The sequence below is a fragment of the Pseudomyrmex gracilis genome, unplaced genomic scaffold (assembly GCF_002006095.1).
Source record: "Pseudomyrmex gracilis isolate BER0280 unplaced genomic scaffold, ASM200609v1 scaffold_61, whole genome shotgun sequence".
Classification (NCBI taxonomy): Eukaryota; Metazoa; Arthropoda; class Insecta; order Hymenoptera; family Formicidae; genus Pseudomyrmex; species Pseudomyrmex gracilis.
Window position 1 is genome coordinate 1 of NW_018020645.1, and position 144,179 is coordinate 144,179.

The 144,179-nt window shown below is 38.1% G+C and overlaps 7 protein-coding genes across 12 annotated transcripts; 4 read left to right on the plus strand and 3 right to left on the minus strand.

Annotated features, from left to right (window-relative positions):
- The first annotated feature begins 1,137 nt into the window (after nt 1-1,137).
- Nucleotides 1,138-29,846, plus strand: LOC109854201 (disheveled-associated activator of morphogenesis 1). 4 transcript variants are annotated; one of them, XM_020427071.1, is made up of 12 exons: nt 1,138-1,258; nt 20,460-20,567; nt 25,190-25,498; nt 25,611-25,832; nt 26,008-26,605; nt 26,686-26,960; nt 27,068-27,400; nt 27,553-28,028; nt 28,123-28,559; nt 28,656-28,783; nt 28,865-29,035; nt 29,193-29,846. In XM_020427071.1, the coding sequence occupies exons 2-12, from the start codon at nt 20,526-20,528 to the stop codon at nt 29,457-29,459; spliced, it is 3,258 nt and encodes a 1,085-aa protein (XP_020282660.1). In that variant the 5' UTR covers nt 1,138-1,258; nt 20,460-20,525; the 3' UTR covers nt 29,460-29,846. The 4 variants fall into 4 exon arrangements, with proteins under 4 accessions (XP_020282660.1, XP_020282658.1, XP_020282657.1 ...); XM_020427069.1 differs by lacking the exon at nt 1,138-1,258 and adding an exon at nt 6,902-7,413; XM_020427068.1 differs by lacking the exon at nt 1,138-1,258 and adding an exon at nt 14,490-15,520.
- Nucleotides 29,847-31,316: 1,470 nt separating this feature from the next.
- Nucleotides 31,317-74,231, minus strand: LOC109854205 (visual system homeobox 2-like). The gene is made up of 7 exons (XM_020427078.1): nt 73,748-74,231; nt 65,221-65,262; nt 50,296-50,386; nt 48,934-49,057; nt 35,345-35,519; nt 34,462-34,713; nt 31,317-34,245 (listed from the first exon to the last, which is right to left on the minus strand). Exons 1-7 carry the CDS (start codon nt 74,229-74,231, stop codon nt 34,079-34,081), a joined length of 1,335 nt encoding a protein of 444 aa, XP_020282667.1. The 3' UTR covers nt 31,317-34,078.
- A 37,840-nt stretch (nt 74,232-112,071) lies between these two features.
- On the plus strand, nt 112,072-123,123 carry LOC109854211 (centrosomal protein of 164 kDa). 2 transcript variants are annotated; one of them, XM_020427088.1, is made up of 11 exons: nt 112,072-112,335; nt 114,701-114,949; nt 115,689-116,495; nt 116,657-117,534; nt 117,679-118,098; nt 118,438-118,763; nt 119,334-119,788; nt 120,415-120,587; nt 120,686-120,917; nt 121,117-121,311; nt 121,816-123,123. In XM_020427088.1, the coding sequence occupies exons 1-11, from the start codon at nt 112,254-112,256 to the stop codon at nt 122,064-122,066; spliced, it is 4,068 nt and encodes a 1,355-aa protein (XP_020282677.1). In that variant the 5' UTR covers nt 112,072-112,253; the 3' UTR covers nt 122,067-123,123. The 2 variants fall into 2 exon arrangements, with proteins under 2 accessions (XP_020282677.1, XP_020282678.1); XM_020427089.1 differs by lacking the exon at nt 119,334-119,788 and adding an exon at nt 120,181-120,230.
- Nucleotides 123,124-124,592: 1,469 nt separating this feature from the next.
- LOC109854227 lies at nt 124,593-125,598 on the minus strand. Its single transcript, XM_020427110.1, has 4 exons — nt 125,523-125,598; nt 125,195-125,451; nt 125,007-125,123; nt 124,593-124,877 (listed from the first exon to the last, which is right to left on the minus strand). Exons 1-4 carry the CDS (start codon nt 125,596-125,598, stop codon nt 124,614-124,616), a joined length of 714 nt encoding a protein of 237 aa, XP_020282699.1. The 3' UTR covers nt 124,593-124,613.
- Nucleotides 125,599-127,821: 2,223 nt separating this feature from the next.
- LOC109854215 (H2.0-like homeobox protein) lies at nt 127,822-130,935 on the plus strand. Of its 2 annotated transcripts, none has more exons than XM_020427093.1 (4): nt 127,822-128,250; nt 128,478-128,681; nt 130,375-130,562; nt 130,690-130,935. In XM_020427093.1, the coding sequence occupies exons 1-4, from the start codon at nt 128,142-128,144 to the stop codon at nt 130,867-130,869; spliced, it is 681 nt and encodes a 226-aa protein (XP_020282682.1). In that variant the 5' UTR covers nt 127,822-128,141; the 3' UTR covers nt 130,870-130,935. The 2 variants fall into 2 exon arrangements, with proteins under 2 accessions (XP_020282682.1, XP_020282683.1); XM_020427094.1 differs by having other exon boundaries at nt 128,493-128,681.
- Nucleotides 130,936-131,081: 146 nt separating this feature from the next.
- Nucleotides 131,082-134,683, plus strand: LOC109854224 (probable cytochrome P450 12a5, mitochondrial). Its single transcript, XM_020427107.1, has 12 exons — nt 131,082-131,289; nt 131,387-131,626; nt 131,812-132,090; nt 132,443-132,554; nt 132,616-132,738; nt 132,801-132,942; nt 133,028-133,275; nt 133,417-133,600; nt 133,705-133,874; nt 134,033-134,111; nt 134,188-134,397; nt 134,466-134,683. Exons 2-12 carry the CDS (start codon nt 131,485-131,487, stop codon nt 134,574-134,576), a joined length of 1,800 nt encoding a protein of 599 aa, XP_020282696.1. The 5' UTR covers nt 131,082-131,289; nt 131,387-131,484; the 3' UTR covers nt 134,577-134,683.
- Nucleotides 134,323-137,173, minus strand: LOC109854232. The gene is made up of 8 exons (XM_020427115.1): nt 136,880-137,173; nt 136,686-136,782; nt 136,098-136,407; nt 135,916-136,015; nt 135,733-135,834; nt 135,499-135,657; nt 135,218-135,358; nt 134,323-134,365 (listed from the first exon to the last, which is right to left on the minus strand). The coding sequence occupies exons 1-7, from the start codon at nt 137,171-137,173 to the stop codon at nt 135,299-135,301; spliced, it is 1,122 nt and encodes a 373-aa protein (XP_020282704.1). The 3' UTR covers nt 134,323-134,365; nt 135,218-135,298.
- Between the last annotated feature and the right edge of the window lie 7,006 nt (nt 137,174-144,179).

Sequence of the window (144,179 nt, forward strand, 5' to 3'; positions counted from 1 at the left end):
ATATTGAAAAGTGTCTGCCATTCATTTTATTATTTTCTTTAATTCTGTAGAGCCGTTTTTCTATCCGAGCAATAATTACGAAAAACACCGTTTAGTACGAATTACTCGTTCGATCGGTAATAACAGGAAGGTCCAGGACCCTCTTAATGTGCTTTGGTCTCAGAATGGTGCCAGTTATCGCATACTGGTATATTCGCTCGTACACTCACGAGAATTTTGTTTCTTTCGAATCGTAAATTTATCATCATCTCGACGGAACGATGTTAATAAAAACAATCAAAAAATTAGATATATAAAAATGTGTATATATAAATAATCTTTTTTTATTGATAACCACTCGACGTTCGATAATAATTTACTGTTTTTACAGCAGCGCTTATCGTTAGTTGCTCGATGTTAGGCGCGTTAACGTTACATTGTATTCGTCTGCTACCTTTGGTCGATAAGTTACGCGAATCAGATGAAGTCGCTTCACGTAACTGTGACGCGCGCGCGCGCAAAAGAAATCTGCAAAAAAAGAAAAGGAAGAGATAGTTAAACTAGATATATTTATTATTTCTTCTTACTTGCTATTTTACGTATAAACTAAAATAATATTTCAGAATTAAATAATTTTTTTAGTCATAATTTATTATAACATAAAAATTTCAAAACTCTCGCGCCTCGATACCTCGGCGTGCTTCGAGAGATCGATTCGGTCGGTACGCGCACAAAGAGGAGAGAGAATCCGCGGCGCGCGCCGTCGCCTTGACGACGACGACGACGTCGACGTCGTTATGACGTCGGCGCAATGCGTCGTCGCGTAACCAGAGCCGCTGCGCCGGGTCGACGGTCCCTCCGATGGCAGGCCAGTGTCTCGACTTTTCTCGGCTTTCGCGTCACGCCTTCATCTCGCGGTGTTTCATCGTCGTTGCCGTCGTCGCGGTCGCAACCCCTGATCGCCCCGGCTTAAGCTACGTGCTAAACGTGTGAACAAAATTTTTCGTGCAACATCCGGAACGTATAAGTCTGTCGTGTCTCTCGAATTTTTATGCGCTAAGCCGGAACGGGCGCTCCCCCGAAGCCGCCCTCGCAGCTCGCCCACGACGCGAGACGTCGTTGGGCGACGCCGTCGGAGATGTCTAATGTTGATCCTTGTGAGCGCCGCGGCGTGAGAAGTCATCGGGACATGTGCCTTTCCGCCTCTTATTGATCGGCGCGTCCCGACCGGCGCGATCCCCAAGAGATCCCCACGTTACTCGGCCCTGCGGGAGACCTGGTAAGGCTCTGCGATCCCTTCGTGGTCATCCGAGACACGTCTCGCGAATAGGGTGCTGCCCTGCTGAGTATAGAATTTGCTGCAAATTTTCTAAGGATACGGAAAACACGTTTAAATTGTAATTAGAGGAGTTTCTTTTATTATAATTATCGCATCACGCTTAGTAAGGCAGTACGCTTATCAGTGAGAGAACGATGATGATGATGATGATGATGATGATGATAATAATAGTTTAGTAATTATTTAGAGATAACTACGATAACTATATCTAGCGATGACTAATTCAATTGTGTAGCTCTTACTAATAACAATAATTATTGTTATACTGACAATAACAAAAAAGATGGAGAGATTTCTTTTTTCAATTGTCACATTGTTAAAACCGAAGATGTTTGATTTTTAGATTTAATGAGGAAACGTACTTTGCGCTAGGATCTGCAGATGTTAACTATAAAAAACTCACTCTCACTAAAACTTTCTCCCATGTCTTTTAACGAGTAATTGCTCCAGGGACTCGTTATTATTAGAATGATAATCACACGCCATTCATTTATCTGTGATCAAAATGTACAACGTGTATATTGAATCTCCAATAAAAACAGTTTCGGATCAGTACGCGTACGTTACGATTGATGCAACAGGATGTACAAGAATTATGTGATTAGATTTTCAATTAAACGAGAAACGACAGAACCCTCCGCGTACAGAGATCGATTTAAAGGTGCGAGTAAGCGAGATAGCAATTGCTGTAAGTCTCTGGAAAGAAATTTCACTTTTGTTTCCTCCATCATTTTTTTCATATTTTACATGAAAGAACCGTAGTGAACATTTGGTCAAGAGCGATCGAAAGTCGCCGATAGCTCCGCACGGGCGCGGCAGGAAATTAGCTGTCCGCTAATTGAAAAGTGTCTCACTCATAAAACTGTTTAATCTCCCAACAGACGGTTTTTTGCTCGTTCCCCGCGATCTCGTGTTCTTCGATCGATTTGATTGCTAATAAATTTGTAAAACACATCGTCGTAAATAATTTTGTCGATTATGCATACTGCATATAACTGCGTAGCTATGACTTGCAAAAATGCGGCGATATTAACAGCGAAGATTTAGCGCCGATTTAACGGGACGGCGAACTTATAATTTCATTTTCGAAAGCTGAATTTTCCGAAGAAAAACTCTCGTTCTTCGTGATGCTCGCAGCATCCGATACAGATACACCGACCTGTGTGGTTTCGTTGCGGCCTAAATGATAAACCCCGCGCATTGCGAGAGGTCCCGCTGACATTTGAAAATGTCAGTGACTACCTACACAAGTTCTACTCGTGTAGGCTCGTTGCTATTATAACCGATAGCCCGACATCGGAAAACCGAAGCATTGTATCGTTCGTCCGATGAATCGCATAACATGCGATTTGTCTCCGCCTTTTCCTAGCTTCTTGCGAAATGACATCACTTATGTGAGATATATCACGATGATAATTTCATAATTGCGCTGTAAAGTTTTTTTTTTTTGCCTGGAATTCCACGCGCTGAAGACATTAAAGACTCGCAATTTTTTTTTCCGCGAAAGAAACGTGCCGCGCGTTCATGTATATACACTTTGAAAAAAACTCTTATGCGTTTTATTTATATTATTGTTTTTTTATTATTGTTTTTTCTACCGCGCTTTTTTTAACATTAACCTGGTTTACAAGAAATCTTCTGCAATTTAGAAAACGATGAGCACCTCGGCGAGCAAACGCGCAAACCCGTGGCCGAAGAATATTGCAAAGAGGCAGCGCGCTAAAGCAGAAGGGTAACACGCGCTCTTGGTGCGCGCTTATTATAATTTTTACCGGTCTTTACGATCGCGCTCGCACAGTCGAACGTGCTATCAAACGCATACCTAACTGTACCGGGACATTCGACACACACGTACCGCGCCGGCACAGAAATAACATAAACGCGTAAAATGACGAGAACGAAAACCTCGCCGTTAGGTTTTCGCGCTGTTTTCTAAAAGACGTGTCGGGAAATTTGAAACCGGAAAGAGCCGAACAATGAAGAATTTCAACGCGCAAGAATCGCGTATCATCGGAAGATCTAGTAGAATTCTAAGAGATGTGCGTTTCTTACGTGGCACACGCGCGTGTTTTTAATTGCTGCTATCGTAGATTGCAGCATCTCGTGTTTAGCATCTGTATTCGCGAAGATCCAACTTTTATCACAGCGATGGAGATTGATGGTGTTATTAACGGCGCCTTTATGAAACTAACCATACGCTCATCCGCACAAATTTTCCAAATATTTAGAAACCCTTTTCTTACGCGTTGGAAACTGTAGTATAAACGCTTTCCAGTTCCCCGTCTGTCTCTATATAGCCTCTCTCTCACACGAATTATTTTTAACTTCACGTGCAACGATGTACAGCGCGACACTCAACGCAAGGTCAAACTCGCCTTAAATATTTTGATTCATCTTTTTTGTTTGTTTTTTTTTTTTAAGAAATTTGAATAAATATTTCGATTCATCTTGTTTAATTTTTTAAGAAATTCGAGTCTTGTTACTTTCGATTTTTTTTCATCATATCGATCGAATGTATCTCACATTTCTCTTTCCTTGCAACTGCGCTAATGATGTAAATCACACACGTACACACACACACACACACACACCTCGTAACTGCCTCTTCGCCTTCAGCAGAGAGAGTTCGAGAACGTGAAAAAATGCTTGAGAAGCAGAGAACGCTTCAAGTTAAAAGATACGGCCGTTCAGTGAGACCGTTTACGACGGAGAGAGAGAAAGCAGTTCCGTTTTTCCTACTTCTCGTTCCCGAAGGATTCGACGAACGGCCTCACGAACGAACGCGAGATCATCAATCGGATCGCGTGGTTCTTGCCGATAAGATAATGACGCGGTCGGAAGACGCGAACTGACGAGCGCGTTATTTAAGACGCCTGGAGATGGCTTAACTCCATCCGCGTCCGATGAGAGATCTTTTCCTCCTTAAAGCAGTCCCGCCGGCGGGAGAACAGGAACAAGTCAATAACTATTCGAAGGGCGATAAAGCGCCTGCCCTCTAATCAATGCCTCGTCCGTCCATTCGTTAGCGAAATACGGCACGATAAAATCGATAGCTCCGCATCCCAACAAGAGCAAAGAGCGCCATGTGGGCTATCGACCACAGCTGTCAGCTCCCTGTGCTTGCGCATACATCGCGGCGCGCGTCCTTAAAGCTTCCCTCACATGGAACTCCGGAACGGGGGAGTCGATGGTACAGCCGCTGGGAAGAGGAAAATAATGAGACGCGCGAACGCGGCGGGAAGTCCGCGTGGGGAACGGGCGTCGTTCTTACGGTTTACGCAATTTTCTTCTCTCTATTCTCTCGACGCAAGGATTCGCAAGGTTACAAGCGAGATAATGTCAGAGCGACGATCGGGACCGAGTGTTGAAAAAAAAATCACACGGTGTCGCTCGAACGACGCGCCATGACGCGCCTCTTGCAGGACGCGCGGAGAAAAAAATGCGGAAAAAAAAAAAAAATCGCTGACACACAATTCCGTGTGGCAATGCGCGATTACGATACGACGGTAACAAGGAACCGGCCTTGATGCAGGCACTGAAAGGTTAAGGTTGACGTAAATAGGCTCGTGATTCATTCATATACTGGCTATCGATTACAGGCCTTCGTTCGCGTGCCCGTAACTCTGTGTGTTACGTGACTTCCTCTCCGTGTAAATTCTTCTCCGTGTGCACGCGCCCTAAGGATTAAGTTCTAACACAATGCCCCGAGTGTGTCCCGTTCCCGGAGTGACTCAGAGGACCCGGGATGACGTTCACCAAAATATTGCACGCGCATACACACAGAGATCGCAGACGACTAATACATCTCTCAGTCGTCAGATCGTAGAGACCCGAAACAATGACGTCAGTTGTCTCAAAAAGAACGATAAAACGTCTTTCCAAGGCGAGTCGAGGAGAGACAGATGCGGCGCGAGATAAATCGACGCGACTCGTCCGCGACGAATCGTTATGACGAGCACATGTCGAGGAGAAAGGAAATCATCAAAGCGATAAAGAGAGGTCATGGTAGACTCGCGCTAGTCGGTATACTATAGATGGTATTAAAGAGTTCGCCGCTTACACACGTAATTGCCGCGCGGCCACGTCGGTGCACCGGTACTACTTACGCACGCAACGCGATCACGAAGAAATAAACGTTCGCGCGCGAACGAGATCATCGCTTACGTACGCAATGATCTCGAGCTGCGAATGTCATCGCTAGCCGCAAATTACAGTTGCAGAGATCGCGCGGTCGCTCGACAATTGGCAACAATTGGCGGCAATTAGGGCCGGGACGGAGTCGTGATTTCACGTCGCGACGTTAAAGCAAACGTCAGAACACACAGCGTCGGACAGCAAACTTTGGATCTCGATTCGCGTAACTTGGAAAATAACTTCCTTGTTACAGTGCGGACGTTACAGTATGAGATCATTAACAAGAAAATGTTAATTACTCACGCGTTCTTGAGAATGTATGATCTACTTTGTGAAATTTTTTTTTTTTTCACTAAGGAATACTCAAACTGCGCTCGCGCTTTTAATATTTCGAAGAAAAGTTTTAATATTTTTTTTTTTTTTTAAAGAAAGTTTTAATATTTCAAAGGAAAGTTACATTTGCGCGCTTTAAGAGAGAAATTTTATTTTTCGATATCGAACAAATAAAATAGAATTTTTTTTTTTTACACAAAGTGAGTACAACCACGTATGAAGAATATACGACGCGGGGAACGACGCGTTCTAATATAATATGCTTTTGTTACGACTCAAAACTTTATCTGTAACTAGACACTACGCGTGCATTGTTGCATTGTGATGCAAATCAGTGTGTATAGACTCGAAAGAAAGAAAAACGCGCGGAACGCGTTGTTGTGGATGCACATCGGAAATGCAATGCTAATTTAATGCGTCGCTACACCTCGTCTTGCATCAATGTTTGCGCTCGCGTGCAATGTCGCAATTAGAATTGTTTCACGGTTTATTAAGAAGAGGCCAGCCAAATGGGCGCGCCGTGATGTGTCAAGAGGTTGATAGCGGACAATGCGTGAAAGAATGGTGATAACAATCACAGCGCGCCAGTGCGAAATTATCTACACGAGTCGAAAAGCCTATCCACGTCTGTGGAGGAAGATAAGTGTTCTTCCATAATAAAAAAATGTCTGCAACTTTTTTTAATTTATCTTTATTGTTAATTATTTGTAACTCAGTATCTAAAAAAAAAAATGGATTTTTCCAAACTTTAGTCATAGAAAAACAATTTCTTCCATTGTTCAAAACGTATCTGTATTTATATGTCACGCACAAAGAGACTCAAAGATAAAAAGATCTCGATATTAGTGCAAACATTCTTTTTGAAATCCAAACTTCTGACTACGCGTAGCACGCGTCGTCTAGTCGGGGGGACCCTGAAAAAAAAGAAGAAAAAAAAAATATATACAGCATCTGAAGGCAATAGGGCGAATGATGTCAGTGGTGGGGCTTCTGAACAGATGTTTACTCCACAGAGCGAGGGTCCAGTCCCCCACAAAGAACCGTACCTCTAGAACCACCCTTCATTGACGATTACTCCATTTGAGCTCAGCATCGGCAGCAGTATCCACGACAATGGTCCCACTCACTATTGCTACCTCTGGCCCTTGTGAGTTGGGCTTAAGGGCCACGTGACACGTGCTCGCTCACGGGACAAGCGCACACGACGCAAATACACACGCATACATAGAAGCACGGCGACGTTCCGGACAAAATTTGCCGGAGACTCCCTTGGACCGTCTCGGCGTTCAGGCTACCATGTGGACTGTCTCTCGCGAGCGAAAATCTACGAACACGTGCGAAGAAAATCAGAGTTCAGTTATTTTATATTGCGCTGAAACGAACGAGTTCTCAGAAGAACTCAGTGCTAATAAGCGTAATTTGAAATAATATAAAAAAAGATAAAAAAAAAAAAGAAGAAATTTTACGGTTCAGAATGTGTGCGAATCATCATCATGTGTAAATCTTGTCGAGAATCAAACATTCTTGCAATGTGTAAAATAAACAATGTTTTTTAGTGAGATCGAAAAAATGACGAGTGTAAAACAGTGCGCGTCTCTGTGGGATCGTCGAGGGCCAACATTTAATGCGTAAGTGCGAACACTTTAGTGGGGGCTATTTTCTAATATAAACATATGTATGCGTGCAGTCGGCAATTGCCAACCGGAAATAACCAATTCTTTCAACGCCGATGCGTAAAATTACGATGTCGGATTCATTTTATTAATGACCGCTGCACTTATCATACATATGAACGCTATCCACCAAATGAGCGCTATCAATTTGATAACGTTCTACAAAGTATTTGCAACTATTATTCCAGCTTGATGATTGTTACCAAGTTTCTTTTTTTATATAAAAAATTTTGTATAAAAAATATAAATATAATATAAAAGAAAATTATTATAGAATTAGAAGAGAGTTTTTATGGGTGATGGATAAGAGCAAAATGGACGTAAATTGAAATCGTAACGGAGCATGTATGGCAAATAATAATAATGAACGAGGCAGCAATTCGCGAAATCCATCTCGTAAATTTTGGCTATTGAAGTGTGGACTAATGCATTGTCAAAAATCACTGAAAACATCTAATTTAACGAGCTGTCACGCACAACGTACGATAATGAGCCAGCGTTTGAAACTCGTCAACGATAACAGCAATATATCATCGCTATCTACGCGTCGAGGTTTTACTTATCAATTGTCTCTTGTACTTTGAAATTTTATAAATATTTATTAATTAATTCTCACTTAATCAGTTAATTAGTATCACTTAATCAGTTAATTTTGGTATCACTTAATCAGTTAAATTTTATAAATATTTATTAATTATTTCTCACTTAATCAGTTAATTTTTTAATGATAATTGTTAAAAAATCATATTTCTTTATTATTAACATAGCACACATGTTATGCAACTGGAAATTATATAATTATTCATTTCTCTGCCTACGCGCTCAAGAGAAGAATATTTCCTCGAACGCAAAACTTTCCGCGTCAGAGGATATTTATTGCGGCGGAAACTTATTTCCGCGAGATATATAATTATTAGACGCATCGTAGCGCGATGATGGCGCCAGCGAGCACGTGTTGCGCGACGACGCAACGTCTGCCGTCATTTTCGTGTGTCCGTAATATTAAAAAGACATATTTGCAACTTTCCAAAATATGCACAGGCGCGCCACGTGCGTTCCAATTTTTCCCCATGTTTGTGCAACATCTTTCTCTGAGATTTGTGTACTCCGTTGATATTCGAAAGTGTTTTTGCAAACCGGTAGATTATCTGTCGTTCGAAGAGATTCTTATATAATACCGAAAGTAGGAAGAGATGATATGCCGAACGTTGCGATAATTAAGAAACGTACGTATCTATCTTTCCGGTAATCAACGGCGACTCGCGAGTTATTAAATGATATGGGTTCATTTTGATGAACAGAAAACTGCCGACCGAGTGTTGTGTTTTTTGCTTTAACATACCGACGAAACCAGTTGCATATCTTGTGCGAGTGAAAAAGGAAAGATCTCGGAATGTAAATCGGATCAAACAACGTAACCGGGTTTTCTGCAATTCTCTCTCCTCTTTCGTTGCGATTTAGGCCGACCTCAATTTTAGAAAATCTTGGGAGTGTATAATCGCGCGCAACAGAGAGGCAGTCGAGTGATGTGAAAAAAAAGAAAAAAGAAAAAAAAAAACAAGAAAAAGAGACGGTCGCGAGTCATGCGGTGAATATCGAGTGCTTGAACGTTTGCCAAGACTTTTGGGTCGCCTTGACAGAGGGAATAAACTTCACGGGACGCACGTGAGGTCGTTTGACTTCTTTTGCTCTTAATTTATAGCCACAAGATTTTTACTCGGTAGATAAGAATGAATGTAAACAACTACGAAATATGGAAAGTTGAAAAATTTCCATTATGATAATTAACGGTAAAATTTCGGTCGGTACCGACATTTATTGTTATTTATCGTTTTGTCAGTTAATTACACAGCACGCTATGTGTATGTTGCAAACACCAAACACAAACCTTATTTTTTCTTCGCGAATTCTCTCAGTCTGACGTCTTACGCGATGTGATTTGGCTATAGTTTTGGAAAAATTAAAAAATTTATTGTTAATTATCTTATTAATAATTAAGAGTAGGAGGTATGCGCTGGGAAATAAATAACAAATTATATACGTTTGCGATTTCTCTGAGAGTTTAGACTATTATTTATCTGGTCTTTTCTTTGTCGCGATATATAATGACGTAATCTTACACCCCGATGTATATCAGTCTTTGATACCGGTGCCGTTAATTAAATCATACAGCAGAGGGTCAAATGGCAAGTAGGTGATCGATGATCGCGTTCTCGGTACGTTTATACACGATGGTTATAGTTCAAAGCTGACCGGTATATGTAAGTATCACCTAGAAGCAAGTGATATTCAACTTTTTTTTTTTTTTTTTAAAGCCGCAACAACGGTATTGATTTGTCTGGGATATAAGACGGTTTATCGTGCGAACCTTCGGGTCAACTGACGATCAAACGGGGGTTTAGAGTTAAAAAATGCATGAATATACAAAATGCGCATCAAGACTGGAAGAGGAGTCTCGAGATCACTTAGGCGCGGTGTGTGCGAACGCGCGATCGTTTTTCTCATTACGCTGTTCTGGGTCAGTGGGACCGGCATTTTTGTGTGTGCTCTCGTTGCGCTAAGCCCCGATACGATTTTTCCGATTGCTTTTATTGCATTCTCGTTTATTGCAATTCGACTGTGGAAACTTCACGCATGAAGGCGCGCCGCGCTGCTACCCCGCGCGTGAGATCCTTTTCCGCCGCGCTGGGAAGCGATGATAGGTCGCCAACAACCGATTAGAACGGATAAGCTGATAAGCGAGCGAATTCGCTGCATAATCGGGGCCGGGGCTTGTTGTTTTATTCTCGTTGAATGAACTCGTTGCGAGATAATAAATCGCTAATCTCGGGCGCTCTAGAAGTCGCGCAAATGCGAAACTAGTTCGTCGCACTCGTTCAAAGCATTTTTTTCGTTCGTATAATATTTACGAGAATTTATTTTGATAAGAAAATTTGACACAACAAAATTAAGAACGCAAAGAATTACGTACGTAAAATCCGCGAGAGAACAGTTTTTCAGGGTTTTTCGACGAAGAGTCGCAATCGGTCATCTTTTTTTCAGCCAGTCAATTCTTTTTCGCGGCTAGCGAATTAAAATGCGACTCTTATATCGGAGTCCGCAGCACCGTTAACGCGCGTGTGTGTGGCTCGATCGTCTATACTAAATTTATTCCAAAACGCGCGCCTCCTCCTCAGGTCAGTGTGTCACGATTTGTGTCTAACAGCAGGTATACACGCAACATGTTGAACTCTCGGGAAGAAGATCGCTCGCAAGGGACCGTGTTCAGCAATCTGTACATGTGTCGATGATTTTTTAACTGTTGGTTTAACCGTTGTATCTAGACCCTCTCTATACATTTGTGCAAGAACGTGCGCCCGGCATTCGTTCCCGGGCTTGGTGAATCTTCAAAACTGCCGTAACACACGGCGTAACAATGCGAAATATGCCGGAAAAAGTGTACAACAACATTCGAGAAAGACCTTCGAGAACGTGACGCTTTGTGATGGGATTGGAAACGGTATATACGCCTTCGAACGGGAGCGGAATTGTAAAATAATCTATGAATGAACTTCGTCGCTGTGCGAACGGTGGTGAATACTAGACGACCAGTCCCGTGTGTCACACAGGCCTGAGGTTCTATCTATACCGGATCTCGCGTTAGAATAGACGCTTAACGGGACATAAAATATTATAGCGACCGATACTCCAGAAACGACGTGTGAATTTCTAAGTGTTTTTTTTTTCTCGACACTCTACGTGGTGGATACAAAGAAGTTAAACTGTCTAGTAAGTTTAAACGTAAACGGAGGTGTGCTGCGGTCTTACGCATGTATGAGATATTTTTTTATGCGAACAACTTAATAAAAATGTTATCAAACCAAATATCGGGAGATAAAAAAATTATCTGTAAAAATATTAAAAACAAACATAAAAAATATAGAAAACTGAAAAAATATGAAAAATATATAAATATATAAATATAAATATATATAAAACAAAAATAAAAAATAAATATATATTATTAGTTTAATAAAAAATAAAAAAATATGTAAAGTGTGTTTTCCTGTTGTTAAAAAACTATATAGTAAAACTATGAAAGCTAAAGAGTAATATCAACAAACATTTCAAAATACATAAAAAGAGAAGTAAGTAAATTTGGTATTTTGAAAAAATAAATTAAAAAAAAAAGAGCCAATATGAACTTTAGACACAGATGGTGATGTGTAACGAAAAAATTATATTTTATTTTTAACGTTTCGATTCAGGATCGGATAATTTTCAGAAAAAAGTATTTTTTATTTGTTATTCCTATTGAATAACCAGTGACCTAATTGTTACACAAATCGTTTACATTTTAATCGAGCAGTCTTAGTTAAACGTTTAGTACAAAGTTTGTAAAATTTTTTTTTACTTGCGACCCGGATTAACCGAAATTGACATGATCGGTTACCGGTGTCGAACGTGTATCTAGTCTAGTCACGATTCGTGAGTCCGTCGATAACCCACCTACATTAACACTGTTGATTTAGACGTGCCAGACGTGTCGTCGGCGAGGTTGAAAAGTCCGAGATAGCGCGACCGAAACGGTGATACCGCCGCCGCGCCACGGCGAAAAGGAGAGGAAGATATCGCATAACGGGGCTTCTTCAGTAGGTCGATACATGCAATAGGTGACACCGATTAGTATACCATCGTAAAAATGCACTTATGCTGTTCTCTAACACTATTCGTCGTCACTTTTCGAAGAATATAAATATCCGAGTTACATCAACGAGAAAAAAACGAGCGGCGGCAATCATCTGAGAGAACGAAAGATTTTGATGGTTTTTTTTACGAGCGATTACATCGCGACCACCTTACTCGAAATGTTGTTAAACCGTTCGCGAACAGCTTCTTCGGTACACGCGGCGTTTATATTTTTACCGGATTGATAAATTGCTCTCACATGGTTAATGACACGGTACTAAAACGGAAATTAAAACCCGATGCGCTTATACTTTTTTTCGGCGAGAGTTTACATGAAAAAAATCTGTGCTTCCCGATTTAATTTTTCTAAGAAACATTGTGCATCTCGGTTTATTTGGTTTTAAACACACAGAAATTGTATTCTACATGTGAATATTTTTTATTTATTCGTTCTGAAGAAGGCAACGAAAATTCATCCTCACGCCGGACTGTCGCGGAAGCGCGATAAAAGAGTGGCGTCTCATGTTCTCGCGGAAAGTTTCTCTCCACGGCTCGTTTTCACCGGGTAACATCGCGGTGCAGGTGTCCCGCACTTTTAAGGCACTATAACGCGCATTCCTGCGAGATAAAACGAGCGAGCGCGACCCGGCGCGATCGATTAGCTTCAACACCATTAGCGAGCGACACTACGTCCGCGCGCACAAGTGTCTTCGTCCGTTTGAACGACCGACGAAGAAAATGCGATGAAGAAGCAAATGTGTCAACGACATGGAAATCCAATCTTGTCTATTTCTTGATAAAAAAAAAAAAAAAGAACAACTTAAAAAAAAAAAGCGGTGAGAGTGAGATATAGCTCACTATTTTTAGATCCGCTGTGAGAGACAACCCGCATATGAAACGAAATTCGATGTTTACGAAGCTTATACGAAGTACGCGGTTACTAATTTAGTCCGGGTTGCCAGCTTGGAACTTTCGCGTCTTGATTTAATCCGATCAAGCGGACTCGCGGTCGTTAAGAATCTCGAATAGACGCGACCACCACAATAAAGAGCCGTCCTCAAGGTAGGCAGTCCCTGACTAAAGGAACTCTGCAATAAACTTCCTTCGTTTTCTTCGCCGACGTACAGCCCGGTAACGGCGCAGAAGGAAGGAAAAAATATAATCTGACGCTCTCGTGTGGTGTTTTATTTTTCCTCTTGAAAAACCAGTCGTCGCTCAGCGCGCACGTCGACGACGAGAGTGCGCATTCCGCAAGGCTGTCCCCGCGGAGCGAGCAAGGACGAACGATTTCCGCGCACAGTGACGACACCACGCACGAGTTTGTGCGAAACACGAATTTTGGATTCCTCGACAATATCAGAGAGAGAGAGAGAGAGAAAGAGAGAGAGAGAGGCGAAGTCACGCTACGCTTGTGCACGTGCGCGCGAGAGCGGCGAGTTGGCTGGCCGTGACTTTATTTTCTTATCGTTGTTGCTCACCGCCGCGTCCCCTTGCATTACATTCAGAGACCGAAAGATAAATTCTCGTTTGGAAACTCTCATACAAGCGGTTTGTAATTGAAATCGCGCACGACAAATAAAATCGCGTGCTATCTTTCCGTTTTTTTATTATCGATATATATCGATTTCTATATTTAATACAAATACTTCTTTGTTAAAACACATCGGAATTAATTTCGCGTCGCACGTTAGAATGTCGCGTGTTAATTTATTGTTGTTCCGCAAAAGGAAATGGGCAAATTTAAAAACGATTCGATCGCTGCATTCATGCATAGAAAATAAATCATATATATATAGAGATTTCTCCCCGTGCTTCGAGTAAATTGAAAAAAAAAAGTCATTACTCACACAGGTGAAATAACATAACAAAATCTGATTTAGATATTTACGTGCCATTAATTATCATTCAGCCCGCTCGCTTTCTCTTTCTGTTCCCTCGCTCACGGGATAATGACAGAAGTGATAATAACAGCGAGTTATATTTAACGGCGAGAAAAAACAAATCACGTACTCGCGCGAATTTATTCATCTTCATTAATATCACGAGCGAGACAATGTTTCGCGCCGTGGCCGAATTTTCGGCTCGAATTTTCTTCGCTCACCGAGGCTAATGACTTTCATCACGCCTGTTCTAAGCGCGAGTCTTGTGGTAATTCGATTTTTTTTTTTTTTTTTAATTCCGCAGATTATACAGATGAAGTTTCCCGGTTTCGCGCCGGACCTTCGCCGATCGAAGTATTCACCGGCGAAGAGTTCCTAGCGCGCAAGTAGGCCCCCCTTCTTTCCAGATCCCGGTTGGGGGACCCCTATGTGCACCTGTGCAGGTTGAGAGGTGTTGTTTTCACCTGGCAGTTCAACCTACAATCGCGAGCAAGAACGTTCTGCGCGGACGGGATCGTTCTCTTCTGTGTCTCGATTGAGAAGAAAAGTTAAACCACACAATCTGTGGTCAAAATTCACGGAATTACCCGCAAATTTGTTTCATTTTTTTTTTAACATTTTGGACTCGTCGGTAATTGCGCGAAATAATTTTTCCCAAGTGAAAGACTACTTGGTGTTGACACGATGTCGTGCTGTTGAGTATTTGATTTTTTTTTTTTTTAAACAAGAGATTGCAAATAAATTGTTTCAACAAAACTCAGAATAGAAAATATATTTTAATGAAGAATTTTCTGGAAGATATTTTTGAACTAGAGACGAAAACAGCGGATCGCAAGGAAGAATCCGGAGAAAAGATAGATCGATGAAGAAATTTTCGTACAAAAATTATTTTAATTAATAGATATTTCAAAGAAAATTGCTGTAATAAACTTTAAGTGAACAGATGATGTAAAACTTCGTTTTGCAACAAGTGGGAAATTGCTGGAGCAAATCTAATGAAGTCAATCTTCTCGAATATATATATATATATATCGTCAATTACATAATAACGTTTTCTGAAGCAAAATCAAGGTGAAAAGTGTGGCATAATAGATTGCAAGTTTAAAGAAGAGAACCACAAATATTCTCCGTGTTCGCTCGCACGAATTATTCCAAACAAGAAAACGCGACTTCGAACGCCTCGTGCGTGTAACTTCCGCAATCCATGAGCGAAGTCTAGCGAAGTCGGTTCACTTGGTTTTCGCTCTGTCCTGTGACAAGATGAAGCATTAGAACATATCCTAAATATCAAAGTCTGCGATTTGTTCTGAGACACGATGTAATTTGCTGGCGCCTGTCGGCAAATATTGATAATCCTCGCGTGCTGAACGGGCAACTTTCGAACGAATAAGTACTCGACACAGCGCGTCTCTCTCAGTGCGAAAAGGGCAAACGTTTACTCTTTTGAAGAAGAAACCGACGAAAAATTCACTGAGATGGATACCATGCTGGAGAAAATGGGAAAGCTGAATCTGGTAATGTTTGAGCACCATCGAGCTAATCGATTATTAAATGCGTCATTAGCGGTCTTCGTTATTAAAACTTTTATCACGTCACCGTATTACAACAAATTAATTTATAATAAATTAATATTGTCCACAAATAAAGTACGAAGTCTTCACTTTTTTTTGTACAGATCAATCGATTCGTTATATAACGTGTGAAAACGCTACGTGACAAAAAAACATTTTATATGTTCGATTGCTACATTAGAGTTTTATTAACTTTCTAATACGTGATTGATCGTATATGATGAGCACGTGCTTGTCATATAAATGAAACGTCTGTGACGAACGAAACATTTTTTTTTTTTTGGTAACAATTGCGAAGAAAGTATGTTAAGAATATATAATTGTATGTTTTTGTGAATTAACAGTCTATTCAAATCCGACTTTTTCAATCGGAGGAGAACTTGTTCGCTTCTCTCTCTCTCATTATTTTACTTTTCCCTTTCTCAATTATTCAAACTATTTATCTCAATTAGTTTTTTAATTCAAAAACTAATTGTGCAACAATTGATTAAACTAAAGCTAGACTTAATCTTATGTTTATACTCGTATGTAACTCCAATTGTGCGGAAAACAAGTCAATTATGAAGAAGTCTAATCTTAATTGGAAAATACGAGTGTGTGTGAGATCATTAACATGTTATTTAACCCTAGGAACTGTGTTGGCGTACGCGAGAAAGTTGTTCGGCACATTCCTCTCGCATTTTGCGTCGAACAAATAAAGTCCGAGCAATCACTGTCAGTTAATCCGAACAGCCGAATGTTATTACACACAGGCAGGTTGAAATGCCAACAATTCCGTTCGGCTTTTTGCCGCGCGTTGCCGCCGCGCACTCTCGTTTAGAGACACGCAATGTTAGCGACGCGCTGCTGTTACGTCTTGTACGTACGACGGGACTGGTTTACCTGGTGTGTATCTGTTTTTATCCGCGCTATCCGCTCGCGACCACATCAAAAGTCCATCCACACGAACGATCGGAGTCGAGTTCAAGAGTCTCCGCACTTGTTTCACATCGTTTCACGCGTTCCGGCGTCATTCTCGCGTCCCCCCCGTAACGGCGATCTGTCAAGCACCTGCCAGTCGAAGTCTGAATTATTAGCTTGTGAACGTCGATTACCATATCGTCGGTATATTGCGCGATTGCAATATCGCGCTCGCAAACATCGGTCGTGTTCGAATTAACAACAGTTTGATGACGAGCGTTGTTGTTCGAGCGCGATCGAAAAATTTGCACGCGCCTTCTTTGAGCCTATCGCTCGTTACACGAACGATACGCTGAATAATTCGCGGTTCTAATTTTAGGCTGTTCTCGAGAGTACAATGCCACGTAACGGAATCGAACGTTATCGCAGCTCGTGATCGATCCACGCGTACGATACATTTCTTTTTTTTTTTTCACGGTTAACGAGCATGCGGCTAGAAGCGATCGGTTTTTGAACGACGGATATGACGATAGATCGATCGATCGATCGATCGGTGGTCCAGTTGACGTCTCGATTTAAGAGAGAAGGGCGCGCGAGTGAATTTCACTCGAATATTTTCGGTGAGAGTACTCGTAAAGAGAAGAGTGAAAAAAGAAAGAGAAAGAAAGAGAGAGAGAGAGAGAGAGAGAGAGAGAGAAAATAAAGAGTGAAAAAGACATGAGCACAGAACTGATAGAGAGAAAGATGAGGCAGAGAGAGAGGGAGAGAGAGTGCGAAGGAGCCGGAGAAGATATAGGGTAATTCAGCTATTTTTCATTGTTCATTGTTACAAGCGTTTCACCGTGCTTGAATTTATCGACGTGCAAGTATCGTGAATATGTAATCGCGCAACGTGTGTTCTCAATACGCACGACCTGTCGCTGTGTGCAGTCGTGTGTTCTCGATGTATTTCATCTATATATGTATGCTGCTATATATATATATATATGTATACACACGTATAATGCACCTTCGTACATTTTTTTTTTTAATACAAAGTGAAGAGGACGCTCGTGCCAGTGACGATTTCGTCATCACTAGTTGAGAAAGTATCGCGGCACGAAGCGCCGTAATTATTCAAATGAAACCAGCCTAATTGCGAGGAGGCATTTGCGTTTCGCGCCGCATTATCCCGAAGATTCGCTATACCTCAACGCGGCACAGGTTGCTGCCGCTTTGTAACGCAATATAGGCGAACATTTTTCTTCTCCGCGCGATACTTCCGCGATTATTATTTAGATACCGCCAATTTGCATGTAGCGCATGTGTGTTTCGAAGTTTCAAAACGCGTATTATAGTAAAAACTTTGCTTTGTGCATAATTCATAAATTTAAAAAACATATATTTGTATATTTTAAATATATAGGTTGTTATTTTTATCGTGTGTAGAATAAAATGTTTCAAATCAGGTAAAAAATTTAAATGAACTTTGAAAAAGAACATCCGTAAAGAAACGGATGATAAAACGTTTCCGGGAAGCCTCGGTTTATCATTGTGTCGCTTTTGCCGTTTCGTTCGCTCTGCAAAAGAAAAGAAAATGATTCCCGGGTGTGGCGGGATCTAAACCTCCGCGCTCTCTTCGGCGAGAACGAATAGCGATACGCTCGAGAGAATCGGACTGCACTTAGCGGAGTGTTCTTCGGAGTCGCGAGATGGATCTTCGTTACTATGAGCTTGGTATAGTTAGCCGCGCGAGACGGATATTGCTACTGAAAACAGCGATAACAGCTGTGTTGCCACGGTCGATTGGCGCGCATTTTGACGCGATATATCACATACGCATTATCAGCGCACTCGATATAAATAATGAAGATACTCAGAGATCTTTATTTACGACGTCTGTCGCTCCGCGATGATCTGAAATCTGTCACGCAAAAATTTGATAATTAACATAATTCACAAATACTTTCCTTAAAAAAAAAAAAAAAAAAAAATTATACGTCATACGTAAGACACGTAACCGTATGTGCTTCTTGTGAAAAAAAAAAAGATGTAACGGTATAATAATCTACTAAAGGAATAATTATATAATTATATACCGCGCGCACACACAGGAGAATCTTCTCGCGAAGACGATCGAGTGGCCTGATCTTTTTGATTTAATTATCCGATTACCGTAATAACTACGGCACATTAATATGGTTGCGTGTTATAGAGATAATTATTAATCGTGATAACACAAAGTGATGAGAGAAATTTTAATGAATATTTTTCAATAAAGGAGCAAACCGTACGATGAGGAAATTTGTTAGTCATCAAAAAAATGGAAGAAAATTACTATACGCGCTGGGTCGAAATTACGGAGAAACGCGATTGACGTGCCAATAAGAAAACAAATTTTTCTATTTCGAGCGACTGACAATCAGCTGATTTCGTCGAGGACATTGGTACGTCGATATATGCATAGTCGTGCGATAACCGGTATACGATAATTGACGTTGTTCAGTATTTTCCGACGCGATAAGCGATTTCAACGTGCGAGATAAGAAAGGCAGTCTCTCGGTGAACATCGCCGCTCGGCTGTTCGAATTCTTGAGTTTCTCACCTGCGGTGAGAGCGAAGCGTCACGGGATCCAAAAAAATTACGGTTAAATACGATTACGATCGTAAAAAATCGCGCCGCGAGGCATATCTCTCGTCCCGATTGTGTGACGCGATCGTATAAAAAGTGATCTTACCGATGCCAACATGTCGTCGATCGTAAAGGATGAGGATATTATGCCTTATCCGGAGTCCGAAACTGGAAGACGTCGTTTTTTTCACGTAGGTAATCAGATTGTGCAAAGAAACGTTTGATTGTTGGCAAATTGCTTTCGCCGCGTGCGTCTGGAACTTGTTTTTTTTTTTTTATACTGGCACACAGAATCTTGCGTCGTAGAAAATTATAATACACAAACCGAATTGCTTCTATAAATACGTATTGTGTACTGCGCATTTTAAGTAGACGATGATGTTTTACCTTGAACACGTTAGTACCTCGCACTTATGACATTTTAAATTACGGCTCGTTGTTCGAGTTTGCTTAAAATAGTTTTGTTACAGTTCTGTCGTGATTGTCAATTTGTTTCTGACAGCAATAATTGTGTTGTTGTATATAATTTAAAAAAAAAAACAATTTTGAATTTTATAACCAAAGAGCAAGTTTTCTCACCTCTGAGCGAACTCTGTGATTATCTCCGAGAGTTGTCGATATTATTTATTCAATAAAAAAAAAACTATTTTAAAAATAGGAATTTTTTAATATACGTGTAAAAAATCTGAAAATGTTTATTATAACCTTAAATGTGAATATCAGACCAAAAAGTGAATGAAAACACAAGCCCACATCTTAGTGTCTTGAACCTGTCAACAACAAACGTTATCTTGGACACATAGGTAACAAGAAACGTCGTCACCCCAGTTGTTGTTACGCTGTCGTCATGTGCTTTAAAGTTTACGACGATACAATACGCGTGCTCATCTCAGAAAGAAAATATACATATTTCTCTCGCGATAATAAAGCGTGACACAGTTTTTTTTTCTGCATTTCCTGCCCACAATATAAATTGGATCTTTTTATTTCTTTAAAATCTCTTCGTCGTTTATCGTCATTATTCACGAACACATCGAGGCTTCGTAACTGTGCGTAACGGCGAAGCAGAACGTTTTCGCTCGCTCGTAACGGAAGACGAAGAAGCGACGATTGTTACGAAATTGACATGCAATGGCTCCTACTATTATGTCCGCGCGCAACTGCTTAGTCCCGTTTTCTAATGATCGCTCTAATATCTACGTGTTGTACCGCGCGTCGTCATCACGCGCGAAAAATGTTTTGCGAACACAACGAGATTCAAACATTTTGCGTTTGTTTCTAATTCGATTTCTTAGTGACGCTATATATATGTGAAATTTTAATTTTGTCATCATCAAAACTACACGGAGTCATCACTTTGTGTGATTCCAGAGGATTCCAAGCTGTCCAGTGAAGAGTTCGCAGCCACTGAAGGAGTTTGTTGGCCGCTGCCAGACTATGCCATCGCGGGTGAAGAAATCGTTTTGTGGCTGTCTCCAGGTGAGATATTTATTTCGGGATTCTTATCTTTGTACACAAACACAAACACGCATTGCGTGTTTGATATTTTTTATCTTCACTCCACGTCGTGTCTATACAAAAAAAAAAAAAAAAAAAAAAAAACCGGAGAAGTGGAAACGGGAGAATGTAACTGAAGAAAACGCGCTTATAATGAGAAGTCTGCGTTTTTCGATAAGTTTCAATACGCCGATGCGGCTTTACACAAATGTCAGTCCTTAAAATTCTTCGGTACGTTTGTCCGCGAATTCTTCCTTGAAATTCCACGGCGTTGCATTGCAGCCGCAAGCCCTCATTGTGCGCGAACTTACAAGGCAAATTGCTAGGAAGTTCTTACGCAAGTCGAGGCAAAGCTTATATATATATAGAGGAAGAAAAAACAAGAAATGAAATTAGCGGCAACTTCCATATCAGACCAGTCGAAATGAGACGGCGCGGCGCAGCGATTCGATACGAATCGACCACATTGTTTCCCGCATTTCGTGTTAAATTGTTGCGGTTAAAAAAAAAAAAAAAAAAAAATTGTACTCTTATGAGACACAACCGCACGACGCATTCTTGTCGTCGTTACGCCAACGCGAATGACAATCTGCAACACGAACGAAGAGAGATGCACGCGTTCTTGGAACGTATTCGCGTAAATAACAGTCGACAATGACTCGGTCGCTCTTATGTGTTTTGCGAAGTCATTATCGTGTTTCTAGTTATCTGAATTCAAATTAATACTCTGTTTAAATTAGTACGTTTATTTGTTCAAATATAAAATTAGAAAAATATTCGCAAAGTTTACATTTATTACAACAATTATACAGAGTTTTCTTGCTTCGATCAAGAATTTTTTTTTTACTGGAGAATTTTTGTATGAACTCTCAATAATTTTTTTCTTTTACACGCGTGTGTGTCAAACGCAAAAATCACGTGCATACTGCATAGATTTACCGAAGCGTTTCTCCGACAAGCTAGATGCGCGCGTTAATTTGAAAGTCAACTGAAAGTATGGAAAGGATGGAAGTCATTAACCGCACTCTTGATCTGTCTCTTACGTGACTTATAAATACGAGCTCATCAAACAACATCAAGTAAAGTCAAATGTGCAAACGAACTAATGTCTTTGCAAATTTGCCGTATTATAATTTCCGTGTTGTCCACGTTCATATTATTCGAGCGACAAAGATGATTGTTTCTATATACGCGCTCGCCTAAATACCGAAGGAAACTGCGTAGAAATTTTTTTCACGCCAAGTACGCGTATAAGAAAAATGCAAATGTATTTAAATGAGAATTCCATCAGAAAAACATCGCTCTTGATGATGATTATCGCCAGAAATAAACGTCATCGTCGCTTACGAAAGCGAATATTTCTCGATGAGGAGAAGTCTGTTCTCGATGCGAAACTTAACAGGCGGAAATCTACTCTATGAGAAAAATTTCTCGAACGTATTAACCCGCTCCGGGCTATTGTGCATTGAACGGTCGCGCAAGTGCGAAATATAACTTCGTGACCAACATTGGCTCATGACGTTGTTCCATTCAAGAGAAGATTTCTCCGTGTATCTCATCAATTATCTTCACTCACTCGGAACTTAGTGCACCAGAAAATCCTCTGCCAAGACTTGACATTGCCGACCTTTATAAAAGTCGCACATCGTATTCCAGTTTTCGAAATGCAACTTTCTTGTTAAGCGCGTGCTCCTTCTTCCGTCGAAAAAGAAAATAGAAACCTTCGCGATGACGACACAAGCAACACGCTTGGCAAAAACCTGGCGATGATGTTGAAATATCGCTTGCACATTTGCTATTTTTTTTTGTTTTCGCAGAGTTTTTTAGTCAAGATCAAGATAATTTTCCAAATGTGCGCAAATATATTTAAGTATGTTTCTTCAACAAAAAGAGTGAAAGCGAAATACAATTCCGTAACCACATTAATTTTTTTTTGGAAACAAAAACGTTATCGTATATCTATTTTGTGTGAATTTTTACTCTTTTTCACATTGTGAAAAATTGAAAATGTACAAACACGCAAGTTTTCAAGTCTCTCGATGTTAAAATTCTAATACCGAAAGCCGGAAACGCACACGCACACGCACGTGTAACGACCAACTCATGAAAGGACATCATGCAACATCGACGATGCGGGATCTGGCACGTCCACCTCGCGCAAACACGAACATACGAGGTCTTTGACATCGTGACCGCGATGGCCGATTGGGACAAGAAAATCGGTATACCGCTTCTTCCAGAAATGTGGCAGAATCTGTGCGAGCGGTCGTCCTTGATCGGTCCTACGACCTGCGGCTTTCATTATCCGATCGATTCGCCGTTTCTTCAACGCCGAAGTGCGTGTTCTTGTGTGTGTGTGTGTGTGTATAGTCGGACTATATTCACGTGGGCATATAATCGTATATTTTGTGTCCTTAAGAATTCTGTAGTCTTTTTCTGGTGGAGAGCAAAAGGATCGTTAGAACGCCGAGTCGGGACGAAAAGTGGAAAGAGAAAGAGGAAACAAGAATCGTAAGGATGTTGTTCGGCTCTTTTTTTTGGCATCACTTTCCGACCCGACCGGACTAGAGATTAGAGAAGATTCGGAAGTCGTATTTTATTACAATATCTCTCTTTTAAAAAGTCTGCGGGGTCTTTTACGACTTGGGGTTAGGTCCTTGGGTCCGCGAATCTTTTGGTAAAAATAACGAAATAACGCAAAAGAAGAAAAACGTATAAGTGCATTTCCGTAATAAAAATAAATATACATATAGTTGTGTGTGTGTACATTCGTGCAACTATATATAGTGTCTAGTGAAGTTGCTCTTACAGCTGCGTCCGCATAATCCGCGTTCTCATGGACCTATCGTCCATCTGTTTCGTTTGCCGGAGTGACGGCGTGATTTCCGCAGGACAACAATAAGATTCTTCCTTCTACGAAGCGGACTTGGATCTGCCGGTAATCTGGCGTTGCAAGTTACGATTTGCAACATATCTAACGGGACGCGCAGTGTGTAGTTCTAATTAATCAGTTACGCCCATTGAACAAGTATAGATTTATTTTATTACCTGACACAACCGCACCGTGTTTATCAAGAAATCCGAGCGTCGTAATATCCGCGAATACGCTACACGTTGAACGGTGGATACGCTCGTAACGCGCAACATGTGCTGTTGGATTTTGGTCTTATCTTCGCGGACTGTTTGAATACAAATTTATGGATTTTCTGCTGATTTCACGAAAGATCTAGTCGGATAAGATACTCTATACGGTGTGCAATAGTTTATAAATTTTAAACGCGTATTTTTCACATGTACTAAGATCGTAAATTTTAAGTACCGAATGCAAATCGAACATGACCGTTTTATTTCATTTCAATTTTTTGTTCTCTGCGAAAAGAATTATAGGAGTGTTCTTTTATATCGCATGACTCAAGTTTTCTCGAATGTTTCGCAAAACACAACCGGTCATAGCTTTGTGAATAATCGTTATCGTTAATCATCCAGCAGCAACCAATCGGACTCTAAGCTGATATCTCTCTCTCTCTCTCACTCTCTTTCTTTGTCGATTTAACTTTTTTTTCCGCACACTCACGTGCGAGCTAGTCGCGTGTCACATTTGACAACACGCTCGGCTGCGTATCGTGGCGGTCACGTGCGCGTCTTTCCCACACGATTTAGTCGAGGACGCGCGCAAAATTCTCAGGAACGAAAGGTCGGAGGATTCGCTCGGGCATTCCTGCGCGCGTATGTATGTATGTACGCGCGACCTCGTAGCGCGCGGCGATCGAGGATGATGTTTGCGAAGAATAAATCGACGGCCGAGTACGTGAATAGGTAATTTCCTAGTCACGTGTGAAAGTACCTTAGGAATCCGGCGCCGGTCTCCTGACCTTTGCTGCCGTTGCTGCTGCTGATTCTTGTCTCGGCCGCGAGTAGGACAGAGAGCGAGAACGAGCTCAGATCATTAATTCGAATGAGGAAAACAGATAGAGGATTGAAATCGGCACAATTGTCGTGGCGCTGTAATAACAATCGCGGAATATAATAATATTGTATTGCGATTCTTTCTTGTTTTCCTAAAGTGGTTTCTACTAGTAGCGACCGGTTGAAAAAAAAAGAAAAAAAAAAGAAACAATTCCGTGAAAAAATGAAAAGGTCGACGAGTGTTTTTATCGAAGGTGAGTTTCAGCGCAAAGAATGGTGCCAACAGCAAGTCGCTTGTATTATTGATCGCAAATGCTATCTCTGCCTCCCTAAAAGCCTACATGCGTAGGTTTATTACACGGATAGATATATATTAAGTATATCTCGATCTCTCTCCACCAGATAAGATTGCAAAAGTTTTTTCTCACCGAGTTATTGTTGTTCATATCGAAACTCTGTTTTGTATTATTTGCGGAATTATTATTTATTTTCTCATACATGTGTCTTCTATACCTACGCAGAAAATTGGAACGGGAAAAGCAAGAAAATGTATTCAATCCGCTTCATTTCGCTCGCTCGTCTGATGATCGAGATGAAAACATTTCTTGCATGATCTGTAATTTTGTGCAATATAAGAGATGCGCCGAGAAACTAACCCGATTACTTCTTTTTTTTTTTTTTTTTTTTTTTTTTTGAAGGATGACGAGCCACCGGAAATCACATATTGCATCGTGGATCACACGGGTACGCTCACGCTACAAGCCATGACGCCGACTTTGCCGATGCCGGCCGAGGAAGAACTGAACAAAATGTTTCTCGAACTCGTGGACGAGTTGGACCTGACCCAGACCAATCGACAAGCGGTTTTGGCACTTCCGGCGAACAAGAAGTGGCAGATTTATTGCTCGAGGAAAGGCAACGGCACGCTCGACAACGGGGGTTTGCGGACCACCGACCTAAGCGGCGATCCTGAAGACTACATCAACAGATTGAAGACGATAGCGAGCGTAAGCACAAACGAGAATAATATTTGATTACAAAATTATATTAAATTATTGTTTATTTTATTTTTATATTTTGTTATGTTATATATACATATATATATATATATATGTGCAGAGCCCATTTCCGGAAGGTGACGAGGTGTCGAATCAGATGCGCCAGGCCGAGGCCTTGAAGACCGCACTGAGGACGCAGCCGCACAGTTTTGTCCTTAGATTTATAGAACTAGACGGTTTAAATGCTTTGTTACAAGTACTGGGGACTATGGACGCTGAAGCAGCCAACAGCAATCTTCACACCAGCGTCATAGGATGTTTGAAAGCTTTAATGAACAATTCGGTGAGCTTTCGCGCTGCAAGAAGCGTTCAAAAAAATGTTTATTAACGATATCTTATAAGTATTGCTAATTTTTGCGTCCTTTTCTCGCAATTCTCGCGTAGATATAATTCATTTCTCACAATCTTCTAACGTCAAAGTTTATTGTTATTTTAATGACTATTCTGTTTTTTCTCAGAACGGTAGAGCGCACGTGTTGGCACATCCGACAGCGATCAACACGATATCACAGTCGCTGGCGACTGAAAACATAAAGACGAAAATCTCCGTGTTGGAGATCCTCGGTGCGGTATGTCTGGTGCCGGGTGGTCACCGCAAGGTCCTCGAGGCCATGCTACACTTCCAGCAGTATCATTCCGAAAGAACGCGCTTCCAAAGTATAATCAACGACCTCGACAAGAACTTCGGCATATACAAAGACAACTTGTCTCTGAAAACGGCAATCATGTCTTTCATCAACGCCGTGCTGAACTACGGACCCGGTCAGGTTACGCTGGAATTTAGGTTGCATCTGAGATACGAATTGCTGATGCTCGGAATTCAACCTATCATCGATAAGTTGAGAAAATACGAGAACGAGACGCTCGACAGGCATCTCGATTTCTTCGAGATGGTGCGGAACGAGGACGAGAAGGAACTCGCGAGGAAGTTTGAAAAGGAACACGTGGACACGAAGAGCGCAAGTGCTATGTTCGATCTTTTGCGACGGAAGCTGAGCCACACTGCCGCTTATCCTCATCTTCTTAGTCTGCTGGAACATTGTCTTTTGTTGCCACGTAAGTTTTCGAGTCAAAAAATTATTTTGTTATTCAGTCAAAAAAAAAATATATTACCGACGTAATGCTAATGATTTCAGTTGATTACGGTTCGCATCCCCAGCATTGGTTGCTGTTCGATCGAATAGTTCAGCAAATTGTTCTACAGTCCGAAAGCAACGAAACGGGATTGATAAGAAATCCGGATGTGGCCCCGATCGAAATAAACGTGAAAGAAATTGTGCATCTCCTCGCAAAGGAAGAGGAACTCGTAGCGGCAAGAAAGAAGGCCGAAGAGTTGGAGCGCGAAAATTCGGACATGTCCACAAGACTGGCTAAGAAAGAACAGGAGTTAGATTTAAGGACGCAAGAAAAAGTACGAAGAGAGTTGAAACAAATTGAAATCTTTTTGAAAGTGTTATAACAAATTATATATATATACGTAAGTAAATCGCTAATTTGAGATCAACAATTTTTTTGCAGGAAGATATGGAGGCAAGTCTGGCGAGAATCAAGGAACGTCTCGAGAAGGAGACGTCGATGCACATAGAGACGAAGCAAAGAATCTCCGAGTTGCAAGATAATCTTGAAGCGTTATCGCGACAAATTAACAACGAAAAGTCTGAGCGGAAGCGGCTGGAACAGTTGGTGGCTTCAGGCAGTTTGCCAGATGACGCGAAAGCCACTCTGAAAATTGTGGAAGATGAAGTACTTGAGAAAGTTGAGACTAAACCCACTCCGCCACCGCCGCCACCTCCTCCATTAGCACCACCGCCACCTCCGTGTTTAATGCCGGCTGCTCCTCCACCGATGAAGGTAAAGTTTGAAAAGCAAACAATATAATACGTATAATACAATTATAAAAAAAGAAATAGATAATTTAATCTTAATGTTAATAATTATTGTTACTTACAAATTCAATTATCTAAAATTAATTTTATCGTTCGATCTTAATGATCTTATCGCAGGTGGAGATAATAAAGAACGTTCCGCAGCCCAGCAATCCTTTGAAATCGTTCAATTGGTCAAAAATACCCGAGCAGAAATTACAGGGCACGATATGGTCCGAGTTGGATGACACGAAACTCTATAACGTAATGGACCTCGAATCAATCGACAAAATCTTTTGCGCTTATCAAAAGAACGGCGTCTCGACGGAGGGCTCGATAGAAGATCTGAGAACGTTGGGAAAGAATAAGAAAACGATGTCGGTGATCGATTCGAGGAGGGCGCAGAACTGTACGATACTACTCTCGAAGCTGAAGATGTCTGACAACGAAATTACAAGAACGATACTGTCGATGGATCAGCAGAACATCTTGCACATAGATATGGTGGAACAGTTGCTCAAGTATATACCGTCTTCGGAGGAGGCCGCCTTGCTGGATTTGCATCAGAAAGATCTGCAGAACAGGGCCGATTGTTTCCTGTATCAAATATCAAAGTACGTTGTATATATCTCGAATACATGAATTGATCAAATCTACATAAAATATAAAATTATTAAAAACAAACAAAATGTAAATTTTTCTTTTCAGAGTGCCGCATTACGAGCAGAGGCTGCGCTCTCTGCATTACAAGAAGAAATTCGCGGCCAGCATTGCGGAATTAACGCCGAGAATGCGAGCGGTTCTAGAAGCGAGCAGACAAGTGGCCAGATCGAGAAGACTGAGGAAACTTCTGGAGTTGGTTTTGGCGTTGGGAAATTACGTGAATCGCGGAAACGCGCGGGGTAACGCGTGCGGTTTCCGACTGGCCTCTTTGAATCGTCTAGTCGACACGAAGTCATCTTGCTCAAAGGGTACGACTCTGCTGCATTATCTCGTGCAGATTCTCGAAGCCAGATTCAAAGAGGTCTTGGAAATCGAAGAGGACATGCCGCATGTCAGAACGGCCGCCCGGGTCAGCATGGCCGATCTGCAGAAGGAAGTGGCCAACTTGAAAAATGGATTGCAAGATGTTCAGAGAGAAATAGGTAATTAAATATATATATATATTTTATATTATATACAATTACATATACATATATTTCAAGATATTAATTTGTTTATTCCAATTGCGTTTTATTCAGAATTTCATCGAGGTCAAGCTCAGGTACTTCAAGGTGATATGTTCTTGCCGGCGATGAGGGACTTCCAGGCGCAAGCCACGTGTAGATTAGCTGAGGCGGAAGATTTATTCCAAGACATGAAAACTAGGGTAAAAACAACAACTGAAGAAATGTTTACTGAATTATAACAAACAACGTTTTATTATAACAATTTTTTTAAATAAAATTAGTTTGATCGAGCGGTGAGGCTATTCGGCGAGGATTCCGCTGGCGTGCAACCAGACGAGTTCTTCGGCATTTTTGAGAACTTTTTACAAGCTCTGGCTGAAGCGAGACAAGACGTAGAAAATATGAGAAAGAAGGTTGAAGAAGAGGAACGCAGAGCAAAACAAGAACAGGAAGTGAGCAGCAAATTTGACACAAAATATTAATAAAATATTAAGATATCTTAAAATTCTTCTTAGGAAACAATCATCTTTGAGAGAAAAAAACATGTATGAAGTATTTAGCAAAATTAGTTTTGTACGAATTTACCAAAATCTTGTGCAATTGTTTCAGCTCCGAAAGAGAACAATAGAGAGAAAGAATTCGCGGGAGGGAATATTGAACAGCATATCACTGAGCAAGAAAAACGAAGCGAACAGTAACGGACAGAGTGATAACAAAGGCGAATTTGACGATCTTATATCCGCTCTGCGAACCGGCGATGTATTCGGCGAGGATATCGCGAAGTTCAAAAGATCAAAACGACGACCTGTCACACCAAGCGGTCAGGAATCGCGCAGACATAGCGCCCACAAAGAAGATTCCCGAGAACGTCATTGAAACTCCGCAGAATCCTGACTATCGATAACGTAAAACAGAAAAAAACAAAAAATAAACATCCTGATTTGATTAATGCATTTCCACACAATTTTGATATACAAGTTTGTTACTCTCAACAAGTTTTTACAGACATTTATATACACAAAATTTGGCACACCAATTTCTCTACACCAGGTGGAAAAAGAACCAACTCGAAGAAATTTTCTATGACCAATTGAATTGCTATTGTTACACATGCCTACAGGAATTTGATATACGATGGTATTGAATGTTATGTAATATGTTAAAAGTTTTTTATGAATATATTGCCAGGGTTCTACAGGACTGGAAAAACCAGAAAACTTTTGTATAAAAACAAAACGAAACAAAAAAACAAAAAAAAAAAAACAAAAAAAAATCAACTAAACACAATGAACGGAACAATTTTCAGATTCTTGAAATTTTTTCTGTCTGTTGTAACGAAATCAAAGCAATGCAGCACGCAACGTATATAAATAGCATATATTTATTATTCATATCAAAGTAAATGACAATTGTGATTTTTATCTTCGATTACATTTTTATTAAGTAACTTTTGCCTTGAGCAAATGTGATAAGAATTTTACGAACACATTTCGTACATGATATTTACACGCCACTCATGGAAGGATTAGTAAACCGCGAATGATGTCAATCGAAAACGCAGAATTGATTTTTTGCAGCAATCTCAGAATAATTAATTATTAATATCTGAACACACATAAAAACAAAAAGGCCTAGAAAAGCAGAAACAGTTAGTTAACTGCTTCTGAAAAAAAAAAAAACAAAAGTCTGATTTTGTAATTTTTAATGAAATAATGTAATTCGATTACGCGAGTTAGATCGTTATTGTATTGAAATGTCCTTCCCTTTGTGCGAATACAACTTAGATGAGTAGACAACTATGCATTGTGCCGGTCTGTCTGTTAAGGCTATAAGGCTTTCCGATGTGTAGAAAACAAAAATCTATACGAAGAAAAGTGATTAGAAGAGTTCGCTGTATAGTAATAGTCGATGTTTTATATAAGCTTTTGTACTTTTGTAAATATCCAGTATATTGATGTTCTCGTTCCTGAGAGAGTATAATCATTCTCTTTGTAGCAATCAGTGTCTGATTAATACATTATATATATCATCAATATATCATATATACATGTATTAAAAAAGAAAATATATGAAAAAATATATCAAGTATATGTAAGGTCTTACTGAGATTAAAAAAAAAAAAAAAAAAAAAAAATGAGTTGATAATTTTTTTCTATGTTTTTGAGAATATTGTGACGAGAGAACAGTGATGTATTATGATGTTATTTTTTGTTTTCAATGTTTTAGAGTTATAAGAAATTTACATACAAGTTTTGATTTATTAATATTTTCTCTTTAAAAAAAATGTTGAAAAAGTGATAAAGTTAGTACACAAAAAATTACACTAAAACAAAAAAAAAATACGTTTATCAATATCTGGTAAGTTATCTACAGACTTTAGTATCTCTTGAGTAATTGTGGCACAATCACAAGTTATACTTCTTCTTTCTCTCACAGATGCCTCTCGTAGTACGTATCAAAATTTAGCCCCCCCCCTTCCTCACTTTTAGAAAAATTACAGTATCGTTAGGGAAAGTAATTTTTCGAAGAGAGAAAAGTTTCTGTAAAATTAATTTTTTATATTCTATGTCACATTTTTTTTGTTATTATTCTTTAATGATGTTACAGAATAAATTAAAAAATTACGCACATAATTGCGGAGTATTTTTCTTTTGTGATTCTAAAAGGTGTGAAAAATAATTTCAATGCATGTTTTTGTTCAGAAATTTTATTTATTACGTATACTAGTCGACTACTATGCATGCGTTGGAGCTTTCGGATTACAGATTTGCTGCAGATCCGAAACCTTGTTGTTTAAGTGTCTTTACAATAACAGCTGTGTGTCATTTCCATTATAAATCCTGACTTGTTCTTTTTCTAGAGAATGAATGTGGTTTCTTCGTTTTTCCATGATCGAATCTTTTATTTAAATTATAATATCGTACGTTACGTGTGTGTATAACTTAGTGGATTTACGCCAGACGAAACGCTTTGCTCGACCATCGATCGACCACGGATCTTCGTTGAGATCTGATGCGAGAGAAAGCCGAAATCTGATTGTTGTTCGGGAGGAAAAAATTCATTCATATTACTTATCTTAAGTCTAATTATAGGCAAAACGATATCGCACTAATTAGCTTCCTAGATAGAGATTGCTGTTAAAAATTAGAGCCTTTTCTGTAGGATCAGATATACAATATATCTCTATGCTGCACGTTTAAAGCCATATGTGTGAGAATAATAAACTTTGCGTCAAGTAACAAATTTCTAACAACAAGCGGTTAAAATAAATCGTTACCATAACTGTTTACAATGTAGCACAAAAGAAACAAGTTGAAAAGATTACACTGATTTTTTATCATTATTTTTTTTTCGCTCGAAGATTTCGCAGATTCTCGCAAACATTCACCAAAAGACTTTTTTTGTTCGGCTCAGCGCGTGTCTCGCAACCACATTTTAAGTTTAGTCATCTTTCTTATTTGTATAATATATATATAGTTTTTTTTTATTTATATTTTTTATATACAGCAAGAGCGAGAGCGGCTCGAGACGACGGCGCAACGCGAGAGCGAATTCAGATTGTGGATAAACGAAAAGCGTAAAGGATATTAATAAAGTAAATAATTAGAGAACTACTTGTTTTTCATATAATTGTCGGCAGATGCATATTGCAAAGGGTCCTTATAACAATCGCTCGACGAGACGCCGGCGTCGCGGCCGCCTCGCGCAATCATATATCCATTACTAAAGTATACCTTATCGAACTAGAACTTATATCGATATATTGCACATTTGACAACAGTTACGTTTTTCTCTTTAAGTACTTGGATATAGGAAGTCTTCACTAATAAATCTTTGACTTGCATGTCTCTCCCTCTCTCTCTCTCTTTCTCTCTCTCTCTCTTTCATTCTCTCTTTCTTTTTTGATTTACACACCTACGCACACATACACGCTATCCTTCCTTCTCTCATATACACATTTAATACTCGACACAGCTTCGATGCTTGCATGTTTCTTAAAATAGTAAGTCTTACGGGCGCTTTTTTATGTATGCATAATACAAATTCTTCGGGCTTGCGTTTTTCGATGTGTTTATTATAATAACACTGGTCAAACACACAATTTTCAAGTCACTTTAATATAAATAAAAATAATTTTTATAGATTTTAATGTGCTATTTGAAATCAAATCCGAATGTTCTTCCACCCCCACGTCGATACAACGAGATTCGAATTCTACGCATTAAAATCTGTAGAAATAATCTTTCTTCATAAGAGCGACAGACAAAAAAATTTGCGAACCAGTATAATAATCTCTGTGTTACTGTGATAATATTTTGTAATTTCTGATTTCTTCTATTTTCTGTTTTTATTCTTTGCGTTGCTCAACATTCGTTGCAGATTTGGCGCTTTGAAGACAAAACTATCTTCAAGTCTTCTTATCACTCGTTCTTTTTTTTTTTTTTGTTTTTTTTTGTTTCGCTCGCACGCGCACTTGCACTCGCACTCGCACATTTACATTAGTATCAATCGCGCTATTAAAAGCGATTATATCCTAATTAGGTAGTTTCATTTCGCGTTCAACTTGCCGATCTATTCAATTTATCGACCAAACTGAATAACCGAGCTCTGTTTTTTCTTTTTTTTTTTTTCGCTAACGATCCTTTTCGAGAAAAAAAATCCTCTTCCAAGAGAAGATTTTAAATTTCACGATCGTCAATGAATAGCATCTTCTCTCGATCAGTGATCTTTTTCATTCATTGTTTACACCGCTCGATGGTAGGCTACTATTTCGTTGATGAAGATTAAGCTTAACAATTAATTTCATTGTTTATTTATTTCCGCGGTAAATCGTTTCCGGCGGCATTTCGTTCTCTTGTGTTAAAGCATCTTTCACATCATTGTACGTCAAGTCGTTGCGGAGAATTGTACGCGGATCTTTTTTTGTGTACCGACCTACAACACGCGACCGTATAATCACGGATAACGTGGGTTAGATCTCTTTCTTTCTCGCGATTTCGCCGCTTCGTTGTGTGTGTTTGTATGTACGTCTTGTATTTTCGCGTTTTTTAGTCTGCGGTCACGAGCAACGTTGTCAAGTTGTCGCGAAAATTCACGAGATCCAAAAAACAATTGCAAGGAACGTTAGTGACGGTGTTTATAATCGTGTCTGTCGAAACGATCGGAAAAAACTCTTCCCTTGTCGCGAGACATTCGTGCGATCGTCAAAATGCAAAATTAATCTCAGAAGTGTGATCCCGGAATTATCCTTACACCCCCGAAATGGAGGTATATTCTCTCGCCGAGATATATTAAAAAAATATCACTGGTTTTTTCTCTTTCTCTCTCTTTTTCTCTCTCTCTCTCTTTCTCTCTCTTTCTCTCTCTCTCTCTCTTGTTGGACTCGTTCTGCCGATTCACTTGTGACAGTCCGCTAGGCAGAACGATGTCCTTTCGCGTCAGCAACGAAAATATCGGACGCGAAACTATCAGAGGGTAAGTTCGTATAATCGTGATTAAACCGAGGCATGTAGTGTGCTAGCCTGTGGTGCCGACGGATACGATCCGCTTGGTGGTGCTGATGTTGGTTGCAGGCTCAACTGCAGCTGATGCTGCTGCGCTTTCGCCCTCAGACAAGCGATACTTTCGTTTCTTAACTGCTCCGTATCCTGATGTACGACGTCTGTAAGTAACAATATAACACGCAATGACTTAAAACATCTGTAATAGTTTTACGAACCGTCACAGTCTTGTCACTTATGTTAGAAATTATTTTGTCCTTTGTGTGTCTCAAAATTGTCAATTTATTTGTGTTCAAAGGTGTAGTTTTTTTTTTTTTATATCAAATTCTAGTTCTATCCGAGTCAGTACGTATCATTTTACGCAGAACAAGACTTACTCGAGGATGATGAAGGTCCCATGCCATCCTGACTCTCCTGTCCGCTCTCCGAACTGGTTGGTCCTCCCTGATGATGATTATGATGGGGACTGCTTCCGCTTCCGTTCTGATCGTTTCCGCTGTCCTCCCCGCCAGATTTGAGATGTTCCGCTGCCTCAAGCGACTTCCGATGCATCCCTACAGGTCCACAGTCAATCAGTTCTTGATTATATTCGAAATCTTGACTAAAGCTGCTTTTCTTAGACGACTGAGCTGATAGAGACCAACAGAAAAAATATATATCGGAATTTGTCAGGTCGCTTTAACTTAAATGTTTTTTTTTTGTTTTTTTTTTTTTTTGTTTTTTCAATACATAAAGGTACAATTTTCTTCAATTTCCAATGAGATATATATTGAATTTTATAATATAGTTTGATCTCTTTCTTTTTATTTTAACAGTGTGTTTATATTTTTTCTGAGGTATGTCGTAAAAAATAGGATAAAATTGCACCAAGTAAATATGTACAAAATATATTTTTTATCACTCAGATAAACATTTTCTGAGATATGAAATAAATAGAGAAAAACTTCTGAGAAATAATATAATAATATGTATCAAATGTAAATAAAAATAAATCTCAATGTTTTCAAATAAATTTTTAAATAAAAAGTTATCGAAATATATTTTAGTGCAATATTATCCTTTTATATGTAAAAATGAATATATATGTATATTCACACAACACACACACATACATATATAATCATTCAACTAATTCTCAGCTCAGAATTAAACAGAGACTTGAGAAAATATCCATGATATATGTTGTGTTATTCATGTGGATTATATCAAGGTTATGCAAAGCGCAAACAACTTGTCGAAAAGATGATGTTTCCGTCTTACCTAACAGCCATGGCGCAACAGATTCATTTTCCTTAGCGCTTCTTAAAATCGTTTCCGGAAGCGGTAAGGAATGTCGTACCATCGCTCCGTATAAGCCGTACTCTGCCATTATGGTACTTCTGCCCCAACACTTCTCCGTTTTGCGCCATTTTGCTCTTCGATTTTGAAACCACACCTAGAACAGAAATTTACAAGCGTTTAGAAAAAAAAAAAAAAATAAAGCAAACCTAGATTTTCATATCAAAAATGACACGCGAGCACAATTTTCTGATTATAGTTTTTTCATCGTCACAATATGGAGATAGAAAAAATCGCACTATAAGATTTTTAGTTGACAACTTAGCAATCAATATCTATATTTGTGTTCACACACACACACACACACATTTTAATAATATTAAGAAGTACTCTCATATAGATAACTTTTTTCGCTTACATTATTCCTGTAATTGGACTGTTATGATCGTGCTGCATGATCAGTTTCTTTATCCAATTAGCGCTCGTGTGACACGCGCCGCGACATGATTGTACAGTTAATTATCATGCTCAAACGACGAAAGCTACTGTCCTATTTTCATGCCCGTTAGGCTACTTGTTAGCACTCCCGATGATTCGACCTCCTACGGCGAGGACGCGTGTCGGTTTTTCGAAACATATTCGCGTTTAACAAACCAAATATATCTCAAACAGTGTAACTCACATTATTTTTATTTAACAAGAATTACTTGTTTATTTTCAATTCATATATTTTTTTTTTTGAATGCAATAGACGCACGTGTATTAAATTTCTCTTCTCTTCGATTAATTTATTAATTGAATTTTTTAACTTCCCAAAAAGCTCTTCATTTTTAATGTCTTATAATTATGACGGATGTCACAATATTCTTATATTGCAAAAAGTAATTTAAAATTAATAGAAAAAATCGAAACTTTAAAGATGAAGCGTTGTGTTTGTGAGTGCATTCTGTAAATACTCGATCGCTTCAGAATGTTATTTAAAAAGCCGGGCCTGTGCATCGGTTGGTTCTCGCAAGCGTGTTGTGCCCGGCAAAAGAGAGGGAAGGCCGGAGGCTAGGGCGTGGACCAATTTGCAGCAACAATGCCAAAGTCACTAGCAGAATTGGTGCGTAATTCGAATGAATGGGAACGCGTCGCCCTGTCAATTTGCACCGCCACCCTGAAATTATCTTGCGCTTAGATTTCAGCAGACACACGGGGTTTTTGTGATTTACATGCGTCCGCGCGAAAACATTCTGTTGCAACTACACTTCTGCTCGTGAAGGAAATTTAATTTGTTGATACAAATATATCTCTTTGCCGCGGAATCACATTGATTTTGAAGTAAAATACGTCACGTGTCGTCCCCGTACGTAAAAACTTTTCTCAGAAACAAAGTTTTGTCTTGTAAACTGAAGTTTTTATCTTATTGTTTTGCAACACAAATGAATAAGAGTAAATAACAAGAATAAATTAAGTAACATATGTATATGTGTGTGTGTGTGTGTGTATGCGCTCTTCGCTGTCGCGCGCGCAATTGAAAAGATCGTGCAGCAGGTTTTCGTCTCTTCATCGAAACATGATAACATTGGCATCGTCGCGCTGCGAGGGGGAAGAGGGTATTTAATAAGTGTCTAAGAGACACCAAATACGTCTCGTTGTTTGAACGTAAGCCGAGAAAGCTATGAGACATCGGCTAAGATGCCGGGGTAAGGAAAGAGACAGAGAAGCGAAAGAAAGAGAGAGAGAGAGAGAGAGAGAGAGAGAGAGAGAGAGAGAAGGAGAGATGGAACGAGAGAGCGAGTCCAAGAAAGAGGAACGGGATTCGATATCTCATTATCGGTCGATCGCAAATTGAAGTTACCGGTGGGAAGTAACGAGATCTCCAATTATTCTGGGGACAGTGTCATTCTATCTTATCATATATATATATATACGTTCTTCGCGAATATCTCGAAGAAAGGAAACAAGCCCGGACGCTTCTTAACTTTCGTCTGTTCCGTCTTCGTTCTATTCCGCGCAATTGCGATTAGCAAGATATTTTACCCGAGTCTTTCGAGATCCTTCGCGAAGATAATCGCGTGGTCCCGGAAACGTTCGCATAATACTATTGACTAACGAGTATCTCGCCGTTTTAGTTTCGTCGATAACTTATATAAGGCGATAAATGTGCGTAGTAGATTTGTTTCCGAGTTTTACATAAAATTGACATTTGTTAAAGTAAAATAATTTTGTATGTTAAATCGAAACAGAGTAAATTGCGAGATGTGCGACGATTAGCGGCGCCATGGCGTGCCAACAAAGCGTCTAAAATTCTCGGGATCCCAGCCAAGAGTTCACAAGACGTCTATCTTGGCGTCTTTCCACGTACTTGTCTACTCTGTCTTGCTTTCTCTTCATCGCGAAGAATCAAAAAGCTTACGGTTAGATAGACCTTCGAGGGTCCTCGTTCGGATAGTAGCAAATCTCTCGTCTGACGACGACGACTGACTTTTCAGTTTCGACATGCGGCATCTAACTCAAGTAGCAAAAAGTGGGCAGGTAAAAGTCTCCTCAATCTTTTCGTTTTCTCACTCTTCTCCTTTCCGTATGTTTCTTGACTGATCCGATTTTGTATTATGCGTATCGATGCGCGCCCTGGTTATTTAATATCGGTATTTGTCTCTAGGTCTTGTCTGTGCCGCTTCTTTTCATCCCCCGTAGCATAATCCTCCCTGTTTGCCTGTCCAACTCCAGCTAGGAATCACTCGGCATCCCTCCTCGGCGGTCCCCTCAGCATGTCCCGCCCTTCCTACTTTTCCGGCTGTCTCCGTTGTGTGCTTTCTGCCAGCCGGTACCCTCTCTTTATTCCCATTTCCATTCTCATCCTCTTGTTTTGGTCCAATAGTCAGTCGCCGGTCTGATCGATGATACGCCAACAGGCAGTACTGCGCATGGCCGACTAAATACAAACTCGCTCCTTATTATACCGGGTGTGCCAATAAAGGGAGTATAGAGGAAAGGAGGAGAAGGAAGAGGAGAATGAACAGACGGAGGAGGAGGAGGAGGACAGAGGAAAGAAGGAGAAAGGGAAGGAGGAACGCGAGAGGGAGGAGGAGAGTGTTCTCTGTCGGAGTTTCTCGCTCCTTCGAGCCAAGACGATCATAAAGGATTCTCTTCCGCCAGGATCCTCTTGCTGCTACAGCAATGCAGCCTCTCGTTGCATCCCTCCCTCCACTTGCCGTCGCCGCGCCGTAGCTCAGCAGTGTCCCGTGATATACCGGGAGATGCCAAAGGATAATCCGGATACCCGATTTTCAATCCCGATGCTGCGAAACGACATCTCCTCTCACAGTACCATCGATTCTCCTTTACGGACTTCGTCGGCGATGCTTTACAATGCGACTTTCCTCCCCTCCCGTCTTCTTCCGGAGACGTCGGCTATATTTTCAAACATTTATTTGGCTGCGCTTCTTGTAGATATCTTCTATTTATATTCAAATGTTACTTCAAACATTTATCTACGTCGCGCGATTCGAAAAAAATGTGCGACAGTCTTTAAAAATTTATTTGTAAATTTCTCTTTAAACAAAAAAAAAAAACAATTAAAAAAATTTATTATTTCTATGTACGTCAATTAAAAAAAAAAAAAAGGAAAGAACCGTATATGTGCCTACGTGGATCGGTGGATAGAATGATAATGGGCCGAAATGCAGTGAAATCTCATTACCTATGGTAACGTGATATTATGCGCAGGAAAGATGACTCCCAATGTGGCTGATGCGTGAGCGCAATATATATCGGGATATATAATGAAATACCTAAATAATTTACGGCTATATAATTTTCGCGTTATTATTAGCGCCGGCGTTATCGAACTGTGCGCGAAACGTATATAAACGGACCGTTACATGCGGTTCCGGGAAAATTACCACCGATTTCTGCTACACATTGTAACATCAAATGCAAGAAATTTCTCGCCGCCGCGCGGCGATGAAACGTTGCGCGCATCGCAAATAAGTTATAAATGCCACGCGATTCTCGTTAGTCGGAAACGATTAAAACGCGAATTAAACGTGATATAGCTGTTACAACGAGATTAATGATATATAATTGAAATATTTTTTGAACCCTTTTATGCGACGAATCACCTGCTGCCGGAAAATCATGAGAACGCTCGTACAATCCGCGCTATACGAATCACGCGGATTCCCACAATCCCGATTGGAAGAGAGAGAAGGAGAAGAGAGGAGGGTTCGTAAGCCAATTAATTTTGGCAAATAAGCGAGCAAGGAAAGAGGGTGCGAAGCGCGCGTTATCCTTCTGAAACGCATGACTTATTTGCCGCATAATACACGCGCACCAAGAGAACCCGTCTGAGTTCTCGCACTGATCCCTTTCTTGACCATCGACTGGTAAATAGTTAAGTCGGGATAGATCGTCGGGGGCCCCACGCTGCGAAACGGCACGCGTCAGAACATCATTACGTGGAACACTTGCCGAGCGAAGGGTGGCGGCGGCGGACGCGAGGGATGTGCGCCACTGTCCATAGCTCGGCGTCGATAAGCAGGAAATAATTCAGACCAACGGGCGCATTAACAAGTGAACTCGATCGCGCGCGTCCAAATAATGAACCGTAATAAATTAATGGCACGAAAATTAAGACACGCGATAGTCGAGCGTGTGCGGGTCGCTTTTGCTTTCGTTTCGATTAAAGTGTGCGGTTTTAATTAGAAAATTACTATGAGATATTAATAAAACTAATTGATCGAGACGAGAAGAGTCATATCAAGTTATTTCAATGCGGAAAAGACACTTAAACAGGAAATATGTAGAAATAATGAAAAAGCCAATTGTTTTTTTTTCTTTTCTGAACGTTTTTTGTTTAATTGACGGGAGTGCGCGCAATATATCTTCTTGTTATTAAATTTTCCGTTTAGCGTATATTGGGCGTCACCGTACTTTCGCGTTTCTCTCTTATGTCCTCGATTTTCAGCACGCAGACTCGGTTTCGATAGCGTTTCATCGGCGGCGTGGGCGTGGCAAAACTTCGGCCCATGCTTCTACCATAATTCGGTTAGGCGAGATTTATATCTGCTACCGACAGTATTCCCTTGTTCAACAAAGTCGTCGCGGCGCGTTTCTCTCCCTCCCTTTCCCACTCCCTTGATTCTCCGTCGTGTTTTCCTCCGCACGACCACAAGCGGGGTTTATTAGAATTTATAAGGCGGTCCTGCGTGCTGACAGCAGCGCAACGCCCAAGCTAACGCCGGATACATCGCTTGTCTTGCGACTCGCATTCCCGATTTTCGCCCTTATTTATTTGCCACCCGATACCCGGGTCGGGAATACACGTCGCGATGTGCATTATTGGTCAATTTTTGGGGTGAAACGCGCCCATCCGGAAATCATCGCTTTGTTTGTCGGTGGTTTTACGAGCGGCAGCGACCGTCGTCGCGAAAATTGCTAAGAAATCCCTCCCTCACGTTGTGGACACCAACGAGGATAATCCGGTGGATTGTCATTGCGTGATGAATCGCTCATAAATATTACTCTTGAACTCACTTGCTGGAAAGAAGTGAGCGACGCGTTTTAATGGTCAATTGGTCGACGTGAGAGACTGTTGCGACTGTACGGCTCGTCCCGAATTTTCATTCGCGGCGCGCGAGCGTACGCAAGAACGCGTGCGTTCGCTCCAGTCGTCCGGATTGTCGGGGGTGAGAGAGGGAGGAGGGCTGCCTATTAATATAAATAATAGATGATCGCGTCGGAGGGGGGTGTGGATCCCACTTGTCACTGTCGCGCTAAACACGCAGAAGTCGAAAGGGCGCTCTCCGATGAGGATCATTTAATCATTTCGACGACAAGCGATAGAAAATTCATGAGACCGGCGTCACCACCCGGCCGCAACCCTATTACGGGGGCTGCCTATGGTCCGCCGTGTATTCGAGGGTGATGACGACCCGGGTTCATGTGCGAACGATAGTTGCTCATGGTAGTTGTACACGTCCGGAGATTATGGCCACTTCGTCGTGAGAATTCCAACGCGCTGAATCATACGCGCGCATCCTCTAATTCGCTTTTAATTTGATTTCCTGAACTAAGCGCGCGATCTCGTCGACGTGACCGTGTGAGGCACGTCAATTCGCTTTTCAGAGGCAAATAAAACAGCGATAAAAAAAAAAAAAAAAAAAGACAGAAGAGCGACACAATCTCATTTTAATTATTTTAATTACTTTTGTGCATCAATCGATTCACTCAACCGCATATCAAACACGTGATAAATACAAACAAAATATAAAATATAATAAAATGCAAATTTCTGATAAAAATATTGATTATCAAAAGTTTGAGAATTATTACGTATTTTTTAAATGTATAGAAAATAATAATTTTCCAGACGCGTAAATACATGTTTTTATGTCAAAATAAAATTATTGTAAAATGAATGAATGTGTTACACACACTCAACATATTTGATTGCGTTTTGCCAAAATTTCATATAGTTTTCGTCGCATAAATTTGCACTCTTGTGCGTAATCGAGATACGAATTTTTGTAACAACAAATTTGTCTCTCATAAAGAAACTTGTGCGATAATTTATAATGTGTTATATAAATTGCAAAAGTTTGACTACTGATCTGAGACAAATCTTCCAGCGTTATTGTGAACTCTTCAAAAATGCACGTATTGCCATTGCGCCGCGCGAAGATGGTAAAGTGGATCCTCCGCAGACAAGTCCGCGCGGAAAGAGCGAACTGCTTGGGCGAAAAAAAAAAAAAAGAGACAAGAGAGCAGCGAGATAAAAACCAACAAGGGTGAGAAAACCTAAGGTGTGTGATTGTGGGGACTTGGGGAAAAAGCACACAGGGTCTCTCTTTCGCGCAGTGTAGTTTTGAACACGGTGTGACTGCTCACCATCACAAAGATGTTCGCGATGATATCTGGTCGCGGGAAAGACGAGAAAATCTTTTTGCTAGATTTTAAGTGTAATTAATTTAGGAGACGCGCCCCTGTACGCTCATGCGTTGCTGTACATGAGTTTCTCTCTCCCTCTCTCTTTCTCTCTTTTATATCCGAGGATACTATTCTCTCGAGTATTTAATGCATTCGTAGCTTTGTCACCCCCTCGGTATCATGCGCGCCCACACACGCACATACGCACCCACGGCGTCGTGTGTAACAGACACACGCGCGCCCGTCACGCTTTGGTCGTAACATCCAAAAGATAAAATCAATAATCGGTCAGCGGCGCCGAGAACTTTTCCATGTCGAAATGCGTAGACACGTGATCTCAATTTATATATATATATGTGCAATATATACACAAAAAATATTAATGATATCAAATGTTATCTAGTACGTATGAGTCGAAGAAGAAATTATTAGCAATTCTTTAATTTATTTTTTTTTCGATGTAATTGAAAACATCAATCGTGCTTAAAAGAAGTATTAAAACGAACCATTTTTCCTTTCTGTTCGATTTGTAAGTGCGATACAATAATGAGTATACAAATATAGTTTGCATGATATAAAGTCAAACTATATATGATGAAAGTCGCGCGCGTATAGACGACAAACAAGAGTAGCGAGAGTTTGACTAGTCACGTTACATGATCGAGCCGTCATGTGTATCCGTTTTCAAAAATTTTCATAATCCTTTAACAACTGCCCGACGTGAAAATATTTATTTTACTCGGTCGGAAATGGCTAATTTCAGGTCTCAGCTTTGTTTGCTCAGCGTTAGTCCCAACACCGTCGTTGGAGATGTTGACGTCTTCTCCAGATACTTCGGTTCGGGTTCTTTCATGAGATTCTTAACCAGGATATTCACCTGTCACAACTTGCGTTTGTAAAAGGAAACAAGTATTTTGAAAAAATAAGGTTTTCTTCTTTATATTCGTTCGGTTGCGTTAAAATAACATTAATTCTTCTCGGATCGATTATTTGGACACACCAATTAGTGATCAAAAAATAATGGATACAATGTGTAACGCGCGAAGATTTGATAACGAATTTTCGTCTTGTAAAAAATCGTAATATATCATAAAAATATTTAATGAAAAAAAAGAATTCATTATACGAAGATTATTATGGAAAATACACACGTATATATATTTCTGTAATTCTTGCAAAAACATTAAACAAATTCTCAGAATATTGTGCAAAATATTCTCGCTAACGATAGAACAAACATATTTTTGCTATAGAATTGCTCGAAGAATCATTTCCGGATACAACACCAATGATAGAGAGAAGAATTGCGGTCGACTCGCAAATTACCATAAATTCTCTGTGTGCGAATGGTAATATCATGGTATAATTCTCCACGAGTTACGATGGCGGCTGCCTACTAAACATAAACACGAGTAGGAAGTCTCGTCCGCCTGCTGAAAATTCGCGGGTCATTTGAGCCGTTTCCGCGCCATTACCCTTTCTTAGCACGACTCTCCTCTTGCGAGGAGTCCTCTACGTAAGGTCCAGGAAGAGACGGAGGATCGTAGAAACGTTGTAGGTGGAGATCGAAGAGGTCGACGTAGAGTAAGACGAGGAGATAAAGGAGGAGAACGGAGAGGAGAAACTGCGAGAGAGCGAGAGGACTTAGTCGTAGTAGAGCGCGAACGTGACTCGATTCCTCGTTACGTCATTCCAAGGAATTATATCCTCTAACGAGTTTTCTTCTCTCCGTTGTCCTCTAAATGTCGACGATACTGAGAACGCTCATTTCTCACAGCGCATAATGCATGCGATGCATCGGAGATGTCAGAAATATAGTCACAGAAGTCACCGAAATAAAAGAAAATTAATGAAGCGTTTTCTTACAATTTCGCTCTGACACAAAGAAATGAATACCAAGAGACTGAAAAAACATTCTTGCTGTTTTTTTCCGCCAGCACAAAACTTTATTATCACTTACAGCGTTTGCGGAGGAGAAAATTTACAAACTGGATTTTTATACGCCACTATTATAAAAGAACCGGAGCAGAGAGCTCAGCGGTAAGTCTGAATTCCGCTCTCTGGTCGATCGCGAATAATACAGTAGCCATTGCCGGAAACAGAGCGCGCGTTCGGCAGAGAGAAGCTGAGCGCAGTAAAGAAAGATCATTTCTTCTCGACCAAAACCGAATTCGAGAGAACAAGCCGGTTTTACGTTTTACGAGCGATGCTTCTCGCGTTGAGACTCCGAGCAAGTGCCCAGAGCTCGAGCCGCCATTTTGTAGATTGCACCGGTTGTTTACCAGCACGCGAAATACGAGATACTCGTGAGACGCGCGATGCGTTAAGTTTTAATATGTGCGTTAATATGCGCTATATATGTGTAAGCGCATTAAGTTTTAACCTACATTGCGAGAAAAACAAAATGTTGTTTTATAAGTTATTTAAATAGCGCGATGTTTGTAGATAAAAGTAAAATAAAAAATAAAACATATGTAATTACGTAATTTATATATAAATAAAAAGAATTAGCAATATATTACACGCGCACGAATCTCATGTAAAAAAATTCTAACTGGGACTTTCTAAATATGCTAAAACAAAATACCAAAAAATTGTAAAAAAAAAAATGGGCGGAACCGTTAATTGTCAAACGATACGAAATTTATATCGTAGAACGTGGCAGGGTGATCTTGCAGAATGAGAAGGAAATGTCGAACGCGCGTTGTCGGCGAAGCGACTCGCGCCTCCTACCTGGCAGACCGTTCCAACGAATCCTCAATGGCGCCCGAGCGCAAACGGGGCCTTGACAATGGGGCCTTGTTGTCAGGAAGGGGGATTCCTTCAGAGAAACTTTTGTCAGGGAATTCACGTGGAACCCGGGTGAGAACCCTCGAGAGCTCCGTGGATGACTTGCGTATATCGCGAACCGCTCGGTGCTACTTGAAGAAAATTTTTTTTCTCTCTCCTTCGCTCCGAACGCACGAGGCTTTCCATCCTTTCTGCTTTCTTCGAACGCGCGTGACGATTGTGTGAATCACGTCAAAATTCCTCGCTAATGGGCCGTTTACGACGGAACACTAGCGCGATCCTCCGTGCGCCCGCCTTCCCTTTGACGGGTTTATAATCTCATTACGCGCGATAGATCATTCAGAAGTCATTGGCGGTGGGGTTTTGGAGTTTCTTTCTGAATCAACATCGTCAACTCCATAATTCCACGGCGAGGTCGGACATGACTACTTTATAATATTCGATTCTCAAGAAACAATTCTCTTTATAAGAATACAAAACGAAGCATAAATCGAAATGCGCAAAGTGCGGAGTGAAACATATTAGCCGTCTTGTGTTCTCGCACAATGCTCGGCTCGCGCGCAACACACCCTTAGAAAAAAAAATCACATATAATATAATAACTCAATATTCATTCCCGTCATAATTTATATGTACTTCAAATCGCTCCCGGTGCGATATATCGATCGTACTGAAAAAGGACCGATGAAAAGACAGGGTGTAATTTTCGCGCGTCCCCTTCCTCATAAGAAACCCTCCGATCGCCGAAATTATGTCCGTTTGTGCGTGATTCTACTCGCCAATCAAACGCAACTAGACTGCGGATATGATCGCTATAACGAGAATCGCCACCCTCTCGTGTCATTTACAGAGATACCGATTGTACGGCAAAAATTCCGAGCGTTTTTTCTCGCTCGCAATAAAGCCTTCTCTGTTATAACATAAGCATGTGTGGTGAAAAATAGTGGTAAAAGTAATCAAAGAAAATTTATTCATATTGTTTTTCGTTAGCTAAATTTCAATCTCGTTTACGCGACCAAAGACAAGACGCAAATGTTTCCAATTTGAAAAAATAGAAAAATAAGAGAAAAAAAATATATGTAAAATGTGTCCAAAAGTATATTATGAGAATTATTAAACTATTTCTCTCGAGTTGAATTTAAAAAAGTGAGCAAACTCAAGCTATTGCTCGAGTTCATCCCTTCGAAAATTTTCGCAAATCTGTTTTATTGTACGGTGGTATTTCGCGCATAAAGTTCTTTGCCGCCGAATACAAAGAGCCAGTACAGCAGTCTGTTGAGGACATTTCGATTAACCTCGCTGCAGGAGGTTTTCGACTGCTTTTTCTTCGGCATTGTAGACCTTAACGTGAAAAGCAACATTCGCGAAAACGACGACAAAACTATTAATTCTATTGTAATTATATAGAAAACGAGGATGATTGTACGCGCGCGGGGAAAACAAAAAACTGTTGCGGCAAAACAATATAAAATTTATATTATACGTGACTATCTGTATTTTAATCAAGCAATTAAAAGACGACAATATTGCTCAAAATAGCTATTTTTTTTATTGAGCAATTTATAAGCGGTACATGTTTATTAAAAAACACATTTTGTACAATTACCATGCCCCCATGGAACGGTTTAAAATAGCAATGACTAGCAATTTATAAAACTCTATAAGCATAACTAATTAATGTGTCCATTTACAAGGTCAACGTATTCGAAACCATTAATTTCATCAAATACACACTTCACTGCATTCAAACCGACTTGCTGACAGCAAGGTAACCCGCTGTCAAATTATCGAGTGAACGTAATAATTTCGTTAACGGAAACATTTCTTTCTAATTACTTCTCACGTAATATTCAAGTGTTTAAGTTTTTCAGAATCTTTTTAATATACAAAAATATCACTTGAGAATCCATTTTATTCAATCTTTTCTTTGTACTGCAAGTATATTAGGTTTATTATTTTGACGTTTGTTTGTAAAAGTGCAAATATAACATATTTTGTAACTTTGAGCTAAGCAATATATTTAAATTAAAAAAAAAAAAAAAAGATAAAATTTTAAATTCTATTTGAAAATACAAGCTGTAATAAGCATAAAAAAATATTAAATAGAAAAAACAAGCTTAAGGTTTTAAAAACATAATCAGCGGCTTTCAGATTAATTAACAGCCTTTTGACAGTCGTATGAAATCCCAAAACCGGCTGCGGCGTCTAAGTAACTTGCGAATTCAGCCAAAGAGAGACAAAGACAGCCAAGGGAATAAAGAGCAAAGCGCGCGAGGCGGAAGAAACGAGGCGGGGTGAAACGATAGAGGGAGAGAAAGAGAAAGAGAGAAAGAGAAAGAGAGAGAGAGAGAGAGAGCAAGACGACGGTCTCTCCCCCGCGCAAAAATATCCCCGTTAACGATTATCAGCTCCTCTTTCCGTCTCGCGCCTCGTTATATTGTGTCCCTGTCGCGCGCGCAAATTTAGAAACAAAAGACGGATGGAAGGCGCGTCCTGATTGGCCGACCGGTCTCTGGCTCCTCTCTCTGATTGGCCCGCGGGACCGCACCCATCCTGTAATGGCCGCTTTGTCGTTCCACGGCACTCTGTGTGTACGCGCCTGCACGCTTCAGGCAGCCTCGACAACCCCGTCACGATTCTCCAACCCTCCCTCTCCAACTCTCCCTCCTACTTGGCCCACCACCAGCCACCCGCGCCGCTCGCCGCGGCCGCCCTCGTACCTCGAATTATATCAAAATATAATCACCGGCCGCGTACAAGTTTGCTGCGCGAGGCATTTACGTGTGTACGTACGTATGCACGTGTGTGCAAGCTGTGTGCACCGGGGGAGAACATTCTCATTCACGTATGCACAGAGGTGTCCGAGTCCTGACCCGTGGGCCATTTTCTCCCACCTACGTGCCACCCTCTGCGCGCCTCCCCTCATCTACGGACGCGGATCGACAAGCGTGATAAGTTAGGTGATGGTGGGAGTATACAGGCGGCATGAAGGAACTCTTAGCTGAATCCACTTGGGATACCTCTGATGTACGATATGCACGAGCAGCGCTAATGTGCGCGCACACTGATTCTTTGAGATTCCCTCTTTCTTCTCTCTTTCTTGTTCTTTTTCTCGCCGAAACGAAACGAGGAAAACGAATTTCTCTGCGAAGTTTGGGGATTTATGTCGAGCCGAAAAACTGTAAAACTACAGTTTAAGACACATTCGTTCGATTTTGACAATGCTTCATAATGTATGGAGAACAGATTAAAACGTGAATGTGAAAAAGAAAAAAAAACGGAGAATAAAAGACGTAACAAAAAAAAGAGAACAGATAAAAAGGGGATATTGGAAGAGAATAGGACAAAAAAAAAGAGCGGAAAAAGAAAGAGAACCTTGTTCTGGTCCGCCATGCGGAAACCGATCTCAGTCTACTTTTATAGGTCCGCCGTAACTAACCGTCAGCCCTGGAAAATTCTCTCTTTTATGGTCGCGGCTTTTGGTACTACCATACTCCACCCTTGGACGATGTGAACCATTGGCTATTGCAAACCTACCCCCATGAAGCAGCCATTGCGTCGATAATCTCGAAAGTTCGCGGAAGGGAAAACGCATTCAGGTTTGGCATATTGCTATTTCATGACAATGCTAATAAAAAAAAAAAAACAATGGTTTCTATTTATATATATACCGGGAGAGAATAATTTTTAATCTTCGCATCACATCTCGATCCTGTTTGCAATATTTGCGAATTTAAATATTACTCCTGAATTTTTGCGATAAGCATATCCGTTATTTATTATTTTTTTTTTTTTAATTTTTTTCAAGACGATATATTAAACTTCGCACAGAGAGCTATACAGAAATTTCTTATTTTTTCACTGACCTGTATCCTGTCCTCGGGCAGATCGGTTCTTAAGCTCAACATCTCGCGGGCGTAGACGTCGGGATAATGGGCTTCCTTGAAGGCTGCCTCCAGCGCCTCCAGCTGCTGTGATGTGAAGATCGTCCTGGAGCAACAACCACATGAACCTAGTTATATGCCATTACAGTATGTACCTTAAATCTACCCTACTCTGGCGAGAAATATCGCGTCGAGTCGCACTTTTTGCGCCTCTGCCAACGAGATCAGAGTCCCGGACTATCATGTATATATTTAAGAAAGTTAGATTACATGTTTGCGCGCTTGATGATATTATCTAATTTTAAAATATTAAAAAAAGAAATGAATACTAGTAAAATTTTATACGTTACAAAATAAATGTTGTTATAAAATATTATGTGATAATATATAATGCACACACATACCTACGCATTAGCAGTCAACAATCTTTCTCCTAATTTTATCTTTCTCCTAAGTGGGGTCGCGAGTATATCCCCTTCATTAGCCTTCAATTAGTTGCAAACGGGTACACGCTTTGTCTACGCCGATACGGTGTGGATACGAGGGACGAGACGGATGTCAGTAACCGATGATTACTTCGTCTCTTCTTCTTTTCATAAGCAAGATGCATAACTGCGCGACGCAACGGACAGTCGATGGTAGAACGAGCGTGTCCGGGCACAAGGCGCATATGCGCGTGATACGACAGAAACCGGAGAAGCGAATTTGACGGCAAGATGTCCAATTAGTCTTGCGATTCGACAAATTGTAGGTTGCGCGGAGAACGAGCTGGCATCTGCCTTTGTGGGCCGAACGAAAGCTTCGAAATTGAAAGTCATTTCCCGAACGATCATCGGCTCGTTAAGCGGACACGCGAAAATCGTCGACAATTTTGTCTCGGTTTTGTATGCTCGGGTTATTTTTTTTATTTTTTTTAAAGATCGCCGTGTAATCGTTTCGAATTCCACCGGATTGATTTCGGATCTTCGAAATGCAATCGCGTCAAACTATCAAACGCGCTGAAATAAACGATGATTCGAGAAAGCGAAACATCAGAAAACGTTTCTTGTGTACAACGCCGTTTGTAATATTCATTAATGCAAATGTCCGAAACTTATATATGTTTCTCTAATATATTATACAAATATTATAATCGAGACGGAAACGATAGTGTTGAATTAAAAAAATTAAATGATCTATTCAAAAGCGCCATGTAATTACTATCCACAAAACATGCAATTGTATGTGTAATCGATGATCTTATCATTGTCAATTGATTCGAACAATTTGTCGAAAATAACAATATAAAAATGCGAGATAATAACACGATTTAAACAAAAATTGAAGTTTCTGTCAGAGCCTTACCTATGACGACGTTTCTTCTTCTTCTTTTTACTGAAACCCGAGAGCCCGTCTACCGTGAAGTCTTTCCCCGAGTCTATGTTGTGTCCGACACCTGTAATAACAAAAACACAGATATAAACATTTATCGTTGCGCATACATTTTTAAAACAACGTAAAGTATAAAAGTCACTTTTTCAAGCGCATTTATCATATAGCAATGTTGATATATATCTTATGTCAATTTTTTAAATATTTTGTTTTAACAGAAGGTAAAAGACAAAAATAAAATCGTAATTATAAAACACAAAACACACGCGTTGAATAAATAAAATTAATGTGTTTGCGCTACAAAAATTTGAACACAGTGAGATTAATATTTTGCTGAATTCGAAGCTCATTATCTGATAGTATTATGTGTAATTGATAATTATATGGTTCTCTCTCTCTCTCTCATACACACACACACACACACACTCTCTCTCTCTTTCTCTCTGTGTATGTGTGTTGAAGCTGCGCATGCATCACGTATCAAATTACCTATTATATTGGACTTGGCAATAATAATTCGTGTTTCTGATACCAACCTACCCAGTTCCTAAAAACGAGCGAGTTTTGCATTTCCATAATTTCTCTCTCTTACTCTCTTTCTTGTCAATTTAGTTTTCTCTGCTTTATGTTGATAAAAAAAAAAGTCAAATCAGTTTAATTAGCGTTGTATTTTTGAATTAATATTTTTGCTTTTTCGCATAAAAAACACCTATAACTGTAAGATTTAAAGTTATCTGGTTTTTTTTTATTCTCTCACACGGAAAAATGGTATCAAAAAGATGTCGCAAAGCTTTTCATAAAAAATCGAAAAAAATTAAGCATAAGATGCATATATTTATCCGCTACGTTCGTATTTTTTTTTGCGACAATTTTTAGAAAAGCCTCTGATCTTTGTAAAATTGTTCTGGAACAACCCTTCTACGCATAAACGGCAATTTTTTTCAGTGCAGCGAATTGGCACGCGGTGGCGGCGCTGAATCCCCATAAAGAGCTCGTTTGGCTGCGAGCCGAAAATAATTATCAATTGTAAATTAATGTCGAATTAACGAGCGAAAAGCAGCCTCGAGCGCTGCCGTATATACGGCACAATGAAGCTCTTCCCTAAGGGTAACTCTCGTTACTACTGTTCACGCTGCTACTATGTCGGTGGCTAATTAACTAGTAATTAAGAGCTTAATTCCAATTATGCGTGTCCCTCGACTAATTGGAGTCTGAAACGTTCGCTGACGTCATCATTAGTACGTGGGGAAACTAGCAGCTTTCCTCAGTTTAACTGACGTACCGATAACAGTTTTACGTTGATGCTATTCTCCGCGCAGTTATACATTCTCGTTTCCAGTCTTTAGGCGCGCGTAAAGATCTGAATGTGACGGTGCACGAGAACTCTAAAGCGTGGCGAGTAAACAACATAAATACATTGTAAGGAACACGATACAAAGTTTATTTCACAGTTGTAATATCTTCTATTTTTTTTTTTTATGGTACTTTTGTCAAAAACCTTCTTTCTTCATTCAAATGTAAATTTCCCACGCACGCGTATCATCGGAATCGTCGCAAAAAAAAAAATTCCGACAGCGTATGCATTTTATTTTTAATGAGTAACTCGCTTTCTCTCGGGCGCGCTACGTAAATATAACAAGTAGCGCAAACGTGTGTTTGTTGAAGCTCGCGAGTTATATCTCCAATGCGAGCAAATTGCATCGCGAGAAGTGTGTTCTGACGAGTATTGACTACACTAACGATTTTGTGCTTCCTTATTATTGTGGTTAAAGAACACAAAAGTTACGTTTTTTTTTTTTTTTTTTTTTTTTTTATTATAAGTTATCACGGTCGAGAACGCTTACTGGGCGCATGCGGCCAAAGTGTATTTGTATGTGCGGAATGGAGAAATGGCGGCCGAGGCGAGGGAAGGAAAAATAAATATTTCAAGCTCGGAGTGCGGTGACGCTTACAAGTCCGCACGACGCATTGTTTTCAGTGCTGTAAAGAGGCCTCTTTACGCCCCCGGTTTCACGTTGCCTTCTTGTTCTGGGTGTTTAAGTGCGCTCATTTACCTCAAGGCGTCGAATCAATCGTCCTGCTTGCGCCAGAAACGTACAACCGTCCCGCAAAAATAACTATTTTGTACCCAAGGTACAAAAAATCTCGCGCGTCTTTAGTAAAGAGAGCGTAATTCTAATTAAAGTGTCTTTGTGTCGCATTAAAAAAAAAATAAAAAAAGAAATTAAAAAAAATCACACTAATATAAAAAATAAGATTTGTATGTCGTAAAGTGCGAGTTAAAAGAATTCAATTATAATCAACCGCCAGATAATAAATCCGTGAGCGATTATTTCAGTGAAATTTTCGAGCGCGCGAGGGAGAGATCCATAAATATCGTATTTCATTTCCGAGTTGTTTTCGTTACCATGGCGAGTGTTCGACGACGTGAAAGTGATCGATATCGCGGGCACAAGGAAACGGCGCGTAGTCGTCTGAGGAGGAGAGACCGTAACCGAATCGATTAATCAAATCTAGTTAGCTATTAGACAAGTGGCGCAAGTGCATCGACGTGTGTGCGCGCCGATACGCAAAGCACTAGCCGGACAGTCTAATTCGCTCTGGACCTAATCCCGTCGTCGTGCGATGCTCTCGACGCGCGTCGCGCGATCGCTCCTACCAGAATCTCCTCCCCGTAGAGAGCGCGAGCTCTCGAAAAATAATTACTTGTTCGGCTAATCCCTTGATAACGTTAATTCGTCAAGTTCTAAGAAGCTTTGATTTTCGCCGCTTACTCACGAGCGTCGTTAACTTAACCACAAATTGTTTTTAATTTACATTGTAATAAACCACAAAAACATACATTAAAATTTTAAATATATTCTCCGTCACGGTTTCTCGTGGAGAGTTTATAGATATTAGATGTCACACACATTCCCCGTGGAAGCCGAAGAGCAGAGCGCTCGAAAGAGCGTCTCGCGCGTTAAAACAGCGGTAGCTTCCTCGCTAAGTGTATTCACGCTACGCGCGCTCCACGTTCAGAGAGAGAGACCCCGCGATGGTTGTACGTGGGTGCGACGATCGGGACGCGCGCGAAGGGGAGAATATATATACGTGCGTGTGTACGCGCGCGGGTAAGTTCCGCGGAGAGGGTTGCTGGCGGTGGTGTGACGCGGTGGGTTTACGCTCCGTCCGCGCGTGATAGTGTGCGTCAGCGGCGGCTGCGGGATGGTTGCCGTCGGTGGTTGCGTGTGTGTTGGTGGCAAGCCGGTTACCAGGCAACCGGCGATAAGGAGCGTGGATGGCCAATGGCGGCCCTCAAAATACCCCTTCGTCTAACACGGCTTGTTTCCCGTGCTAAAGAGCGAGACAGAGGCAGGCTTTCGCTTTAGTAGCTGTTAAGGCTTTAAGCCTTTGCTCACGTCGGACCCGTTCGTTCCAAGACCCGGTCTCGGAGAGAGGAAGAAAATATATAGAAAGGGAAAGAGAGAAAGAGAGCGCCCGACTCTCTCTCCTACTGTGTGTATGCGTGCGTCTGTGTATGTGTGTGTGGCCTTCCGGATAATTGATATTCTAATCCGATGATTTGCGCGCCGCTGATGATTGTATTTCTTATCCAGAGGCGAAGCTGGGAAGAGTGTGTATGTTCTTCGATGCTTCAGCAGATGTTGAGCATCTCGAGAAAGAGCAAAGAGATCCGCGTCTATATACTGAGAGAGCAATTAACGCGAGATTTTAAACACGACTTTATAAAATGATGTTACAGCCCGACTGAATGAAAACAAATGTCGGACAGTTTCAGTGATCATAGAGATTGCGCTTTGCTATTTTCCGCTTCGAAGCGTAAACGATTGCTTTTTTGTGATGCGCTATTCACTTACGCATCTGTTATCAACTTTAAACATCGCGCGTCACAGTTTTGGCCGTTCGGACATTCTACCGTGGACGGAGATCGACATTTCGAGAAAACAAAAATGGAAAAAAAAAAGAGAGAGAGAGAGAGGATACGAGTTTACATCCAGCAAATGGAAACGCGTGAAGTGTTACGAGCGAGGGAAGGCGGCACGTCGTCATGTCGTCACACAGCAGACCGTGTGCATGATGGTCCCACGGGGGTGGTAGTAGGACCAAGGTAGCGCGTAGCACACCCTTGGGACGTCTTCTGCTATCACTTGTCCGCATTAAACCCGGGTACTAATCCCGAAATTTAATTTGGAAATCTTTTCAGACCGACTCGCCGCGCCGTTCGCGGTGTGTACGCGCAGGCGAAGACATTTTAAACTGGGAATTACCCGGTCTTTTGTACGTTGTAATTGAAAATTCGTTTTTGCCCTTCCCATTTCCCCGCCCTCTCCCTCTCCCTCTCTCTCTCTCTCGCTCTCATAGAAAACGGAAAGTAGGGATAAATGGCCTTTTGTGGATTCACGTGAAAATTGCCTCGCCGTAAGACGAATGAGTCAACCTATAAACATTCTCATTTTCTCCTTTCGCTATTTTGTGTCAATCAAAATTTCGCGCTATTTCCTACAAGAGGTGTTTGATAAACGGGATTAACGAGAGATTCAATTAGCTAATAATTACAAGATTTAATTGGGTTGGAGAAAATCGCGATGACTTATTTGAATGACATAAAACAATCGTAACGTTAATATATAATATTTGCGCCTAGAATGTCCACTGAGGATAACTCAAATCAATTAAGTCGAAACGTCTGGATATTAATCAAATTGAATAATTTTGCACAACACCCTGCAACCGGTTCGAAAGGTCCTGTTCACACATACCATTTTGAAATTTATCACGAGCCCGAGGACACCTCAACACAATAGTTAATATATAAATTATAAAAATTTATGTAAAATGCATTTTTTTTTTCAAAGATTTGTAACACACAAAACGTGTGTTTATATGTTTGTAAATTTTTTAAGTCATATATATATATGAGCCGTTTGCCGACAAATTCCACTGCACTCTAACAGCTCTTGTCCCAACCAAATCGCATTATTCGTCAATTCCTCACGCTGTCGCTGACTTTAGTCACGCATCACTGTTCATCCCTTCACTTCCCTTTTTTTTTATGTAAGATGTTGCGAATTCATTTCAGCCCTTACACTTCAATAACATGTCGGTTCTTTGGACAGCTTTCTTATATAATTTTAATTTTTTGTCATAACACACACAAAATTTATGATAATTAATGATAAATTGTAGAGAAAAATACCGCGATATCAAATGTTTTGTGAGTTAAAACATTTAAAAATAAAAATATATAAGAGTCGATACAATAAAAAAAACGATATGTCTGAGATTTCAATAGAGATGTAATCTCATGAAAATCGAAAAATGTTTAAATAAGATCTTGGTTAATAAAATTCGCATCAACTAGGCGATGACACCGGAGACGTCAATCGCTGAAGCGTTTCATAAAAATGCATCGAGCTCGGAATTATTTATACATCGCGTGCAACGGGTAACGCAGTCGTTTACATAGTCGGAAGGGCGAATGGAGCGTATCCGAGCGTATTCGAAGTCTAGATACATCCCGAGGGATGTTTCGGTAGATTAGGGGCTTCTCCACCCTGCCAGTTTTGCTACACCATGCTACAACGTGTAAAACACTTGTAACGGACCGACCGGTAGCTTTGGGGTAAGCTGCTAATGCTCCCGCGATGTTTTTGGGGTCGAATTAATTCGATCGTCGGACTCTCTGGAGAGTTACAGCGATTTTTTTTTTTCACATTCAATTAATCGGATGATAAGCGACAAGCCTGAAATTTCATTCAGCAACAAATATCTTTTATCGGAATGTGAAAAAATAACTTCCGCGCGTTAAAAATATTATTTTTTTTTGTTTCGAAAAATAATTTTACTTTCTGAGAAAAACATCTGAAGTTAATTTTTTCTTGCAAAAGATAAGTATATATTTTCATTTTTTTTCTACGCGCGTTGTGTGTTAATTCGCGTGTATGAAAAAAAAAATGAACTTTCTTTTCAAAACAATAGTTAACGCAAATAAAACCGCACGAATAAATAATAAAATACCAAGTCTGTCCTATAGTAAGCAGTTCTCAGAACCTTCGACCTTTCTTAATCTCCAACGTATAAATTTCGTCGCAATCCTTTTTTTTTTCTCTTAACTCAAAGTTCATTTCACACCTCGCGTGTTTTTACCACCTCGATTCATTCTCATATTCTCGCGATGGTCATGCTCGAAATTCGAGAACTTCTAAGAACGGTGTGAATATTGTGATGGTTCGCGCATTCAAATGCCAGGCGTGAACAAAGAGCGAAGTGTTGATTGCCCGAAAACAAGGCATTTTTTTTATCAACATTCTTAGACTCTGTCTCTTGCCCGTGAGTAAATGTGAAGAAACGAAATGCGAGGATTTGGTTAATTAGCTTGTTTCCGACGTAGCGTTGTCTCTCGCGATAAAACCAAAAACGGGACAAAGCCGAACACGTGCATTCTCGGTGACGAACGATATTTTGAACGGAGAAGAGACGAGAGAGAGAGAGATGCGGTTTTCAGCGAGACGTTTCCTAGAAAACAGAAGGGAGAAACGTCCGGACGCTGATGTCTTGGCAATCCCCGAAATAAATTCACTTCCAGCACGTGTGCAGTACAGAGAACGCGCTACGTAGGCGTCCCTTATGTAATATACCAACGGGGCGAGAGATACGGAAGTAAGAGAGAGAGAGTAAGAGAGAGAGAGAGAGAGAGAGACGAAAAAGGTTGGGAAAAGAGAAAGAGAGATCTGCGACATGGGGGTGAAAGTAGAACAGAGAGAAAGAGAGAGAGAGAGAGAGAGAGAGAGAGAGGTGGCGAACTACCCCTTTCTACTGGGCAGTACCGGCATAAGTCAGGAATTCCTGGCACGCAGTATATTGCGCGGGGATGGAGGCGCGGCGGTTATAAGCTATAGTCCCAGGCGTGGCATGGCATGCACAGCCATTTACTTCATTATGTCATTAAGCTTAATGGCCCTGGCCCTAACACGGCTCTAGGCTATAGCCACTTCTACAGTCCGTCCCCATTAATTCCTCTCACTCTCCTCGTCGCCTTCCGCCGTTGCTGCTGTAGTCGCCACCATCCGCCACCGCCACCCTCTGTCCACGTATACCGCGATACACTGTCGGTTGCTATCCTCGCGCTGGTCTCTCAATGAGCATTGACTTTATACCGATGACCGGCGAAATTGTCGGCGGCTATCGTAGAAAATTTAGCAGCCTGTTGTCTAGAATGACGGTCTGAACGTGACACTCGTCGTATCTTTCGCGTCAATTGTAGTTTGCTTAAATATACGATTTTTGTTTTCCAGAATCTTTACAGTCAAGGAGTAAATGTCCACGTAAATGTCTTAAAAATGTGAATATACTTTTTGAATTGGATAAAACTTTTCAAGTAAATTAGTTAATCGTAAATTTTTTTCAACTGTATTTTAAATAAATATATAATTTTTACGGATTTGTTTCAGTCTTAAGGGCCGATTATTTCGTTAAATGTACAAAACTTTTCGCACATTTTCCGACTCTGTTTGTTTTGTCTTCAAAAATTAAAATATGAAAAAAATTTACTTAATACATATAAAGATTTAGGTTGATAAATTATTTAATGGCAATGTGTGTGCGTACGTGTATGCGATAGTTACTTCTTGTCGATTAAAACACGTTGATTTAGATAATTCATTCTAATTAAAACGGTTATGAATGATCACGGATGGAATAATCATCATAAATAACGTGCGCTTTTGCAAATGTCATTAAATGTCGAAAAGCGAGTGAACAGTGAATAGGTATACAAATTGAGATATTTCACGATTCAATGAGTTCATAATTATTCAGATAGTTCACGCTTGTATTTATTGTACCGTTAATATTATTATTACCTGCCGAAGTGTTAGAATTAACCATCTCATTAACAGAGAGACGGAATTTTTAGTTACGGGTAATAAAATATTCCAAAAATTGTAATTTCGCGCGCGATAAATTTTATTTTAATATATATGTTGTATTTCTCTACACACACACACACACACACACACACATACATTTTATCTTTGACTTTTTATTGTTTTCTTTTCTTCAGATAATAGAGTGTACGCCCGCGCGCTTCCCCTAAATCTTAATTATGCTATTTGGACTTGACTAAAAACAAGTTTGTGACAAAACGCAAGAAAGTAGTCCGAAACGTGGCGTTCCAGAAGCATGTGTAACGTTTCAGGAAAGTGTTGACTACCGGCTGTTTTCAATGTAACTTTATATTTCTGAACTTGCGCTGCATATTTTGTTCGTGGCGCCAGACAAAGTTACGCTTGCACATGTCGCTCTAAACATAGCTCGTTCAACCATTCAAAGCTGAAGAGAAGAGAAAAAGGTAGAGAATTATTAAGAAATCCCATCTTGCGTTCAGTAACTTCATAAGCTTGCAATATATATGTTGAATGTATATTTTGCAATACACATTTATCTTTTATAAGAAATATATGTGGGGGAGATTATAAAGTTTTTTACACAACAATATTAAAATTTACTTTTTTATATCGTTTTGTTTGAGGAAAACGAAAGTTCCCTAATTTTGACAAAGAGCGCCGCGATATAGGCTACGGAAGAAACTTAACGATCGAACACGAAGTCCTCAACCTCTTCTCTGATTCCCCTCAAGGTTGGCAAAAAGTGTCTAATTGTCTCTTCAGAGAGCAGAAGGGGAGGGAAAGATCTTTCTCTCTCGTCTTCTCTCTCTACGGTAGAGACTTTACACAACTTCTTTCATTACAAATTCATGAAGCATCGAGAAATACATCTCTTAGGAGATCCGTTAAAATTAGCGCAATTAAGCGGCGCTATAAACTCTTGAGCGATTAACAGAAGAAAATGAAACTTATTACGTCGATTAACAGTTCGATCGATGTTAGATTTTACGTACAAACTTACTGAATATGCGGATTATTTTTGTAAAGTTCGCTGCTGTTTCTACATTTGGCATTGTATACAAAAATAAATAAATAAATAAAGTCATCCAAAACACGGATCGTATATATATTCCGTCAGAAATGGCGTGTCGAGGGAAGATCCGTATCTCTCGCACCTTCGTCCGCGCCCTCCGATTTTTCGTTCCGTATTCCGGCCTGCCTTCTTTCGCTCAATGGAACGCGCCCATCGTGGAAAATCGCGCCTGTGAAAAGGTGTGAATCTCCGGCCCTCGAAAAAGCGCGACAATGCCCATGGTGCCGGACGCACAATGAGCCCTAAACCCACAATGTAGTCACTGTATCCGCACAGAGGGCAGACAGAGGGGTGGAAAAGGGCCCTCTCTTTCGCCCTCTCTCTCCGCCACCCTCGTCCGTCTACCTTTCTTCGCAATTCCACTTCGAGGAGTCGAGGATGGCCCGGACGTGCTCTTGACGGCGCATTTTCAGGCGCGCAATATTTATACGAGTCGTGTATCGCTTTAAAGCACCAGCCATACGGTGTAACCCAAAACCCCTCCACGTAAAAAATTTACTCGACACGCCGCATGCAACCACCGCCGCGTCTCCGTGCATGTCAAAATAACGTACTACTTCCCGAAGCGAGAAAAACTCGCCTCTCTCTTTTTTTTTGCATCTCCTATCGCGCGCGTTTCTTCATTCATTCAATTTCTTTCATCCTTTAAACGGATAAGTACTTTGCTATGAAAAAGATCTTCCAAGTGCTCACATATATGTTGGATGTGAATTTAAAAATTGAGAAATAAAAGAAGCGACAGGAAGGAAAAGAGAGAATATGTAATTAAATGTGTATTAGATAGGTATATATTATTTCTTCTCGCGTTCTGATAAGAACGCGTTCTGTACATTCGGTGTTTTTTTTTCTCACGATGTTTTCACGTTAAATGTTAATTCAGGTGTCAGCTTCTTCTCTGACAGAAATCGGAATAAAAAAAAAAAAAAAGCTCGTAACTTCTATTAAAAAAGACTCATAATTTCTATGTATATATATATATCACAGACGTGCTAGTAAACACGAGTAAATCGTTTTTGGCGTGTGCGTAGCGCTTTACATGCACACGAATCGTTGGTGTGTCTATTGTGCGACAAGCACGAAGCAGGACATGGCGTCCTGCTATTCGAGCTGCCTTTTGTCTCGACCAGCTGAGCCAAAATGGCCTCCGGTCGGTGACGTCATAATTTCACGTGACGCTCCACGCAACTCGTACACAGATCCTACTCGAAACAGCCAATGAATTCACATTGCAAGACCTTGAGGTTTTTCTAAAAATCTTGGACTCCCTTATTTTTCGCATCGGCTTTTATTACATTCGAGAGAAAGAACGGAAGAAAAAATTTTATTCGCTGTAAATACCTGAATGTGAAAACTAATTATAAACATGTGTACTTGAAGACTTTTTTATATTTTTTTTAATTATCTTTTATATCTTACTCTTAATCTTATATCTTACTTTCAACCTCAAAAAAAAAAAAAAAAATAATGATTTGTCGGAAAAACGCATTACGTGCATTTGTCTGTTATTATTTTTAAACTGTTTTTATTTTATTCTAAAAAAATGAGAATGCAACATGTCATCTAATTCAATCGAGCCAAAATGAGCAAGTCGCGGTTTCGTTTCGTGTTATTTAAGTGTTATGTAGGTGGCACGTATAGTATTTGAATATTAACGTGAGTCACACAAATCACTGTACCTATATATGTACATGTTTGATTCTTGAGTCTGTCATTGGTGATCATTTTTTATTGCTGATGTCATGAAAATATAAATATGTTAGCGACTAACGAGAAAACATCTCTCATCGATATACGTGTAACTTTAAATTTTTATTTTTTATAATTAGATATAAATATAATAATGATAATTAGTTACAACCACATCCTGTGTGATAATGTAAAGAAAATAAAAAATGATAATCAATGTGTTATAATTGTCGAAAATAAGTGTGACAGAAGAAAGAACAAAGCTCGATAAAACTCTCTCTCTCTCTTTCTCTCTCTCTCTCTCTCTCTCTCTCTCTCTCTTTCTTTCTCTTTCTTTCTTTCTCTCTTTCGTTTTGCCAGTGAAAAATTAGCAGTAGTCAGAATAATCGACGATACGTTGAAAAATCACTTCAACATTTTGCTGCGGTTTCACAAGCATCACCTTTCTCATATTTGCCTTACAAGTCGGATAGAATATTGACATTCAACAACACCCGCATACGATATACAAGCAGACACGGAGACACTCCTGACGGCGGTGACTGTTACTAAGTAAGGGTAGTTTCAGTACGCGTGTTAATCCTTAATTAATATCACCACCTCCGACCGTAGATGCCCTCGGCATACGCTCTTCTCTGTCTCCTCCAGCTTTGCGTCATCTTCTTTCTCTCTATCTGTTCTCTCTCTTCGTCCTTTTCTATGCTTATTTCCGTCTCTAGTACGACACCCTCACGCCGTGACATCCTTTCCCCCGGTGAAGTTCGTGGGATGAAAAGAAACGACTGCGAGCGAAAGCACGCTCGTATCTCGACTCGTTATCGTCGTTACACAATCAACGTTACAAACAGGTGACCAAGAAGAAAGCGAACAGAAACAAAAGAAATGACACTCTTGGCGGAAAGTTGGGTTCGAAAGATTTCACTTCTATAGAGTCATCTTTTCTCCCGAGTTTAACTCGCACGCTGCTTGACCGAAGCGCACTTTTATCGCCATATTTGGTTTCAATGCGCGGGGGAGATTATCAAGTAAGTATCTAGGAAAACTTACTAGATGGCAATTTTTTAAGTACCGTCGACAGATGATATATATTTGTCATTATATCTTTGTCATTTGACGTCTTGATTTTATTTCGAATTTATAAGTGAAAATATATTAAAAATATATGTATACGATCTTTTTAAGTTGCGTTTTGTGCACATCGTTCTTAAATGCTAACAAGTTCCGACAAGGTACTTAAGAAGTAAATTCTGTTTGTGATGGATCGTCCTAATTACGAGCGTTTTGAGAAACGGAAGAAGGCTTATTTTCCGCACGGACGACGATCGAATCAGTCTTGTGTCGTGCGAAACGGTTTTAGACTTGGAAACACATAACTTAGGTTGGCTCTTGGAAACGGTTGGCGACGCGAGTGAGAAAATGTTGGCAAGACTCTTGCACTTGAGCGGCACTAGTAATCAGGCACGAGCTCCTTCACGGCTGAACGCACTTAATTTTTCGCGGAAGAAAAATATACGAGTCGGTTCACTGCCACCCCTCTATGCTCGCCGTGTTCTATGCCGTGTCTCCTAACTTCGATTTTCGCCGTCCGTCCCTTCCTACTGGTTTCGCCACTGTCCCGCGCTTCCGCCTTCATTTTGTCCCGCAGTCCCCGTCCCAAGATCCCTGGCCTGTGCTCCGGGAGACGCACACAATTTCAAAATCGTTTATAGAAACCGGGGGGTTTTATTCTCTTCTCTTTTCTCGTCGTCCGCCTCGCGCGCGAGTTACCGCCGTAATTCCCTGCCCTAGTCGCTCGTCCACCCCTCCGCGGCTGTCTTGTGCGTTTCTTTTCACGGAGGAAATTTCTAGCGGACGGTGAAATCGATACGGGAGGAAACGAGATGATTGGATTGGAGTACGGCAATGCTTCTGGCGCTGCTCTAAACGCTCCGTAGCACACGGCCCCCCCTCTCGACGGAACAATCGTTGCCTCCTTTGAAAGTAAGGACTCCTTGTAATAATTCAGGTTTTCGACAAGCTCTCTGATGACACACATACGTACACACGTACGCATATATTTCAAAAAATATTTTTTTATTTTAATAACAATACAAAAATAGTAAGTTTATCAAACAAGAGGAATAGAAAAAAAAAGAGAGACACATCAATATTGTTTTTCCCGCAATTGTTTTTCCTTGTACAATAATTGGTTTTTCCCGCAATGTTACTTCTGATAACAATGCAAAAAAAAAAACCAAAAAAAAAAGAAAATTGCAACCAGCGTTATTGGCCGCTCGCGGTTTTCGAGGATCAATATTTACCAGAAGCGGCAATCTTCGCACGTCTTTACGAGCGCGAAGTGTCTTCTTTTGCAGGCCGCGCGAGGTCTCTTCCGTCAGAATTACGGAAGCTGCCCGCGGCAGCGGCAGACACCCGGTAACGAGGGGCTTTCCGTTGGAATTGGTTGTTTTAACAACTGTGCAGCACTTTGAGATACGAGAGAGAGAGAGTTGCGTAAGAGAGGTAGAGAGAAAGAGAAATAAAGAAAGGGTGGGTGAAAGAAGGAGACAGGGATGGGGGAAGTGAAGGGAAATGTAGTGTGAAGGATCTCCCAAATAGCGGATGAGCGAGAAAATACGCGGGAACGGCGCTTCTGAGGTACGAACCTGCAAGCGTAATAGTCCAATTTACCAGCAAAAGAAAATACCGCGAAGGATCCTGGCGTGTAAAAAGAGAGACCCGGCGTTGCCACCTTCAGCAACACCTGCGGCGTTGCTCGGAAAAGGCTGCCGAAAAAATTTGAAGATTTGAAGGAAACACGCACGAAAAAACTAATATGTTCGCGGCATCGTCGCCGAAATTTTTTCTCTTTATGAGTGACGCGCGCTGATTTTGTAACGGATTAAATACATACAATACAATCGATTGATTAATTTAATCTTTAACCATCACGTGGCTGTTGCAGACATATTGTGTTTCACGTCAAAATATTTTGAGAAATTCGTGATGCTGGACACACCCCGTCTTATAGAAACGCTAATCGGTAATGGGAGACTTTCTTTACTCGAAATTCGAGTACGATTCCACGCCCACTGTCAGATTTTAAATCGGGCTCTTCGAGGGTGCCGTGCGCTTTATAGAAGATATCGTTGTTTCGCTCGAGAGAGACCGCTAGTTCCCATACGAACAAATTAAACGATAACGGCAATTTACTTTCGCTGACAACGGAAGTACGGAAATATCTTTTTTTTTTTTTTGATATTAATAAGATCTAAAATTATTAAAGTAGTATTTGTGCGTGTCTCTTCTTCGAAGATACGTTTAAATAACAAACACGACGCCTCCCCTAACGTCTCGGATAAAAAAAATCACTAACGATAATGAATTGATTGAATATGCGATGTGACAATAGGCATTCGTGGCAAGTAATGCAGAAACTCATCCCCATTAGATGCGAAGCTCATTCTTCTCTGTAATCATTTTCAACTTGTCGTCTCTTGTTTCGAGCGACATCGCTTTGCAGGCCAAACGGGTCGCGCTTAATGGCTCGGAAAAATCGAAATCATCGCGCACATGAATACGTAAGCAGTTTTTTTTTTTTTTTTTTTTTCTGTCTTTCGTGCACATGATGTCATCATATGGCGATAATGATTACGGCATCAGTGGAACTCATTGTCGAAGAATTTGCGAGACGATAATAGCTTGTATCGTTTATTGTCGCGATTGCATTATTTTGTCTCTTTACCTTGTTGTTCGCGTCATTTTATGAAGACACAAATTAATGTTAATTGTTTCGTCTTATAAACAGCTTTTTTATAAATCAAAGTATAATCAATCAATGTATTACATCGTTCAGAAAAAGAAAAATACGAAAAATATTTTGAATTTAATATAACGAACGCATTTAGAGAGATTTGACGGTACAACTCGCCGCCTCAAGAAGAGACTGGTGAATTTTCGTAAAAGCGCATAAGAGTTTCGTTATTGCGAATAAAAATGTTATGTCGTCACGTCTTTTTACCGCGATTTTGTCAAATCGTGAGTGAGTTACGATTTTCCAAGGAACTTGTGTTTCCTCTCGATAAAATCAGAATTTTCTCTCAGTCAGCTTGTGTATTTTGTGAGTTCCTTTCGGTGAATAATTTATATGTTGTAAAAATAAATTATGCGTTTTTCCGAGATTATTTGTCGTAATATTATTAAGTTATTAATAAATATATGGTTTTATATACATGAGTATAACAATCTTACCTGGACTTGCGTTCGAGAATGATCCTTTTGATTGCGAAAATCCTGAAACAAAAATATTATTTTATGTGTATAATGTGTGTCGATAGAATTGTACATACACACACAGAAAGTAAAAGTTTTATATATTTTTCAATAATAAAGTTCTAAAAAAAAACAAAATTTATATTATTTAACAAACAGTTCAATGAGTGAGTCGCTTCGTATTTTTTTGCCTATTTAAAAGTGCGCCAATACATTGACGAGTATACGATATTATCTTGCTCTCATTTCATTAAGATCTATTTTTATTCTTTAATTTTACTTTGATTATTTTTTAAGATCTCGGTATTTCTTTTATTTTTTCTACAAAAATAAATGCGCTTCGAATTCGTTCGAATTCATTACTCTTAATTATTTGAGGTTTGTACTTCATATAATTATATAAGTAATAAATATATATTATAAATAATTTAATTACTTCAATCTCATAAAAAAAGATTTGTGTCTCTATTACGCGAAAGAAAGAAAAGCATGACTGAAAATCAGATTATTTTAAAATTATTATCAAAGTAATTATCTCTGCTACTCCTTTTTCAGCAATATTATTCTCAACTCAATCGATTCGCAAAACGCGAATCGAGAAATGGCTCGAAGGTTGATTGTTAGAAAGAAAATAAACACAGTTGATATTAAGACGTTTTCACGACGCAGCCATTTTCTAATAAAGTCATTCCACCGCGAGCTGTAGATACTGGGGTGGCGAAAAACAGGGGTTGAAAAAGATTTGCCTGCCTTCTAAGAAAGTTGGGGCTTGTTGGCGGCTACAAGATAGACTTTCACGAAGGGAAAGCTGGCGATGGTGATTGCGGAACTGCGCCCTTCAAATGACTTTAACGAGCCAGCGTCTTAAAATGGGGATGCCAAGCTTGACCCGAGTTTGCACCCACGTTTGTTTGATAAATTAACCCAGAAAAGTACGGGGGAAGGGGCACCGACGGGAGCTTTAACAAGCCTAAACTCACCGTTTTCCGCGAAAAGCAGTACGTTCTTTAAAATAAATTTGCATTGAGCAAAAACGCCATTAAAACAATTGAACTCCATAAAAATTGCAACATTGAAAAATTGAATTAAAGAACCAACACAGCAACCGCAACATCATTAATTACCATCATTATCATTAATTATAGATAAATACGTTGAATAAAAACACATCGAGGAGTGAAAAACTGAATGAAAACTATCCCAAACGAAAACTTTCCGGAAATTGAGTTCATATTAAGCGCAAATCGCGCACGTACGCGCGTTTACTAATATAACTGTTCACTTGAAATCCGAATATAGCGCTTGTTAGGCTGATACGGCATTCTTTGAGTTTTTTCTCCTATTCGCGTTCTTTTCACGGGGATCGGCGATCGTCGAATATGGTGAAACTTAAACCCCAATCGCGCGCACCCGGGTGGAAGGTTTCAGATTTTTTGAAAACCTCATAATGCGCATCGCCTCGTACCAGTTGACGCGGAGAGAGCGGGGAACGGACAGACCCCCATTGAGAAAAATCCGCTTCCTAGGCTCGTGTTACCCAGCGTATTTTGACAAGATCTTATTGTCGTCGCGCGGCTAAGCCCTATTGACCCTATTATAGCCCTATTAGTATTATACTAGGATTTGCGGTTACTCCTTGAAAGACGTCCTCTACGGGTCTCTTTTACCCTCGAAGGTGTGCACGCGGCACGCTGACGGCTGTGGAACACATCAAGTTCATTCAGCACGCTTCTTCTCAAATGTGTCTTCCCGAAGTGCAATTTTCCTCGAAAGAGTCGCGTCTTTTTAAATCTTAGGATTATCATTAGCAATTATGTGGTTATTTGTAGTGTCAGATTTGGAAAAAAATACATGAGAATATTATTGTGAGCAAAAAAAGAGAAGAAAATATAAAATATAAAGCAAGAATAAGCAATAAAAAAATTGACGATGCACAGAAAGAGAGAGAGAGAGAGAGAGAAAGAGGAAAAAGAAAATACGTGAGTAACGAAGGAATGAACGGGTGAGAGAAAGGGTATGCGTGAACAAGGTAGGGATCAGAGAAGCAGAGGGATCTCACAGACAGCCGAGAGAGACAATCACACGACGGAGCGATAAGAGCGAGTAGGAGAAAGAGATCAGGAAAAAGGAACGCGGAGTGGAAGGAAGCGTGTGTGGTAAGAGGAGATGAAGAAAGGGGAGGGACAACAACGACGTGCCTGTGTTCGAGGCGTGAATTCACGTATGCCCGTGAAGCACTCTTTAGCGAGGACAATCGAGGTGTTGGGCTGGAAATCCGTACCAATTTGAGCGACTTACGCTCACTCGCTTAAAAGCTTAGCGACGATGCGCGTGTGTATGTACGCGACGTTCGTGAAAATTCGCGGATTTGAAGTCTATATAAATTAGCGGAGTCGAGTGTGCGCTACTGTGTGTTACATATTCGCAAAAATACCGTCGAACGTTTCAGATTCGCGTTGCAATGAATCGCGTTAAAGGGCACTTTCTTAGACAATTCCCCAACAGCAATTTACGCTGATTTTTTTTCAACCTTTACCCGATTTGTCTTGCTGGAGTGGTCCTCAAAGTTCAGCCTTCGTAGAGCGCTATGCTTTCGCGGGGCGCGGTAATGGACATAGTTTGTCGGTAATGTCCGAGACTAATTCCCGTGTTATTTCATTAACGTCCCGCAGGGGGGTGTCCCGAGGGGTTAAGCTTCTGCGCCAACAGGGTGGCTGGAGTCGCGCCGACGCGCACCACCGCCATAGCTATCTCCCCCCTCCCCCCCCCCGGTTCCCGCCTGGTCTCCGAGCTCGTATCGGGCGCGTGTCAAAGGGTGAAAATTTACGAGATGTGTGCTCTCCCCGCGCGAAAACGCCGATTGATAGTCGGTCGTATGTACACGTTATCCTGAAACAATGCCGACAAGTTTACGGTGTGACGAGTCACGATTACCTACTCAGTTGATGCGCCGTGACTTTGCCAAGAGTAATAAATCGATATTTGTTTGAGTGTTAATATTCAAGTAATTTTATTGTACTCGTTATAAAATTATTATTCAACATTGGCATTGTTATAACAAATTAATAGATGTCGGATTTAATGCAAAAAAGTTGTTTACAAAAGAGAGAAAAAAAAAGAGAGTGACTCAAAATTAAAATATTTATATACGGAAGTAAACTAATGCGTAAAATCGTTATCAAACAAATTTTTCGATTTTTGATGTCGTTTTAAATCAGAACGTACATGTCGAATAATTTGGACAAAATTCATACAAAATTTTCCGTATCTTTCGATAATCCATGTAGTTGCCCGGCAGAAGCTATAGAGCGTGAAGTGACGCTTTTGGTCGTAGACCCGAATTGATTTGTTGGAGCGGATTATACGATTAGGCGATTAGGTGAGCTACTGCGGCGACGAGGGTCAAATGATTGACATTGCTACGAGGATATAATGAGAGAAAATCATTTCTCTGCCCGTACAGGGAAAACTCGTGGCAATCAGTCGGTGGGAAAATATGAATCAGATTGTTTTGCGTCATAAAGATATGCCAAAAAGAGACCTGTTACTATATTTTTGAACGAGATCTGCTACTATATTTTTGAAAGAGACCTACTACTATATTTGATTTATGAGTTTGATTAATTTGGATCAATATTAAATCTGTTTCAACTAATATCAATGTTGAGACAAAAGATATCGATTATTTGTCTCAAAGTTCTTGCAACGGAAAACCAATTTCCAATCTCCTATTTTTATTATATTGATTTCGGTTTAAAAAAAAAAGAGAAACATATACGCACATTATTTTAATTATTATATTTTAATTATTATCAAAATAATATAATTATGGTAGAAAACATATGTTGTAAACGAAAATGTATTCATTAAAATTGAAAAATACGAAAGTTTTTTGTTTTAGGTATATGAGAAGTATAAAAATAAAACAACGTAAATTACATTATTGTTAAAATAAATTCGCGATACATGAGTTTTTGTACATATTGCAAATTTTATTAATTTTATTCCATAAAATATTAAAAGATTAAATATTTGTACGGTAAAGAATTGAATAAAGAGAAAGAACAAAAATATTATAATTATACTTATATAATAAAATAATATTTAAAAATAGCTATATTATTACAGTCGTTTTATATCCGGTCAAATTAATTCATTTAAGACTAATGCGTGATAATATTATATCCAGTAAAGAAAAGATTCACTTTACATATTTTATTTGTTAAGTAGTTACGCCTAGTTATTATTTCTGTTATAAAAGAAAAACAAATGCTTTTTATCAAACGTTTTTTAACCGAAATTTACTAAAACAATTGCAGAAAAAAATAAAACGACTTTATTCGCAGTCGATGTAAAATCACGTATTCTGATCTTGAGTGACGCATGAAGAAAGAGAGAAGAACTTTTCTTACGATGGAAAATCCAAACAGAATTACTCTGAATATATAACGTGAATTGCGACGCGTTAAAAAAAAAAAAAAAAAAAAAAAAGGGAAGAGATGTCCGCGCTAGAAGACTAAATTTTCCTCCTTCTAGCGGTGAGTGCGCCTCGGCAGTGTTATCCAATTATTCTAAGTTGTTAAGGCGAGTTAGGGCGCTTAAGGGACTAAATTAAGACATTCCGCGCGACAAATCTCCCAAGAATCTCAATTAACTTCTCCGAGGGCGCCGGTACTTTAATTAACTGTTTAATTTCGTTTAATTTGCATTCGCAATTGCATAAGCCGTACTAGGCGCCGCGACTGCGTTGCATTTTCCTGCGAAATAAACCAATAAACTCCTCGGAATATATTTGAATTATATAAAAAAAAATGCAAGGTACCTGTTACAGCAAGAATGCCATTTGTTTCTTTTTTTTTTTTTTTTCAGACGCCAGTCTGCAGCTTTATATTCTTCTCGCCTCTGTGTACTAAATTTTTTTTTTATATTCTTCATTTCAGAGTTACTTACTTTGAAGAATTCTTTAAGAAGTGTTATCTTTTTTATTTATTTCAAAAATTCTTATGTTAGAATAAAATTTTTCTTGAAAAGTTCCAGTCATATCTCCCCAATTATATATCTAGTTATATCTCTCTTTTATACAAATAAAATATTGTGTGGTAAACTTTTTTAAATACGAAGTGTGTGTGTGAACATATCTTTCTTATAAAGAGTTTTACTTTTAGAAAGAGAAGGATATAAGAATTATTATTATTATTTACTTTTAGAAAGAAAAAGATAAGTATTATTATTATTATTATTATTATTATTATTATTATTATTGTTATTATTATACATCTGCTTCTCAAAATTACTTTTTACACACCAAGCGCGAAGCAAGTCACGAGCATTTTTGAAAATTGATAACGTGTTTTTTGACGTCGGTCAAGTGCTACTTTTCCGCAAGTGCGAGAAACCCATTTCGCGAAGTCGATCTTGTCGCGAGTACCCTAATTTACATCGCGAACCACTTACTCACGCGTGGTCACGCAAAAAATTCGCGCGTTCGCGCGTGCAAATGTATGCAAACGTAGTCCTCGCGTTGCTGCCGCGAAGTCTCTCACGCGCCGGGGGTGCGCGGCACTTTACTCGCAAACAAAGCACGGTAAAGAATTTGTAACCTGCTAATTTGTGTTCGAGAACTTCTTAATCGAACGCTATCGCGCGCGCTTTTGCCGTGGGTGCGTCGCACATGAAAGAAATGAACGCGCTTTGAAGTACTAATCAGTATCGACCTGCCGCCGCGACCGCACCCCCTTTGCCAAGCATTTTGCTCGCTACTTCGCTCCTTTTTTCCACTTCGACGCCGTCGCGACTTTCCGGGGAAAAATCATTTCGCCAGAGGCGTAACTGTGCGAAAACCGATGACGAATATGTCGCAAACCTATGGCTATGTGTGCGTGAGATAAAAACGCGTATATATTTCATATACGCAGACGTTTGAGTTTCTTGGTGACATTTTTGATTGATTTCCGTGAACACAGCCACAGCCGAGAGTAACAAACTCGTGCGCTTTAAGTATTTTTTTGAAACAAAAAGAACGAACAATGTCGTCGCATGAAACTCGTTACATTTTAGTCATTGAGAAAGAAGAAAGTTGTATTGTTCTAAAAATGCCGAGATTCCCGCTCGCTTAATGGTTTTGATTCGCGCCTTTGGCTTTCTAACACGGGTGCCACATCTCGAGAACTGCTTTTTCGGACCGTTTGAAGTCAGCAATCAACTAAATTGCCTATCAACGCCTGAGAAGCCCGCTTACACGCACTTCTCTTCCCCGCGTTTTCTTCCTCTTTTGTCATCGCACGTATATGCCATCGGTTGTCTCCGCCTTTCTTAGTTGTTATGAATATTGCCATCAGTCTTGCTTCTCTATGACAAAAATTTTTTCTGCGTTTTTTTCTCCAACTGTGTTTACGCAATATTATATTACATTTTACTGTACAGCAAAACTGAATAAAAAAAAAGCTAAATTACCAGATCTCGCGCCGATCAAACTTCAAAATTGTATTTAAATCGAAATTCGATCGAGAATTGGTATTTATAGAATTAAACGATTGGTGCTCTAACGGTAATACGAGTTCAGCTCTCTCTCTCTCTCTTTCGCGTGCGCGTCTTTAAAACTGCGCGAGATTTAAGACAAAACCGAGCGAATAGGGCACGCCAAATAAATGCTCTGAAACGAGGTGCCAGAGTGACGTTTGAATGGAACGGCAGATCCTTTGTGCTCCGTCTGGAACTCGAAACCCGAAAATTGTTCTCAAAATTCGTCCTTCGTTGCGAAATCTTCAACGCTTAAACAGTGATAATATCATGTTAAAGTATTTGGAAAAATCAACCCACGCCGGTTTTTTTATGGTGCGATAGAAAATTAAATTAATTAAAGAACCGCACGCGCGCGTATTAAGATGTTTTGCAATTAATATAGTTCAAGATGTTTTAAAGATGTCTACTCAAAGAGAGAAAGTGTGTGTGTGTGTGTGTTCTGCAATCAAACTTAAAACACACACTTACTTGGCTATTTAATGTGTATCGTAGAAAAAAATGTCTTATATTTATAATAAAATTAAAATCATTGTATTCATATATGCTCAATGATATGTTTAAATATCGCCAACGCGAGTTGAGAACAGCTGACGGCTAGTTTTGTCGATGCTCTTTGTGTTTTGGTGAGACATTGCAGGTCTGCCTAACACTCAACTCATTATACTACTAATTATTCATAACGTTGGGGATTTAGTTCTGACGAAAATAATCAATTCCCACAGTGAACCCATTTCTCTTTATTCTCTTTGCTTTTTCTCCGTGTTGAGTTCTGGTTTCTGTTGAACATCCATGAAATATGCGCTTCTCTTCGATTAGTTGTCTTGATTCAGATGAATTATTTATTGTTTTTAGTATTCTTCTCTCTCTCTCTCTCTCTCTCTCTCTCTCTCTCTCTCTCTCTCTCTCTTGTATCTTATATAGATTAAAAAGTGTATGTAAAACAATGCGCGTATATTTCCAAATATTATTAATACTTTTCTCGCGAAACTAATTAATTCTTTTTGCGATTTCCTTAGCTGTTGTAAAATGTGTCTTTTAAACAGTGTTAAGAATTAAGACGTGTATAAAATTTATGTGTACGTACATAAAGTAATAACATACTAATTAATAATTAATAAATTATTCTAGAAAGGAATTATACAAATTAATAAATAATAATAGTGTATATATATATATATATATATATATAATATTTAAGTAATAATAATATAATAATATAAATAATAGTGTATAATATTTAAGAAGAAAGTTTTCGAAGGGCGGATGGAGCTTATTCGATCATAAAGAGAACTTTTTCAAAAAATAGCAAACAGTTTAATTCTTTAGTCTAGCAAACGCGACTCTAGTACGAGCTTAATTTAGCGGCAAATCAATGTATCCGACAAATAAAAGTTTTCTACTTTGAGTGATGAACGCTCGAGTACACTCGGCTGGCGTTTGGGTGCATCGAAAATGTAAGATAACCACACGCAGCTGCCGACTGAATACTGTTTTCCCAAAAATTCCCCCAGATTCTTGGCACATACAATACCGATGGCGCGTGTGGATACACGACAAAGGTGTGTCGATTTTCGGTAACCTGATCTTGAGTGGCTCTCTGTTAAGTGATAGCTATAAGTGGCAGTTAAGTGTTCGTTTCACGCCAGGGCGACGATACGCCTATTAATTTACTTCGGTGGTCGTGAAACAGAGGGTTCACACGTTTAACCTTGTACACAATTAGCGCGTTATTTACGATGTGATTGATAAATATATATATCGTGCAACGAGTATTTATAGACTTAATGTATCATAATGGAAAAGAGAAACATATATAAATGTAATAAATAGATATTCTTTTTTTTTTAAATAAGTTTGTGTCTTCAAAGAATAACAAGCAGTTTTATTTCTGTTTATTTGACGTGCGTTTAATTAATTGCTAAATAAAAGTAATATTTCAAAGAAGAAATAATTACTAAACAAAACCTTCGTATCAACAACTTACCATGAGGCGGCGTGTGTTGAGTCGGGCTATGTTGATGATGATTCGTGGTGACAGCCGTGCCAGGAAGTACGTGCTGCGCATGCGCCGCAGGATGCAAGTTGACGCCGGGCGGCGAAGCCGGAAGTTGGCCCGATTGATGTACCTGATGGTGCGGTACATGGTGGGCTGGGTGGGGGTGGGGCGGTGGTAGAAAAGCGGCCGCCACAGCCGCCTGCGCATTCAAATAGGCCATCCTCGAAGCCGTGAGATTGCCCAGATTCCCCAGATTTCCCAGATTTCCCAGATTGCCTAGATGATTTAGGCTGGGCATATAGTCCCATAACTTCGAGTGGTGCGGCGCGGCCGGTGCGTAAGAAACGGCCGAGACTCCGGCGGGCGGCGAGCCCTGCGGAGACCCGCGATCAGTCCCGTTCCTGTTCCCGGTGCCATCCAGACCCAGCAGTTCCTGGATCGCGAAGGCCGATCTCTGCTGCTGCTGAGGCATCTTGGTGACTCTTAATCGAGATTGCGAGTGTTCAAAACAACATCTTTGCACAGTTGTTCAGAAGAACAAATTGACTGTCAATTCTCGATTTACGAGTTCGGTGCTTCGCGGACGATAATTGGTCCGTACGAAGCCGCCGGCCGACGTCTGAGAGCACATTCGAGAATCTCTGGACTAATCTGGACCGTGTGTTTGATTGACCGGGAGATGATTAGGTCCGATCAAAGAAGTGATCGTTGTGTTGGCTTGTCACGAAAAATTCCTCTTTCCTTGGCGTTTAGGAACTGAATTGAAGATAGTCGTTGTATGTTTTTTTGGGGGTGTTCCAGTTGCGCGTCCGCAGTTTAAACGCAAATCTCTCTCGTGGACATATGTTGCGAAATGTTTGGTCCGACTTACAAGAGGACTATATTTTCAATGAGATCTTGCGCAAAAATCGCGTAAACTACCGAAACAGTCTTCTCGAATACGATAGGCCGTGTTATTAACGCTTGCTGTTCGCATCCGACGGTCGTTGCTGCACGAGTGCTGATTCAAAAATTAGAAAAACTGTGTGTTTGAAGGCCGTTTGGGATTTGATTTTCAGTCGTATTGCTGTGCGTTTGACATGAAAAAAAGCTCTGCGATGTGAGAATCTGATAAACTTTAAGTATTATTGTACATATCCGTGTGAGAGCTAAAGTTTCTTAATAAATACCTCAAACATATGTGTCAATGTGCTTACGGTGAGCGATGCTCCGTTTCGATTTGCCTTCGTTGTGCGAGAGAAACGAAGAATATTGCTAGCAAACGATTCCGCTTGACAATCTCCGCTGACCGTCGGCAAGAATGAATGCTTCCATTGAACGGAGCGCGTAGTTCCACCACTTATTTTACGCTCATCTCACGGCACTAGGGTTTTTTTCTTATTCTCGCTCCTGTCCACTTCGTTGAAATAAGTGTTTCGTTGTGATCAGGTACAAATTGTTCTACTGCGCTTATCACAACACTGCTTCGGATTATTTTTTCTAACGTAACTAGACAGATTTGCTTCTTCTTGACATGAACACTGAACAGTACGTGCAAGAAGCGTCGCACGTATAATCAAGTTTCACTCGTGCGAGCTTGAACAGATTGCTCCTTGCTTTGCGGAGTTGTCTTCTTTCATTCTTTTTTTTTTTTGGAGAAGAGATTGATTCGATTTCAGACAGTTGGCAAGATTCGGCTTTTCACATGTAAACGGGACGAAGATATCGATACACTGGAGGAAAACGATGAGAAACCAGTTGACGTTGTTTCAAAGATTCGGGATTTACCGGTGTCTTTGGCAGAAAGTCATGGTATACACCGCGTAGATTTTCGTCGCGCTCATCTTGGACGTTTTCACGGATACGTTTCCACGTAATAATCCGTCGGCAAATGATATCACGTATTTCATCAAGATAAGTTTGACTCTTTCGTGTAACAGAACAATTTCTAGTTCGTTTCCGTGGTGTGTTCATTCAGATTATTGGATTTGGTCAGTTATATCAGAGCGCGCACAACAAATCTTCGTACGTTTAACACCCGGCCGCGACTTGGTAAACTGAAGAAGCGTAACGATAGAGACGGTAGACCGGTCGCTCCGAAGAATCTTTCCGATAAGAGCAGGTTGTGTGTCCGCCGTCGTCGTAATGCAACCGTGTCGTCGTCGCGGCGTTGAGCAACTGAGCCGTCGAGCAGCGCGGGGTTGCTTGACTGTGCGCGAGGGTAACGAAGAAGGGAAACCCCCGGGGGCGGCTGTACGAATGCTACACGCACCCACACATGTACCCTTAGCGCGCGGAGGGTGGTGTTTGCCCCATCCGTGCGCACAACTCGCCGTCGCGTCTGGTCTCCCTCTCTCTTTCGCGTACCCACCGATTCTAAACCCCCTCTTTTACCCTCCGTCCTGCGACTCCTCGCGGACCCAAGCGACAAAGGCGCCTCCGCTACTTTACGTGTCAGCAGTGGCCGTCTCGTATCGCGGATTGGTCGGCTTTTTGAGACGGCCAGCCGAGTAGACATAGCCCTAGTTACCAGCGAGAAGGTGGGGTCTAGCAATGTCGACGCCTCGACGTGGCTACGCCTACGGCGGAGCGGTTCACTATGGAGAAAAGAGGGACTTTTCGCGCCTGGCGACGGTCGTGGATGCTTCACAAGAGCTCGGCAGCCGTGAATAAATCTAGGACCTCTATCATGAGATGATGAAGTGTGAGAACTTACCTGTAACTTTTGATTTTGTTTTCAATTTTAATTTTAGTATATTATTTATGATTCTACACACAACTATTTTTGATTATATTTGTTTATTAGTATTTTTTATTAAAGTTAAAAATTAATTTTTATTTTTTAATTTATAACTCAGATAGAAGTTTTGTAATAATGACATAAATACTTGATACTTATGTACTCTATCTCTCCCTTTTATATATTTAAATATATAACAATATACATTTTTACAGAAAGAAAAAACAGAAGAAATAAAACATTTTATTTGACACCCGTAATGACTAAACAAATAATTTAATAATCTGTTGTTACAACGCAAATCCGAAGATGAGATTTATTAGATTATGGATTCATATGTAATGCAATGAAATTGTTTATTTAATTGATAACGCGAGTTGAAAATGATGTGGATCATATTGAATTCATTGCACTACCATTATATCATAAGCTATTGGTATTTCCAGGTAATTATAAATGTGTGGTCTCTCGTTCTCTCCTATTGTTGAATAATTCATCAGTAATATTACAATTACGAATATCAAATAATTAAACGTGTTACATTTTGAAAGCACTTTTTATAATATCAACTAATTTCTTGCCCTAAATTTTATTTTGCACTTTAAGTTATGCAAAAATAAAATTAAATATTACTAAAAAGTAAAATTGTAACCTACATCTCATATAAATTTTATATACACACATATAAATGTTTTTTTAACTACAAGACGTTAAAAATATAATTTTAAATTTATATTTAAAATAGCTACACATTAAAAATCTATCTTTAACTTTTTCTAGTATATAACTAGAATTATTAATTGTGTTACTCACATAGAAGAGACTAGATCTGACTAATATATAGTAGCTGACCTACACGTTGTCTTGCGGAGCAAACGATTGTGGCGTTGTGAAACCGGCTTTCGTTCTGTGCCTTTATTAACACTGTGGGAGTGGTCTGAAGTCCGGCCAATCAGAACGCGCCACTTCCAATCCTCATTGGCCAGAACACAAATCGATTTATAACTCACTCCGACGAGGAACGTGCACGGATATACGCCCTTAAAGCCGTCCTGCTTAAGGTCGATTCTCTTAGCAAAGCTTGCCGTGACTTCCAACACCGCCAATTCAACCCTACGAAGGCGGCGGTGGGTTTGGTGGTGGCTGCTGACGGGAGGTGGTGGTAGTGAATGGAAAGGGTGAAAACTTCTGATTCCCGACGAAGTTCCCGATAACATCGAAAAGTATTTTTTTCGAAAGTCTCCAGCGCGTCCCGTAGTTGATTCGGTGATAAAAATTGAGCTAGTTTAAAAAAATGAGGTTTTTTTCTTTGATCATATGTTATTTTTGTTTTTTTTTATCAATTATAACTTTTACTTTTCTGATGTTTGTTTGTTTTATTCTGTGCTCATACACGTAGTTTTACATCGCATATATCTCTGATTTTAATTGATTTATTTTAATATTTTTCGAGATTATAAGGAGTCTTTTTTACACAGACAAAGAAACACATGTGTGATTTGATTATTAAATTCATCTCGTATCGCATATTATTAATATCTATTAAGCAATGGATAAAAGTCGTAAACATAATTCTGAAACTTTTTACATCTTCTAACTCACGTATGAAAAACGACAGAAATTTGTAGTAGCATTCAAGTGCAGAGTAATCATATACATAAATGGTCACACAAAAAGCAGTTCTAGTACGGCAGACAATAACACAACGAGGCAACGTGCAAACGAGAATCAGTTTCTGCCAGCTCCGGGAAGATGTCTCACGCCCGCATCTTTGTTTCGCTAAAAATTCTCCGACTTCTTCGTTCATTTTCTCTGTCTAAGAAAAGTACAAACCCTCTTTCGTGAACCCTCCCTTATTCTCTACTAGCATCAAGGGATTATTGTACACTTTGCGCTGCGTTGCGTTTGCAAAAAGCGCTAACTCGCGACAGGGGGAAGATTTCCGTCGATGTGCTGTTGTTTACGGAGACACTTTATAATATGCGCGCAGCTCACACACTATCTTCGATATTTGTCAAAAACGAATTGCAATTTGTTATACTGTTACGTGTTGAGAACGTGATATATTATGTGAAAAAAATATGCATAAAATAGATGTATAAAAAAATGCGATTATGTGTAACCAAACTACTACTGTAACGGATATATATTTTATATTAAAAGTTGTTATAATATACGAAGCCTAAAAATAATGTCAACAAAATAAAAATACAATTGATTGTATAATTATTTAATATGAGCAAACGGTAAAATTAACAATGTTTAAACGACAGCGGCGGTTTTGCATTATCCAAAATTTTGACGCTTCTAAAGTATTACGACTAATTTTGTACTTCCCGACAGCATTTGACTCGAATTTCCTGTCGTCATATAGAGTAAATTATCCTGCTATCGTAATTAGATAAATTAACAGAGCGTGAGCGGAAGCAGTATGTTCGCATAGACCACGAGTCTGTGCGGTGAAATGAAAGGAGTTGGAGAGTCCAGTTAAAACTTAAATCTACTACCATTACCTAATTCAAAACCACAATTATCTCAAGCAATAGTTTCAAATATTATAAATAAAAGTAATGTTAAGATTTATTTATTAGTGTTAAACGATATAAATTTTAGTTCAAAAAGTACTACTATCTTTTTTATATTTTATTTTTTTAAATAAAAAGTAAATATACTTACTTCAATGCTTATCATAAAAATTTTGTTAATATAATTAGAGTTAGTAATTAATAAATTATTTATTTTATCAAATGTGTTAATAAAATTAGAAAATTTGACAGATATAGAAAAAAATAATAAAAAATAAAACCCAAAGTGTTATACCAAAGTTTTATACAAATTAATTCAATAATTAATTCAATAATTTGCATATCCAACATTAATTCAATAATTTGCATATCTAATATTCGAGATTATAACATAATCATTACTATTTAAAAAAAATCATTTTTTTCCAAAACTATATATTATTATTAGCTTTTTACAACGACACAAAGCAAAATTTTTATTGTAAGTTGTATCACTAATTTTGTTTTAGAAGACTGCATTTGTTCACATTATACTGTTTTCGGGAAATTCTACAAGAATCCTCGATTACTAAACGAATATTCAAGTCGTATATGCCTGCAATCCTACTGGAGATTTAAACTTTAAAAGAGCACAATCCGTCTTACTAAAAATATTTGTGGTATACCGCGCGTATATATGTGCGGTCTCATGTGCTCAAAATGCGCACAATGGACCGAATTTAGAACGATCCGTAATCTCTTAAGACAAATAGCGACCGGAGAACAAATTTATTGTTTTTTTCGAAGAGAAGATTGCATTGGTTTTTTATAAGATTTTATAAGATTTGTTTTCTATAAATGTTGGACCATAAGACGATAAAACTATCTTTTTACGTAAATAATTTGTCTAATTAATCTAATCGCCAATTTAAAAATATCTTAAAATAAATTTTGATTTTGAAAACAATTTTTCAACTGTTTTTGTAGGAAAAATGAAGCACGCATCTTCAAAATTCTCGCAAGAGACGTTTGCATTTGCGAAGAAAGAATTTCTGCACGATCGCCATTTTAGCTAACTTGCTAAGCGTGCGGAGTCTCATAAATTAATTTCTCAAATCAGATTTTGTCGAAGAAACTCGCCACCGATATCGATAAACTATGCTTGTCTCTCTTTTGCACACGCGTACGCGTGCACAGATACGCGCACACAGAAGCAAGCGAGACGCGGAGGTTCCGGCGAAAGGATCTCGTTGCCTTGCCAATCCTCTTTTCGAGAACATTTTCGCCGAGTCTTGCAAAATTGTTAATCCCAAGCTTTTCCAATTACACGAACTCTCCTATACCTTTGCCTATATCGTGCCTCTTTCCCTCTCTCTCTCTCTCTCTCTCTCTCTCTTTTTCTGTCTCTCTCTCTTTCTTCGTTTTCTCACTCTCTCCTAGCTCTTTGTAAGCGAAAATATTCAATTCGGACGTTAAATTCAATTACAGCATTCCTGATTAATCCTAAGTATCCTCAGCTGAAGGAAGGACGCCTGGCGGTCCTCCTTCCACGGATACCTTCCTTCGGACGAGCCGGATCTCTTTTCGAGCTTAGCTCGTCCTTGAGTTGAATAACTGTTGCGAAGGATGTCCGACCATTAAAACTTGCTCGTTCCGTTTTCACCCGATTGTGCGCTCTATTCAGATTATTACGCCCCCCAAAATCAAAGTAAGAGATGTATACTTAGAAAAGAGAATTAATACCGACAATTTTCGACGACGCCGAAAAAATTTCGTAAGAGAGTCCACTTGAGCTTGTCTAACGTCAGAGATATCATCTGTGTGTTTACATATGCTATTTAATTATTTATGATATTGATGATAAAAAATGTTTTGCACAAAGTAGTGGTTTTATTATAAAATATTAATTTTAGTTTTTAAAATACAATTAACTTTTTATTTTTGTGTCTTAATTATATTTATATTTTATTAGTCTTTAATTAATATTTATATTTTATCGCGCGACTGAGAGATGATAAGATACAATCTCCTCCTACGTTCTCTTTCTCGATTATTGTTACTAAAACGGTTCATTAATGCTTAGCACCGGACCTCGCAGCTTTCCGACGCGAGGAGAACCGGACCACCCAGGGACCGTCTGAGGAACGACAAGATAATTCTTGCCTCTCAAAAAAGTCAGCCAGTCATCGCCTCTAACTGGTAGTCTTTCTCTTAATCTTCGCCCATGAGCTCTCGAGTATCCACGGCCACTCGAGATTTTCACAATGTCCACACCGACGCAATTGTACCTTCAGTCTAATTTTCGAAAGATGAACTACGATTCCCTTTCGTTGTATCGACTTAACGAACTTCTCAAAAATACGGCTTTCTATTTTATTTCAGAGAACGGATCTTGATAATAGCTGTAATTAAATTTTGAAGCACTCTCTTGACATTTCTTTTTAACGTATCTACATGCTCTTCAATGGGTACTTCAATACATAATTTATATTTAGTGTTCCAATTTTAATTTTCAAACGCACGAAATGTGACTGTGGTTTTTTCGACATTTCTCAATATACTCTTAATTTTTATAAAAAAAAAGTAAAGTACAAATTAATATAATTTATATTATATAGGTACGCATGTCTGACAACTTTATCTTATTTTGTAAAGTAGATATATTTTTAAACATCTAAAGAGAAGAGAATTATACATGTGTCTAAGAAATAACACGTGTAAAATCTCTTAATAAAATAAGTTAAGTAAGAGTTGTTATTATTTTTTGTTTTGCACAAAAAGGTGAAGTTGTTGTTCTGACGGAATACAACAGATGTCAGCATCAGTCGGTCGGTAATTCTGGACGTGCTGCCGTCTGCGTGCTTGGGAACGAACTGAAATTCGATCAACGCGTCCCATTTAGCAGCTCAATAATGCCGTCTTCAGAAAACTCTTGCGCTAGAAATAAAGAAATGTTTTTTAATTTTATCGCGTGTGACTTATAAGATTTTTTTGCAAAAATTTATAAATATACATTTACAGTTATTCGATGCAAAATGAGAGTGCACAGCGTAATAGCAACAATTTTTACACAGACAATGTAGCAATTTGCATTACTCCGTCGCTTGATATTTGAATATTTTCTCTCGCGATAAACGATCAGTTTGTCAGCGTTCGTTACACGCGGATTAACATCTGTGTAAAAGCGATTTTTGTAAAATGGACGGAAAAAGCGTGATTCGTTAATTATTGTTCAACTGCGCGAGCCCTCGATTGCTTTTGATGCACATCAGGATTATCATATTGTCATAAACGATTTTACATATTTTACTTTTTGCGAAGGCTTTGTTATTGAAATTTCCTTAAACCGGCGCAGTAAAACGTACTGTAAATAATAATTTGTGTTTCACGTTAATTAGATATTTTGTGCAGGTCCGTTTAGTTTAAAGAACAATTACATCAAATTATCTGTTAATTGTGTGTTTTTCACATCAGTAACGCAAATTTGTTTGTCAATTCTAAATTTTAATAATTAAGAGCTATTATGTGCAAGCATTCATTTGCGCGTGCAATACATTTTCTTCTTATCAGTTTAAATTACCCACGTAGCAGAATATAACGATTTTAAATTGCAGTTTTATAACGTAAGTAAAATTTTGCTCGCAAGGAGTAATTACTGTTTTTATTTAAACTATAAAAAAAACAAATGTATGATAAATATAAATTTACCAGAGATTTTTAAGCGTTACAAATTTATGCGTGAAATGTAATGCAAAAACAAAATGTTTAAATAAGTATAATAAATAAAATGTAATACGTTATAATAATGTGTGTATTAAAATAAAAATGTTAAAAAAAATTAACTTTGCTAATAAACGTGTAGACTCTTCTAAAAGTGAATTGTTATTTTATTTAAGATTCTCCTTTTCTCTCTCTTTTTTAGCACACAGAAAACAACGCTTCTCTTCTTCTGCTTCTAATCTACGGAAATGCACTGATTGCTCGTGTTAGAAGGTGCCTACGTAGATTATCGCGAAATTATCCATCAATATCGTGAACGCGAAAGACGCGAGATTTATCCGGGAAAGCGTCCCTAACAATGAGACAGTAACACGAGCCACGAAGCTAAGGCGAATATCGTGAAGTTCATCAAAGTTCGAGGAGAGATCGCGGTCGCTCTTAATGGCGCACTGGATACGGCTTCAAAAGGAATTACGTAATACTTTTTTCAGCCGAGCCGATCGCAAGCGAGAGAAGAGAGACGGTCGGGCGCGGCAAGGCGGGAAGGCACCCTCGTTAAATATTAAACTTTAAGGCTGGTATTCTCATGGCGCCTCTGCGGCCTTTATGTACAGTTTTCTCTCCCGTTCCCTCCGTAACGACATCGCGCGATCGTTGGATACGAGACATTTGAGAGATTATGCCAATCCAACGCGAGCGTTTTCTTGGAAGAAAGATGCGATCGCGCGCTCCTTTCTGGCCGAAACGACCGTTTATTCTTGATTCGCTGATGCCGCCTTTGCAACGTCTCACGCGCAATACCTATTTTACATTTATTCGACAACCACGATGCTGATTAATTTTGACTTTTCTGTTTCACATGGTACGGGAAATGATTTTGTAGCTTTTTTTTATCGTTTAAACGAAAGCAGAAGAGAACGATAGAATATTGCAAAACAAAAACGTTACGTATAGTTTTTCGTAAGTATTTCGTTTGTACAATTGACGCGCGAAGTTTTGACACTTTGACTTGATTTGTTGCAATGTGAAAAATTGTGTATTCATATCTGCTTTCACACTAATGTCATGCCGCGCGTGTGTGCCGTGACATTTTGCGGATGATGCGCGCTAGGGGTGTCGCGTTTAACGAGAATCAGCGCTTTGGGGCTTTTGTCGCGACTTTGTTTCAGGACGCGCGTTGTTTCACTTGCGCCAACCGGCACGAGCTGACCAAGCGCGCGGACGCCCCGTTCTCGCATCGCAATTGGCCTGATTTATCGGCCGTGTCAGATCTTGGTCTAAGCACGTCCGGTATTGGCCTGAGATCGGCACGTCATTCGCTCATTATACGATCCAATTAAGGGCACGGACGGCGATACGGCAACAATCACAGTCCTTCCGTCCACGTGATTAGCCCTATTCGGAGACAACGCGTTCCTATGGACGCCCCGGGCTGCGACCGATCGAAGTCGTTCCTTGCTCGATTCCTCGACAGTCACGGCTCCGCAATTATTAAATCGATCCTCTTCTCTTCATGCGCAATTGCGGCGTTCTAATTTCCGTCTGGCCGCCGCCGCTACCGTGGGTCGAGCTGATGACAATCCGGTGATATACGGTCGTTATATTTATACGTTTACACGACAAGCGCTGATATTTGTTTAGATACACGCGAAAGCAAAACACTTACGAAAGTTGTTATCAAGACGCGATCTTTGTTTCTCTTTTATCTCTGTATTTATTGCTATATCTCTGTATTTTATGCTATTTTAAGATTGCATATGAACGAGTACGTACTTAATCATAGTATTGACAGGCATGAAATATATATACAGAAAAGTAGCTGGTTAATTTAAACTTAGTGAACGTGAGCAAGTAAAACTGCAATTACGCGCATAAAATATATTGTTTAACATTGTTTAAAAATAAAAATAGATAGAATGTAATACTGGAAAAGTAAATTGAAAAAAAAAAAAATAAATAAAATATGCAGATCGTGAAAAAGAAACGAAAACAGATGATATCAAAACAAAAGATAATCCATGTTATGATCGAATAACAATCATGAAAGTACAAAAAGTTACGTTTTATCTTACATTTACAGTTGTTTATTCCAGTTTACAGTATAAGAAGACGCAAGATAAAAAAAATATTGTGACCTTACTGTCCCTTTATCAATGCCCGCCGCATCCCTTTTACGTAACGATACCGTTTTATATCCAAGCTCAAATCCGCGCGGAAATATCTAATGGGACTTCGCATTCTGGCCGCTCTCATTATCGTATCCCGCGCCTTTTTCTTCGGCATTTTAATTGCAGCAATGGGTTGCACACCACCGCTAAGAAATAATTATGCTTGCCACGTATAACTACGCCTACACGCGCGCGCGCACACGCACATACACACACTCACACACACAAAATCATTTATGTACATATTAAATACACTCATACACACATATATATTTGAAAATACCACTACACCGTGTACGCTCACACGCACACTTATATACCTATGCGCAATTACATCGCGTTCGAGCGATCCTCTTCAAGGGTGGAGAACCTTCCGAAGAGTGTGCATTTCTTGTTCGCGCGACCCCCATCGGGCACGATGGTATCACACGTGCCACGCCTCCCTAACGACAAAATTACAGCGGCCATGTTTGCCCAAGAAGAGATCAAAGATCCAGGTGGGAATATGTGGGGAGACTCGAATGAAGGAAGGCGCGCGAGAGAGTAACCGAACGAGAGACGCCTTAGCGCGTAGTGCTGCTTTTTTTCTCTTTGTTTATCTTTGTTTATTTTGCAGATTTTTCATTGAGATCTATATATCGTTGCAACAACAAAGTAATAATATAATTTTAATTTCTCATAGCAGCCTAATATACATATGTTTAAATACTGATTTAAATTTGTAAATTTATATATATATATATATAAGTTTTTATTTATCTTTATTATTCATATTCTAATTGTGTGTGGTTTTTTATTATATGAAACAAATTTTACTGTATACTTATGGTAGTAAGTAATATGTATAGAATTCTCTATAGATGTGCCGTATTTTTCAGTATTACAAAGAAATGATGATTGGAATAACAATAGAAGATTTTCTATCTATAAATATTTAGATAAATTTGAATAAAAATAATTTTTTTGTTTTACTAACCAAAAACAATAAAAATATGCGGTAATATAATTGTATAATATAATTGTATATTGCGTAATATAATTGTATATATGTGTGTGTTACCAAGTGCTGAAAATGCCGTTAAACTAGAGAATGTTAAAATTATATTACAAATTTAAAAGTCGAAATTTTTATTTAAGTGACTACAAATATAAATTGTTCTAGATTTTATTTCAATCGCAAATCTGTTTTGTCATAGTATTTCTTTACTAGTTAAAAAGAGCCAAAATTATCCACGTGTTTGTCTGATTTCTTAAAATAAAAATACATTTGATATTCAAGTAGTTTTATCCGTATATATCTTCATCGGGATATAAAATAAAAGAATATATTGTACGATACTAAAAAGAATATGACATGTAGAGAAGCGTTAAATGTAGAATATGATATATAGGGGAAAAGCTTAAAATGGTTACGTTAAAGCTTAAAATGTGAATATACAACTAATGGTCAAGAGAAAATAAAAACCTTTTCTATTATTTATCAATAATCTTGTTGTTCAAGTTGTTCCGTCGTACACTTAAACACTTGGCACATTCAGTCGTTTATTTTAATGTAATCACTTACTTTAACTTTAAAAAAAATTACACGCGAAATAATATATTAGCTAATATGTGTTGCTTTTCTCTCTCTCTACGTTGTTTATTAAATTATAATATTTAGATTTTAAACGTTAATAAATTTTACGTTTATATTCTGATGTTCGAACTCTGTTCAAAAGTACATATATTACACAGATTATATTTGATTTCCATTATTTTCAGTAAAACGTTACACAAATTCTATTCGATACTCGTGCGCGCGTTTGTAATACCTTAACATGCACATCCGAATCGCATTACAACAATGGAAATCGAAGATTACGTCATCTCCGCCTGACAAGCGTTTCCTAATAACTAATCAAAAGATCAATTGTACTTTCATCTCCTCGAAACGTTTTGCGTTCCTATTATGCACAAGCGCTTCTAATCTGGTTATATAGTTATTCGGTGTCGAAGATCGAACAGGTTTTCAGAAATACTATCGAACAGCGAACGTTAATTTGATCCTAATCCCTATTCGGTGTTCATAATCAACGTCGTTTTTGTTTCTTAGTTTATTATTATTTTATTATCTTATTATATTGTTATGACAAAATTATTATATTGGTATGATAAAATTGTCAAATGATTACTTGTGTGAGAAACTGTCGTGAAATCAATGATTTATATATAATTAGTGCTCACTGCCCACTTCAGGTTTATGAATGTACTCGAATTTGTTCAAAAACACGCTGCTTATTGTATATACAAAACAATTGCTCCATTATCGTAAAGTTTTTAAGAATATTCTAAGTGCAGTTCTTTATATAATATACATAACATGTTCGCCCGGTATGTGTTTGCGAAGTTTTTTGAAATATGAATATTCAGAGTGCCAGGTGAATTGCGGCAAAAATCTTGGCGTTGCTGCCAAGAATGCTGTTTTGTGTTAGCGCCTAGCAAGGTCGGATTAGAGCCTCGGACGACGTGTCGTAACTCGAGTGTCTCGAGAGGCGAGAAGAGGATCTCTGTCGCTTTCGGCACTTTCCGACATTTTCTTCTCCCCTCTCCGATGTGATGTGGGTTCCTGCACTACACCTTGCCGGAGGTTTTTCAGCGTGGCCCGAGGCTAGCGAGGATGCAACAGGCCTCTACTAACAAACCTGGAGAATCTTGTGGCACTTCTACTCTAGTAGCCTCGACGCGTGTAGTGTCATACATGGAAGCACGCTAGTTAGGCTTGCGTCGCTGCTCTCGTCACGTACTTTCGCGGGGAAAAAAGTGTAGAACACGAGCGCGACACAGTAGAATCTGAGTCAGTATGCGTTGCAATCGCAGTTGAGACCGTTGACGTAATGCGGTTGTAATAAGCTTCATACGATAATTGAAGTAGAACATTATTCTCTCCGTGGTGTATTGTAAGGTTACAATCGTTTTACAATCAAATTCAAGAAGCGTGCAAGTTTGCGTTTATATAATTCGTACGAAGTAATTTTCTTTTGTAAATATAATTTCAATTTATTTTTGTGTATCAGTATTTATTTATTACAATCAGACAGACAACAATTGTAAAAGATCGATAGACACATTTGGGCGAGACGTATTTTTCTGAATATAGCAAGAAGAAATTACACACTCGTACGTTTCGATTCTAATTTAAACGATCTTCTGACGAAGACACTTTTAACTCTAAACTTTTGAGTAAAATCTTATTTATTTAATAATAATGAGTTTAGGCTCTCAAGTTCCAAACTACGCGATACATTTTAAATAATCATGGGAGCCTACGCTGGATGTTTTTTGCGTAATAAATAAATATATATACATATATACATATATATTTATATTACACTTTACGCGTAAATTTTTACACGTAAGTTTGAAATGAAATTTTTTAATTTCTAAATTCATATAGGATGCTATACTTGCATCACGTATATGAGAAATCCCCGTTTACCCCCTATCTATTTTTTTTAAATATTGCGAAAAAAATCTTATTTATTCTCTAATTTCTAACGCGAGTTTGAAATAAACTCAAACGTTTATTTATTTGTTTCCGCGACAATAGTAATTAACAGAAAGAAGAAATTACCGATCTCTTCGCGAGTTCTCTCGAACAAGATAAAAAAAATTACGTCGTATTTTTAATCGCGATTAATCTCTGGCTCTCTCATTTATTAAGGAAACCTTTTCGGCCGTAAAGCTTATCTTTGAAGGCACTCGAAAATTATTCTTACGAGATCCCCTTTTGACAGGCCAGCAATTTTATCATATCCCGGTCAGAACAAGAGGCGGGAGAGGCGTGTTTGTACACTTCGTGCGCTCGAAAGGAATTTCGAAAATGCAGTTGCATTCCGTGTCGCTGCAGCGCGGAGATGACGAGCGCAAGTGCAGCACACGATGGAGGGATCGAGACAGCCACCGGCCCGGCTTTCTCGCTATGAATATTAATGTGCTGAAGCAGCTAAACGCGGAAGAAGAGCGAGAGGGTTCTTGGCGCTACACCCGCTATCTATTAATTCTCAACTTGCAATCTACATCGAGCGTCTGTAGCCACTCGGTCGCCGCGACGTTATATCGGTCGGCAGATCGCGTTGCGGTACAACGATTAGGAGAAAAGGACGGGAAATCCATTACGATATTATGTCATTTCCTCGTCAAGTGCTCGATCGGTCGAAGCTTTTATGGCTTCGTTACACGAATTGAAGATCCCAGATTCTCCGTTTTGGTTTTTTTTTTTGCAGCAAGCGCTGTTGTCAACCGTCTTCCGATAAAAGCCTATTCATTTTCTGCAAGTCATTAAAAATTATAATTTTCGAAAAATAACTTTTCTCTGATTATTATTATTATTATTATTTTTTTTTAATCTCGTTATTATTTTCACAGATGTTTGCTCATAAAAATAAACTTTTCTATAAATTAAACTTAAGTAAAATAATAAGCTCATAAATAAAAAAAAGAGCGTTGAAGTATTATCAAAAGAAGGTTTCTTAAATTTTCTCGATATTCTTCTCTTTTTTCTCTCTTTCTTTCGTCATTATACTAAATAAAAGTTTTCAAGCACACCCATCTATCGCCGACCATGAAGATAATCCTCGCATTTCCCTCTTCAGATAGGGTATTAATTTTGATGGCGATCGCTTGCGTTAATAGTTGCGGAGGAAACACGTAAGCTGTAGATTTCAAATTCGCGCATTTCGCGTCTGAGAGGGCAAACCGAACCCCCGCGGGGATGCAAGAAAGTTTGAGTGCAGTAAGGACGCGCATGTCTGTGCGTAGACGCGCAGCTCGGAAAAATATTTTTCCCATTTTCGCCATCACTCCGATCGTCTTCCACACTTCTCCACCCGCCCCGCTCGACAGTCTAACGGGGGCCGTCAGGCGTTTCCGCATCTATTATGCACGTTATACTCGAGGCGGGTGACTCCTCACAGTTACGTGCATTTTATGCATTCGTCCGAATGCAAGCGACTGCAACGAGGGGTTCGTGCAGAGGAACGTCGAAAGAGAAGGGGGAGGCCGCATGGAGGAACATAGAAGAGGGGACGAGGTTGCCAGGAGGGTGCATCCAAAGAGCGGGTAAGGGGGAGGACAGGGGGAGCAACATCGGTGGATGGACGGACCTGCGACAAGGCTACGGAGGGGAAATGCTATGCTATCAAGAGGCTACATATAAAATCATAAGGTACCGTCGGGGCCACGCCCACCACCCCACACGTCCGCCAATCGGCGCCGAGTGCATTTAAATCGCAACCCCGGTTGCATTGTCGACTCACTCGTTTTTTTTCCACCGCGGGCGGAGTGTCACGGCCCTGAACACGTCTGTTCCGCGGGCTGTGCTAACATCAGGAATAGGAATATGAATATTCCTGGCCGGGGCTGTCGTTCGCGATGCCCTCCCCCTCTCCCCTATCCGCGTCGCTCTTCATCCTCGATCCGCCGTTCGTGTCTGAACGATACTCTCCTCCCTCGGCACCAACCCCTTTCGCGGGGCGCACGTGTGCCGTTCACGCGTGTATTTATTTACCTGTATATCTCGCGAATCGGCCATTCCCATTCTCATTCTTATGGCGAGTCGTGCACCTATCTCTCGTGAGAAGAGGAGATGCGAGTGGCGGGAAGGAGCGCAGGAAGGCTCTTCTACGAGCTCTCGATAGTGTCGAGAATTCTCATGGATGGGGTACATCTATTTATGGAATCCGAAAAGGGTTGATAGTTTGCGACAGCAAAGGCCCAGGGAATGCGCTTCAAGTGCAACATAAGATAAGGTATGCATTCGCGACACACGTGGGGAATGCAACTCTATTCAAGATTTTCTACGACGATATTTTCTCATTTTTCACGTTTGTTATACCTATGTGACAGTAAATCGGCACGTGGTAACAGAAATGAAATGATCAAGAGAACGGAAGTTTCTGTAATCTTTAACGCGTCTTTAGCTCCATTAAAAATAACACAATGTTTCTGATTTTCGCTTAATTATTCTTTTCTTTCTCTGTTTAAATATTTGTTTTATCTTAGGTTTCTTATATTTTATATAATATTTAAATAATATTGTTATTTTAATATTTCTTTCTTTAATTGAATGCGGTTCAACTTTTATAATGCGGAAGGAAATTGGTACCCTGTTCTCCAGCACTTTTTTTTCATTTTAAATAATCTCTGAATCATCTACTTGGTAAAGGTAACAAAAGTAATTATTAAATTACAAAAGTAACGTAAATTAAAATATATAAAAGTAATTTTTGTCGTGAGAGTAAATATATCTTCGTCTTTTTGTAACGAGAAATATCATGAAAAATATTTGATAGACATCTCAAACTGGCCAGAGAGTTTACGAAGCGGGCTTAAGGGAATTTAGCGCTGAAGTATAATAGAATAGATAGCTGAATCGGCTGACCACATAATCTCGTTGTGACCACGAGATCTAACATCGACAGTCCCTCGAGAGTAACCCTCACGCTGCAACGCTGCGAACGTGATTTCCGGCGCGATTGCGCTTCCGTAAACGTTTCGCAGATGATCGACGACATAGCGAAGAAAAAAAGTGGTGAAACATTCTGTAAAATTGTCAGAAGGGTGCGTCAGGAGCGCGCCAAAGGGGACCGTTATCCCTTCCTTGCTACCTATCTTTAAGCACATTACTCAGAAACCCCCTTCGGTCTTCCCCACGGCATCTATCGTACGTTCATTTGATTTCTTCCTCATGCGGAAATGGCTGAGCAGCCATTTGCGCAAGACTTCCGGTCGACTGGAGACAGAAATGGAGTCCCATCGGAAAAAGGGTGGGCGATCTGGGTGACGACGCGGGGCACGTCGAAAGAAAATTGCCGTTCACCAAAAATTGATAATAAATTCGATAAAGACGGTTCGGTGTGTTCGATAATCAAATGAGATAAAATAGTAAAGTATCTTGTGGATATATACATCAGCGCGCCCGCATCGCCTTTCCTCCCATTGATGGTTGTGTGTGGTCACTTACACGATCATAATATTATATATCTCTTTATGTGCGCGGCGAAGTTTTTATTGAATTTCTAAATTGCTTTGTCACGCATTAAAATATTTTCATTGAATTTTTTTGATTTATTTGTTGGTTCATAAGACACATTTTGCGGCTGTTTTATTTCCGAAGTGTGATACATGAATGCGCAAATTATTTCAGAAAAATGAAATTTAAACTCGTATATTTCATATAATTTGACTTTCTTGTTTTTAAAGTTTTTTTATTTTTTATTTTTTATAATTGTATAAATCTTCACACTTTTTATATATATGTTTTATAAATTTGTGTGGACCGCATTGTAATTACTTTCAATGAAAAGGATAAGATTATTGTGCGCACAATATTCTGATATTGTTCTGTAGCCAAAGGCATTATTGTCACCACATTTACGGTCGCCATTGTCCCACCCTTAATTTCTGGATCCAATCAAAATGACTCACGCGACTTCGTAAGGCAGTTCACTCACCCTCAGGACACAGTAGTTACAAGTGATGCAATTACGTTTAAACGCTAACGAGCTAACTCTCGATAGAAAATGGCTGTATGCTTCGTTGCCTGCAAACAGTAAAGCCATTATAGTTTGCTTCTTTATCTTTTTCTTTGTAATATTAATTTTTTTATTGTTTAAAAAGTTATTGGGGACCAATATTTATATATAATAAAGTTTTAACATTACATATATATATATATATAGTTTTTAATTATGTACGAATAGAGAACAATGAGAACGAGAAAGAGCAAGAAATGGAAAGAAAGATAGAGAAGATGCTTGGGTTATAGAAAATTACAATACTTTAAGTTGAAATGATAGAGTTCTTTTGAAATGGCGATTTAATTACAGATTAGACGACATCGTATCGAGCTTCGTGTTCTTACTAAAAATTTCACGAACTAAGCAGCCGTTTTAATTGACCGCTCCATTTCTCATCGAGAAAGAGTCCATTTAAGAAATTGCTCAAATTTTGATCAGCAATTTTACGGAAGAGTCTATCTACGCGAATGAAAGCTGAAGAAGCGCGACAGGAAATAAAATAGGAGCAGGAAGCATGACATACAGGGTGTTCGACAAAAATCGAAATAAACATTTCTCTTTAACGCAAAACGAAAAATAAACATGTGATTTAAAATATTTTTTAGACAAAAAATAATTAAAAGAGTCTGGTTATATACTAAATGTATTTTCCATTTTTATTATTTTATAAATACTAAAGAAGAGCGGTTTCTGTTAATAAAGAGTTAGAAAATTAAAAAAAGAAGGAAAAACCAATAGCGACAGAAATTTAATAAGTTTAACGAGAATTTTATAATTCCCAAAGAAACAGTTTTAAAGATAATTATATCAGATTTATAATATTTAAGTTTGATGAAACACGATATCTGGAAGATGTAAGCAAAGGTAAAACAGATTGTACGCGCGTGTTTTTTATTGAATATAAAAAACCATACAAACGTTTCGATTTTTTTTTTTAAATCTTTTTCGGTGTACAACAATTAATTGAAATAATATTTTGCAGATTGATAACATTTATTATACAAAGCAGTATATATATAAGTTATATTACTAAATATGACAAAACAGTCGAAGGTACAAAATGGAAGATTAAGTGCGCAAACTCCGTGACGCGTTAGACTATTCATTATCGGGGTTTTCAGGCGTTATTATCACTTGGGACACCCTGTATCTCTGGTTTAGAACTGTCAAAGCTTCGATACGGAAAAGTCGTTGCGTCCCCGCCATTGTCGTGTATCCTCATCTGTGGATCCTAAGGGTGCTATCGTGCTAGCGTATATCCTGCGGCCGATGTCCTTTCGATTCCGCACGAATTTCCCCCGCACTCCACCGCGCGAAAAAGGGAAGATTTCCACTGAATGCTTGTCAGGAGCAGAAGACATCTTTTGTAGCGGGCTAGTGGTCCGGAGAAAATTGTGTGTTGTACTCTTCGATATCTCGCGAATGAAGATGCCCTCCGTTCTTTTCTTTAGAACCGGCTAAAACTCTCGTGCTTTCCTGGCTTCTTTTACGAGACGTTTCTTCCTTTAAGTGTAATTTCATTAGCACTAATGCTGGTTTTAGTATCCTCTATAACTTCCATTACTAAAATTTATTATATACATTATGCATTTTCCACGCGTTCGCGAGCGTTCAAGAGTACGTTAGGAGAATGAGTCAAAAATTTGTCTACACAGTTTACACGTATCAAATAAATTAATATTTATATCAGTATTTATATGTTTTATTCCAAGAGAGTGTTGACAATTAAAAATGTAGTGTTCTCTCGATTAATTAACAAATGCTCGATAATTTAATTATTTTTTGTTGAAGTTATTGGAGCTGTTCGGATAAAATTTGTTCTCGAGAATAAAATAAATCCATTAAAGTTGATCTGTACACAACTCAAAAAAATTTGCCAATTAAATTTATATTTTTTTAAAATTAATTGTTTATTCTCGAAACGCAATTATTTCGAAAATTCTTCTGTAGTAAAAAATTCATATTGTAAAACAAAGATGAATGACTATCTGATCGCTGTCGACATTTCTTTTTCGCGCCGCATGCATCAGAGATGCAATCGGTGCGCATAAACGTACAGACACAACACAAAATTGCTGCCGGTTTTCTCTTTGAAAGCCGAGTGTCTATAATTATATACGACATTAACATTGCACAAACAACACGGGAGGAGAATGGAGAAGGGAGAAAACTAAGCATACGGCGCGGATGTTGAACGTGTTCGCTACGATAATAGCTGCGATTAGAAGCCGCGATGGCATATGGATGGCGCGATTTTAATGCGGCCTCTCAGATTCGCGGAGGCTCCATATGTACGCCGGTGTGGGGTCGGAGATAAAGTTGCCGCCTCTCCGCAAAGGCGACGAATTTTAATAATAGATTTATGCGCATATGTCGAGCGCGAAAGCGCGCCATTATTATTTCCGCGGCGCGAATAATGATACTTACCTAACGAATATACGCTGAAAATTCCATTCTCAGGAGATGGCTTTGTTAAAAACTCGTGATTTACACACGATTATCCGTTGCACTGTGGTTAGCGAAACATTTTGAAAAAAATTTAATGCTTTCTCTTTTATACCATTCAGTTATATAATCTCCCTCATAATTTACACGACGCGGATATATTAATCATGAGCTTAAAAAAATAGAAAGATTTTTGTCGGAAAAATTTACTCTTTGGATTTTAGTAACACAAAAGCCGATAGATTTTTTTAGAATATATTTAATTACTGTTTAAAGAACTTATTTTTAATATTCTCTAAAACATTTTTTTAAATTTTGTTTATTGATTTGACGATCTTTCCGAGTTCTTCCGACATGCCCATATTTTTATTTCAGTTTATAAAAATGTGTGTACGTGTTGTATCTTACTTCAATCATCGTCATAGTCTACCAACGCTGCGTCTCGCCATTTTGTCATTAGAGGAGTTCAATTTGGATTCCGTAAGTCATTTATAAATTTATAACCCTCGTCATTTTGCTGCGGATTTCTAAAGGGTTTTCGAGAGGACCCTACGGAAAATATTTTTTTACTAATGGCTCCGGTCTGCCAACCCTTCGATCTAGGCGCGGCCCTAACTTACCCACCTCTTTTACGTTCCCCTCTGCGTGCGTATAATTAAACGTGGGTACGTGAAGCAATCTCCGTATGTACGTTCGTCGACAGTCAAAGACGAGAGTCTGTAATCGGGTGAACGTTTGCCTCCGGAAGGAACAGGAAAAAAAGATGGAGGACACAGAGGAGAGCGTCTTTGAGAGACATGATTTGCGCCCGCCGAGTCAAAGTTATTCTTATAAACACAACAGATGTATCGCATTTAGATTGTATTTAGATTAAAAAAAATAAGAATAGGTTTAGAAGATTTTTAATGTAAGTATCAAATTGTGTTTATTTGCAATATTTATCTACTAACAAAATCTGAGAATAAGATATAAATTCTGCTTGCGTTGTAACATTAAATCAAAGTTGATTTTTGTTTTACAGTTATTTCGACATGTAAAATTTTGACACGTGTGAAGTTATTTTGATTTTTCAGAACTGCAAGATTTTTATCAAATTTTCAAGCAATATTAAATAATTTAAATATATTATTTAAAATAAGGATAAAACATTCAATTTAATATTCAGAAAATGCTAAGTAAGAAAATCCGATAAAGTTGAAAATTTCAGAACAAAAGCTGGAAGCTGCTTGCGACGACTTCATGCAAATGGTTGGCGTCGCGACACCCTCGGCGTCACTGAAGTCGCCGTTCACCGCGGACGAAGAATTCCCTCGTAAGTCGGCTCGTTAGCTCGTTTATTTAGAAGCGATTTACTCGCGTCTGCCCGACCTCGCACATAGTTTCGGATCCTTGAGTAATCGTGGTCCTCGCTATTTGACATTTAAATCCAATAATCGCGTTTTCCAGCGGCGCGCGGGGTGGCATCGCCTCAACAAGACGAAGAGCGGAGCGAACCTGCAGCCGCCATAGTAATCCGCAGCCTCCCTGCCATGTTGATTTTTGCACAAGCGCCAGAGGCTCTCTATACAAAGAGTTCATTCGTTTCAAATTAAAATTTTATTTAACAAATAATTATTAAAATTTTAATTTACTCGTAACAAAAATTGTGCAAATAAAATAATTTTATTATGTTTACTTTGTAATTAATTTTTCTCTCTCTCTTTCTTACTCTCTTGTTCAATTATTTTATCCAATCTAAAAAAAATATAATAAACATTTTAACATAATATTTATTACTTAAGAAAATTAAAAAAATTAATTAAAAGGTTTTTTGAACGATATAATAATTTTCACTATATTTTCTGACAACAATTTCTTTCAATAAAAATTTTCTTTCTTTTTCTTTATGTATAAGTAGCATAGAATCTTTTTTTAAATCTATTTTACTAAAATTTTAAAATTGTTTATATATATATTTTGCATGACTCTGCTATTGCAGGGTCTCTAGACAGTGTTATCATACAAATGCGTTTACCCCCTGTTTATGTACCCCCACCCAAACAGCTCGTACACACAAAGCACATATCTACCCCATTGTTGTACAGCCCGTGCAAAAAGGAAACATGAAACGACCAGGATTGCAGAAGTTTTTTTTTTCAAAAATTATATTTGTGTGTGCGATCCAAAATATTATGTACAAAACGTCGTTCGAAATATTATATATGTATATTAGAAAGTGACATCGAGGGTATAGAGAAAGAGAATTCGCGGGAGGCGCTTCTCGCGGATTCTTGTCACCCCTGCCGGTATCCGATCGCCCCACCCCGCACTTTTTTTTGCATTAATTAAAAGCTCCTGCCTCCGCCAGTGGTACGGCCATCTTGGCAACAGGCACGCCCCTTCTCCTTTGTTTTCGGGCTTTTTTAATGATTTCTCCTTTGCAGACTCGGAGCTCTGCCTCTTTCTCTCCGTCTCTCTCTCTTTCTCTCTCATTCACACAGTCCCCCACGCCTTTTATCTTTCTTTCTCTTTCTCTCCCTTATCGCTTTGTATTTCTTCGTCTTGCCCTGCCCTTCTTTTCTCTCCTGTTCTCGTGTTTCTGTCTTCGTCGAAATGCACTCGGCCACCATCTCCGCCTCTCACGCGCGCATTAGCATCCGCGACCGCGCTCTCGCGCGTTTTGCACACACGTATGTGCATGTGCGGGCGCACGCGGATGCACACAAACTAGCGGAAATGTGCAGCGCGCGTAAATACATGCATGAACGGGGGCTCACTCTCGAGAGGGGTACCGCCGTAATACCAATTCACGCAAAGTGCGCGCGCGATAGGCAAACAGAGACGGAGATCATATAGAAACGAATACAGAAAGAGAAAGAGGGAACGAGAAACCGATGGAGAAAACGATCGCGAGCGATCGAAACAAGATGTAAAAAGAGAAGGAAAAATAGGAAACGAACGAAGATCGAACTGCGGGGATGTGGATTTCAAAGTGAGACAGAGCGACGGACGAAGGGATGAAGAAGTAAAAAAAAAGGGAGAGGGAGAAAAAGGGTCCGTGCGAGAAGCAAGGTTTTCGAAATAGTTTACGATCGCGTCTCCTCCGCCGGGCCCCGCTCCTTCCGCTTAGCTTAGTTTTTTGCCGGCAGTGCATGGGGCATCAAGTTACGTAGTTTATACGACGCGTTAACGCACTTCCTCCTTGTGTTCTCTCCTTCCAATCTTTATCTCTTCTCCTCGTATACACACACCTTGATGAGTCACGAGAATACCGCCGATCGACGACAGAACTTCACTCAGAGATGTCATTGGTACGTTTCGTTTTTTTTTTTACGTTTTTTCTTTTCCTTTATTTTCTAATTTGTTGTTTTGCTCACGCTGCTATTTGCTTAAGATTTTCTCACGATACCTCACGTCATCGGATTTGAATCAGTCGAGGAAATTCATTTAAAAAAAAAAAAGATATTGAATTTATATTTAGATAAGAAGAGTTGGAGGAAGAATTCACGTTTTCTAGAAAGAGAGGAAAAGAGAGGTACGAACTTTAATCGGACATTGTTGCGAGAGACGTTAGTTTCTACGGATGTTAAAACGCGTTTTGGCGTATTTCAAAAACTTTTGGCAGAACGCGCGAGCGCGCTGCTGAATGGAGCGACGCGATAGTAAAAAGGCGAACGAGACATCTGCTCTCGACAATGTTTGGACATGTCGTCGACGACACGCAACTTTTGTCCATTGGGATTTCAATGCGGACGCCTCCACTCGAACTCCGGAGTGCATAATGGAATATGTCGTAAATATGAAAATCCGAAGCGCTTTCTGCGCCGGGAAGAGGCGTGTGACGTTGCTGAGGAACATTGAGAGATTCGCGACGAAACGAATTGACTTTAATGTAACATTTTGATATTAGTACATTGTTTAGTTTTTTATCTTTTTTTTATTCTCAGACAATTTAATTTTTGTTTTACGTGATTATTTTTGTGATAAGATTTATTTGCGCAAACAACAATCTTCATAAATTCACTTTATTTCACGCGAATGTTTTGAACACATCAATGATGTGTTATAATTTGTTATAAGTTTGCTCAACGATAACATAATCGAAAAATGATAATTTAATAAATAAACAAGATATGTTACAAATGTGATATTTTGCGAAAAAATCTATGATTATTCAAAGAACAATCTCGAGGTTATGCTGTTGGAAGTTTCGTTGTGCGACGGCACTCGTCAGCCGTCGGCACGACACTCTAAACCACAGACTTCGCTCTTGTTTTCGTTCTGTAAGATTTTAATGTTTAATAATGAACGTTTGTGTGTTCTCATATTTATAAGAAAACATTTACATTAACTTTGTCAGATTTGCTCGCAAAGAGTAAAAAAAAAAAAAAAATTCACTTGCTAAATATATTTTATTCGACTTTATATTCTTTTATTTTATATTCTAACGTCGTTATTTCTGTGGTTGTTGAATAAATGTAACATTCACGATTTATATGATGAAATTTATAGGAAATCAATATGTGATTACACTTTGATAAGTGTTAAAAATTATTTTCTTTTACATGCGGTATAAACAAGCAGCATTTTTGTGGATAAAATTATTATTAATGAAAAAAAAACTTCCTTATGGAGTGGAAAAGATGTATAACAAATATTTGATACAACATTTTTATAGTATTGATACACATATACTCCGCTGCGAATTTGATAAATGTAATCGGTAAATTGCAAAAATATTACGAAAACATGAAAAATATACGTGATACACGTTTCAAATGAAATCCTAAGCCAATAAGAAAAATGTCGGATTTTCTGCTGGAAAAGATAAACTTCTCAAAGTGGCTTGAATATTTTTTTCCTCGCTACAGGAAAATACGATAGAATTCAATTTTTCAATTTTAGTACAGGAGACATGTCGCTCTACAGTGAGAAGACGTGATTTTGTTGTGGATTTATATCCTCAACCAGAAGAACTCGCTATCAGCCTCGATACTCCGAAATGCAATTTGCACGAAATTACATTGCTGCTCTACGATTCATAATTTATCACGTTATTCTGAAATTTCCTTATCGACGGAATTCATGCTTCTGTCGTCATCTTTCGAATTTCGTTTAGATGCGCCAGATCTGTGTTTCTTCTCAGATAATATAACGTAGTTCGAAGAAATGTTAAACGCATACATGAAGAATTTATACATGTGTAAAATGTGGATGTAAAATGTCTCAGGACTCTGAAAACTATTTGAAGAAAAAAAAGTTCAAGAACGTTATTGACAATAACAACAAGTAAAGACAAAATACATTTGTGATAGTATAATATCTTATTGTATTATCAGAGTTCGGTTTCTCTAAAAAAAGAACTTACTTTCATAAAAATGTTAACATTTTTTTGAAGCACTCTAAATTCTCTCAGATGTCAATAAAAGTTTGCAAATCATCAGCAAAATATCAATATTGTATCGTCAGACGCAACACAAGCAGATTAAAAAAAAAAACCTTTCTGTGACGAATTCTCAAAAAAGAAGCAAATTTACTCCGCGACATGTGAATTTGTCCGAAAAGCAGCGGAAATTCGAATCCTTGTTTCATTGTCATCTGTTCGCGTTACGCCGCAAACATGTTTTCTACCTGGTGTGTATGTGTGTGTGTGTGCGTGTGTGTGCAGGCAGTTCACTTCTCTTCTCTGTCGATCAATTCAGATCCGCAGCACAAAAGTCTCACGGCCGCGAAATAATCTAATGAAAACGGGACCCGTCTAAGGCTTCGTCGCCTCTTCCAATGCGCGAGCTAATTTGTTAGGAGAATCGAGTTTTGAAACGTGAGATCTGGGCCGGGTTACGGACACGAGAGAGCCGAGCGCCTCCAGAACTTGTCAAGGCGTCTTTTCACGCTCGCGTCTTCATCGGCTCGTTCGCCATTCATCGTTCTCCGAAACGCTTGACCCGCCGTGTTTGCGGTATATTTTGAAATCTGTAATTCTTCTTTATAGCGAAAGAAAGATAGAGAAAGAGAGTTCTTCTCCTTTTCGATGGCAACATGTTTTTTTTCGACACGATCCTCTTCGAGCGTCACAAACTTGATGTCGATTTGACATTGTGTTCGATCAGACGTTTCTATAATATTGTTTGACGTCGCCGCGCTTTTCAGAAATCCACGAAACTATAATTGTAAGAATATTACTTTGGCGTCGCGTGAATTTTTGAGATATCAGATATTTATCGACATGTTTATATCAGATATCGACAAAAAGAAAAAAAAGAAAACTGCAGTCATAGCGTGTTTGTGTGTTCATGCGCGTGTATGTGTACGTATATGTAGCAAAAAAGAAATATATATATATAGATATATGTATCAAACGACACTTAACACGCGTACGTGTCGGTATAAAGTAACTCCTCTCTCCCGCTTCATTCTATGCATTTCCGTGACAAGACTGTGCGAGGCTTTCCAAGTTTGAGGGGAACTCGTGGTTGCTCGAACAAACGGGTATTCTTCAGAAACAATGTGTTCACATTACTCGCACGGCGCAAAAGAAAGACGGAAAATTGCCCGGATGATCATTTCGCTTGTAAATTAAAAAGAAGACTTCGCGATGGTCCACAATAAACACGTTCTCGTTTGTCAAATCCCAGAAATGTTTACGACGCACGATATTGTGTCCACTGACTTCATCGCGTTAAAACATTCCCCGTCGTCGCAGCTTGCGCGGGAAAAAGTCGTCTTTTTCTTCATACGCGTAGTCTCGTACCCGCACCCTCGTATCTTTCTTCTGTCCCGACGAGCGCGCATCGGGAGCCCCGAGCGAGGAAAACAACAGAGCCGTTGTTGCACCTCGTTCGCTTGCTTCCCAAGAGTGTTTACCTCGTCGCTACCTGAGAAGCGGATTGAAAGTGCAAAGCAAATTGCGAGCGCGAGTCGAAAAGTGTGTGTTTGCACCCGTAGAACGTACGCGCGCACGTAGGATTCGTCGGCGAGCTTCTTCGAAGTGCCGTCATTCGCGAGCGAGTTGCGAGCTTATTTCGCGGACTACGTGGGCGATGGTAATTACTGCTCGCGTCGCGGAGACGAAATTTCTGTTACCACTTTCAACGACGGCGGGCGTCGCTCGAGTTGCAAACGCGTTCAATGTTTGAACTTGAAAAGCATCATTGTGGATGAAGAATGCACTTTGCGAAATGACGCAAAACTCGCAAGATGCCACTTTCTCAAACATCCTTTAAGCTTTTTCGAGTTTTTCTTTCTGGGGATTGTACATAGTGCCACAGAAGAGTTGGCAGAAATGATTTAATTTTAATTTTTAATTGCGACGAAAGAGAGAGAGAGAGAGAAAGAGAATAAGAGAAAACGTTATACGTCAAATTATATTTCGAGAGAAGTCCACTCACGCAGTTTACGGAAACTTGAGCTAAAAGATCTATAGAAGCTTTTTTTTTTTTGTCACGTTCTCATTCATTACACTTGATCGTCGTGATAATAAGAGCCAAATGAGTATCCAGCGTCGTTTAGGAATCAATTCGAAAATCGCGTGTCAATTGTCAAAGTCGCCGCGTTGCCATTAGTAGTTTCCGGGATCACAATTTCCGGCGATGGATTATCTTGATCCTTAATGTGGATCGTTGGATCTCTCCAAGAGATATGTTTATCTCTCTCTCTCTCTCTCTCTCTTTTTCTGTTTCCCATCCCTTCTTTCGCTTTGCGCTCACACATGCATACATTCTCGCGTAGAATCTCCTCGTGTCGCGATCATCAACAATCAACACTCTCGAATACGAGAATGGCGCGCAACGGCGGGGAGGTGCGAGAAGGTGCCTGGTTGCCGGAGGAGGATGGCAAGGTGACAGAGAGGGTGGCCGGGAGAAATACGGGAAAAATGTGTGTGTCGGGCTATTCCGGCGGCTCGTGGGTGAGCTCGTTCGATTCTCAGTGTCTGGAAATAATTAGAAGCCGAGGTGGCCTGGGTGTTGCCACGGCAACCGCCAATCACAGGGCAAAGAAAAATTTTTCCCTTTATAACGCGCATTTTTCTCTGCTCGTCTCTGCATGGGCGCTCGGCAGAAATGCGGCGGGGTTTGGCGGCGACGAGGACGACGAGGACGACTACGATGAGGGCGACGAGGATGCCGGGCTCGGTGGAGAGTGATGGGCGGAGGTGGTGAGATAATGTATGCAGCGACACGAGCGAAACGCACAGATACACACGCACACCGCCGTGAAATACCCGGCCATCTCGATTGCACGTTACATTCTACACACGGCTCGTCCTCGCACAGTTCGTTCGATGGCGAGATGCAGCTACGAGTGGCGAGAGAAATCTTTCCAGAGAGAAGTCCCCTTGTGTAACTTTGGATCTTAAGACGATAAGAAATTGGATGGCAAAGCTGATTCATAATTACAACGAAAGGATTTTCCTTAAAGAAAAAATTTTTTATCTCAAGCTCTTCTCGCACATCAGAAAGCAAACGAATAATTCTTAAAAACGTTAGAAATTTCTCTACTGCTGTACAACAAATTGCTCGTTGAACTGCGCATGCAATGTACACAAATAAATAAATAAATAAATAAATAAATGTTTGCAGAATAAATTCGTAAAAGTATATCTCTTATCGCGCAAAAAATTACGTAATGCGTAATCTGTGACGTGTTTAAAACCGTGTTATATTTGTATTTTTTAATGTTAAGTCTTTGCCGTGCGAGAATATAAATGCATTGCATGTAGAGCCTCACATGCTACTTATTGTTCGCGCTGCATTCGCTTGTGGAAGAAATTAACGAAATCCTTGTGATGCACTGCCGAGAGGCAGCAGCCATCTCATTAGAACCGAGGTGCCGGTTATTATTTTGTTTGGATGATGAGACATTGCACGTTGAAAAGTTCGCTTTGATGTGCCGCTTCCACTCGTGACATCGGCTTTTTCATTAAATGGAAAAAAGGACTGTCTTAGACGCCTCGTACTATTTCTCGCTTTCAAAAAATGTGTGTGCATGCGCGCGAGTGCTTCGGGAAAGGCACCATCGTGCTCGGAAACCCGTTTCAGCAGGATTTTGCGCGATTGCCGGTTTGCAAAAACGTTTCGTATGTTTGCAAAAATATTAAAAGATATAATTTTTATACGTAAACTTTTATAATCAAAAATAATCAAATTCAGCAGAGCGTATAAAATATAGTTTCCAAAGTTTGTGCTGAGAAAATATTTTTCCACAACAGATATTTTACGCAAATATTCGTTTTTCTTTTAGCAGAGAGAGAGAGAGAGAGAGAGAGAGAGAGAGAGAGAGAGAGAGAGAGATATGGTCTCAAACGAGCAAAGTGTGGATGTCACGGCTGCTTGAATGCTTCTTATTTTGGTTTCGTTCGGCAGCAAGCGCTTTTGTTTTGAGCCCAAATTGAAAGCCGTACCTGTTCTAATTAACTTATTCAAAGGATCGCCAGGGCCGGATATGTAATGTCAGCGTCGCGGACATTTAAATGGGCCTCTTGAGATACATGGCAGGTCACACGACGATCCTGTATTATATCAGAACACACTCGACACGTCGTTGGTTGGTCTTATTGAACGATATCTGACGTCCCCGGTGCGTCGATCTAACCAAAATTCACTTTGTCAAAGTAAAAGTCTTCAAACTCTTCCATGAAATGCTCGACAATCCACAAAGCTGATATTTAAAAGGACTAAACTTAAAAACATTTTCTTGACGCATATCTTTTGCCAATAAAAATATTTGATTTTATGTTAAAGTACAATTAAGAAAGAAACAGTGTTAATAATTTTTTTTTGTTTTATCCTTTCTAAGGATATAATTCTTGTACTAAATCTTGAAATAAAATTGTACACACGTGATCTCTTATAAATAATATACAAATAAATTACGCTGATAGCAGTAATAATAGATTTTTTTTTTTCTAAAAATAAGTTGAATTGATTTGAGGTTTCCCTCAACGTCTCTTTTTTCTCTTTCGGAATACAATCTTCATCGAAACCGTTTGCGAGAGACCTCGCTTAATCCTTCCGATTGATCGTCGATCGATCTCGATATGGATTGTGAATCGAGACTGAAGATCTTCTTCCAGATGTGTCTCGGATTTCTCGCGGTCAAAATTTCTTCCGGTGGTCGCGAGCCGCTCACAAAATGCCACGTAACATGACACGTATCCCTTCTACGCAAGCACGTGGGAAGAAACCGGCTGAGGTTTTTTAAATGCGCTCTCGTAATAGAAATCTAGAAACTGGTACCGATGAAAAGGGTATGTTTCAAAACATGTCAGCTTCAATATCGGCGCTAGCCATCGATCCGACTCGCTAGCACACAGAGCTAAGACGATACTCCACTTCCGAGAGACCAGCTCTCTCGGAACAATAATCGGCGTGTCACGATTTCTTCCGAGCGGATCATTTTATACCTCGAGTACGAGAGTCTTAAATAAACTTGATAACTTACAATCGAAATAGTAAACTGGGACTTGGAAAGGAAAATCTATACAGCAATAACAAGCAATTATTGATATTCGAATAATCTGAACTTAATTTAAAAAAAACCGTATCGTTCAATCAAAAGAATATAAAATGACCAGTGACGATCAAATGCGCACGTTAATGCGCAAAAGAATTTTCAATATTTAGATTTAATATCTAAAATATATCGTTTATGTTTCACAGATAAAAATAACATTGTATTCTCTCTCTCTCTTTCTCTTTTCCTATCTCTCTTTCTCTCTATATCTTATCAAGATGTAAAGCAATCATGACATCTCTTCGATCATCGTTTCAATCTCACGGGTTCGCGTCGACTCTACTAATTAATTATGAGGTCGATTGATTACTACCCAATCAATTAGTGTCCTTTCCGCAATCAAATGTCTGCATCCTGTCGCGGATGCACAGCCAGTTGTATTCGCGCGCCACATCATTAAACGCGCTCGCAATTTTCGCCAATAGATGCGCGTTTGAGCAACGGAACGTGAGAATATTTATCCACAAAAATATATACGTGTGATCTTGCGAGTGTATAAAATTTTACAATATTATATAATCTAGTTTATGACAATATTATATTGTTGAATTTTTGTACGATCTGAAAAACTACTACACAATGATTTGCGAAATGTCTGCGCGAGATAAACAATGCGTAGCGTATACACACATTCTTCTGTTTTCGAGCTTTTCAGAAAATATACATATATAAAGATGCCTATAGCGGGGCTGAATGGACCAGTCTCTCAAGCTTCTAAACGGTAACTGCGTTTTCGCGGCGCGCCGGGTAATGCGTAATATTTTTAATTGGATCTCGCCCTCTCCGTCGCGCGTGTCCTTTTCTCGCGCTCGGCGAAGAAAACTGCTCGAAGCTTTGCGAAAGCACTATTCCCTCGCTCCATCTCACTCCGTACGAAGCTCGTAATTATTTTTTCGCTTCTCACGGATTGTTGCACTGTAAAATTCCTGCCGCTCCCTCCGCTCGTTCGTCCGCGGCAACGAATATCATCGTTTTCTCTTCGACGTCTCTTTCTTTTAATCGCGCGCAATCTTCCGCTTCGCTCGAACGTAGTCTTCAAATGCGCGCAATCTTCAAATAATGTTAGAACCGCCATTAGATCTGTCGTTGAGAAAAGAAACCATTATGGAATTAGCGACAATTCGCGCTACGCGAAATGAATCGTCAACACAAAAACGCGACTCGAAAAAAAAAAAAAGAAGTTTGAAGAAGAGAGATAAATGTGATTTTACAAGGGAACGAATATTAAACTCACACGTCTATGCTTTATACCTAGCATAAGAAATATAAGAATTTTAATTGCACAATTATTTGAGTAATATAAATAACTCTAGCACATATAGATTTTTTCATTCAGATAGAATTTATATTTCTGAATTAGAATACCATAGAATTTATAATATCGTAATAGTTTCTAATGATGTGGCAAGGAAGATCATGACTTTGCGTTCTTCAAGATAATCATGGAAGAAGATAATTGCATCGTACCTGCACGTCAGCTCCTATTGACTTCTATTGCAATGATGCGCCTGATACGGCATATTTTCAAATGTCACTTAGGATATTATTGTTATTATTATTATTATTTAGAATATTATTGTTATTATTATTATTATTCTCCACAAAACTCCATTATCAAATGGCCAAAATTATTATTTTCTACAGAACTTCAATAAATTTGCTAAATTTTGCTCTTATATATTTTCATTTTACTATAATCTTCAATTCACTAAGAAATTATTGTATTTAACACTAGATTTACCAGACCATTTTATTTTGACTGGTCGTGCAATTTCAATTCAAAATTTTTACCGCATGTAACATTTGATTTCCGAAATGATGTTATGACTTTTGTAGCTATAAGTAGAGAATACATTTTATGAACTTAATGTTACTTTATATATATTCGTAACAAATATATTTTTTGTATTTTTTAATAGGTATATTTAAATAGCTGGTATATCTAGTGTTAGGAGCGCAAAATTATTAGAATATTTATCAGAAATTGAAAAAACTTGGTGACAATAAAGAAGAAATTGAACAATTGAAATTGAACGTTTGAATTTGAACATTTTTATTCCATACACACGCAACTTTTGTTGCAATGTTTAATAATTTCATCTTCCGTTGATATTTTGAGCAAATAAAAAAAAAAATTACAATGTATTGTTAAGAGCGTTAAACTGCGTCGCGAGCTTTCTTAAATATTACCATAATTGTTATCTCTCAAGAATCAAGTCGGAAGCCGAACGAGGGATGCAGATTTGAATCTCGACTGTCATTTGCGTGAGAAGCGAACATCTGCTGGCAACGAACGCCGTGCGTAGTTTTCAGATAAGCATCTTTAGTGACTAACCAAACATTGCATCGTTATTTGAAGCCACAAAACACGCTGTCAGATTATTTTTGATAGCTATTAAAGGTGTGAAATGACGTAACAATAAAGCGCCTCGGCTATTTCTATGGGTTTTCCGGTCGAAAAACTCATGCGAAAGTCGTACCTTTCTAAAAATACTTTAAATACACACTTAACTAGCGTTTAAAACAACATAGAAAATAATATTCACACTCTTTTATCAATAAAAAAATCCTCAAATCATTTAATAGGAGATCAAAAAAGTTAGAGAAGTTTAATTACAATAAATACGCGGATGAGTTTTCACATTTTTCGACACATTTCATATCCTTGCTTGCGCACATTTCTTTTTTTTTTTTTGTTTACGTTCAGACGTAATTCGCGCAGACATTACTTCTTGCTCTCCATTGGTGTTTCCATATGTAATTTCTATTGTCAACGTCCACCATTTTGAATGATGCGGGCGCTGTCCTATTTTCGAGGGTTCGCCTGCCATAGGTCCAGTGTGTATCTACCCCTGAAGGGCACCCCTCACAGTGTGTGACATTTATTTAACAAGGTAACGGTGTTACGTTGTTAGATCGAATTAGGGGATCCCTCGATGTGAATTCAAGGACCTAACAACCAATAGGATTTATTATTACGGGTAACACACGTGATTCTTTTTTTTTTTTTTTCAGCAGCAACGATTTCTCACGATGGCTTCTAACGGACTTTGTTGCATCATCGCGCATTTTGTTCCTCATACAACACTTATCGTTCTTATACACGCTGTGATATTTTAGTTTTAAGAACATAAATGTTTCGTCGCACTGTTTCTATGATTATAGTCTAAGAAAAATTGTAATTATTTATATGTTCATAAAATATGTTTCCAACATAACTAGTTTCATCAAATATATCTTATTTACTTTTTAGAACATTTCTGGATATTTGTATTTCTGGATATTCTAATAAGTACTGCTTTTTCCGTGTCATATATAGAACAATTGTTATTGTCATGTATGAAATTGTTACTGTGTGAATAAAAATGTTCGTTATTTAATACATAAATTACTTATTTTATTCTATTCTTTTTCACATCTCATATATATATATATATAAATAAAAAAAAGATAAAAAAAGGCGCCAAGTTACACGCACAAAACTTATTTGACAAAAAAAGTGATGTCAAGAGAAATAGCACAAAGTAAAATTTGGAACGTTATTACATTATTGGTGGAGAGAACAATATAGAGAGTATAACATAATTGTGTTAACAAAAACAAAAAATTTGCTGGACTTACTACTTTTTTTGTCACATCTTATATATTGCGAATTCTATTTTACGGCGAAATACAATAAGAAAGAGACAAAAACATTTCCATTAGTTCGTCAATCAATCTCGGAGCAATATTTACGATTTATTTATTCTCAAAAGTTTCTACTTAATATTTCAAATATTTGATGCACAATGATTGAACATAAAGAACTTGATTGAAGATCAAAAACTCGCGAGGAAGATATTTTGCATCGAGGCCGCGCGTTGCGTCGGATCGGAATATCATTATCATTTGATTTTCGCGTTCGACAAAAATGTTCGCCGCAATCGTTAACATCACAGATCGGTGACTTTCCGTTGTTTGCCGCGACGCGTGAAATTTAAATGTCCCTGTGATCGATGGTAGCCCGATATCTGATCATTATTTTTATCGGCCCGCGGGCGTCGCGAAATTGGTATGCTGCTTATACTTCTGGGGAAAAAGAGCTGGATTTTTATTATTTTAATGAACATTTCAGTGAGCGTGTGTCGTCACGGTACGGAGAACGCGCGCTTTCCCCGGAAGAACGATATTCGCCTTCTGATTATTATTTCTATCGTGATCGTTTGAGAGAACACCGTGGAAACAGACTGCCGTTCGTTAAGAAAAGTTTGGTCTCAAAATGGTTGCGACTAACTCAGCGCGATCTCCAACCATTATGCGACGAATACGTGGTATTTCGAAGCAACGAGTGGAAACAGGAGTGAAATTTTTCTTGACAAAAAATGCAAAATTACAATTTATTTAAATGAGATTACGTAGATGTGAATTTTAACACACAAAGACAAGTATTAGATGTGTATAAGAACAAATACAACCTGTTAGCTGAATAATGTTTACGTCGTTATGATTCTCAAATTAGAAAGATTACTGTGTTCTATAATATTACAAACTTTTCTGATATATAAAACTTAGTATTAAAACTTTCTTGTTTGTTCTTGAACGAGATCGGTTGATGTCTAGAGATAAACGCTATCTATTGTACTTTTTATCAGTTATGTTTGATGTGTGTTAATTTTATTTGTACATTCTCGACACGGTAGAGTGAATCACACTTGTTTTTTTGTGTTTGTTCATCATCAACGTCAAAATCCATCCTTTGTAAAAACTCCACTGTAAAAGCACATTTGCGCGCTTTCATCTCAATATGTGCATAACATTGAGAAGAAAAAAATTTGCGGTCAAAACGCCTGAAGAAAGAGAAGTTGTGTGAAGAAAAAAATTACGCATCTAGAATTACTCTCATGGGCCTTGTTTTTTCTTTCTTTCAATCGCAGATAGAGTATAATTATTTATCATTTTTTATTTATGTAATTGTGTATTTAAAAAACTAGTTTATTAACTAATATATAGTAAAAAGAGAGAGTGAGTATCACAAGAGTAATATCATGTCAAATGATTTCTTCAGAATATGATACACACACATAGTAATTAGCTAATATAAAAATCTATTAATTAAGAAAAACATATTTAAATATAATAGATTAGTCATTGCATTATACGTACGTATATATCAACTTTTATGAGATTTTTTTATCCAATTAAAGAAATGTAATATACTTTTATCTCTTTTTTTTTTGTTTTTTAGATTTGTAAAATAAAAACTTGCAAAACGTACTTGCGATGAAACAAATCATCAAGTTACACTAAAGGTTGATATCTTTTGTTAAATATTAATTACAAAATGTACTATTACGATAAAAAATCGTCAAATTACGTTAAAAGTTGATACCTTTTGTTAAGTATTAATTATTTTAATAATGAAACTGTCGAAGAGAGAGAGAGTTACTTCCTCTATGTTAAACTGAAGAACTACACGACGCAGTTTACTTTAGCCAGTTGACAGTAATGTAGAAATAAAACTAAATTTATAGAAGTAGCAATTATTTACTAGAAAAAAATGAACTAAATCTCCTTTGCAACTTCTAGAGCTGTACATTATATTACAAATTATATATAATTACAAATAATAGTTATCAAAAATTTTAGAACGTTTTGTATAAATTTTAGAACTTGATGCACATGAAATCTCAATCAAGGTAGTGGAAATATAAATAGAGGTCAGTAAAGTCTATTTCCCGTATTTGTAACTAGATTTTACATTATTTACAAATGTATTAATAAAAATATTATTGAATAATTACAAAAGATGTGTAATAAATATAAATAATTTAAGATCTTTATTATACAAATAAAAATTTACACATACTTTAGCAGTCAAACACATTATCTACAGTCGATAGAGATGTTTTAAAATATTAGTATATTTCAGTATATAATGGAAGTATAAATAATTTGAAAGTATAAACAATAAAATTACACATTTATAACAATAATATTTATAAAATTTAAACGTACAGAGGTTACTGATGTTTTGATAACATATCAATTAAGAAAATATCAAATATCTTTATCTATATTGACATACTTGTGTGTGTATGAGCTAAAATATAATAACCTGAATATGATAACATGATACTCGAGTTCTATCTTGATATATATTTTGATAAAAATTCAATAATCCTATTAAATAAATCACTCAATTGTGTGGAGTAGATTATTAATTACATCACTGTCTACAAATATACTCAGTATTTATTGTTTTAGTAGATAAAAGTGTTTACATAAGAATCGCGAATGTTTTTATCTTTGTTTTTATACTTTTTTTAAATTACATATGTTTGCTTTGTTTTTTTTTTCTTTTATACAGATGTGTGTTGCAAAAATGTGTGTTAAATGTCAACTAAAACGACAGACTGAAAAATTTTCTTATCTTACATACACACATATTTTAGCAACTAATTGTCTTCACGAGACCGAGTTTCAAGACTATCGATCTTCGATATCCGTAAAAAAAAATATTTTTATGCCCGTTTTTATAATTTAACAACACGTGTGCATATTCCTCGATGTACACATACTTCTCGATGATAAGCACACAGTCGCCATCGCTGACTGCGGCATACCCTTATCAGCCAGCTGATTCCGCAGCTGACAACCGGGGGCGCGACCGGTCTCTCTTGCTCTATCTCGCCCCCTCTTTCATTCCTACCACCGCCTACGTTCAAGTAGAATTCAACATTGACCGTCGACGAACGAAGTTCGCGCAGTGCAAAAGGCGCGTACGTATCGCCGATATGGAAAAATGAGGTGGTCGTCGCGCTCCGTTATTTTTTCGCACAGAAAAACGTAGCCAAGTAACGTTACACTCTGCGGACGTCGCGTTCGCAGGGTGTCCGGGGGTGTAGCGTTAGCATGAGCATTTCGCAAGACAACAGCGCTGCTACCATCGTGTGCAGAGAAATCTTCGATGATACGTCTCATCCGACCAACGAAGGTACGTGAAAAGAATTGGAATATTGCAGATATCTATTTGCTATTTTCTTTTTTTTTGTCTCTTATTATTTAATAAATGTTTCCGACGTAACTTCAAGAGAATAATCTAGCTTTCTCTCGTTCGTCTAATGACGAAACGTTCATTGTCAAACTGATCGATGGTCCCTTATTCCTTTCTCTGTATGACGTTTGGTGTGGTTTCACATAATTTTTTTATTGAATGCGGAAGTTCCAGAGTTTGTTTTACACGAATGACACTAAAAAACGCGTCATGTGTATCTTTGATCAACAAATTGAATCTGAAGTGGTGCTATCGCCTTATTAACGTGGCGTACTTGGCCATTATGCGAGCCATCGCTGAAATTACGCATCGTGCGAAATTTTTATTCACATGTATAAATTAATTTAAATACATAAATATATGATAATTCGTGGATTCTTTTGTTTACTGCAATAGCGTTACAGACATAATTAGCTATTGTGGAAATATATAAAACTATCGATTTACTCCTATTTCATCACATGTTGACATTACGATTAAAATATTATATTACTCGCAGATTATCATATTCTATTATTACAATAAATGGAGAAGAGGTGAGAGCATTATATTTTAAAATGGTTTTTTGATTTAAGAAAAACTGATATAATATACGTGTGTGTACACACACACACGCACACACACACACGTGCAGTATTATGTCATGGAGATAAAAGACCTTATAGTAATCACGTGAAAAAGAAGTAAAAACAAGCTTCTTCGTCTCAAGAGTTCTGAAGAAACGTGCCATTGAAGATCAGTCTGAAAGCAGACAAAAACGCGCAAAAAACCCGTCGGCAAAAATTTCTTTGTTTATTTACATCACTCCAGGCGGGAATACCGAGCCTGTTTCCCAGCGCGCTCCAGAAAATCAATAATTCGCAGTGCGGCGAAAGTTTTGTCGGTTTACCGAATCGTCTCCGCGTCGCGTCAATAAAACAAATTCACCTGGCCTAGGTGCCAAAATTTTTCAGATCGTCCCACGAAATTCAGAATGGCGATTTTTTCGCCACAAATTCGGTTTTCGACGATCGTTACTTTCGCAAATAACGAAATCGCGATTAATCGGAGCGACGAAACGACGAACAACATTTTGACCGCAGCGTCAGAAAGCAGATGGTGGTTCGACTTGCCCCCATAGGGCGGCTTCTACCACCTGTCCAGCTGTCGGAGCTAATGGAATTTTTTATTGAGGTCTTTTGCTACTGTGGCGCTTCCACACAACCCTTCCGACTAGCAAAATTCTTGCATTGATGACCTCACGACCTCCGGGCTTTTGACCCAAAGTCGCCGCCTGTCTTTTTTACACCCCGTCGGAATTTTTTGGACCGTTCGTAATTACGCTGGGTAGTTTGGGATCGAATAGCGCTTCGGGCGTCATGTGAACTAGCGAATAATAGCAGACTGTGTCGTGAAAATAAGAGTTGAATATATGTCGTCCCGACACGAGTAGAGCTTCATGCGGAAATTAAACATCTGCTCTTTTCCTTATAATTCCTGAAAAAAACTGATTCTCTAAAAGTAATTATTTTGTGTTTTAATAATTATTTCTATCAAATTTTATTATAAAAAAATATTGATATATTAGTTTACATATATAATCACTGTTTTTATTTTTATAAAACAATATTTTTAATTTTAGAATATAAATCTTTTTTAAGATTAAAATTTGATTTGATGTAACAACATTATTAAAATTATTCTTTGCGTGTTTTTGCGACATGGGAAGTTTACCTGTCGCGCAAATCTAATTTTAGAACTTTTTACGTATGATATCATTCATTATATCACGCACGCGTAGCAAGCGCTTATTTAATTATACACGTGCAAATATTGATAATGGACAGAAAAAAAAAAAGATATTTAAATAATTGCTACGTTTTCCGTTCTGTAAAAATATAACATCGGCATTGTTTCGCGAGCAAATGTGTTAAGTGATCATAAACGTATCTTGTCGTCAGCGCATTTTCCATAGAAAGAGACTTCGCACTTTAATACTTTTAACCCGGTTAACTGTGATCAATGAGTTGTACAATTTATGCTAGCTCGATGTAAGATGCAAGCCATCCATTTTGTAGTCATTAAAGTTTACAAGGGCATTATTAATAAATGGTGCGCTGTTGCGGGATAAAAATACGAAAACAATATAAATAATAAAATTAACTTACCTTGAGAATTTTATCAAAGAGCCTTTATATCCTTTTTTTAAATCTATTGATGAAAAAAGTTGATTTAAGTATTTAGTAAAATTATTCAAGAAATAAGTAAATAAATAAAATATCATTTTTTGCAGAATTAATTGTTGCAATGCAATATATACTTTCAGAACTTCTAGATTATGCGAAACGTTTGGGAATTAATCCCGATGAGGAACCACATCTTCTCGATCTGGCCCGTGAGGGTCTTATGGCAGCCTTACCTAAGGGCTGGTCTCCGTGCTATCACGAGTCTAGTGGTTCCTACTATTATTTCCAAGCATCCACGGGCACCACCACCTGGGAACATCCCCTGGATGCAATTTACAGAGAACTCGTGGAGCAAGCAAGAGCCGGCAACAAGAGGCAAATGAGTTTTGGTACGCAAAACTTCATGTTTCATCTCATGTGACACTCATATTTTTTTAAATGTTTTTTCATGCATTACCTATACTTTTGAATATAATGTAATAATAACATATAACACGACAGTAATATAATTATGTTGCAAATTCATTTTTATAAAAAATTTTCTTGTGACACAATTTAACGATTTAATGTTTTCCGTCATCCAAGTCTGGTTTTGGTTTCACTTTTCTGATATCATCGCAATTAACGTAATGTAACGATAGTTTTTTCCACGAGCTGCTTTGGTCATGTTGATTATTCCGGTTCCCGGGAGGTTAAGTAATTTAATCTACAAGCCGGTGTTAATTACGCGTTTCTTTGTATGTACGTTCACTGCCTAACATTAGACATCGTCTTCACAATAATCACTAAATCGTGCGGCTTGGCAATACATCGCGTTTCTGGCTTTGCATCAAAATTACGAAAAGCGCGATCATATTTTTAGATTCTCTCGCAAAATATCGACCGTACGGTGGGTGCGTACGTGAATACTGCGCTAACGCTGTTAGCGAAAATTTAATATACTCTCTTTAATATACTTCTCTCAACTTATATAAATTGCTTTCAGTTACTTCTTTGACTTAGAAAAGAGAGAAAGAGAAAATGTTTAATAGTAAAAATATCTAATATTATATTTTGTAAAATATCTTACAGGAAACATGACACAAATACAATGAATAAAAAGAATTTTTTTTTTTTTTGCATACACAGAGGAAGATTCGAAAACCACAGCGAAAGATCTCGAATCGCATGAAGATGCAACATTGCCGAAGGAAACTGCTATTCCGAAAGAATCTAATATTCAAAAAGAAACTATTAAAGAACATCCCCATCCAAAACCCGGAATGACAGGCACCAAGATTCCCATGAAACTGGCACCTTTGCGAAAACTTGATAAAAACGATGGTTCGCGTAAGAGAGATCGACCTTCGTCTTTTGATAGGCTTCAGAGAAGAGACAGCGAATCGAAGTCCGACAATGTATTGTCCCTGTCGAGCGACCGTGCCGCCAGAGATTACACGAACTTGAAATTTCAAGATCCAAAATTCTACGAGTGTCCGAAATTGTTGGAAACAACGGGCACGAGCACATCAACAACCACTACAACCTCATCGACATCATCAATGAAAAAAGAGCTCGATCTTAAGGAAGTGCTCAAACGATCCGAATCACTGAGTCCGTGGCATGAGAAAGATTGGGAACAACTATCTAGCAAGTTCAGCTCCGAAGAAAACATAATTGATATCGACAAACTCAGTGTTAGCACACTCGCTAGGCCGGAGAAACTCGAAAAGTTCGACAAGGAGAAGCATCCGAGCCAGCTAGGCCAACAAAAGGAACTGACTCTCAGTGGAGGCGGCACGATGTTTCTGAAAAGTAACAGAAGTAGGGACACCACGCCGAGTCAGGACGGCGGCAGATTAGAAGACTTTCGCGTATTGGCGATTCCCGATGAAAGCAATAACACTGTCGGAGACAGACTCAAGTCTATTTTGAGAGAGAAACAGTTGGAAGATGGTAATATGTTACACTTTTAAATAAATTTTTAGTGATTTTTTACTTAAATGTTATTTTTTATACGAAGTAGCGTATTGTTATTTACTTATTTATTAATAATTAATATTTATTTATTATTGAATTATGGGAATATTGCATAATATATATTCGAATACCGACAGACGATCGGCCATTGGACGAAGAACGTAAAAGCGTGCGGTTCGACTTGGAGAAGGAGATCAACATCAAGTTCACGTATTCGGAATCGGAAGAAGATTGGGAATCCGAGTCCGAAGATAAGAATCCGCGAATATCGGCTGTAGTCAGCAATAAAATCACTGGTTCCATACTATCGCCGCGAAAACCAATTTCGGAAACTTCTTCAGACAATAACGACAATAATAAGAACGAATATTCCGACGAAAAGGATGAAGATAAAACAAGTTTAGAAATCAACAGACGGCGTTTGTCTCTGGAAAAGATCGAGTCTGTTTCGAAAAACGCAAAAATAGTCGGCAAAAGATTTCTCGTTCAAAACGTATCGGAAAACGAGCACCGTAGCCAGATGAAAAACGCGCAAAACAGTTTAGAAAGAGACAACAGTCTCGAATATTTGTCTAACAAATTGAGCGAGAAAGTGAAGAATATCGATTTGGTGTCGAAAAGCGAGACCGATTGCAGCATTACGAAGAGCAGCGATTCCGATGAGATGCGAAGAACACGATCGATTATTGAGAGAGCTCGCAACATGACAAGCCGCTTATCGAATCGACAGCCGGAAGATGATGTGTCATCCGATGTGTCGAGAATGAGTCAGAATTACGCGCATAAGGAGAGATATGTCAGACCGAAACTGGAATATTCACGAAGTATCGACGACATGAAAGTGAAGATGAATAGAGAATATGAGAAAGAAATCGAAGCTTTTAAGATCGAACTTGAGGTTAAACTTCAAGAAAGAAAGAAGGAAATTGAAGAAAACTTCGAGCAGCAGAATATTTTGCTGCAAAGATTGTCGAATCAGAAATTGGAAGAAGTGAAACAGGAACTGGCTCAAAAGGTATTCAAAAATGTATTGCAAAAGCATTAAAAAAAAAATTCTATCCATTATTCTAATTAATTAATATGTTGTACAATCAAACATATTAAAAGAATATTTTTTATTTTCTAGAACAATGTTTTGACAAAAGTGTTTTTTTTTTAGGAGGAGCAAGAGATTCAAGCGCTGATTGCCGAAATGGACCAAGCTAGAATAGAAAACTTGAAGAAAGTCCGCACGGAGTTAGAAGTCTGTTACGAAAAAGAGAGACAGGAAATACTAGCGAATCTGAAGACGGAGCTCGACGAAAGGAAGAGAGAACTTCTTGAGCTGAGAAATCAAGAAATGGGCAAGCTCGAGAATGAGCACGAGCGCAATCTCAGCGAAGAGAAGCTTTCGAAGCTGAACGAATACGAATTGAGGAAACAACATAACGAAAAGATCGAAACTCTGAAGAAGGAACTGGACAAAGAATTGGAAGATATACGAAATGAATTGAGATTGCAGCAGCGAGAAAAGATCTCCAAATTCACCGAAGATCACGAGCAGTGCTTAGCAGAGATTCTACGTGATTTCAGAATGGATGTGAGTTTGAAAGTTGTTACGAATGTTTATCCGTCTGTACACAGAAAAAAAAGTTTTCAGAACAGCAAAGAAAGAATTCGCCGATTCAATTTTTGTTAAAACCAACAAAATATTTCGTTAGTGAAATCGAAGAATTCAATAGATCTGACAATTTTTTTTTTTCTGCTATCCGTATACTAATCTTTTTACTGTCCTAGCTATGCAAATCTTTTTTTCTGTGTAAATTATAATTACATTTACAAAATTTCACTTGAATAAAAAGTTCAATACTTTTTTGTATATCCAAATCCGTTGTATACTTAGTTAAATCAAGAAAAGGGATTTTTTGTTCGATTTCAGGAAGCTCTTGCTCGTAAGATGTACAAAGAACGACTGGAAGAAATTCGCGCGGATTTTGCGCGAGACATCGAGAAAGAGACGAGAAAGCAGAGCGAGCGAACTCTCCAACAAGAGAGCATAGACTTCGAGAAGATGCGCTGTGAGAAGCGATTGTTGCAGGACAAGTATACGGCGCTCAAGGAAAAATATATGAAACTGAAGAACGACGTTCGGCTCGCCGTCGAGAGAAGAAGCAGACGAAAGGAGGGATACACCACTGCCTCGGAAACCGAGAGATCGACATCCACCAGGACAAAAACGGACAGGACTGAGTCGTCGGAGCAAAAGTAAGTTCTCCGTAGAGAGATTTAATTTTGTGAATAAAAACTAACAGTCTTTTTTTTCCATTAATTTTGTGTGTAATTGACAACGGATACGTCACGCGTGCAAATAATTAATATCTGTGATTTTTAGTACGAGCACGCCCGGCATACAGCACAAAGCATGCCTATTTCTTACAATGGAAAAAAAACAAATTGTTTCCTTCTTTAATGTAACAACCACTCGACGTTTTCAAAAGTAATTAGCGAGAGTCTATTTAATAAAAAAAAAACAAACTTGTCATTGTAGCAAATAACAAACTTTCGAGATTTCATTTAAAATAAATACAAATATCATTCGGATAGATCAATATATCTCGCTAGTTTCTTTGGATGTGTGTGTGTGTGTGAAACACCATTAATTGTGTTGCACGTTCATTTTTCGATATCATTCTCGCTGGTACCTTCGCAGTCTAATCGTTCTTAAATTTTTCATCGAGCGGCGCGTGACGCGTGTTCCCGGACTGTGAAGGTACTCCGTCATGTTCATACAATTTGCCCTAATGTCTGGCTATAGGCCTTAAATCGTGCTCGCAGTACTCCGCTGAGGAACGCGCGCTCGAGCCCGGTAACAAACGCGAAATCGCAGGAGGATCAGAGCGCGAGCGAACAAGTCGAAGAGCAAATCGATTCGGACAATTCGAGGGATCAGAGAGCGGCCGCGGGGTTTCAGAAACACGCAGCCGCAGCCGCAGCCGCTGCCGTCGCCGCCGCCGCCGCCGCCGCCGCCGCCGCCTCGAAGAACGCGGCAAAATTCGAGTCCGACGACACCACCACAGCCAGCGAGACGAACGCTAACATGATGAAGAAGAAGAAGAGTTTTACTAAGAAAGCCGCCTCGGGCGCGGGTCGCTCCGGCGGCGGCAATAACAACAATCTGGATAACCCCGTGGAAAATATTAGGAAACAGCTTAAGAAGTTGGAAGATCTCGGCGATCAGCTGCCGAGCAACGAAACGGCCTATACAGTGCGATATCCTTTCCAAGATAAAGGTGATTGTTTTAAGCAGTCTAATCTCGCGCGCGTCGTTGCTTTGTCAGATCTGATCAGATTTGACAGAAGAGAGTGTTACATAAATGTTACAAAATATCTAATATACAATGTATTATAGTCATTTTCTTTATCCGTGCACCTTTTCCCTTTCCCTTTTGAAAATGTTACTCTGATTAACTTGTACATATATGTAACTATTGAATATACAATAATTTTACGTATTGGATATTTTATTATTATTTTTTTTTTTTTTAGAAATAATGCATAGTTATTACGTATATTGTGCATTTGAACAATTTACTTGTATTTTCATTATGTTTATCGAGAGACCTATATATAAAAAAACAATTATGATTATGTTCTCTATTATTTCTCTCTTTTTGTTCCATAGGTATATATACACTTTATTTTGGTTAACGGTTTATGCCCTTCGACTTGCTCGTAAGTGCACCTTTAATTGTTTTTGCTTTTGCACGCTGTTCTCAACACAAATCAGTTTCTTTTTCATCGCTCTCATGATTTTGTTGTCAAAAAAAAAAAGCTTCAAGAGTCCGTGCGATTTTTTCGATTTTTTGGCGACGCGATCTTTCGTTTAATTCAAAAAAGCGCTTCGTCTTATTTTTAGCGCCGGCGAACGCCTCTTCGGAGTTGGAGTTCTTCCGACATCGGATTCATGTGGAGAGGGACTCTGTGAGGAGAGCTCGCGAGGCGCTGAGACAACAGAGAAGTGCCTTTCAGGGTAGGCAAAGAGCTTGGAAACAACGGAGCGCGAGGGCCACTCTGGAACAACTGGTGCAGGTATCGTTGTTGTAAAAATTTTAACAACGGAATCGATGCTTCTTTTTTTATAGCTACACATACGAACGGATAATGATTGTATGTATACGCGCAAATAGGAGGAACGTGAGCTCTCTGACATGGAGGTGAGTTTGCATCGCACCAGAAGTCTTCTGGGCGAGAAGATCATTCATCTGAGACATCTGGAACAGTCTTTGGAGCGAGTGGCGAACGACAGGCGAAACGAAAACGACGCGTCTTCCACGAAAAACGACGAATTAACGCTGAGCGACATGTCGAGCGCTAGTAGCGGTTTTAGCTCGACCGATTTGGGGACTGACACCTTCATAGGTGAGGAGATGCGAACGAGAGCTCTTCCAAAACGTTGAGCTGTTGTTCTTACATCAAATAGCAAAAAACCTGACGAGAGTTGTTTTGAAGGAAAAGAAAATAAATTTGGCTTCTCAAAGCTAATTTAAAAGATACATTACAAGAGTGGACTACGTAATTGTATATATGTATATTTAATATCATCTTATTGGAAATTTAGATAAACCAGATCATTATCAAGAGTCTACCGAAATTATGGCGAGCTTAGAAACTTTGAACTCTGAAATACAGGAAATTTGGGATGTCTTGAACAAACGCCATGATAACAACATACCTCCGACACCGGCTCTCATGTACTCTTATCTGCGATGGTTACGGTTTCATCATCTTACCACGCAGCCTAGTAGCCTGCAAGGTAACAGTAAAAAAAATTTAATCCTTCGCATACAGACTCGAAAAATGAGACGACTGGTAATACAGACCGAGTCTGTGAGACCCACGCGACTTTATAAAATCGAATATCTTTGCGAAAAATCAATATTTTTTTCAATGGTTTGTTGAATCAAAAGTTTGAACAATTCTGCGTCGATCAGAAAAAAAAAACAAATGAAAAAAATCTCTAGTAGTTTTGAAGATGTAATTGTTTAAAAAAACTAATTTTTACTAGAGACACTTGCAAATTTTTAAATTTTTGTTGATCGAGTCTAAGTGACACATGTCTGTATGCAAAGGAAAATATTAATTTATCTAATTAATACACCGCCGAATCAATGTAAAGAAGCTTATTTAAAAACTTAAAAACAGTTTATAGAAATATTAAAAACCAAACCTATAAAATAAGAATAATATTTTAAAGTATTTAAAATATATTTATTATAGGTGAAAATTATAGCGACAAACTGTGTGTTTTTACTTTCAGGTGCCTTCGGTACACCTAATATACAGTCCAATATTTTATCCCAATTAACCGCTACGCAACTTCCTCCAACTACCACGACTCAGAATATTATCGCTCAGTACGGCCCTCATAGTGGCTTTACAACCAGTGTTGGCACGGTCGAGAGAAACGCTTCAAACTTGATGGAAAGGACCAGAAATCTCAGGGATTGGCTACGCCAAGCTCGCGTCGAAACTACCGATCTGATTAATCCTGGCCAAGCGACTCTTTAAATAAGTTAAAGAGTTGAGTGAAAAATCAACACTTAGAAATATCCTCTTCTTTTTTTTCTACCTCTTTTTTTCCCTTTCCACTCACTTTCCTTCTGTAAAAATGTTTGATTTTTACTCTCGGATAGACCTGTAAGTTTTTTAATTGAGTTGAGAATTAGTTAAAGAAAAAAAAAACAATACACAGACTGTGCTGTTATTACTTAATTAGCAATACTTGAGTAACGTAATATTTTTATAGAATAGTTGTATAACATAATTTTTTCAAGTTAACTCATTTTATGTGGATTACGATTATTCGCGTTGGAAATGATATCGCAACTTATTGTTAGGATTGATCGAATCCTTTTATAAAGTGATAATCCTACCTGAGAAACATATACGTACTCGATTTGTACGGATTTCAATTTTACTCTCGCGCTTGTTGCTCCGAACATTTTTATTTTCTATCTTCGCCGAGTCGATGATCAAAACTGTCAAAAAAAAAATAATATAATGCGTGTCATTGCGTTAGGTGTAATTTTAGAAGTACAATCTAAAGTTATAACGTGACAAAAATATAACGTAGAATATGACTCTTGTTTCTTTTTATTAAGAGAAATTAAAGTGCAATTCTAGGAAGATGTTATAATTTCCTCTCTCTTTTGTCTTCCAGCGAATATATATTGATCTTTAAGTAGCTACTCTAATGATATTGTGTATTTCTCGCGCGATGACACATAATTTGGTTAAAAACGAACTTTATATTATATACGCTATACATCTAAAGCTTGTAAATTCTAATGAATACAGGGTGGGGGGCGCTTATGCGCGTGTCTGATGATGAGATTTTCACGAATAGAATCCGTTTCACCTGTAAATATAAGTGTTTCGACAGCAGGGTTGATGCCATTGGCGCGTGGTACAATTACAAATACCAATTGACCCAGTTTTTCGACAGTCTGTTGATTCTTTGTATATTTTCGAGATAAATTTTTCCAGTAGCGTGTAACATGTTGTAATATAGCTATATATCACGTGTATTATCTTTGGAACTATTATCTGCATTGTTAAAACGAAAAATGTAGTATATATATATGTATATGTACATATATATATATATATATATATATATATATATATATTGTACTCTATTTGATCGTGCGCGATATTCTAAATGAGACAAACTCTTTATTGTGACTTTTTTACAAAATATATTAAATCAAAATGCACGTATCGCAATACACATACTTTGTAGGACACTTTACACGTTTCTAATAATTTGTATCTTTTATACTTCTATAACTGAAGTTTGGATGTTTATGTTATACACGCATACTTTGAGAAGTAGTGTGAATTTATATATATATATACATATATACGTATAATAGCCTATTGGTAGAAGATTGTGAATATCGCGCGCAATCTTAAACAAGATACCTCTATAATTAATCAATTTTCGAATGCCAAAAACCCTCTCTTAAATAGAAAATAATAGACACTACACATGTAACGTTATGTAAAAAAAATACGTACTTAAATAGAGTTAAATATATTGCCAAACGTTTTGGTCGATTAAACTCCTAGCGATCGACCACTCTGATGTACTAACTACACAATCCTCTTACAATTAGACAAAAGCGCGTGATGTTATAATCGCATAACGTAAATTATGTCACAATGTCGTGATCTCATTAGATGTATGATGAAAAAAGAAATGAATGATTGAAGATTGCACACTTTGGAATATAGACACGCAATATTGTAGTCGATAAATTCATTATATTTTATATATTAGGTTTTTACGTGTTACTTTTATATTACAAATTACGAATTATTTTAGAAAATATTTTACAATATGTGCAATTCTTGATATGTAATAAGTGAGTATGATAAAGGTATAGATCGAAGCAATATATAGACAATTAAACTCTATGAAATATATATTCGGATTACAATCATGTAATGTGATGATTATCGTTTATTTTTAGTTTTTGTGTGCGTTATTGTTGTACAAATTTGATTCCATTATTTTTAATCTCACTTAAGTTAAAACGCAAGCAATAAAACACTCTAAATTCCAAAGTGTAAAAACTCATATATAGTATCACCGTCCTTATTACATTGTAAATACGTTTTATGTTAAGCACACAGCGTTACTTCGCGAATGCGGCAGTTTGCTCTTGAATTTAACAATTTTATTTTCAAACATTATGCAATTCTCGTCACATATTTCACCGTTGATTAACCGTGATAAAAGAGATTAGTATTATTTATCGCATCTTCTCTCTGCACACAATATGATAATATAAATATACAGGAAAAATTTGCGCGTGTACAAATTTATCACTTTAGTTATCTATAATTTCCACACAATGTTTTTTATGTGATTTAACACATTGTTATTTTAAGTTTGTTATGTACTATGTAAAAGAGAAAAATATATATACTAATTACATCTGAGAAAACAAAAAAAAAAAAAAAATCCAAAAAGGGTAGTTTTACGTTTTCTTCGACGAAAAAAAAAACAATTATTCCATCCGTTTCCTTCTTTCCCGAATGAGTTCTTTATCACAACGAAAATAAACGACAATCAGTGTGCTCGTCATCGCATTTGTCGCTGTTTGTTTCGAATTCGTCTTGAGATGGTAGCCACGAAGTAATTCGACGCATTTGTTCCTGCGACTTGTTGCTAAGAGAATTCTGCGCCGCCCTAATGACCGGAGATGATTTGCACAGCAGCAATCTGATGCAAGCAGAATCGGAACCGCTCATTCTCGTTATCAAGTGATTCGGTAGATTAGGATCTCTCGCTTGATCGAGTAAGTTTCGAATCTATCAAATATTAAAAAATTATGTGCTTCAGTTATACACAATTTTATTTCTATGGTTGTGTATTATTTATATTGAAATAAAAACTCATAATTAATTCCACGATATATAGAACGTTTGCAACATACTTACTTTCTCATTTTTATTTTCCAAAGTAAATTTTAGGGGATCCCAGCGCGGTTCTCGATCATTCGCGTCTTTATCGGTGATATTACTTTGCGGTGATTTTAAACCAAAAAGTGAACTTATCTGTTACAAGATGCAACAATAATGCGGTCAATTTTGTTAAGTGTAAAAAAATTTATATTGTATATATTTACCATCTGTGCGAGAAATATAACGCTGTTGATTGCGATTGCTGCGATCTTTTGCGAATCAAGTCCGAAAATTTGAAAGAATGAGGAAACGAAATTTGAGGGACCAAACGGTATCTTTGTCTCATCTTTGGCTTCATCTTCTCCTCGTTTCTGCTTCTGTTTGCCACCTAAACTTTTAGACACCAGGTCGGCGATATCCTTAGCGGTTTCCAGATAATTACTTGCGTATTGCAATCCCACTTTGATTTTATTCAAGACATCTGCGAGATTAAACAAATGTGAATTTTAATTATCTCTATTCTACGCAAATATACATATGTAACAATCTCACCTTCGGTCTTCGCGAGTTGCGCACAATTAATACTTATCCAAAAGATGCAGAAGAAGAGACACTTGATGCTCGACATTTTGCCAGATCAAACCGAGCAGCAGCACTGAGATCGCCCGCAACATCTTTGTCGCAGATTGTAACGGGTTCACGTTAATTATGCGTTCACATTTCCATTCCGTTGCGTTTCCAACATAACTCTCCGTCGTCTTCTATTCGTGATTGTCGCTCTTCTTGCTTCGCCGACCAAGCGCGAGAAAACGACGTCCGCATTTCCGCAGCACACAATTTAGTCGCGTTCTTCTGCTCGAAGTTAGTACGAAGATTGATTAAGGCGACAAAGGTGCTCGGACTTAAACGAGTTTAGTGTGTCAGAAGTTTTTACGTCTTTAACAATCACACGCGGAGTTGATTAAAAATACAGAGAATATTCAGCTATGACTCGCGGTTTTATACTATTCTGTGTGATTTGTGTTCTCATGACGATTTTCGCCGATCATCAGTCATCTTTATATCTGGATGAAATTCGCAGTTTAAGCGAATTGCCGATGGATAAATTGATCCAAATAAAATCTTCCCTAGCAAGTGGAAACGGTAAACAATCATTATTAAACAAAGATATTTTGAATCGGTTATTATTTACTCAGAAAATAATCTAACGGTTCATACGACGTACTTAGCAGATATTTACGATCAGATTGAAGACAGGAGTGTGTCCGGTAGAAGATTATCGCAGACGCTGCCGATGGCCTTGCCGTTGAGAAGAAGCAGCAAGAAGCCCACGCGGCGATACGAGGACCATTACGATGAAAAGGGAAAAGATTCAAAGATTTCGAAGATATTCCAGTTGGCGATAACCGCGCTCTCATTTCTCGCGTTCGGTGGCTACCTCCTTACGCTTATAATAATGGCGATTCGTCGAAATTCCATGAACAATACAAACGGGAATGTCGTCATATTTTCGGTACTCGATTCCGACGAGATTTGAATGATCCATTTTCGCGCGACATGCAAGATAGATTATACGTAAAAAAAATTCACGATATCAATTATTTTATTTCCAGAACCTGCAAAATCTGCAGAAACTCAAACGTCCCAAACGAAACATTGTAATTTTCGACCCGATGGAGAATAACTTCGAGACCGACAAACTCTACGAAGGAATGGTTATGCTTTCGAGAAGTTACGCTTTATACAATTAATTTATCACGTTATATATATGTGTGTGTGTGTGCGCAATTTAATAATCTATTATTTATTTTCAATTGTATTAAAATATACTCAATTTATGAAACTTAATTTATAAACATATTAAAAACATAAATATATTATAGCTGTACACATATTATATTTTCGAGTTTGTTTTAATTAAATTAATTACTCTTTATATACGCACATCTAATATATATAAAATATATATAAAATATTGCGATATAAGCTTTCACGTTGGATGTAACGTGCGCAAATTTTGACAAAGCACATTCCCATCGGAAGATTCGATAAAAAAATCACGATCGATTAAGCGAATGCGAAGAGCTTGCGCTTAACGCGCGAAGTCTGATTCCTGAAAATCCTAAAACCTAATAAAATCGAATAGAGGACCACGATGTGTACATATCTCGGAGAATATTCTTGGCATGTGGGTAGAGAGGTAGTTTCAAACATGGCTCTTCAAATAAACATCCAAGTGACTGCGTATTCTCCGCAGGCCTACACGCAAAGATAACCATGTGGCTCTTCCAGAGATATCGACTGCGCGTATACACGTATATATACCATTGTTCTATCGATATAAGCGAATTTTGGCAACACGCAAAGCACTTTGAGATCCAAGTCGTTTCTAATTGATTCGGAAGAACTATTATTGCGAGAACTATTATTGCGAGAACTATTATTACGACAGAATATAGGAAATTTATTTTTTTCTTGATATCTCAGATTATTCTGAATACCTCCAGTTTAGTTAGAATGTAACGAGTCAGAAAAACAAAAAGAGTATTGCGGGATCACGTCAAAGTTAAATTAAATGTAATTAACATTACTTCTTGCTTTCATGATAATTTTGTTTTTTATCGTTTCAAAGCAAGAAGCGTTACTTTGACACTTACGTCCGCAGCATCCGAAGCAGCATCATCTCGGCCAGGCCGAATCTTCTCGTGATCCCGCCCACCAGTATTTTCGTGGTCCAATCCAGTTAATCCTGCTAAGTCACAACTGGTGGAGCTGATGATTATTTTTTTCAACCAGAAATCTCCTTTCAACATGGCAAAGTCTCGTACTCTCATTCAGTTTTATGCCGTTCTGCGATGCTGTCGTGAATATTTTTTAACGAAACATAAATCCTCATTAAAAACAAAACAATTTTGACAGTTTTAATAATTTCTGTGTTTTCCGTCAAAATTACATTTGATGAAAATTCATTGTAATTTGTAGTAATAACGTGAGAAATGTAAGTGAAAGAAATTGCAGTAAACAATGAAGACATTAATCTGTTAAACGAACATTATTAAATTGTTATTTTAATAATGATATGTAAAATAACGTATAAAAAATAAAAATAACAAAAAACAAATAGCTCTCGAATTTTATGAATGAAACTCAACGCGAAATTAAAGATATAAGATGAACGGCTTCAACGCTACTCACGTCACGGATAACGCTAATTGTTCCAAACAATTGAAATTTGGCGTGGACCGTATACTGTCCAACGAAATTTGTGCAAAGAGGACAGGTAAGAGACTTAACTCTTGGTGTGTGTAATGTCTCTAAAATTAGAAGGTATAAAGTTTATATAACTGTAATATAAAAAATCTTAATTTTACTTTTATAAATAAAGTATCGAATTTGAGCGCAATATTATATTATCAAAGAGCAGAAGTTAATTTTATTTAAGTAACTGTAATTTTTTACACAACTGTATATGTGTAACTGTATACGCAATTCTTCGATAATTTTAAGATTTTCTCAAACCAGTTTCGATACTTTCTTCAATTCGTTGTCCCTGCGTTGAAAGTTGCGAGCGATGCGAAAGTGTTAGAGCTTGCATCTCGTTTTCTCATCCATCGTTACCTGAAGCTATTACATCTGTATCTTATACTGGAATCATGGAGGGAACATTAGGAACTGTATATCGGCCAGCACCGCTACGTCTTGTGCCAAGAAGTAAGTTATATATTTTAATTACACATAAACATTACAATAGAGTATTATGTAACTTTTATATAATTATTATATGACTTTTATATATAAAATAATAAATCATATGTATATTTTTTTGACTACAACACATTGGAAGAAATTTTGAAATTTTTAAAAATAATTTTATATTTACAAATATTTTAAGAATATTTACATTACTATTAACACTTTATCGATCGGATCCTTTTGCTATAAACAATGACTTATGGGAAAAAAATTAACATTAGTTTTAGTTAGAACGCCAGCTGGCGTGTTTGATCGATAAAGTGTTAAATATCTTTACTTAGAAACTATATTAATTTTCACAATATTTCTTAAAAATGTAATTTTTAATCTTACGTTATATGTAGAAAGATAAAATATACAAAAAAAAAATTATAAATTAGATAGAAACATCATAGAAAATAAACGTTTCTCTTAGCGTGTGCGATTGATGTCGGTTTCTACAAATCTCAGAAGAAAAAGAAGCTCTTGTTAATTAGATAATTATATTTAAAAAATTTTTTAAATCTAATTTTCTTCTTTGTTTCACGTTTACGTTAATCTCACTTCAAAAGTAATTAAAAGTTAAATGTGTGTGAGCACAATTAAACTCTTCAAAAAGTGTAAGATTATTTTAAGAAGATTTGACGTGAGGTCGCAGGTTACGTCATTGACAAATGTTGCCATATGGACATACTGTCTTGTCCCTTGTGATACGAGAAGCACGTAGAGCAAAATATTTACGTGTCGGTGTATTCTCGTGTTTCCTGTCTGTGTTTAAACGACATCTTAAGTGCCACCGAGCGTTTACGAGAGGTATAAACAGCGGTTTCGATATACATTTTCTCGGTTAGTTAGAATCTGGCAGAGTCCGCGTTTTTCTCGTTGCTATTTTTTCTACAATTAATGACGCTACAAACATATGCGTTTAACGAGATCTGTTCTAAATCAACGGGTTTGCGTTTTGTCGTTTGCAATTAATAAAAAAAAAACACGTGTTTCATATCACGTAACAACTTTTTGTTTTCTTGTGTTGCACAGAGATATATTTTTCATGCAATGTTAAAGTGTTTTTCTTTGAAAAGAAATGTCAAATTAATTATTTGCACGAGAGAAGTAATTACATGTTGCGAAATCTTCGACTTAGACACGTGTGTCTGAAGATCAACATAAACGCCCCGAAATAACTGTGATGTTAGAGGTATCTGTTCGAATTTGTTCGGAGATTTAGCTTTTGGGTGAGAGTACCACACTGTTTAAATACCTACAGATGTTGTATACTTTCGTACGGTTGTAAATCAATTCAAAGTACCCCATCTTAGAGGCTTCTTCGTACTGAGATTTGTAGAAACTGACACCAATCAAGCTAAGAGGAACGTTTATTTTCCATGATGTTCCTATCTAATTCGTAATTCTTCCTCTTTCGTATATTTTATCCGCACATGTAATATTTGTAAGATTAAAAATTACACTTTTTAAAAATAAATATTGTGAATTATAATATATTTTTTAAGTAAAAGTATTTAATTGTAATAAAATATATTAGTAAAATATAAAATTGTTGAAAAAAATTTCAAAAATTGTTTTCAATGTGTTGTAGTAAAAAAATATACATATAAGTTTATTATTTTATGCACAATAAAATATATAATATTCTTATATCCACTTATTTCAGCATCTATCTCATCTCCTTCGACGATAAGCACATCGGAAACGAATACACGAAGAAAAAGATCGTGGTCCAGAGCCGTGTTTAGTTCACTACAAAGGAAAGGTTTAGAAAGAAGATTCTCTTTGCAAAAATACATTACAAAACCGGACAGACGACAATTGGCAGCGACTTTAGGTCTCACAGATGCACAGGTTACAACTTTATAAATTAAAACTATATAGTCATTCGATACATAATTCATTATTTATTGTAAAAAGGTGCTTGATTAAATAGACTTATTCTAAGTTTGTTTTACATATTTATTTTTATATCATTTAGGTCAAGGTTTGGTTTCAAAATCGTCGAATGAAATGGCGACATACTCGAGAAAGTGAAAATACGATGTTAGCAGGTCCAGACTCTACACAGAAGGACTTTCCGCAGAAATTAATTAAATCGACTGCGAATATTACTCTAGAAAATGACGAAGAGGATGTAGAAATTGACATAGATTTATGAAAGTCTTATTAAATTCAAGTTTTTTAATAACATAAGTGAGAGAGAGAGAAAGAATGTTTTTGTTAGAAAAATTACACACATTAATTGTTATAAAAAAATAACTTACAATATAAATGTAAGACAGAAAGAGAGAAAGAATTGTTATATATTAATATTAATGAAGTATTATAAATGTGCGTATTTATATTTTAATATATTTTATCCATTATTATTATAAGTATATAAAAATACAGCAAGTGTGTATTAACGGTGTGAATTGTGCGTCGAAAGGGATCTTCGATCTTTTTTTTTATGTGTGCTTCCATGGCAACGATTTTATTATTTCTTTTCTCGTCATTACGAGAGTAACTCAAGCGTCATTACGTAATGATATTACGCTCAACGATATTAATATTTCTAAAGTGCATATTTTAATAACAGGTATGCAAAAAGTCGAGAATTTTTAAGTATATATTACATGTACAGTTTCCAAATTTTACTTGTGCTTGTACAAACTATGTTATCATTTACTTGACAGAATTTCCCACTTAGAAAATAGGTTTACGTTGTGTGTGTGTGCGTGTTCATTTTAACATTATATAATACAAGACTGTTATATAACTCCAAAATAAAATAATGCATTGCTTGGTGCGACCCATTTTTGTTGCTCGAAATCCTTCGTTGCAAGTATATCAGAATTGTTTTCATCGTTCGTCAACGAAACCGAAAGACGCATTAGCAGCTACGAAAGAAAGATTACTCACCAATAACGTAATAAGTAAGAAATAAATCGGACTAATAAAAACAAAAAAAAAAAAACAAATAGAAAAGAAACTATGAATTATATAAATTAAATTAATTTGTGCAAAGAAATTCTTTGCACAGTGATTAAAATATTGCTATTAAATAATTATTGTAATCTTACTTTGTTATTGTAATCTTATTGTAATCTTACTTTGTTAGCTGCCTCTGTAGCGCAATCAATTCCGGCAGTGAATACAACTGTGACATCCTCGAAAGTAATTCCACTTGTAGAAACAGCGTCATCTGAAGTAGCGACAGATGACATTGAAATTTCCGCGTCCAAAGTTGTGTCACAGACCTATGAAGATAAAACATCTTTACCGTTTGAGGAGATTCCTGGCCCGGCAATATTGAAGCTATGGGAAAAATACTGGAGATACGTGCCACTTCTGGGTACGCAACTGTTTTCCAGTCTGCTAATCAGCAGATTTACTCAGGGTACGACCCCTTGAAGTTCAACTGCTTGAAATCCGAAGAGCTAATTTGCATTTTTCAAGTTTAAAAAAATCTGTATGAAAACAATTTCATGATTATATAAAATGCACACACATAAATCGCAGCTCTTCAAATTTTGAGCAAATTGTCCCTTGTAAGCTTTATAATGAGCTTTAGAAAAAAAAAAAAAAAAAAACTATTGATATTAATATATCTTTTAGTTTTATATTTATAAAACAGAATTTTACAGTTTGATTAATCATCTGGGACACCCTGTTTATATTCTCAAAACAGTAACTAACAATTAAAGAAATGCAATCATTAAGTAAGATTAATTTAAATTATCGCATTGCAGGACGATTATCATGGAATCGCAATGTTACGCCGATTAAATATTTGTTCGACGAATATGGATGTCTTGTGCGAATCAATGGGCCGCTTGTGAATGACATAGTTATGATTCACAGGTGAGATATTACAAATGTTTCGTGTTTCTTACGACGTTAATTCGTTAATTGATCGTTCTAGGCCTGAACATATAGCGGAAGTTTTTAAGCAGGAGAGCAAGTCTCCCGTTCGTAGTGGTATTGACGTTCTTCAACACTACCGTCTTAATTACCGCAAATACCGCTCTGCTGGAGCATTTTCTCTGTAAGTATATACCGCAATTGTAATATTAGAGATAGCATTGAAAAATATGAACAAATTATCAGGCAAAGTTTGGAGTGGTTGGAAATAAAGGAAAAAGTTGATCAGCCGTTGCACGATACCATTTCAAGTTACGTCGGAAAACTGGATTCAGTGTGCGGCGAACTTGTTAGAAAAATTCGTACTATACGTAACCGACAGGATGAGGTTTGTTACATTTTACGAATGTAATATTTACAAGTATATACACCAATAAAATCTATAATAATCTTTTAAACCAATTGTTCATTAGGTGCCACAGAATTTTCACCAAGTACTCACTGCATGGGGTATGGAATGCTTCTACATGACCATGTTCGACAAGCATCTTGGTTTTCTAGATTTTAATTCGAAATCAACATCCGAAACCACAAAGATTATTGATGCGTTAATAACCGCGCACACATACATGAATCGTTGCGAAACCGGATTTCAGGTGTGGCGATTCTTCAAAACTCCATTTGTCAAAAAACTATTTGCAGCTTGCGATGTTCTTGATGAGTAAGTTAATAAAAGAGTTAAATATCATTTTTCAATACAACTTACGTGTTCTTTTTTTTTAATTAAATATGTTTCAAGTTCAAATATTACACAGTTTGCTAATATTGCTTGCACTCGCACATTTGTTTTTAATTGTTTCAGAATTATTGGAAAACATATTCACCAAATGCACAACAAACTTCAAACGTTGTCGTTGTCGAAACAAGAAAAATCCACAAAAGAACCGAAATCTTCGTCGTTGCTCGAAAAGATGATGCTCCAACGTATTCATTCGGATGACATTTCTACTCTGTTGATGGACATGATGATTCTGGGCGTTCAGGCTGTAATATAATATACATACACATGCAATATAATTGAATTAACAAGAACAATATTAATTTAGTTGCATAAAACTACATTTAAAAAATATGTTTTATTTTTCTATAGGTCGTCAATTGCGAAGCATTCCTACTTTATTTCTTAGCAAAAAATCCTAGAGTACAAAAATTACTATATAATGAAGTAACTTCTGTTTCGTCTAAAACCGGATCTACTTTAACGAAGGAAAGTTTAGACAAAATGCCATATTTAAAAGCATGTATAAAAGAAAGCCTTAGGTAATAAAATTTAAAAAAAATATAAGTAATAATAGAATGTGTAGTTTACGTCTTTTTTACAAAATTTTAATAAAATTATATTTAATAATTAAAATATTTATACGAGAATTAACGCACAAAAAATTAAAAAGAATTTTATACAATACTTTTTATAACAGATTACGACCTGCATTTCCTTATTTAACGAGATTGTTACAATCAACAATTTCACTACATGGATATACAATACCAAAGGGAGTGAGTACTTTTTAGTAAAAAAATTGTTAATCAAAAGTTAGATTTGTAACGTAATAAATACCTTCTATTGTCTCAGACTTTCGTCATAATGGCGAATCAAATAACATCACAACGCGAGGAACATTTTGAAGATCCTGAAAAATATCGTCCAGAAAGATGGTTAAATCAGGACAAGGACGAGTATAATCGTTATCAGAAATATTCGTGTCTACCCTTTGGACACGGCGTACGATCCTGTCTGGGAAAAGATATGGCTGAAACACAAATGATGTTGCTTACCGCAAAAGTAAATAAATTTTGCACACAGTAAAAGATAAATGAAGAAACAAAAACAACACTTTTATTTTTTTCCAGCTGATCCGAGAATTTACTATCGAATACGATTACGCTGATATTCGAAGTCGATTTGTTATGATAAATGTGCCAAATAGACCGTTACGTTTTCGATTTGTGGATAAAAATTAAAAGATTATTTCCCGAAATCATTAAAACATAACAAGTACGTAATTTTATTTGAGATTAAGATATATCACGCAAATAAGTTTTTAATCTTATTAAGATTAAAGTGTTATATACAGGGTGATTCAAAAAACAACCTCTTATCCTTAAAAATACATATTCATGACTAAATTCTAAAACAAGATTTTTATTTGACAAAATTTTGTCTGAAGCTTACTTTTTGAGTCATTAATAAAAATAGGTGACCTGCCACGAGTCGGATACAAGAGATAGACAGGGAACGCAACTCACCGTCAGACACGAGCGATTACGTGTGGTGTCTAACGCGATCAGCTGATCGCTACTGTTTCTGCATATTTTTATTAATAACTCAAAAAGTAACTTCAAACAACATTTTGTCAAATAAAAAAGTGTTCTAGAATTTGGTCAAGAATATGTATTTTCAAAGATAAAGGGTTGTTGTGAATTATCCTGTATGTAAGTGTTTATTTACTTGTATAAAAGTCTGTATAAACACAGTAAAAAAGTCGGATATATCATAATTATATATATATATATATATATTTCGTCTCTTTAACAATACTTTCGTATTATNTTATTTGCAAAATAAACTTTAAGAGTTATAAATTATGAATACGATAGTTTACTTTTCTCTCTCGCTATAACAGATAGTTCACAAAATATAGCTTGTGTGGAGCTTTTACGTTTGAGTGTGTACGTCTTCGTTTTTATTCTTCGCCCATTATAATACGTATAAATGCCATGTATGAAAAAACAGTAGAAACATACTGAAAAGTTCAGAACTTTAGAAGAATTACAACTTAAAAATTTGTTCTTACATCTAATAAAAAAATATTAAATAAACCACATATGTAAATATTAGATATTGAGAAAAAATACAATAATTATTAAACGAATAGAATCTCACCGACGAGTAATAATTCATGGACAAGCTCGGTAAAAAGCCTGGAATTGATATATTAACCGGACACTGACTTCTCAATATAACTTGTATCAAAATCTTTTGCGTGGTCATGTCTTTGTCGTACCATAACGAATCGTAGGCGGCGGATGCTATGTCGCTACTCTGAAAGCATAGTCAATCAAAATATTGTCGATATACATTGTCGCGCACTTTGTTATTTTTCTCTGAGCCATTAACCTTGTTCATCACATTATCAGCTGGCCAGGCGTACATATAAAGTTCGACGAAGCCANAGAAAGCTATCAGAATAAATGAGCATTTCACTGACAAAGGTTGACGCTGTCATTGCACGTACAAAAATCAGAAAACAATTAAAANATCGCAAACAAAGTAATCGCCATCTCAAAATATTGTACTCACACTCATGAAAGTGAGATATCCGAAAATTACAGCTCCGGTACTGAAAGTCACGCATAAAAGTGCTATGTAAGCAATTGCGCGATTCACTTCTTTTGCGTAGCTAAAAATATAATAAATAAGTTTTAAAATTAATTGCTTGTCTTCCGCGTTACCGTTTTATTTCGTTCATTTATGTTGCGCACTTGAGCAATACGTAATGTTCGTGCGTGCATTTTATCAGCTCCTGTATATTCGTTATCGAACGAAATCGATTGGACAAGATATCGAATCTGATGGCTACGAACCAAAGTAAGAGAGCGGGTAAGGTATTAGCCGCTACTTGCGTCATACTTTGATAAATAGCCAACAGATGATGTGCGTAGATTATAGCTTTTAGCGGTTGATGTTGCACGTCAAACGGATATTCTGCGTCACAAGGAAACGGTTGCGGCAGGAACACCGGTCCGAGTCCCATACTAATAGCTGTCGTTGCTAGCAGATACAGAATGAAACCTGTAATTTAATTAAGAGCAAATTCAATATCATGTCCCATTATTGTATAAAGAACTTTATGTAAAAAACATTAAAAATATAGAAAAAAGTAAATTAATTAATTAAGGAAAAGTAGGAAATTAATTAATTAAAAAATCTTTAGCAATTTTGAAGATTGAAAAAAAACTAATTGTATCTAAATACGCCAATTTAAACTTATCTTGGGTCTGAGAGACCCATGTCACTCTACAAAGAGTTAATGGTGTAAATGTAAATAAGCCAAAAATTCGATATCATACTGTACATCACTTTGCACTTGTTGACATAATGTTGAATAATGTCTCTCTCATACTCTTGCGCTTGCTGATAAAAATCTTCCATTTCCAAAACAACAAACTATATTAAAATGTATATTTAATAAATGTCGAATTGTTTCATCGAAAAGCTTATTTCTGTTAAAAAAATACTTTTACTATGTAGATAAAACTGTCACCTGAAAACGTTTGTACTCCTTTGCAAACAGTAATAACTGCAGCACGATTTGTACATTGACGCTTAATTGACACCCCAATTTCATCACCAAAAGCGCGTCATTTATATTGTTGATAAGTGTCCATGTCAATGCAATGCTGAGTATTACCGCGTTTGCNACGCAGAAACACTGTAAAACATTGCGTTGAAGTTTTTGAAACTTCGTTGCGTCTCGACGAAGCGGCCAGCAACAAGCGACTGTCAAGAAAACCTTCAGAAAGGTAATTATTTTACCGAACGTTATCTTATTCTCCATCACACGCGGAAATACTTGGAAAACTCGTAGAAATTCAAGCTAGCATAATATGTACTTCAAATCACCCTCGCAATATCGTAGAGGTATAATTTCTATAGAAGTTGCGTGACGCTGTGAAGTGTAAATACAGTACATACAATAGNGAAGTTATATCACCCTTGGTGGTGAGAGAAATGTCAGTATTCGAAAGATTTTAATGCGCATATGGTGTAATTAAAAGGCAGTAGGGTTTACGGGGTTGGTATCAGCTGTGAGTGTCTCACGAGTGTGACGAGTTAAGAAATAATTGAATGCGTTTGAAAAATTAAGTAGATATCTCGGTAAAGCATTGCCGGACTTTAGGAGAGTTTCACAAATTTACGTTTATCACGAATCCGTTTCTTGTTTCATAAGTTAGACTTTATTATTTTCTATTTTCTATTCTTCTGACTACAAACTTCGTAATTGCTTTCTAATTGCTTTGTAATTTCTTCCGTATCACAGAAATGAGCAAACGCTGTTTAATAAATCATGCGTAAATGGAGAGTGTTCGACCGATTGTGCGTTTACAAACGTTTTCGATAGATGTGTATATGCAATTGTCTAGCTAGACTTAATTTTAACCAATTTTAAGTAATTTTTAGCCAAGACTGAACTACAAACTTCTAATTGCTTTCTAATTGCTTTCTAATTGTTTCCATACCACAGAAGTGAGCGAAAGCAGTTTAATTAATCATGCGTAAATGGAGATTGGTGCGTTACGAAGCTGCAATATGCACTTGCAAGTCATTACATTGTCTAGCTAGACTTAATTAGTACAGTGAAGTATAAGTAACAGCAACCTGGGGGGTTGCACCCTCGCGCGTAATTCGATTACAAGATATTGCTAGCTGTAGAAAGTGAAATATGAACAAAATATCATTACTTCACGGCATGAGACGCAGATATGCGTTTTCTGGCCTCATCAGTCTATCATCAGATAGCTGGTATAGTTGACAAAGCAAAAGAAGTTTGCACTTTAGTAATGACACAATGTGTGTAATAAACAAAAAAATTACGTTTTTATTCAGAGAAATATGCTTTTTTTGAAAGTTATTATTACATAATTATTATACAGATCATTTTGTAAACGTCAGTAACTGTATATCTTTTTGAGGTGCTACTGTAATTACTAATCTATTATCAACGTTGAATCAATTGCCATCATTTTTCGTAAGTACAACTCGACAGGTGGCTAGATAGGAGAAAGCTGTTGAGACATACTAAAAAATATATTAAGACGTTACGTAAAAATTACTTTTGATTTTTTTACTTTTAATTAAATAATTACGTAAAGTTTTTTGTACATATTAATAACGTCATAAATATAAATATATTTTTCATAAAGAAGTAGGATTATATGTGTGCGTAAATCATAATCGTATTATTTTTATACCTTACTATAGTTAAAACTTTCTTTTAATTAAATAGATGTTATTTGTATTTCCAGAATAAGAATAGTGATAATAATTTAAACACCCTGATAAAAATATTTGTGCATTGTAAAAAAAATATATTATATCTTATAGATATAAAGTTTATCACATAAAATACTATAAATTATTTTTAATAAGTTTAAGAAAATTAAACAGAAAACTATTTTGTAATTAAGTCACATTAACTCACGGAGGCATAATAATTTAATGATACAGTCGGTAATATGCAAGGCATATATATGATATGATATATATGATACGGCCATCGGGTTTAGGCCACGTAATAAAAGCTGTACAAAATTTTTCTGGAAATCAACTTTTTCATTATACCACGCAGAGTCATACGCAGCGTCTGCAATACCAGTGCTCTAGAATGTTATATTATTTTTGCCAAATGTATCAAGCATTACTGTTGCTATTTACATTTATGATTTTAACTTACTGCACTTAGCAGATGATCGGCTGGCCACGCGATCAGAAACACTTTTGTAAGAGATCCAACAACAAAAATTAAAAATGTTGACTTTACCGCTTTTGAGTACGGCTATCGAAAAAAGAAGATTGAAATGAACAATTTATAGGTAACTTTTCTGTACATAGTCACGCTGCGGCAAACAAGATATGTAAATAAATATTTTCTCAAGTACGATATGTACACAAACTATTTTTACAGAATGGTGCACATTTGATCAAATAAAAAAACATAAAAACTTAATATAAACCTAATAAAATTTCTTATTTACTGGAAGAATGAAAACATTTTAGAAATTGCTACTAAAAATTGTTTTGATTACAAAGTTTCAAAATAAATTTAATAGGCACACTTACGCCAAGAAAAGTGACGCCAGCAAAAACGACAGCTATTGAACTGAGAATTATCGCTGTCAATATTATGTATCGAATAGAGAGAACAACTTCCCTTCCAAAACTGTGCGTGCGTGTAAATGCAAGAACTATATATATTATTTATTTCTTGTAATAATATATCTATTTTTTTTTCATTTAAGAAAGTCAAATAAAAGAAAAAAAACGTATGTATACATGTTAGTTTTAATGACAAAATCAGATTTACGTAGCAACAAATTGAGTAAAAAACTTCTACATGTGTTAAAACGTATTTACAACACAAGTTCTTGATGTTCCTTTATACATGCGCGCAGGTCTTGAAATTTCGTAATTGCTCGAAATTTATCGGATAAGATATCACATCTCGCTGCCACGAACCACAAGAGAAGCGCGATGAAAACGTTGGAACACACTTGCATGTAACTTTGATACAAGAGTAGCGTGTGATGCAGATACATGACAATCTTAAAGAACAGAGAGTCCACAGTAAATGGATAGCTTATGTCGATTGGAAATGGATGTGGTTCTACAATCGGCTTGATGATGAGCAGCGCAAAAACGAAGGTAAATGAGCATATTGCGCACACATAAATCAATTTGCATTTCTGAATATATCGATGAAAAACTTTATTCTCTTCTGATTTNGCTCGTTCGCAATAATTCTCCAATTCGTAAGCCACGTACTGCAATCAAATTACACAAATGCAAGTGATGTAACTTATNTGTTGTTTNTTGTTTTGCAGTTGTAGTTTCAACNGTGNTCAATGCGATACGATGCGAATTGGCTTCTCTTACTTGAAGGCGATCGTATTGCACCGAGTAGATGATTATTTGCACCGGGATTGCGGTAGTGGTGCACAACTCGCAGCACAGTTTCATTACGAACAGTAAATTCGATCGTTTNACATAAATCGTGTATATTATCGCGATCATCATGACTGTTCCGTGTAGAATGGAAAAGCAACGAAATATCACGTGGCGTATCTTTTCGCATCTCGTAGCAACTGGCGGTAATGGCCAACAACAAGCGAATACCAAGTCCGTTTTTAGAAACGCGAGAATTTTCTGCATCGACAAAGTGTTCTCCATAAGTGCCACGTAAACTGTTGGTTTCGATCAGGGTTCCGAGAACGAAACACAACAGTTATATATTACATCTATGTTCGCGTATTGTATACACAAAATGACTGCGTCAAAAGAGAATGCTTTGTCAATCGCACTAAGGGAATATTTAATTGTCGTAAGCGCGGTTTCTTTGCGCTTTTTCATTTTTTGCTTTGAGTAGGTTTGCTTCATATAAGAAATTGTACGCGGGTAAGTTCACAAATTATTCAACTAGCGAACGACATAATGAGAAGTTGATGTGTACTAGCATATAATTATCTTCCTATTTTTTATTCGCAGAAAGAATTGTGAGTTTTGCCATTATAGATAGAGGTAGAGTAACAAAGGAAAAAAAAGCGGGAATATAGAGTTAAAGATGTATTGCGAATGTTGGTACACGACTATCACACCGTCGTTCTTTTATATTTTTGAAACGCAAATCATATTTAGTATTATATCTCATGTTTCGGAAAAAATTATTTGAAATATCGTTAGTTGTATTGTGTAATGTGTGCAAGTATATATAAAATCAGTTATCGTGAAAAAAAAAAAAAATGTAAATGCAAACATCTGTAGATACGTAAATATAAAAAATATATAGTTGTATTTAGTTTGTTTAATAATATACATCTAAGTTACAAATCTGTTTTCTACATTTTAGAGAAACTTTACTTCGACCAATATCTTGCAATTAGTGCACAGACGTTTGTATAAAAACTATATGGAACGCCAACTCATCACCGTCTCGAAATAATTATCATCGTGAGTCCGTATTTTAAGATATTATCGCGCGAAGATGACCGCGAGATGTAATTCAGACGCAGAAATGCGTTGTCGCACGCAAAGGCCTTAGATAAAATGCAATAAACGCGCGGTCTTTATTCGACGCGAGTAAGACAAAGAACGTGACACACTGTCGCGGTCCGACGGTCACAGATTTTCGGCAATATTCACAATTTCTTCAGATGATGTTCGGAAAAATACAAAGACATGATATTCAATTTTTCAATAAATCACACGCGCTAAAAAACTATGACGAACGGACGAGAGAGGTGCAAGCAATAAAAAAAAAAAAATAAAAACAACACATACACAAGTGACGAGCAAAGATAAGCTCGCGACCGCGACTGATCGGGACAAGAACAGCGACAAATAAAGACAATTATATTCTTATCATTGACCAACGCAAACCGCGATACACTACATTTCCGGCAACATATCGCGCGATATCGAACTCGCGGGGTAGCTCGTCGAGATTCGATTTACGAACAATATAAGTCGCGAGAGGTGCGGAAGAGAACCAACCACACTTACGTTTGCCGGCGACTCTCCACAAATCGGTAACCATTCTGCTCTTCCTTTTGAGATCGTCTTAGCAAGTCCTTTTCGGAGGTGGTTGTCCAGCACACAGTCTTACACCTCGGCATTACGATATACGTGAAAGACGATGAACTTGCGTGGTTCACGGTACGCGCAACAATGAAGTTTCGTATCCTTCGGCAATTGCTCTCTCCAGTGCTGTTCTTCCTGCTACGTAACCGAGCCAATCGAATTTTTTCTTTGGTGGCGCTGCGATTGACAGCGGCCACGTGTTCCTCGGCATAATAGCGACTCGGGCCCTTTCCGCGGCCGTATCAAGCCTGTTCCACCTTGATCGTTTAATGAGACGAACTTGTTGAGATTCATCTCCCAGCTTCATCGAGCCTGTCACTCCGTTGGAAGCTCCGATTTCGATTTTCTGAAGATCGGAGTGCGCTTCTCCCACTTTTGAAGTCCGACGTCAAAATTTCTGCCGAATATCCTAGGCCAGTAACATCTCATGCCCCTAAACCACGCGTTATCTCTGTCTTCTCTCTTTCTTGCTCTTCTCTACCTACCGGTCACGTACAGTGTGTTGCTCTCTTCACGCTAAAAATAACTTACAAAATAGCCGCCGAGCGGCATATCACAATACGCAAAAATATCGCAAACCCAAAGTAAGCGCATTCGCATGCGCTATGCAATCTAATGAGCTGCTCTCTCACAAATAGTGGGGAAACGCGAGCTCACCGCCTTCTGTGCCGGCCGGAAGTGCATCTTTGTGACGAACACAAAAAGTGTCACGTTACAACTTGTATAAAAGTCTGTATAAACACAGTAAAACAATCGGATATATCATAATTATATATATATATATATTTTGTCTCTTTAACAATACTTTCGTATTATCTTATTTGCAAAATAAACTTTAAGAGTTATAAATTATGAATACGATAGTTTACTTTTCTCTCTCGCTATAACAGATAGTTCACAAAATATAGCTTGNCGTAGCAACTGGCGGTAATGGCCAACAACAAGCGAATACCAAGTCCGTTTTTAGAAACGCGAGAATTTTCTGCATCGACAAAGTGTTCTCCATAATTGCCACGTAAACTGTTGGTTTCGATCAGGGTTCCGAGAACGAAACACAACAGTTATATATTACATCTATGTTCGCGTATTGTATACACAAACTGACTGCGTCAAAAGAGAATGCTTCGTCGATCGCAGTAAGGGAATGCATATTTAATTGTCATACGCGCGGTCTCTCTGCGTCACTTCCTGCTTTAAGTAGGTTCGCTTCATACGAAATTGTACGCGCGTAAGGTTACAAATTATTTAACCAGCGAACGTCGGAATGAAGTTGATGTGTACTAGCATATAATTATCTTTCTATTATTCTCCGCAGGAAGAAACGTGAGTTTTGCCATCATAGATAGAGTTAGTGTAACAAAGGAAAATAACGCGCGAATATAGAGTTAAAGATGTATTACGAGTGTTGGTACGCGACTATCACACCGTCGTTCTTTTATATTTTTGAAACACGAATCATATTTTGTATTATATCTCAATTTTCGGAAAAAATTATTTGAAATATCGTTAGTTGTATTGTGTAATGTGTGCAAGTATATATAAAATCAGTTATCGCGTGAAAAAAAAAATGTAAATGCAAACACTTGTAGACACGTAAATATAAAAACTATACGAATGTATATAGTTTGTTTAATAATATACATCTAAGTTACACATTTGTTTTCTATATTTTAGAGAGACTTTACCTCGACCAATATCTCGCTATTATTGCACAAACGTTTGTATTAAAACTATATGGAACGCCAACTCATCACCGCCTCGAACTAATCATCACTAGAAAGCACTGCTCGAAACGATGTCAAATAAGAAAATGCCGTTGACACGTACTGCAAAAATATATTGAAAAAGATACTTTAAATCCTATCATTATATTGAAACCTCTTTGATAATTTTTTTCTGATAAAAAGAGCTACTGATGTAAGAAAATAGAAAAAAAGAAAAATAAATAAAAATTTGAGAAACATATACACACATATATATATTTCTCATTGTGAACAGTAATAAAGTAATAACCGTATAAAGTATGATACAAATATTGGCTATATATTTTTGATAGTCTTAGTTAGTGTAATAGTGATTTCAGAAATAGTGGAAATCGTGACGTATGTTTTACAATGAGATGCGATGTTGTTAAGACTAATGTGACTAGCGTGACACTGCAACGTTGTCTTACAGATGCATAATGCTGCAAGGATAAAGCCGTGACTAAA

Bases quoted from the DNA above. Each gene is read 5' to 3' on its own strand.
- LOC109854201 (XM_020427067.1), top strand. From the start codon at position 19,205: ATGTCGTCGATCGTAAAGGATGAGGATATTATGCCTTATCCGGAGTCC. The intron at 19,280-20,459 runs GTAGGTAATCAG...GTGTGATTCCAG, and splicing joins GAAGACGTCGTTTTTTTCAC to AGGATTCCAAGCTGTCCAGT. The intron at 28,029-28,122 runs GTACGTTGTATA...TTTTCTTTTCAG, and splicing joins TTCCTGTATCAAATATCAAA to AGTGCCGCATTACGAGCAGA.
- LOC109854205 (XM_020427078.1), bottom strand. From the start codon at position 74,231: ATGCCTCAGCAGCAGCAGAGATCGGCCTTCGCGATCCAGGAACTGCTG. The intron at 49,058-50,295 runs GTAAGGCTCTGA...TTGTTGCTCCAG, and splicing joins AAGAAGAAACGTCGTCATAG to GACGATCTTCACATCACAGC. The intron at 34,246-34,461 runs GTAAGTCTTGTT...TGTTACTTACAG, and splicing joins GGGACCTTCATCATCCTCGA to ACGTCGTACATCAGGATACG.
- LOC109854211 (XM_020427088.1), top strand. From the start codon at position 112,254: ATGAGCATTTCGCAAGACAACAGCGCTGCTACCATCGTGTGCAGAGAA. The intron at 116,496-116,656 runs GTAATATGTTAC...GAATACCGACAG, and splicing joins AGAGAAACAGTTGGAAGATG to ACGATCGGCCATTGGACGAA. The intron at 120,588-120,685 runs GTATCGTTGTTG...ACGCGCAAATAG, and splicing joins CTCTGGAACAACTGGTGCAG to GAGGAACGTGAGCTCTCTGA.
- LOC109854227 (XM_020427110.1), bottom strand. From the start codon at position 125,598: ATGTCGAGCATCAAGTGTCTCTTCTTCTGCATCTTTTGGATAAGTATT. The intron at 125,452-125,522 runs GTGAGATTGTTA...TTAATCTCGCAG, and splicing joins GCAACTCGCGAAGACCGAAG to ATGTCTTGAATAAAATCAAA. The intron at 124,878-125,006 runs GTAAGTATGTTG...AATATTTGATAG, and splicing joins TGGAAAATAAAAATGAGAAA to ATTCGAAACTTACTCGATCA.
- LOC109854215 (XM_020427093.1), top strand. From the start codon at position 128,142: ATGAACGGCTTCAACGCTACTCACGTCACGGATAACGCTAATTGTTCC. The intron at 128,682-130,374 runs GTAAGTTATATA...CACTTATTTCAG, and splicing joins GCTACGTCTTGTGCCAAGAA to CATCTATCTCATCTCCTTCG. The intron at 130,563-130,689 runs GTTACAACTTTA...TATATCATTTAG, and splicing joins TAGGTCTCACAGATGCACAG to GTCAAGGTTTGGTTTCAAAA.
- LOC109854224 (XM_020427107.1), top strand. From the start codon at position 131,485: ATGCATTGCTTGGTGCGACCCATTTTTGTTGCTCGAAATCCTTCGTTG. The intron at 133,875-134,032 runs GTAATAAAATTT...TTTTTATAACAG, and splicing joins TGTATAAAAGAAAGCCTTAG to ATTACGACCTGCATTTCCTT. The intron at 134,398-134,465 runs GTAAATAAATTT...ATTTTTTTCCAG, and splicing joins TGATGTTGCTTACCGCAAAA to CTGATCCGAGAATTTACTAT.